Source organism: Erigeron canadensis, chromosome 4 (assembly GCF_010389155.1).
Source record: "Erigeron canadensis isolate Cc75 chromosome 4, C_canadensis_v1, whole genome shotgun sequence".
Taxonomy (NCBI): domain Eukaryota; kingdom Viridiplantae; phylum Streptophyta; class Magnoliopsida; order Asterales; family Asteraceae; genus Erigeron; species Erigeron canadensis.
In genome coordinates this window covers 27961788-28065905 of record NC_057764.1, presented here as the reverse complement: position 1 = coordinate 28065905, position 104118 = coordinate 27961788, and the positions used below count along the sequence as shown (strand labels likewise).

General features: G+C 33.3%; 15 protein-coding genes across 25 annotated transcripts in view; 8 read left to right on the top strand and 7 right to left on the bottom strand.

The window, feature by feature from the left end:
- Positions 1–2979: 2979 nt before the first annotated feature.
- On the top strand, positions 2980–11641 carry LOC122595067 (biotin carboxylase 2, chloroplastic). Its single transcript, XM_043767360.1, has 17 exons — positions 2980–3156; positions 3399–3483; positions 4982–5307; positions 6234–6375; positions 6714–6812; positions 6904–6960; positions 7661–7732; positions 8037–8126; positions 8387–8446; positions 9172–9357; positions 9453–9545; positions 9629–9710; positions 10318–10424; positions 10903–10978; positions 11075–11121; positions 11214–11276; positions 11424–11641. Exons 2-17 carry the CDS (start codon positions 3430–3432, stop codon positions 11478–11480), a joined length of 1611 nt encoding a protein of 536 aa, XP_043623295.1. The 5' UTR covers positions 2980–3156; positions 3399–3429; the 3' UTR covers positions 11481–11641.
- Positions 11642–17734: 6093 nt separating this feature from the next.
- LOC122597290 (protein ALP1-like) lies at positions 17735–18358 on the top strand. Its single transcript, XM_043769904.1, has one exon. The coding sequence runs from the start codon at positions 17735–17737 to the stop codon at positions 18356–18358; it is 624 nt and encodes a 207-aa protein (XP_043625839.1).
- Positions 18359–20058: 1700 nt separating this feature from the next.
- Positions 20059–24452, top strand: LOC122595527 (delta(24)-sterol reductase). Of its 4 annotated transcripts, none has more exons than XM_043767896.1 (3): positions 20059–20147; positions 21822–23085; positions 23860–24452. In XM_043767896.1, exons 2-3 carry the CDS (start codon positions 21838–21840, stop codon positions 24313–24315), a joined length of 1704 nt encoding a protein of 567 aa, XP_043623831.1. In that variant the 5' UTR covers positions 20059–20147; positions 21822–21837; the 3' UTR covers positions 24316–24452. The 4 variants fall into 4 exon arrangements, with proteins under 4 accessions (XP_043623831.1, XP_043623829.1, XP_043623833.1 ...); XM_043767894.1 differs by having other exon boundaries at positions 20074–20185; XM_043767898.1 differs by lacking the exon at positions 20059–20147 and adding an exon at positions 21368–21386.
- A 1136-nt stretch (positions 24453–25588) lies between these two features.
- Positions 25589–28925, top strand: LOC122596458 (signal peptidase complex catalytic subunit SEC11A-like). 2 transcript variants are annotated; one of them, XM_043769039.1, is made up of 8 exons: positions 25589–25846; positions 26703–26761; positions 26971–27042; positions 27279–27314; positions 27731–27776; positions 27948–28035; positions 28185–28242; positions 28621–28925. In XM_043769039.1, the coding sequence occupies exons 1-8, from the start codon at positions 25780–25782 to the stop codon at positions 28669–28671; spliced, it is 477 nt and encodes a 158-aa protein (XP_043624974.1). In that variant the 5' UTR covers positions 25589–25779; the 3' UTR covers positions 28672–28925. The 2 variants fall into 2 exon arrangements, with proteins under 2 accessions (XP_043624974.1, XP_043624973.1); XM_043769038.1 differs by having other exon boundaries at positions 26649–26761.
- Positions 28926–29073: 148 nt separating this feature from the next.
- Positions 29074–29602, bottom strand: LOC122596459. The gene has a single exon (XM_043769040.1). The coding sequence runs from the start codon at positions 29436–29438 to the stop codon at positions 29229–29231; it is 210 nt and encodes a 69-aa protein (XP_043624975.1). The 5' UTR covers positions 29439–29602; the 3' UTR covers positions 29074–29228.
- Positions 29603–33358: 3756 nt separating this feature from the next.
- Positions 33359–35732, bottom strand: LOC122596492 (histone-lysine N-methyltransferase ATXR6-like). 2 transcript variants are annotated; one of them, XM_043769075.1, is made up of 6 exons: positions 35182–35732; positions 34739–34804; positions 34283–34521; positions 34099–34199; positions 33780–33992; positions 33359–33695 (listed from the first exon to the last, which is right to left on the bottom strand). In XM_043769075.1, exons 1-6 carry the CDS (start codon positions 35537–35539, stop codon positions 33536–33538), a joined length of 1137 nt encoding a protein of 378 aa, XP_043625010.1. In that variant the 5' UTR covers positions 35540–35732; the 3' UTR covers positions 33359–33535. The 2 variants fall into 2 exon arrangements, with proteins under 2 accessions (XP_043625010.1, XP_043625012.1); XM_043769077.1 differs by having other exon boundaries at positions 34283–34518.
- A 2885-nt stretch (positions 35733–38617) lies between these two features.
- Positions 38618–42145, top strand: LOC122595658. The gene is made up of 6 exons (XM_043768072.1): positions 38618–38738; positions 40338–40604; positions 40801–40935; positions 41131–41187; positions 41306–41440; positions 41880–42145. Exons 2-6 carry the CDS (start codon positions 40341–40343, stop codon positions 41943–41945), a joined length of 657 nt encoding a protein of 218 aa, XP_043624007.1. The 5' UTR covers positions 38618–38738; positions 40338–40340; the 3' UTR covers positions 41946–42145.
- Positions 42146–44106: 1961 nt separating this feature from the next.
- Positions 44107–49938, top strand: LOC122595802. Its single transcript, XM_043768248.1, has 12 exons — positions 44107–44590; positions 45693–45809; positions 45914–46106; positions 46637–46803; positions 46904–47078; positions 47257–47318; positions 47897–47978; positions 48383–48440; positions 48524–48624; positions 49096–49179; positions 49266–49336; positions 49567–49938. Exons 1-12 carry the CDS (start codon positions 44169–44171, stop codon positions 49658–49660), a joined length of 1626 nt encoding a protein of 541 aa, XP_043624183.1. The 5' UTR covers positions 44107–44168; the 3' UTR covers positions 49661–49938.
- Positions 49939–53041: 3103 nt separating this feature from the next.
- Positions 53042–54321, bottom strand: LOC122595726 (UPF0496 protein 4-like). Its single transcript, XM_043768155.1, has one exon. The coding sequence runs from the start codon at positions 54173–54175 to the stop codon at positions 53177–53179; it is 999 nt and encodes a 332-aa protein (XP_043624090.1). The 5' UTR covers positions 54176–54321; the 3' UTR covers positions 53042–53176.
- A 1712-nt stretch (positions 54322–56033) lies between these two features.
- On the bottom strand, positions 56034–62111 carry LOC122595821 (rRNA (cytosine-C(5))-methyltransferase NOP2C). 2 transcript variants are annotated; one of them, XM_043768269.1, is made up of 13 exons: positions 62008–62111; positions 61784–61914; positions 59199–59541; positions 58899–59046; positions 58660–58797; positions 58495–58557; positions 58219–58340; positions 57869–58106; positions 57549–57793; positions 57378–57478; positions 56572–56653; positions 56427–56488; positions 56034–56301 (listed from the first exon to the last, which is right to left on the bottom strand). In XM_043768269.1, exons 1-13 carry the CDS (start codon positions 62101–62103, stop codon positions 56181–56183), a joined length of 1890 nt encoding a protein of 629 aa, XP_043624204.1. In that variant the 5' UTR covers positions 62104–62111; the 3' UTR covers positions 56034–56180. The 2 variants fall into 2 exon arrangements, with proteins under 2 accessions (XP_043624204.1, XP_043624205.1); XM_043768270.1 differs by having other exon boundaries at positions 57881–58106.
- A 1269-nt stretch (positions 62112–63380) lies between these two features.
- Positions 63381–65566, bottom strand: LOC122596163 (oxygen-evolving enhancer protein 2, chloroplastic-like). The gene is made up of 4 exons (XM_043768694.1): positions 65237–65566; positions 64599–64831; positions 64395–64445; positions 63381–63792 (listed from the first exon to the last, which is right to left on the bottom strand). Exons 1-4 carry the CDS (start codon positions 65490–65492, stop codon positions 63532–63534), a joined length of 801 nt encoding a protein of 266 aa, XP_043624629.1. The 5' UTR covers positions 65493–65566; the 3' UTR covers positions 63381–63531.
- Positions 65567–67454: 1888 nt separating this feature from the next.
- LOC122597810 (probable inactive leucine-rich repeat receptor kinase XIAO) lies at positions 67455–69516 on the bottom strand. Of its 2 annotated transcripts, XM_043770387.1 has the most exons (2): positions 68397–69516; positions 67455–68207 (listed from the first exon to the last, which is right to left on the bottom strand). In XM_043770387.1, the coding sequence occupies exons 1-2, from the start codon at positions 69355–69357 to the stop codon at positions 67675–67677; spliced, it is 1494 nt and encodes a 497-aa protein (XP_043626322.1). In that variant the 5' UTR covers positions 69358–69516; the 3' UTR covers positions 67455–67674. The 2 variants fall into 2 exon arrangements, with proteins under 2 accessions (XP_043626322.1, XP_043626321.1); XM_043770386.1 differs by having other exon boundaries at positions 67455–69516.
- Positions 69517–72991: 3475 nt separating this feature from the next.
- Positions 72992–80303, bottom strand: LOC122596131 (chlorophyll(ide) b reductase NOL, chloroplastic). 4 transcript variants are annotated; one of them, XM_043768654.1, is made up of 13 exons: positions 79944–80303; positions 77849–77917; positions 77484–77545; positions 77321–77407; positions 76829–76896; positions 76690–76693; positions 76535–76620; positions 76244–76301; positions 75412–75462; positions 74906–74956; positions 74782–74823; positions 74481–74591; positions 72992–73143 (listed from the first exon to the last, which is right to left on the bottom strand). In XM_043768654.1, exons 1-13 carry the CDS (start codon positions 80197–80199, stop codon positions 73096–73098), a joined length of 993 nt encoding a protein of 330 aa, XP_043624589.1. In that variant the 5' UTR covers positions 80200–80303; the 3' UTR covers positions 72992–73095. The 4 variants fall into 4 exon arrangements, with proteins under 4 accessions (XP_043624589.1, XP_043624587.1, XP_043624588.1 ...); XM_043768652.1 differs by having other exon boundaries at positions 76690–76738; positions 79944–80302; XM_043768653.1 differs by having other exon boundaries at positions 76690–76738; positions 77333–77407; positions 79944–80302.
- A 9453-nt stretch (positions 80304–89756) lies between these two features.
- LOC122598585 lies at positions 89757–94971 on the top strand. The gene is made up of 8 exons (XM_043771179.1): positions 89757–90807; positions 91224–91323; positions 91641–91697; positions 92417–92534; positions 93623–93705; positions 93790–93851; positions 93952–94033; positions 94744–94971. The coding sequence occupies exons 1-8, from the start codon at positions 90485–90487 to the stop codon at positions 94798–94800; spliced, it is 882 nt and encodes a 293-aa protein (XP_043627114.1). The 5' UTR covers positions 89757–90484; the 3' UTR covers positions 94801–94971.
- Positions 94972–103708: 8737 nt separating this feature from the next.
- LOC122594877 (phytosulfokine receptor 1-like) overlaps positions 103709–104118 on the top strand; it is a 3149-nt gene continuing 2739 nt past the window's right edge. Inside the window, exon 1 of the mRNA XM_043767179.1 lies at positions 103709–104118. This exon is cut by the window's right edge and continues 2739 nt beyond it. Coding sequence (XP_043623114.1) covers positions 103709–104118 — 410 coding nt within the window.

Sequence of the window (104118 nt, the reverse complement as noted above, 5' to 3'; positions counted from 1 at the left end):
ATGCGAGAGAAAGATCTACAACTTTCGTGTTGATCTCCAGGGCCAGCTCCACTCACAGCAGAGCCAGCGCCGCTGGGAGTAGGTCGGCCAGCTAGGGTATTGTTTAAAACCTATAGATACCCCTCTAAACCCCAAGGGTTGCACCATACTTTCTCCAGACAACTTTGGGGGCTATTCTAGGGTATTTTCATCAGATCTAAACCCTCGTAACACCTCCATATCACCCAGAAGATCAAACATTGATTCTCTACAACATTATTATCTTTTAGATCTCTATTTCATCGTCTGTACATTATGTTTTCATATATTATTGACTTTGATCTTTTTTCTATTATTAGTAGCTAAATAATTAATCATCTACTAAGATGATGTGACATAATTATGTGATGGTCGCATGCTTACACTTAACGTTGTATCATGATCTTAATATATTTAATCTTTGTACTTTATTATTGAATTCTTGGTTATGTTTGCATGCTTTTAATGGTATTATTTGTGTCTTCATGATCTTGATTGTCTAAAGTTTAGATAGTTGGCTTTATATCATAAACTGGTAAAAAATAATTCAATGATAATAGGATTAAATGTATTAACAGATTGGTAATTCGGTAGACATAATTGTTATTTAAATAGTTAAACAAACTAAGGTGGTGTTTGGTTTAAATAGGGTAATGGAAATGGAAAACATAATGGGAATATTAAGTAATGCAATCAAAGTATTACATTATGTTGCTTGGTTAGTAATATTATATATTAAGTTAATAGATATATTAATTTAATATAAATAATAATGTCAAAATTTGATTAATAAGATTAACAATAACAATTATGTTACGTGAATAACGTACATGAAGTTGTTGTTGATATGTAAGAGGCGAGTGGAGAGAAAAATTGGGAGGTGGTTAGTGGAGAGAAATTAAAAACTGGGTAATGGATTTTGATTACCCCCAAACTACTCTATAATGGCTTATTACCCACTTTTGGTATTGATTAACCTCTTTTTTTTTTTCAACCAAGCATAGTCTTTTATTATCATTATCATTCCTCACCTCCAAATACATCTAACCAATCACCCCCTAAGTGGTTAGAGAACTATAGGTGGGCAGGGTAGTACTCACACTTGTAGTTAATCGGTTAGGATTTGAGTAGAAGACACGGATTTGTTAGCAGATAGTGTGGTACCCACGTGACCGAGTCTAGTGACTTATTTAGATCTCAACTATTGTATTGAATAGTGCAACCTAAAACATGTTATGGATCTCATTCAAAGTAAATGATGCTATTAATTTTATTGTTTTAAATTAGGGATAATTATCTTGTAATGTAACAAACTTTGAACGAATGTCTATAGTAGGAAATAACTAAAGTTGCGTGTATTGTATGTAAACAACTCAAAAATAATGTTTATTGTATGTAAGAAAATGTATTCAACCAATTAAAATCAGACAAGTGACACCTCTATATGGTTGCCACGTATGTTTTCTTACATACAATAAACATTTTTTAAAGTTGTTTACATACAATACACAAAACTTTAGTTATTTCTACTATAGACATTCGTCCAAAGTTTGTTACGTTCCAGGATACTTATCCCTTTAAATTAAAATCTTTTCGTTGTTTCTTCCGAAACAGCCTGCCCGGGTAACACTGGATTCCACTGTCTTTTATTATTATTAGTTTAAGCAACGTGACAACTCAGTTACAAAACCCCCAACCAATCTTAGTATTACTTAATCTTACTTAGTTCTTAAACATAGTCCCTATGAACGAACCTGGTCTTACCACTAGCTATACTACAAACGAACGGATCCACTGTCCGTGAGTGTGTGTTTAGTTTAATATTTCCTTGACTTTATAAATTTAAAACTTGACTGTTTTTCATTATACACAAACAACACATCAATATTCTACCATTTCAACTTCCTAATCATCATCAATATAAATAGTTACTGCTCTTCCCATATCTCTTTCACGTTCCACCCTTTCAACTTCCTAATCATCATCATATATAATCAATTACTACCCTTTCAATAATGCATATATCACTAATAAACCACATAACAAATAAAGAATTTAATACCCATGCTATATACATTTGTAAACTATGCACTTAGAGATATAACAACAATTACGAAGAGAGATTATTTAAGTTTTAGAGTTGTTTTATAACTTAACTTTTATATTATATAATGATGGATATGAAAGTTAAGAATATAAAAGTTAAAAGTTGTGGTAGAAATATAAAAATTAATAATGTGTGTTTTATAAACAATACATATCATGTTATAAACCAGCTAACGTATCAACATACAATCAACAATTTTTATCGGTCCATGATTTTCATATTGTTTAGCTAACTTAATTTACCAGAATACCACACGTAATGACATTTTTTCATTACGTGTCAAAATATGGCTCGACTCACCCTGAAACCCAACAGTGCACCCCACTCGTATCCTACCATATGGGCCGGTCCAAGTCATCGGGTTCGGTTGAACCTGTGCTGCTAAGTCTTGAATTTTTGGGTTATATGCCCGTCCTTACTTTATGTATCTCCTAGCTCATATCAAGCACAATTAACATCCTGTCATTATACTAAAATAATAAGGATGCGTTTAGTAGTGGAAAATGTTTTATAGTTTTTCATTTTTAATTTTCTAGAAAATTAAAGAAGTTTTCCATCTCTAAAAAACAAATGAAAATTTTGAAAATGCGTTAAAAACTTGAAAATGAAAAACAATAAAAAAAAAACGTTTTCTAATTTTTCATAGAATAATGGAAAACATGTATTTTTTGTTTTCATGGAAAATAATTTTGTAAAACTATAATTTGAAGGTGTTTTCAGTTTCCCATATTTTTTTAAAAAATAAAGGTGTTTTTCCCGACTAAACGGTCCATAACGATCGTGATTATTCCTAAATTTTCTCTATACTTTTAAAAGAGTATATATGGTAACATTTTTAGTTGAAAAAACCCTTCAATTAAATAAAGAAAGAGGGAAGGAAAGGAAGAAAATCGGGCGGAGAATTCAATCTGAAAGCATCATAGATTTCATCGCCACTCTCCCTCTTTACTATCTCACCTCCTTCATTTCTCTAAACTATCGCTCAACTGCTCTGCCTAATTTTCCTTTCAAGCTTATTATTATTATCATCAGTAAGTTAAAAAAATCTCATTATTTCAGTTTCATGTTAATACCAGTTTCTACATTTAACTTACTTCTCCGATCTCTTAGTTTCACTCCACTGCTTGCACCATCCCCAATTTTATCTTTTATTTTTCATATGTATGTAATGTTGTATATCTATATCTATATATTCCCTACTTACCGATATCTTCCTGATATTATATAGTATATATGTTTATTGATTAACTTTAATTTCATTTTATGCTTGCAGCTAGCGGTTGATTGATTATTGATATATAATAATGGATTCCGCCGTCACATTTTGCACTAGCAAACCAATTACTTCTCCTACTCCAGTATGTTTTTCCCCTCTCACTCTTTTTTCTTTTTATATAATCCGTTCTGTTCGGTATATATATATATATATATATATAGGGTAACACTCCGGTGAGAATACTTTTAAAATAAGAACGGTGAGAACACTTAAAAACATCATTTTGATGCATTAAAAGTCCATAAAACTAACATAGTGCATAACTAATTATCATTATTTAAGTGTTTAACAACACATTGATCCTTCAAAATCGAAAAAATCACGATTTTTGTTGGATGCATCATTTTGATGAATATGCATCCAAGATGGATGCACAAAACAAAAAACGTGATTTTTTCGATTTTGAAGGATCAATGTGTTGTTAAACACTTAAATAATGATAATTAGTTATGTACTATGTCAGTTTTATGGACTTTTAATGCATCAAAATGTAATTTTTAAGTGTTCTCATTTGTTCCCATTTTAAGTTGGTTCTCATTTGATTGCCACATTGATTGAACTAACGTTTACTAAGTGAAGTTTTTAGCTAGTATCACTTTACAAGGTGAACCTTTTAGTTTCCTTCATATGTATTTGTTTGAAATAAAATAAAGATCATATTTATTTGTAAAATTTCGGAATGAAATTTATTAATATATGATACATGAATGAGGATTTGAATTTTGAAGAATAAACAAATATAATATCTTCAATTGGAAACTAGAAAATTTATGGTTTTTTTTTTTTTGCTTGGTTAAACATCTTTATGAGTGTTTCAGTTGCTCTGGAAACTTGTAAGGCTGAGATTTCTATCTCATATCACCGACTGTAGTTGGTTTATGATACATTTTAAAGAATTCACAACTGTTATCGTTACGTGCGGATCTTTCTAAGTTAATATCTTTTGAGCAACAATCAATTAACGTTATGCTGTATGCCCTAGCCCCCTTCCTAAATAGATTCATATTTTTCTGCAATAACCCATCTATCTGAAGCTTATAAATCTAAACAAAACATCACCGGTTAAGCTTCCTGTCTGGAGGTGAGCTGAAAAGGACAAATAAGAATTGAAAGGTTCTGTCACTAGAAAAGCTCTATCGAGTAGAATATAGAATTGTAGTCGATTCTCTTTGATGTTAGTAAGTTAAAGAGCCCCTATACAACTTGTATAAATTGGGACCAAGACATAGCCAAAAAGCTCGTATAACTTGGAACAAAGCAAGTATTATCAGTAAATGCATAGAGATTAGGATGATGTGAATGTATCTTCATTGAGTACACAATTAATCAATTGAAAGCAAAATAACTGATTAATTCAATCTTCAATGCAAATTTTCTCTGCGATTATTGAATTGTATCTACTTAGCTGATTATTGGCTTACTGCCTTATCACATTTGTCTTTTTGAACTTGCCTTACATGCGTGTTGGTGAACTGGTGTGACCCTGTTTATTTTTGTACTTATAAAAATGTGGGTAATGCATTTTATTGTTATGTATCTTTTTGTGATTAGAAGCATTCACATGTGACGCTTAATGCTAGGGTTTATTCCTCGGGAGGTCTAGTGGAATTAAGAGCTCCCAATGTACCTTCTTGGGGGGAAATAAGATGAGCTTTCCTAAACAAAGAGTTGAGGCTTCTCAGAAAGTTCGTAGATCAGCAAAGCAACCTGGAGCACTTGGTGTTACTTGCCGAGCTGAAAAAATTCTGATAGCAAACAGAGGGGAGATTGCAGTGCGAGTGATTCGAACTGCTCATGAGCTTGGGATCCCCTGTGTTGCAGTGTACTCCACCATAGATAAGGATGCACTTCATGTGAAACTGGCTGATGAATCAGTTTGCATAGGGGAAGCTCCTAGTAGTCAATCGTAAGTTACCAATCTTCATCATATTAAATAGTCCGAATTTTCAATTAATTACAGCTTGTTTATAACTTGTCATAGCAAAGCAATTATAATTCTACTGGAATTGAGTGTAATATGCACACTCATCTTTCCCTCAATTGTTGAAAAAGAAAAGTAGAAACTTTGATTGCTGTCTAGCCTTATGTGACCTAAGAGTGACATAGTTAACCAGTCACAACAATGAATTATTGTTCAATATCAACACATTTAGGCTTTTACTAGAGGAAAGCATCACAACAACAGCAACAACAATAACAACAACAACAACAACAACAACAACAACAACAACGTCAATACCCAATCCTGTCAATGGCGGGGTATGGGTGAGGTAGAATATAGACGGTCATACCTCTAAACTAGGGTAGAGAGACTGCTTTCACATAGGAAGTTATTAGTGGTTACACATATAGCTTTACCATGAGTAAATGTGAGAACGATAATCTTTACATGTCTGTACACTATCTAGATGATCTGCATTTAACGGTACTGTCTGGTGAAAGGTGGCTGAACATACAGTATAGCTAAGTAACCTTGATTTCTTGAACCAAAATAACAGTAGGTTGTAGAACTCGTGGATCGGGATCAGATCGGAGAGAGGCCGTTCCTGAGACCGATACCGAGATATCGGCCGATATTTACAACACTGCAATAGCTTCCTGTGTATTTCACAGTAAACATTTTATCAAAACTACATCTCCTTAATCTCAGTAGTCCCCTCTTTTTTATTTGGGATTAACCCGGCAAACATAACAAAGCACCAATAAGAGCAAATTTATAAAGAAGTTTGATAAGAACTCTACATTCCGAATCCGACCTTGTTCATACATAAGCAGTTTCTATAGAACAACTAATAAAGATGTCTAATTGAGTTGTTACATTTTCTTCATCAGGTACTTGCTGATACCCAATGTGCTGTCTGCTGCTATCAGTCGTGGATGTACTATGCTGCATCCTGGTTATGGTTTTCTTGCTGAGAATGCTGTTTTTGTAGAGATGTGCAGAGAGCATGGAATTAACTTTATTGGGCCAAATGTAAGCAATTTATCGTTTTTGCAGAAACTGAAGGTGCATTTGGCGATTACGTTTACCGAGGATAAAGTTAATTGTTATTTTTACCCATTGCATGTTTTTCAACTTCCAAAATACATTAAACATGAGTATGATACTGCTGTAAGGGCGCTGTGATCATCTAACTGGGACATGGACAAGCTCATACAAGCAAAAACAGATATACTAATTCGACATGCTATTAATTCTATCCATTGCTTCTGAAGTCATGTGTTTATCTGGCATCGTTAAGCCTTTTATAAGATATGTCGAATATCTTGATCTTGCAGTATATCTGATACTTCTAATGTATGTCTTTGCAGCCTGACAGCATTCGTGTTATGGGGGACAAAGCAACTGCCCGAGAGACCATGAAGAATGCTGGCGTTCCAACCGTACCCGGAAGTGATGGCCTTTTATCGGTATAATAAGTCATTTTCCTGGCAATATGATATTGAGTTTCTTGATGTCAAGATCAACACTTCCGTTGACATATCTCTGATTTCTTACTAGAGCACGGAAGAAGGCATCAGGCTTGCAGACGAGATTGGTTTTCCTGTGATGATTAAGGTAAGCTGTTATAATAATTTGTATAAAATAGGGATGTATCTGTTGCTGTCTTTCAGAATTAAGATGTCACAGATAATTTTCGTATGATGTGACACATTTTTATGTTGTTACGTAATTTAGAAGTGGGAAAATTTCCTAAATTATGTCTTTGTTATTTAGCTGGTATTCTGCCATTTTTCTTAAATATAGCGTAAGTAATGAAAAAATGTTTGAATATACTTTAAAATCTTTATACCACTTTTACCTCTTCCAGTTCTAGAGCCCCTTCATTTTGCGCACTGCTTTATGTCTTACATCTGTTAATGGTCTGGGTCTTCCTAATCCTCTATACTAGATTTAACCCTCTCCAATTATATGAACCAACAGATATAAGCACTTCTATAGATGTACCCATTTTAGCAAACCAATACTTGGACTATTCCGTGATATACTTGTAACTATGTAAGATCCATATAAATGTCCCCATTCCGCAACCACCCCCGTGTTAACTTGGATAACCTCTCCATGTATCCTCTTAATGACAACAGTCCCATTGCAGGTCATTTTTGGATTTTAGATCGTCCCCGAGCAGTCTCTTGTGATATTTCATAGCTAAAATCCTTGTTTTGTATGGTACAAGTTGGTAAATCCCAACTTGTAGATGCAACTTATTATTATGAAAACTTACCAGACTTATTAATATATGGTTTATGCTCTGAAGGCTACAGCAGGTGGTGGAGGTCGTGGAATGCGTCTTGCAAAAGAGCGTGATGAGTTTGTGAAGCTGTTGCAGGTATTAGTTCACATCTGCAACCCACTTTATGTTGCACTATTAATTATAAATCGATTTTATTATTTGCACAATTCACTATTATATTAACATTTACCTATAGACTTCTTTACATTATATATGTCATAGTAATGCTTTTGTTAGACCCATGGCATTAGTTTTTCTGCTAATTCTTTCCCTAACTGCCTGAGAGAGAAACTATGACTGTTGATCTGTCGTCATGTAGTTGTATGTTAATAGTTATATTCAAAATGCTCCTTCTCTAATATTATGTTTCTGAAAGAATTTTGAATTCTCTTTATAATAGCAAGCTCAGAGTGAGGCTGCGGCTGCATTTGGAAATGATGGTGTATATTTGGAGAAGTGCATTATCAATCCAAGGCACATTGAGTTTCAGGTAATTCTTTTTTGGCATAAAGTTAGAAGCATTTATGAACTACAACAAAAGAACAGCTATTGTGGAAAGTATAGAGTGACATATTTAATGCACTAACGTATGAATATAATTTTCTGCAGTTGTGTTCTTTAGTTTCTAATACTGATTCTTCAAAGTTGACATAGTATATAACTAGTTTCTATCATTATTATATGAAGAAAGTTCCTTTGGATGTTTGCTTACCATCTTGTTGATTATAAACATTTTATATGCCTGTTCAGGTTCTTGCAGACAAATATGGAAATGTCGTTCACTTTGGGGAGCGTGACTGCAGTATTCAGGTACATATATTTTCAGTATTCTAAAAGTTTGTAGTCAAAAAAGTAGTTAATTTTATTTTTGTGTGTCATAAAATCACTCTTGTTTCATTCAAGTATATTCATATAACCATGTAGTTACATTGAAAGGTGATTGATGTTTTAAATTTGTAATCTTTGACATGAAGAGAATATAGCATGAAGAAACAAACACCAATAATGTTATAAAAAGAGAGAGGGAGAGTGAGAAGGGTAGAATGGGGAAAATCTTGAAGACGGAGGTAGGGAGGAGGATGGTAATGTGTCGCCTTGTCAAAAGGGGTTTTTAAGAGTGAAAAATTGGAAGAAATGGACTAAATATGCTTTTTTTCTTTTTAATTTGAATGGATCGACCCAAGTATACGGCTTGATATATTCAACTTGTGAATCAAGTTTTTTTTTTATTTGTCAGCTCATTGCTCATATAAATGTATCAAATTGGACGGGATCCTAGATCAAAACTTGGCCCATACTGTCGGTAGATCGTTAACTTAAACCTAATGACTGTAGTCATGAAAGAGCATGTAGATGTAGGTTGAACAGGGAATTCTTATTCTAATGGATCTGGAGCAGAGCATTTATTCAAAATAGCTAATAATTTATCAGAATAAACAATATCAATAAGATAACTATAGTGTTTAGTGATAGAATTTCAAGCGTCACTTGAATTAGTTGAATGGCAACTTGTATTAAATTTACCGCTTTTGCAGAGAAGGAACCAAAAATTGCTTGAAGAAGCACCTTCACCTGCATTGACCCCAGAGCTGCGGAAAGCCATGGGTGATGCAGCCGTTGCTGCAGCAGCATCAATTGGTTACATTGGTGTTGGCACTGTAGAGTTTCTTTTGGATGAAAGAGGTGATTTCTATTTCATGGAAATGAACACCAGAATCCAGGTTGGTTCAGTAATATGCATATAATCGTATATGTGTATAAATTTGTGTGTTATGTTGTATATATTGTGACACTTCTTATCTTTTGTCAAATGAAGGTAGAGCATCCAGTGACTGAAATGATATCTTCGGTAGACTTGATAGAGGAGCAAATCCGGGTAGCTATGGGTGAGAAACTTCGTTACACACAGGTACTGAATAACTGAATTTCTTGCATAGCTTTTTCGGTATTTGAATGCTTTCTTACATCGATGTATTGCAATGCCTTTCACAGGATGAAATTGTGCTTAGAGGACACTCAATTGAATGCCGTATCAATGCGGAAGATGCTTTTAAAAATTTCAGACCTGGACCAGGTATGTCATCATTGGTCATCTACAAGACATGATTTTACTAGAGGTGGAAATTCTGACAATTTATCAAGGAGTGGGTTGATTCGGGTTACATTTTATGATTGTATCATTAAAGTGTCAAACGGAAGTTTCCCAAAGTGTGTTTTTTAGGCTAACACCTCCTAAATCATTTATCAAAAAAAAAGGATTTTTGGGGAACTTATGTAACTTTTTTGATCATATTCGACACTGACTTGTAACTGCAAATGTGAATTACCAATTACCTAGCCCACCCATTTTGCCACCTATATGAACATTACGTTATGGCTCCCGGGATGACCAGATATGGTTTTCTTCATTTTCATATGATAGTGTCGTGGCGGTGGTTGGGCTTGCTAACTCCTAGCTCATTGATGGTGAGGGTTTCATATGCATAATATTGTACGAAGACTATGAGTCGGGGTTTGTGAAATTGAGCTGTACTGGCCCGAACAAATCTTAAAGAATGGCTTAAAGCAAAGTTAGAAAGTGTCGTGTGTGTGTGTTATTTTTGTATTTGTTTTTTCTGTATATGCTTGATTTTGAATCGGTTAATAGCTGAGCTCTTGAATTATTCTTCTATTTTTATCAGGGAGAATCACATCTTACTTGCCATCCGGAGGTCCATTCGTGAGAATGGATAGTCACGTTTATACTGATTACGTTGTTCCACCAAGCTATGATTCTCTACTTGGAAAGGTCTGTAATATTCTCTAGTACTAGGAAATCTTCAAGTGAATTGAACTTAATTACCATTGAACTCCTTATTTCTTCAAAAGACAATTGCCATACTTGTTAAAAAGGCAAAAAAAAAAAAGTAAAGAAAAGAAGAAAGTAACCACTAAAATATGCAATTTCTTGTGTTTATGACCAAAGCTTGACATAATGGTGGTTTCGTGCATTTTTTCATAAAATTGTTGCATATCTATTCACTCATTACATTTTTCACAAGTAGCTTAGCCTTTGTATTTATTAACTTGTATAATCATAACGGATATACAGTATGGTATTCCTTTTTTTGGATTCTACATTTTGTGAAGTTTGAATTGATGTATTATATCGTGTTGAATATTGTTTGTATTGCCATTTCAACATTATATATTTGTTGTTACTTTTGAGTGTCAATAATGGTTTTTTTTTTTGCCTCTAACCCGAAACTTGCTGGTCATGGTTTTAGCTTATTGTATGGGCCCCGACCAGAGAAAAGGCAATCGAGCGCATGAAAAGGGCTCTTGATGATACTATTATTACAGGTATTATAAGCTCATTTCCAAGATTAGATTCCATTGTTGGTGTTGGTCTAAACTCTAAAGATATTTGATTTTCTTATTTTTTACTTTCATTTTCAGGGGTTCCAACTACTATTGAATACCATAAGCTAATCCTTGACATTGAAGTAAGCAACTTTTTATAGTTTTTCTTCTTATTAAAAATTTTCATGCTGTCACTGGTTTAAATATTATCTATTCATTATCTCTTTCCTTTCAGGACTTCAAAAATGGGAAAGTTGATACTGCTTTCATTCCAAAGCACGAGGAGGAATTGGCCGAGGTAAGGGCCTGAAATACTAACAAAGGTGATATAAATCACTTTAGTTGGTGTGTAATATTTTCTTTATCTACAAGTGGTAAAATAGATAGCATCGGCGAATGCCCTTTCAGGTTATCACTGATTATCTGTTCATGGTTATGCTTGCAGCCACAAAGTCTGATTGCAGCAAATGCTGCTAAAGATGCTGTGAAGGCCGTAGCGTAAAAAGTTGGGTTTTTTTGGTGATTTGACAATATTTTTATGTATGCAAAAAATGTTATATTTTGTCTCTTAGTCTTTGATCGCCCAAATGTCTAAAGATAACTTTCAAGCTGTGGCATCCATTTGATTTTTTGAGACTGAATGAGAGTTTCATTGACGAGTAATATTCATCACATAATTACCGCATACACATAGATGGTAGATTGGTAGCAATGTTTTAATGTGAATTTTGCCAGTGTTTAGCCTGTAGCCCCTGCTAAACTACGAGACACCTAGCTACTATGCAAAATCGGTTCTAACATGCATGTAGTGTTCGTTAGAGCAAAACCCCACGAAATTTTGGAATGGTAATAATTAGATTGGTCTGGTTGTAAACAAGACTCAAAAGTCACCAACAAGGAATTATAGTGGTAAGGTAAACACCTGGTGACCTTATGGTCTCAGTTTTAATTCCCGCTTGGGGAAAAAAATAATTTCTTTAAGGTACTCGTTACCAATGAAGCCTAGACCTATATGTGAAGTTTAAATACGCGGGTTTGATCATTCGGGGTGTCCAGATCATGTGGGGATCAAGATGGAGGTATTTTATCGGCATCATATGGCTCATACGGGGTGGGTCGATGGGTATCTAATTGTGGTATTGAGACTAGGGTTACTTCCATTACCCTTTTAAGACTCAAAGAGTCATAGGTTTTTTTTGTGTGTGTGTGTATCATGGCCCATTTTTATAGGGGTCAATCAATAACATAAAAGATAAAACTTTACATGACTTTTGTCAAGTTATATTATTCTACAAAATAACTTAAGAAGTACGTCTATAATAGAGGAAAAACTCTACACATATTCATTTTCATTAATTAACTAATTAATGCAATTCAATTATGAATAGTTAATCAAACAATGTGGTTTAGTGGTAAGGTGTTTTGATATTTTATGAGATTTCATTTTTGAATTTTTTAAGTTAACATTTTGAAAGTAATAATTTGTATTGTAAAATAAATAAAATTAAAAAGTTAATTGTGGTAAAATATTCTTGTAAAAGTCTCTCCGTTACACAATTACTAGGGATGTCAAACAGGGACGGAGCCAAGAAATTTTTTGCGAGGGGGCAAAATTATTTGTCATATTTATAACAGTTGTATCCGAAAATGAAAAAAAAAAAAACAAAACAAAACAAAAAAAGAGCCCTAGCTTGAAAATAGAAAATGGACCCTCAAAAGAAATTGTTATCTACACCAGGTCTAACACTCATATTTAAAAATACTAGTTTTTCTTAATAAATAATGACCACACGTATCAAATAAGATCTTATTAAATGAAAACGTATTCAATCATATAATACAATAAACCAAAGTATATACTTCTTTAGATATACTGTAATCAGCTTATATATATATATATATATATATATATATATTCTCTACATTATGATAATTATAATTAATTGTTTGTGATAAATATATATAATAAATTAAAAGAAAATACATTTTCTATAAACAATTCCACTATAATATACTACAAATTTACATACCCAAACAACGAAAGTTTGTCTCTCTAAACTATACTTCATTCTTTCTATTAAAAATCAAAACAACTCGGGTTTTTTTAATCTCTTAATGAAAAAATCTATATTAAATTAATGTTTGATGACCAATGACATCCAAATAATAAGTTTATGACAAGTTGACAACGAAAGTAACATTTATGTTTATTTCATACTTATTTTTTCTTACTTTTACAAGGAAATTACAAATATACCATTTAAATTTTGAAAAATTACATTGTACTAAAATTGGAGTCGGGGAAATTGACCCCGCTGCCCCCAAGTTGGAGCAGTCCCTGATGTCAAACGTCGTCACCTTCAACCTTTTAATGTATGTCGTTGATAAGATTTAAAAACACATTTGGTTGTCGCGCATTGCAGACACTTATAGTATTGGAAATCTGAATACGTATTATCAATTTGTTGGTTTAGCTAAAAAATAACATGTCTAGTTCAATTATTTGAGATTATAGTGTTTTTCATGTAACACCCGTCATTTAAAAACCTGGATTTTCAAAAACTTTCGCCTAACAACGTTTAATAATAGTGGAAAAGGATCACATATAAATCTGCACATCCGTAACCGGATGAAACTTTTGAAAACATTTGGTGTTACTAAATGAATCATCGAAATAATAAAAGAAAATCCAAGTGTTGGCACCAATATATATGCCAAGCATTATTACATAGTCTTTAATCATAATATCATAAATGAAGTGGCCAAACAAAAGGCTAAGGGTAGTTTAAGCATTAAGAACATAAATGCTATCGTCTTTAATGTCTCTACCCATCCTCACCAAGCTATCCTTTCTCTAGCTCCAAACTCATCTAATCTGATGGCACAACATTTTCAAAAGAGCAAGTGTTAGCTAATAAATTAGCTAAGTAAAGATAATATATTTGAAAACATTTGCCGATTAGATATATTAACAAAATCATATCATCGTTATATGTTAATATCACATGAGCATCATAAACATCATAAACATAAGAAACATCATGAACATCATAAGCATCATATAACATAACACATTAGGAACATCATAATCCTAAGTGTGCCTATCATCATAAAGCTTTACTTTTCATCTTTCTTTACTTTCTTTATTTCTTTACTTTTCTTTTGCCTAGACGTAGGCTATGTGACATAAGCCACACATGCTTAGGGATGTGGGGTTGTGTGTAGGAGGTCATAGACCATACATGGAGTCCTCACACCCGACATGATGGGTAACCAATAAGGGGTCCATCGGCGTCGTTAAGGAAAGACAAAGTCATTTCCAACTGAATAAACCGTTTATGCCTTTACGCATTGGTGGTTAGTTACTCCACCCGGAATAAACAAACATAACTATGCCACAAGGAGCAACTCAAGTGACCACATACGCACTAGTTTTACAACTAGCACGGGTTAAGCTTAACACAACTTTACATATGCTCGAGACTTCTTTATTACATTAGTTTAGGCTACACTTTCACCTAAACTAATCACTTTTATCTTTACTTTATATCAACGTAGGCTACACTTTCACCTAAGTTAATCACATATCATCTATACTTTAGGGCCCTTAACGTGCACGTGAACATGGCAATCCTAATCAAAGGACTAGTGACTAGGTGATCAAGCCACACGTTAAATCTTATCATAAACATATCATCACTTCATGATCATATAACATAATCATAACATCATTTCATAATCACCTATCATAATCATGTCATCATTACATATTCACTTTACATAAGCATATCATTACATTATGATCATTTAGCTTAAGCATAACATCGTATTATGATCACATAACATAAACATGGCATCATATCTTTATCACATTTCATAAGCATATCATCATTCCATGATATGAGAACTTACCTTATGCCTTTGCAACCTGCATATACATGTCATTCATCATAGAAAGGTAAGCGTCATATCCCATATCAACCTCCCATAATCCCCTTTACTTTACTTTCAATCATACATAAATGTTTGGAAGGTTTTATTTATGAAAACGTATTTTGTTGTACCACCGGGTGACAAAAGATGTTATCTTACCTCGGTACAGCTTACCAACTAGTTAAGAGTATCTTAGAGTGCTTGCTAAGTGCTCCCGACTACCTATAATCAATGAACGACATAATGAGCTATCAATTACCTGCTACTTATGGTCATGACTCAAGACTAGATGCCTATAAACATGACCCATGACAAGACTTGATGCATCGGAGGTTCGTTTAATACTTAAGAGCTTACATAACCCGAAGGAACTCGACATTCCCTCACTAAATGAACCATTCAGGAAACTTGACATCATAATCATATTTTGAAAGCATTACTATTAGAAATTAGACTCTCTCACGATTCCGTGGATAGCTTATTTGTCAAAAATGGAGTTACGGTTCAAAAGTTATGTCCATTTAAAAATGTTAACAAAATCAGTCCCTAACGGGCGTTACGAATATTTGTAACGGGAGTTACAGGCGTAACGGGAGTTACGAAAGTTTATAACGGGAATTACAGTGGGGGTGTTATCACAAGTTACCACCTAACGGGAATTACGACGACTAGACGTGAAAAACAACTCCAAAACCTAACCAAACATATCTCCAACGACTTTAACACAACTCCAGGTCTTATGAACATCAAATACACTTAAAATAAGACCAATATCACTCATTGAAAACACCAATTAATCCTTGAATCATATACCAACATTACACAATCGATTTAAAACCCGTAATGACCTAAAATCGATTATAAATGTAATTCAATCCAACCCAAACCCTATTACCTGAATTAAATCCATACAATTGACTTATAGAAATCACAAATCAAAGGGAAATCACCTATATTACCTGTAGATGACTTAGGGGATTCAACATCTTAGCAAAACTTGATCGAAACGGCACGAAACGAATGAATCTCGAAGAAAACTTGCTTTGAGAGGAAGGGGATCTGAACTTAGGGCTATAGAATGAAGTTATGGCTAATGTTTGAGTCTAATTAAGCATTAAACTCCTGGACACATGTTTCATTAAGTGCCCATAAGTCCTTCAACTTCCTAAATGTTACATTTGTAGCTTAACTAACTTACCGGGAGACTTAACGATCTAACAAGCACTTAACTTTCATACTTTTCTTTGAAATACTTTCATTAAATTCATATTAATCATTTCATATTAAACACATAATCATTTAATCACATAATCCCATATAGGGCACATAAACCTAACGGAACTTAACGTTGACTAACGGTCAAGCCAATAAGTTAAACTTGAAAAGTTTGGGATGTTACATTTGACAAGAAATTTTTCAAAATACACTCTTAGCCATGTATTTTCCCCCCTTCCTAAATCCCAACACTTTTCAGTCAGACATCAATTAATTTTTAAACAACAACCCACCCTTTTGCCGAGAACAATCAACATCAAAACTCTCTTCTTCTTCTTTCTATTTGGATTTACATTGCGATTTTTGTTGGTTATTTTTGAAGAACCGAAAAAAGTTTGTCAAAACAGTATAACATTGATGATTTAGGGTAGTTAAGTTATTTTCTTTTTTTAATTATATTTTGAAAACTTATATTTTTACTAAGGTTTTAAAAAAACTTGTAAAAGCAAATATAATATTTATCATACCATGATTCAAAAAAGCTTCTATAATTTTTTTAAAACCAGACATATCTTGCTCGATGATATGGTCGATTTATTTTACATCCATAAGGGGGTAAGGAGTGGGAGACGGGGTGATGATTTCATGACAAGAACCCGGCGGGTACACCGCCGCCATGCTCGATTTTATGGTGCAGCGGGTTGAAGAGTAGTATCGGAGCCCGCGGGTGATAAAATCAAAAGTGGAGTAAATGCATGGTCCTTGTGACCGTTAGTGGGGACCTTTTTAAAAAATCCAGCCGTTGCACATTGACCAAATAAAAAAAAAAATTATCCCCTATTTTTCCTTTATTTAACCAATTCTTCTTCCATTTCAAACATCACAACAATAATATTCAACAAAACTACATACACTTTCACATACACTATAATAAAAATGCATACTTCATCTTCATCCAACGAAATCATCCTCCCGCCTATGCTACCCGACTTATCAACGGGTAGTTCGTTTTTATTTTTTAAAGAGGCGTTAGCGGCTGTAGAAGATCTAGAAGACTCGGGTTCCTCTAATGACACCCGCGCATACATTGAGCGACATCGAGAATAAGCCCATGAAAAATTAATGCGTGATTATTTTGCAGAACCGCCAAAGTTCGGCGAACGCTACTTTCGTCATCGTTATCGCATGAGTAAAAGGTTGTTTTTAAAGATTGTTGGTGACCTTGAAGCTAAGTACCCGTATTTTCAACAACATACGAACGCAAGGAATAGAAAAGGATTCACGGCGATACAAAATGCACGTCGGCAATCAAGCAACTCTCGACGGGTGAACCATCGGATAACTTTGATGAGTATTTATGTATGGCCGATCGCACATCACGCGAGCGTCTTACCTACTTTTGTGAAGCAGTCATTAATTTATATCGTCGGGAGTTCTTACGTAGCCCGACATCTCATGACATCGCTATGATCCAACAGGCGCATAATGCACGACATCACCTTCCCGGAATGCTCGGTAGTCTTGATTGTACGCATGTCGAATGGAGGAGTTGTCCTAGGCGTTTGAAAGGGCAATACATGCGTGGGGGATCATAAAGTCCCTACGATCATGGTTGAGACTGTCGCGTCACAAGATTTATGGATTTGGCATTCATTTTTTGGTCCTCCCGGGTCAAACAACGATATAAATGTGTTGAATCAGTCACCGTTGTATGATTCGGTTCGAAATGGGACGGCTCCAAACTCATCATTCATTCTTCGCGGTCGGTTGTACAAGCGTGGCTATTTGCTAACTGATGGTATTTATCCTAGGTGGTCTACGTTTGTTAAAGCGTATCCACACCTTGTCGATCCAAAGGAAAAGAAGTTCAAGAGAGTACAAGAAGCGGCAAGAAAAGATATTGAAAGGGTTTTTGGTGTTCTTAAGGGAAAATGGAAGATATTGGAGCGGCCGATTCGTTATATCTATTTAGACAAGATCGGCAAAGTTGTCGAAGCGTGTTGTATATTGCACAACATGATCATAAAGGATGATGGAAGGGCGATATCACCGATTCATATAATGGACCAACCGACACCAATAGTATATGATCCCAGTGTTTTACCGGAGTTACATGACAAAAGCGTCCATCATCGTCTCCGGTATGATCTTACAGAGCATGTAGCGGGTCTAGATTTGGCATACCTCGATGACCCGACTTTTCAACCAACACCGATTGAAGATTTAATTTAGTTTGTTTTAGTATGTTGTGTGTTTTAGTTGTTTTTCTATGTAGCATTGTGTTTTTATTTATATGTTGTTATGTTTTAATAATAAAATGTCATGTTTTTTATTTATTTAAGAAAGAAAAAAAAATTGGGATGGTTGAAAATTTTATAGAATGCCATTAAAATAAGTTGAGAGGGTTGAAAAGATAAAGTGAGGTGTATAAATATTATTGGTTGATTTTGAGAGGGTTGATAAAATCAACCTCACCACTCCTTACCCTCCTAAAAAGTTAAGGACGATCTCGTTTCATTCAAATGCATTTATTTACTCCAAAAACACATGTCAACAAACATCAGATTTTGTTGTAAGTAACATAAACAAATTATAATCACGAGGGAATGCAACCTCCAAGGTGTAGATATACAAGATCGATATTTAATTTTGTCTATCTTCAACACATTGATAAATGGAATAGGATGGGTACACCTGATAAACCATACTGTTTAGGTAATTAAATGTTAGTGGTATAGTTGATTTTATTAACCCTCTCAAAATCTTTCAATAACATTCATCCAACTCATTCAAATCTTTCAACCTTCTCAATCAACCTTTCCAGTCAATTTTAGTGACACTCCATAAAATTTCAACCCCCAGTTTTTATCCAATCACAAACACTCTCCCTTATCCCCACACACTCTCTCTTCTTTCTCCTCTCTTTCTTGATTTTATGACCACCGGTTTCCCAACCCTCCCACACACTCTCGATTATTTAAAATTTTGACTTTTATTTAAAGATGTATACAATTGTACATCAACAATAATACATACATATTCTCATATTTTCATTATTTTCATTTAAAGAAAATGTCACAGATGGTCCATGTGGTTTGTCATCTATTATGAATGACTAAAAGATGTTGTCTCAACGTAGAAATAAAGGATTGAGAACATGTTTAAAAATGTAAACTTTTAATGAAATTTTCCTTTTTAATTTATTAGTTTCACTTTATTTAAGTATGTATCTTTATGTGTAGGAAGTAAGACACTCTTTTTAAATAAACTTTTACTAACTTTCTTTTTATTGGGGTTTTTTTAGATGACTTTCTCTAAATTTACTAAAGGTTATTTATATTAACATACAAAAACATTGTTAATTGTTTGAAAAAGCGTTTTTAACTTTATCCCATGTATGACACAAGTAATATGAGTATGTAATAAGCCAGTCTTCCACTTGTTAGCACAATGGTTAACACTAATGCAAAGTCTTCTAGTGATGGTTGGGACAAAAGTTCAGGCCGCAGGGAGCATGGTTTGGCTTTTAATTAGTGTTGTGTTTTCGAACGGCTAGTTAGGGCGTTTTTTTTCCTACCGGATATTAAAGGGTAAAAACTAAAAAAGTTTGTAAAACTAGCTTAAACTAAAACTTTTGTTGCGATATTAATCCAAATCTTTAAAAAATAAATAATATGAGCAACAATGAATAGATGAAATGTTAGGTAAGCATGCAATACCTATCTTAGGTAAAGAAGAGGGATTATGTAAGGTTATGTAAAATTTAGTGGGGCTATATACGTTTATCAAATTCAAAAATTTAATTTATAATTTTTTTAAAAAAAATCTGATAGCTTGGGGCTTTTTGATCAGTGACATGGTGCAATTATGGAAGGAATATTTGATCGCATTATTTATCCTTTTCTTTCATCTACGTTCCTATAAATACAAGTATATATTCATCTGTATCAATCAAACACACAGCACCAGCTTCCCTACTTTCCTCACCATTTCCATCCTCAAAAGACCCGACCCGTTTCAGGTTCGGATCTTGACTGCATTTCTGCTTTACTTTTCTGGGTAACCTTTATATATCTCTCTCACTATATCTAACTTTTATTACTTAAAATTATATCTTTATATCTATGCTTAATGATTGCTGTTTTAGCTTTTCACTCCAAGATTCCACACATGCACAGTCAAAAAGTTTAAACCTTTATACCTTTTTAACTAAAATTATACATTTTTGGTCAAATCCCAGTTGGGGTTTAGTGTTTCTATTGTTTATTTTGTGTGTTTTTTTTTTTCCATATTAATCGTTGAAGTGGGTTTTTCTGGGGTTTAAGATTTTCTTTTGTAATTATGGGTTTATGGTCTATGTGCTTTACTAATAGTATGATTTTGGGTATTTTATTATAAGGATTTTGCTTGATCTATGCTGCATGCAATTTGCATACAGTTTACCGTAATGCTTCTTTCTTTTTGAAATGCAAATACTCCGTATGACTGCATATATTATATCGATTAATAAGAACTAGCAAGAGGATATAAATTACATGGACATTAACATGACAATACCAAGTGAACTGATTCTAAACTTTCAACGACATTAGGACCAAAAAAGCACACGAGAATGCGAAAATTTAACAGACTAAGGTGTAAATTTACTAAGCGTAATCAACCGGTTGAAAACATGGAATGGTTTAGCTCTTGAATTTGTGTTAGTAGGCAAAATGGGCTTGGATACATATGCTCTGTTTTTATGGAATTTGTAGGTTTATCATGTGCAATATTGTTTGTATCATTTGTATTTTGTTGGTATTTGGCAAATTGTTCTAACAAGAAAAACTGTATGTAATTGTGTATGCAATTCAAAACATTTAAATGTTGGGTTGTTTTCAATAATATTTTGTGGGAACAACATATAATGGTGATGCAGTACTTTCTAGTATTATTAAGCAATTATTGTGCATTATCAAATATGGATCACTCACGGTTTATGTGGTCCCTCTTTTTCACCATTTATTTGACACATTTATTGTAATGCATGTGGATTATTTGTAGATCTTCATTGTGTTACTTATATATGCAAATGTTGTTTGTATTGTTGGGGGTGGGGGTCCCTTTGAAGATATATTGCCAGGGTATACAATAACCAATAACCACAAAACTAATTGGAGATGCTAAACTTGTAACCAGAATAAACTGAAAATACAATGCTGAATAGAGTAGGGACGGACCCAAGGGTCCCCGTGAACCACATGATTTTTTCCACGTAAAGGTTTGTTAAGAAATTTGACTTTTTGGAAAATGCACCAGGCCCAAATTTTTTGTGAACCTAGTGGCATTTGGTCGGGTCTGCCCTTGATTAGATGTTTGACATTGTAAGTTTCCAGTGTTAGGCTATAGTGAAACAGATTCTGTGTTTTTTTTTTTATAAATATGTAGGGGTCATATTTTTTCGAACTGATGATCTGATTATCACAACTTGAACTAGCATAAGAACATCTGAAGACTATGCAGTCAATTCTATTAGAACTAATTATCTTATTCTGATTATTTGAATATTACATAATACTTTAAAAACACAATGCCAAACTCCCTATCTGAGTTGTTTGATTTTACTGTATTATGCGAACGCCATACACCTTTCTTTTTTTCGTTTTATGTGATTTTGTATCTGTTTAGTTATGTTAATGTCTGCGAATTGTGACAGATCTTCATTTTCCAAAATGTCGGACCTTGAGGCCCCATTGGTACGCCCCAAAAGAAAGAAGATCTGGGTTGACTATTTCGTCCAGTTCAGATGGATTATTGTCATATTTGTTGTACTTCCCATCTCTTTTACTTTGTACTTCCTCACTTATCTTGGAGATGTTAGATCCGAGTGGAAGTCCTACAAGAAACGTCAAAAGGAGCATGAAGAAAACGTCCAGAAAGTAGTCAAACGTCTAGAGGAAAGAAATCCATCAAAAGATGGGCTTGTATGTACTGCCAGAAAGCCCTGGATTGCTGTTGGAATGAGAAATGTTGACTACAAACGAGTCCGGCATTTTGAAGTTGACCTTTCGGCTTTCCGTAACATTATTGAGATCGATCAAGAGAGAATGATTGCAAAATGTGAGCCATTGGTCAACATGGGTCAAATAACTCGAGCCACGGTTCCATTGAATCTTGCACTTGCTGTTGTTGCTGAGCTTGATGATCTTACCGTCGGTGGGCTGATAAATGGGTATGGAATTGAGGGAAGCTCACATTTATATGGTCTCTTTTCCGATACTGTTGTTGCATATGAAATAGTCCTTGCAGGTGGGCGTGTAGTTAGAGCTACAAAAGATAATGAGTTTTCCGACCTTTTCTATGCAATCCCGTGGTCTCAAGGAACTTTAGGGTTGCTTGTTTCGGCCGAAATCAAACTTATACCCATTAAAGAATACATGAAGTTGACTTACACACCCATAAGAGGTAGTGTAAAAGAACTTGGACAAGCATATATCGACTCATTTGCTCCACCATTTGGCGAAGAAGACAGTGAAAATGTTCCGGACTTTGTGGAAACGATGATATACAATCCTCATGAAGGTGTTTGCATGACGGGCAAATATGCATCCAAAGAAGAGGCGAAGAAAAAAGGGAACAAAATTAATAGCGTCGGCTGGTGGTTCAAGCCATGGTTCTACCAACATGCTCAAACGGCACTTAAAAAGGGGGAATTTGTTGAGTACATTCCGACCAGGGAGTATTACCATAGACACACACGGTCTTTGTATTGGGAAGGGAAGCTAATTCTTCCTTTTGCTGATCAATGGTGGTTTAGGTATCTGCTTGGTTGGTTGATGCCTCCAAAGGTTTCTTTGCTTAAAGCTACCCAAGGTGAAGCTATTAGAAACTATTACCATGAGATGCATGTAATCCAGGATATGCTTGTTCCGCTTTATAAGGTTCCTGATGCTTTGGAATGGGTCGACCGTGAAATGGAGGTAAAACACTTTGTTGTATACAGAATCGTTTCATTTAGAGGTGACACTTTTGACTCGTTTGTAGATGAGCGAGTCAATTCGGGTTTTATTTTATCTCTATTTCTCTAATTTTCTTATAATGGGTTGGTTTTGGCAGTCTGTATCTTCGATGGTGAAACGGGTAAAATGGTTCCAACACATAATAAATAGAAACGGGTCAAATGGGACAAAAGTTTTTTTGAAGACTTAAAACATCTTAACTTACTTCATTAAAACGAATATAGCTTTTATATATTTCTCTTATACATTAATCATGTAGAAATTTTTAAAAGATGTGTACAGAACTATCGGTGAGTCAGTACAGTCCAAACCGGCTTGTTTGGACATGTACTGAAACTTACATGATTTTGGGCTTTTGGCCCCTTACCCGATTTGCTCAACTTGTTTATGCAGCTATCTTTGGTAGGTTGAAAGCTTTCGTAAACGTCTACTCTTGGTGCATAAGACCTTATATACTATTTTACTCCATAAAACAATTGTTTGACCAAAAGGTTATGGGTTAAATTTTGTAGTTGTGTTTGACACCCTAATTTATATTCTTAAAATACATCTGTCTGACAGAAAGTTAGGAGTTAACCAAACCCAACCCAACCCAACCCATTTTGATGTATTCAATTAAGTAAACCATTTAAAGGCGAAGCTATTTGATCCCTAGTCTAACCCTCGCAACTTATTCATTTGACCCCCTCCACTTTTATCTAAAATGCTTTACATAATTTTGAAGTTAATATACAGGTATATCCCCTTTGGCTTTGCCCACACCGACTGTACAAGCTCCCCTGCAAGACCATGGTGTATCCCGAGCCAGGGTTTGAGCAACAATGCAGACAAGGTGACACCCCATATGCTCAGATGTACACAGATGTAGGGGTCTACTACTCACCTGGACCTGTATTGAGGGGTGAGGTGTTTGATGGGGCTGAAGCGGTACGTAAAATGGAGAGTTGGTTGATAGAAAATCATGGGTACCAGCCACAGTACGCGGTTTCTGAGCTCAATGAGAAGAACTTCTGGAGGATGTTTGATGCAGGGCTTTATGAGCAGTGTAGGAACAAGTATGGAGCCGTGGGAACGTTTATGAGCGTGTATTATAAATGTAAAAAGGGTAGGAAGACTGAGAAGGAGGTTCAGGAAGCAGAGCAAGCTCAAGTTGAAGGTCCGTATGCAGAAACTGATGAGCCCATTGAATAGGTTATGAATTTAAACAGTCGACTAAGTGCTGTGGTGAATTGAAACCGTGCTATTGTTTGTTGCATGTACTTGCTGCAACATTTTTCTCCTGTGTGTCACAACTTCTTCTAATTTAATGTGATTTAGACTTTCATATATCTTTGATAATTCTAAGCGAATTGATCTAGCCTGGTTACTAATGGATGTGTGCAGAACTGCAACCAGTTACCAACTGGTAAGTACCGTTGCACCTGTTTTATGGTCTCCACATAGATACATAGTCTGGTGCTTATGTTTTTCTTTGATGTCTATGATGATATGCACATTATCGCTTTTATTTATGCACCATCATTTGTATACGCTGGTGTTGATCGGTGGGTAGTGTATGGATAGAGCTGGTGATGTAGATGTTATGGGGGATTGGTCCATTTTGCTTTGTGAACAGCCAGACCTCATTTTGAGATGTTAGAAGTTAGTGATATTGAATTTACTTGTATCATCAGAAAAATCAGAGACATAATCTCTAAGATATAATTACAAGATACAGTACTTACTGATAAAAATTCTTTTGAAATTGGTAACTCTATACCGGATTTCATAAAGAATTTTTGCGCAATTGTTGACATCTTATCTAACATTTTATAACTACAGTCTACAACTGAGAATTAAGATATCAAAAGCAAAAATACGGGTTTGTAAAAAGAAATGATATAATAAAAATATATCGAATTATACAAATTTTCTAAATTTGATATAAGAGATATGCTATAGTTACAAATATTATAAAACAGAAGTTTACAAACATATATGGCACATGATATAAAACAATAAATAATGTTTGTAACTTTATCATATAATTTATTTATCTACCTGTAATATTATTAATAAAATTATTTATAAGATATATTTTTTTATATTTAAAATAACTACACTATCATTTTTAAGTTAATTACTTTTTTCATTAATAATTATACCAGAATCCTCGTCACCATTATTATGCGAATATTCCTCTATTGTCTATTTTAAAAAATCATTAATAATCACAATCCCAATATTATTTATCGCAAAGCATTTTCGCTAGTATTCATCACATTTTACATTTAAATAAATTATTTGAATTTTCAATTTTTTTCTTTTTTTTTGGTGGCACTTTTAAAAGGGAGGTGATTTTTATAAGGAATTTTTTTATTGATACAAATTTGAAAAGGGTAATTTTGTCCATCAATTAAAAATTATGTGCATCGATAAAATTCTTCCGTGTAAAAATGATGACTCTTTAGAAAGATGGGGAAATTGAATCGAAATAATTCGTAACTCAAAATTCCCCGGCAAAGTTGGGCGGCTAAGTAACGTGTCGGAGTTATCGAGTCTGTGATCGTGATTTATGTTAGGAATTCAGGTTTATGCATAAAACCCCCCTGCCCGCCCAAATTTCAATTCTCAAATTAAAAGCTAACCAAAAAAATAAAAATAAAAATAAAGCGAATGGATTGTAATTGGAAGCAGTTGAAAATATCAGTTATTTCTCATGCCGCTACAGTCATTACTCTTGGTTCGTATATATTTACTGTTAAATTTCTTCTCAAGTTATTTCAATGCTTTTATTATATATATTAGGTGTCGTTTTGTTCGGTATATAATTCATATGCTTGGGAATATAGTGTGTGTCATTGTGTATACATTTTGTTTGTATGTGATGATGAACTTCATTTTTGATGATATGATTTTAAAATATTTGCAAAAGAAAGAAAGCAACAAAACTGCCCACTGCCGCCTTCCATGGGTGACGGTGTACGGGGAAGTTAAGATGTAGACAGACCTTACCTCTACAAAGGTAGAGAGGTTGCTTCCAGGTTCTATCTAAATGGTAGAAAAGGACCTCCGGCCTTTGCATGAGATGAGGATTGAGCCTCTGAACTTTATGTCCAAAGGCCAGGATGTTTACCGCTGATCCAAACCATAAGTTCTACCTGAAATGATTTCAAATTTTTGTGATTTTAGTAACAAATAGGACTATAAAGGCTTTTGCAACTAGAGATTTTTTGCACTTGTGTGGACATGGTAGTTACAGTTAAGAGTATTAGTATTTAGAATTTTTGGTCGGGTACCAAATCGCCTTTGGCCTAGTGGTATTTGAGTTTGGCCAAACATCCAAGAGATTGTGGGTTATAGTCCTTCAGGTAATTGTATGATTAATAATTGTGTCGTGTTTAAATATGACCTTTTCAAAAAGTAATGCCGGTTGGGTAAAGCGCAGACGCTATGTAACAATTGATTGGTTTTATAACTTGTTGATTTGTTTATTAGTTGTGCATCAAGTTATTATGTTTTGTTTTGTTGACTGTGGCTTTCAGGTATGATGTTTACATCCGCATTGATGACATGGAAATTGCTGATGTGTATAACAGGTAGTGAATTTCCCCTTATTGCTGTGGTTTCTGGAAGTATGGAACCTGGATTTACCAGAGTAAGTTGGCATATATATATATAACAATATTATCCGTAATGGTTATATTTTTGCATTTGATATGGCATTCGTGTATTTTGGGGATTTCACTTTTACCCTTAAGTTTTCTTGATGTATACTCAAAATATCTGTAAAGAACAACCCACGGTGATTATTATGACTTTATGACATTTGGTTGTTTTAGTGATTCTTTTGAAACGCTCTTGCAGGGTGATCTTTTCTTATTGTATACAAGCAAGGACCCGATTCATGCAGGAGAAATTGTGGTGTTCAATGTTGAAGTAGACTTCTTATTTCCCTCCTTTCTGTCAGTCTTTTTATTCGGTTCAACTTAACAAAATGTATTCATCCCATTCTACTTGGGATTTTACAGGAAATGATTTTTTTTTTTTAGGAAGTTATGTGAGGTTTTTAAATACTCCAGTTAGTTAGATTATAATGATTTTGAAGGAATTTTTTTTGTCAATTTTTCAGCATTGTTGAGTTTGCTAATGTATCTCCGTTTGTTTGGACACAGGGACTTGAAATTCCAATAGTTCATCGAGTGATTCGGGTATATACTGTTTCCCAGAGCCTTTTCTATTGTTACTTATTATATACAGTAACAGTTGTCAAAAGTTTATGGGTTATGATTGTTGATGGAAAGAAAGGCAGTTGGTTAGGCATCATTTTAACATTTTAAGCCTTTATTCTAACTTATCATTGCTGATTCTAAACTTCTAATGTGCAAGTGCAACTAACAAACTTTGTCACCATGTTAAGGATTGTTGTCATAAGTTTTGAATTGCTATCTTCATGAAAATGACCTATGTAAGTGGTCATGTGCTAAAATCTTGTATGTTACAAGCTTTAAATAGTCTGTCATCGTAAAATATAGTTTCTTAATTTGTTGTCAATGAGAATTAATCGAATGTTTTAAAATTTTGTTTCTGTAAATTATGTTTTGTCTTCAATCTATTTCTGTTTTAGGTTCATGAGCATCAAGATACCGGAGAAGTTGGTTTCCTCACAAAAGGTATTGCATATATTTCATTCATAACATATGACTTGTCAAAGCAGTAGAAGTTCATAATTTCATTTGCACATTTTGAACTTGGCCTTATTTTACAAACTATCATATTGAATTACTCCGTATTTGATAAATAAACAATCTCTTTTTTCCTAAATTTCTTTCTTATGCTATTAGGAGACAACAATTATGGAGATGATTCGTTTCTGTATGGCAAAGGTCAGACGTTGTTGAAACAACATCAAATCATCGGGAGAGCAATTTGGTACATTAACTATATCAGATAACTAACATTATGAAAGTTGCTTATTGAGTCTACATACAAGCTTCTATGCATTTACTCCCCCTTCCCCTGAAGAGAACAGAACATCCAAACAAAACGAACTCACCCATTATTATCATTTTCCGTTTCAGGTTTTTACCCTATGCTGGTTACTTCACGATTTTGATGACTGAAACGCCCCTCATTAAGGTTTGTCCTTGTTATATTCCTGTTATTGGTAAAAATGATTCTGACTAGTTCATCGATCCTTGTAAATCTCACGTAGTATCAATCTGGCTTAAAAGATAAATCTGTTAAACTTGGTACTCTGCTATTAAACATGGAGTATGATGACAGTACGGATATAATGAGACCCAAGTTTATTATATCCATCACCAAAAGTTGGAAAATATTATTTCAAAAAGATCCATTCAGTGATCCAGTAAAGCTGATGTATATAGACTGTCAATAAATTGGTCATATTGATGCATTTTACATTTGTAGTTTTGTATCTTTATTGCTAAACAATTTACAGCAAGATTTTTATACTTGTTTGCTTCTGTTCTGTTATTATATGTGATGGTGCAGTATATTTTAGTAGGCGCCGTGGGACTGCTAGCAATAATTTCCAGAGGGTAGCCAGCCGTCTGATCCAACAACAATGATGCCTAATCATTGAAATAGGTAATAGGTATGCCCATCTATTGGGAAAAGTTCAAACGAATTGTGGACATGAACTAGAATTGTATAGAGGTGTCGTCAAGATAGGCTCATAATTCAACCAGGCTTACATTGACCTTCACGGTAGCGTAGTATAGTTAATTTGTTTTTCATGTAACGAATGTTACTTGTACCGATCTTTTTCATTTTCATTTATAGGATGTTTTGATCAATGACAAGATGCCAAAGGGACTTGGTCCTTCGAGTTGCCCATCAACTAAAAGGTTGTGGCTTCAAGTCCCATCGTGGACAAATGGTACATATGTAATTTTCTCAAAAGATTAAAGATCAATTGCAGAATGATGCCATCAACATCAAAAGTAACTTATGTGCTTGTATGCACAAAGAATCTTTCCTCAATTAAACCACATATTATCATATACTCTACAACTATGAAATCTAATTTTTCAAAAAAAAAAAAAAAAAAAAAATCAACTAATTTGACGCCTCGTGTTGTTTCTTGTACAACACAGAGGCTAATAGTAATCATACAAGACTAAACGTCGAGAACACAAGGTACAAAAGTACTTCCGCTTGTTTACATACGAAATAGGCAGGCAACAAAACTTCCATTTGCTCTCTATATCGACTGCTTCCACTTTGCCTTCACAATATGGACACACCCCGGTTGCAACTCGTCTCCCAATCTCTTGTGCTTCCTCTACACAAACATACAGTAATCGCATATCCTCAGTCTTTTTTAGTTCAAAAATCAAATAGAGATCCTTAAACTTGTTTTCTTTTAAGGAAACTAGAATGTGTTGTGTGTATATATGTTCAAGACTTGGATATGTACACAAAATGAGGTAAATTTTTATATATATGGAGTATTTATTTGGCGTAGGTTGGGAGTGGGGGAGGGAGAAATAGAGCACAAATGGAAATATGGAATTCAAAGGGAAATGTGAGTTGACGACTTGACGTAATTACGTACGTCTTGGGCTGCTGTTAAAAAAATGGGCGTTGGGCCCAAATATCGTAGTAGTAGTTTCTTACTACTTTCCTATTTTACATTATTGTTTGTGTCAACGTGATGCACGTGCAGTATTGTTTAATGGAGTAAAATAAACTAGTAATCTACTTTTTTACTGTAGGTCGTGAGAGATAATGATAAAGTCTTAAGATTATAAAATTTAGTGGAAAAGAGAAATGTTGTGGTATACCGTATACGTAATAAGTTCAGATGTGGCAAGTGTAGAAAAGGATTGAACTTGTTTGTTTAAAAGATTTAGTGATTAACATTGATAATGCTTTATAAAAATTTGCCAACAACTTATATTCGGTCAACAATATCTTTTAAAAAAATTAGAATGATGCTGATTATTTTTTAAAGACCAATTTTAATATAAGGTTGAACATACATGAGTACCATCTTGTAGAATGAGAATATATTCGAACTTTATAAACATTTTCTAGCAAAGCATTCCATAATGCTCCCACAAAAACATCTACATGAAGGGATGATACCACTAAAAGGCCAAACTTATGTGGTTTTGGTCAACAATATTAGATGTTACTCGTATCTTTTTTTAACATGTTACAAGTGTAATGGGGAAAAGAGAAGTACATTTTTGTGGTTTTTTTTATTAATTCTGTTTTTTATATTTCTTAGTATGTAATTGTGTGTAGCAATGATATGACATTTTGACAAAATCTCACATCCATGACCTAATTAACATAACTTTCTACTAATGAAATTTATGTCATCCATCACCAATCATCCTCTCAAAACCATACCATAATTTTATCAAGGATTCAAAAACCGATATTTTGGTTGAAAAAGGAAAGTTTCCGAGGCCAGTTGTACTGACTAGTTCAATTGGTTTGGCTTTTTAATTTTAATATTTTATAAAAATGCTACTAAGTTTGTTATAATCTAACAAATTGGCTTAAAAAATTTACAATCAACTAAATTGGTTTTAAATGTGATTAAAAAGATATAAAAGTTCACAAAATTGTTTGAACTAAAAAAACAATAGGTTTAAAACACATAAACAAAAATAGTAAAAAGCTGACTAAAAAACCTAACGCCCATAAAAGACCACCGGTCCGACTGCTTATGATATGAGCATGAAGAAATTCGGTCCTTAAAACTCTATTTACTTTTCAAAGAAAAGTAAGTCGATCCAAAATGGATTACAAATGCGTAGAATACTAAAATGACCCCAAGTTTTGGACCATGATATGTAGCCATGGTTTGTAGAAAATAATCTCATTTTGGTCCCACCCGTTAAGTATTAATTTTATATCCCCAATATTATTGACCATTTATCATGTCAATGTCTATAAAATTCACAATTCTGACCAATTTGTGATAACCTTAGTTTGACCACAACTTATTCTACTTCCAACAACAAATAGAACTTAGGTTAAATGAATATTCTTTTATTCCGTTTAAGAAACACAATCTTACATGTTTGCCCAACTTTCTGAAAATTGCGATTTTGCGTTTAAGCAATGAATAAACTGTGTTTCTAAGTATTAGCCACTAATTAAAATTTTATAGGTTCCTATCTTTTACCACATAATCCTCTTTTTTACCTTTACTTACAGGGCTTGTAATTTTCGATCCTTAAGAGGGTGGAAAAATTATTAACCACGAAAGTTGAGATTTAATGTCTCAAAATCTTATATATAAATAAAGAAAAATTGTTATGAGGTAATTTTTTAAAACATTTTCTTATGTGACAAATTATGGTTTTATACGGTTGCCACACTTTCCATTTTAAAATGATAATATGACGTCACTAATTTATTTTAATGAATAAAATCATATACAATTCTCAAACTTATTTTTAAGAATTATGTGTAGAACGAATTTACATGCGGTTATAACATAAACATAAATATATAATTTTGTAAAATTTTATTTTTATTTTATTTTAATGTGTCTTTATATTTTATTTCAAAATCAATTATAATCAATGTTTTTATTGCCTGAAACTTATTTTTAAGAATGACTCTTGACTTTTATATTCTAGAATAAGTTTAAGACTTAAAAAAATTATAAATGATGATGGTAACTTTAGAATAGCAACGGTAGATTGATTCGTTGATTCATTTGCTATACAAAATATTAATATATATATATATATATTAGAGACTTTATTTAAGTAGTACATCCTCTAACATTGCAAAATAGTTTTTTCTATTATTCATATATTTATTTACTATCGGTTTATATAATATATACAAACACATTTTGGTATATCAAATTAAGTTTTGCCTTTATTTACCCGCATAATATGTGGGTTATTATGCTAGTGGGGAAGTATAACAATATTTTCAACTTCAATAGATAGACACCTATTGTGTCACCTACCAGAATCTACTAAGAAATCTCTTCCCAATATAAATCAAGAATCAAGATCAAGAATATTTTATAGATAACTAATTGACGAAATTTTGCTATCAACTAACTTCCCGTTTAAAAAACAATGGACGTAATATTGCACTTACAATGATATACAATGACAAATTTATTTATGTTATTCTACACGAAACGGACACTTACCAACTTTTAAGCTTCGACTCCAAAGAACTTGAATGAAGAGATCAAGTATATGCTTTGCTAGTTAGGACTTTATGCTTTGCTAGTTAACTTACAAGTAACAAGTTTACATCTTAATTTGCTAGTTAATTTATGCTCTGCTTGTAAGTTAATTAGCAAAGCATAAATAAATGTGTTGATGACCACCACCTTTTACTTGTAAGTCCTAACTAGCAAATTAGTTAGGACTTTATGCTTTACACTTAGAATTTTATGGTAGCTGTGAGATACGGTTCCAAGTATATCTTCTTAGGTCAAAACTATGAACTGTAATTAAGTTTACACAGATCAGGTTTACATGACTTTCGATTTTCTTCGATAATACTGGTACTTTTGTGATTCAAGTGAATGGCAGTGTCCTTGGGACATGTTAGACATGTTGGGTAACAGTTTAAAATAAAACCAAAGGTTGAGAAGGTGTGGGTTGGATCGCTTTGACTTGCAAACACGTGTTTTTTGTTTGTTTTTTTTTTAACTTTAAGTACTTTGCTGCCCATATATATATATATAAATGGACCTAAGGCCCTCAAAATATAAAAGACCTCTATTTTTTATAATTTAGGTTTAATGTTTTAGAGATTAGACTTTTGTGTTATATGTTATTATTATAAAATGGTAACATGAATGCCTTAGAAAACAAATAGGGAAATAAACTTCATGGCCTTAGACCTTTAAAAAAAAAAATACACCAAGTTACAACCTTCAAGGAAAAAATGAAAAAAAAAATGAGCTAAATCAACTAGGCCCCCAAAATTAATGTCGCTTAAGACCCCAAAAAAGCTTAAACCAACACAGGCTACAACTATCATTTACTTCGTACTTTTTAAATGCAGATGCTTAAAAGTAGACTTTACTCCATTTTCAACCTGTTTCTGTTACTCTTTAGGCTTATATTTGACCCGTTTGAGATTAAACCAACTCAATTAATCCGACAATCAAGCTACTTGTGAGAGTTAGTCTCCCAGAGTCCCAGTTTTCTCAGATTGTCGCAAAAGGGGTATTGACCATTATAATTCACAAACCATTCAAGAAGCACACAATTTGACAATAAAAGAATCATACCAAAAATTTCAGGCCATTGTCAATTCTCATTTATATAGATAATGAATACCCCTTGTACAGTTGAAGTGACTAACATTTTGAGACAAGGCAAAACTCAACATAAGTTAATTTGGTAGTAAGATTTGGGGTTAGTTTGTAGCCCATAATAATTAAGGGTATACAAGATAGGGGTCATACAAAATGGTGAGTCGGATACTCATGTTCATAAGCATTGTAGTCATAGTACAATCTTTCTCCCTTTGATATGTCTCTATTTGCTATTAGCAACACTCTAGCTTCACCATTGACATCGTATCTCACACACTTCAAATTCTGCTTCTTTTTACCCTCCCTGTAAAACAGTTTTACATAATAATTAGCGGCAGGACATTATTACTTGTTGTTAAGTGGAATTGTTGCAACAGAGGAGACTTACGGTGTGTGATTGTTAATGCCATTGATGAATCGAGCGATGTTACTACGTTTGTCAGGACAAATGACAAGACTTTTTGAAGGATTAGAAGCAGAAATAAGAGTCATTATACTATCTCCATCATCATTTTCCCTATTTTTTAAGTAATCAACATCTCCAACATACTCGGTGATAATCGTCAAGTCTTTGATAGGTTTATCTGCTTCAACAGTAAAACTGTTGAAGAAATCATCAAATTAGCACAGTGGATTGATTTAGCAATAAACAAAACAGTCGGTCAGAGAGAACAAAAAGCGAATCGTAGTTAGAAAAAAGAACTGACCCTTCAAGAGGATCAAAAACAATCATAAGAGGTGGGCATTCCCCATTCTTCATCATAGTTTTACATAAATTCAAAGCCTGGGTGTCTTGTGTTGATAAAACCTGATCCATTTGCCATTAGAGTCTTGATTATCCAAATGGGGGCAAAAGTAAGTAAAGAAGAGGAGTTAAGAAAAGAAGGATACCTGCATTCCTTGTTTCTCGAAGGACGGACGATTGGCTGACTTAGAAGCCATCCCAGGAAGATAAGTGAGGTCATTACTGAAAACAGCTCCAGCTGCAGTCAAAGCGGTGGCTAGTGATGCCATTTGTCGTAATCTTGTTTCGGGGTCTTCGGATGGAGTATATGGCAACAGCCTCCTCTTTTTCTTAGTTGTAGCTAATGAGCTACCGGTTCGTCGTCTTTTCTTGTGGTGGATATCTTCTAAAGTAAATATTAAAACACAGACACAATATGAGCAACAGTAATCCCATTCATCTATACAACAACAGCAGAAAAACACCCAATCCAATAAAATGTAGACAGTTAAACCAACGTCTACCCGATCCAAAAGGTAAAAAGACTGCTTCTTAGTGAGTACTAAATAAGAATTCAAAAGTCAATATTAATAATAACATAGATGATAGAAAAAGATTGTTACCTTGAGAAGGAGTTGACCTTTGGATACGGAAGAAGTCAATGATTTTGGTTTGAACCAATGGAAATCCTGCAAAAAGACATTTTTAGGCATACCAAAATAAAGACACTATCAGGTCTTTTTTTTTTAAAGAAAAATAACTCAAAAACTCCAATTTCATTGTTACATTATCCTTACCCTAACTCGGTTTATATAGGCTAACCAAAATATGTTAGACAATTCCACTAATTAACTAAACAAATAATCAGCAAACATTAATAAGGACATTATTTTAACTAATCCTATTTAAGATAAATCAAGCTTAGATATTTGCCAACACAAAATAACACCCACATTGTAATAATAATAAAAATGACAATATAGTAGTAAAGTAATAATTGGAAGAAATGGAAACCCTAATATTAATAATTTAGGGGCAAAAATGTAAGAAAGGAAGAATGACATACTTTTAATATTATTGGTATTGACGACGGCGGCGGCGGCGGCGGCGGCGGGGTGAAAAGAACAGGAAGGACAGTACCAAAAGGGGGAGGTTGGAACGGTGGAAAGTTTAGGGGTAAGACAAAACAAATGAAAGCCAAGGTCACAGCCGTCACACAACAACAGCTCGGATCCAAATTCACCCGACCCGCATTTCTCGCATTCCGTATCCCGATAATCATCACATTCTTTCTTCTTTTTATTCTTAGAAGAAGAAGAAGATTTGATTGAAATGGAAATGGAAATGGAATTGGGAAGGGAAGGAGGTGTAGGTTGGGTTCTGCGTCGAGCTGCCACTCTGGGCGGCGGAATCGGACAAGACATTATTATTATTATTCTAACAAACTCCGATTAATAATGAATACGGTGAAATCAGCCAACCAAACATTATTATTATCAGCTTTATATATATGTATAGATAGATATGCGGGTATAATGAAATGGAGTGAAGTGAATTAATCCTGGCGCGAACATCCGATTGCCGCCCCCGCCCTAATTTCGTTTACACACTTTTAACTCCCCCGCCCTGCCCTTTTCGTTTTATTAGTATTTTTTTATTATTTATTTTTTCCTTCTAGGGATTTTGACAGCTATTTTTTTTTTTCAAAGTACCAAATTGTCTTTTTTTTTTAAATAAAAGAAAAATCTACACGCAATGGAAATGGACACATGATAGTTTTAAGCTTCTACTCCAAAGAAGTTGAATGAAGATTGTACAAGTTAATTCCTTTTTTTCTTTTAAGCAAGCTTAAGAAAAAAAAAAGTGTTCGTTGTCGCTTCTTTCGGAACTTGAGTCATAAATATTTCGACGGTGTATGAGAAGGTTATGAAATATGCAGATCTTATCTCTACATAGATAAAAAAGACTGCTTTCAAGTTTTACCTAAATAATAGAAAAAGAGTTTCGCCTTTGCATGAGATGAGATGAGCAAATATCTTTTGACTATTTTCAATTTCAAACAACATATTTATAGTTATCATTTCGGTAATCAAGTTTTAGTTAACACAAATTTATATGATCATCTGTATAGTGAAGGGACCAAATGAGAAGCAACATATATGGTGAGAACCACTAAAAAATTATCTTTTTGCCCTTAGAGATAAGGGCTACACCCTTACCATATCAAGCCGTCACCATCTCTGGATCACCGCCCATCAAATTCATACAATTTCCATATGCGTCCGGTGACAACCTTTTTAGAACGGATGAGGGCAACGCCCATACCGTATCCATACATTTTCTTAACAGGTAACCCATATGATTTTTTACAAAAAAAAATAAATTTTTTTTTTTGAATGAGTTTTGTTAAAAGAAAATAAAAAACAAAAAAAAAAATTCAAAAAATGAAAAATAAAAATTAAAAAAATAAAAAAACATAAGTATATATCTATATTTATGTAGTTCTCATGTTAACCCTACCTCATTAGTATATATCTATATTTATGTTATATTACAAATGATCTTTTCTTAAACTTTTTTTACACTTTCTTTATTATGACGAGAGTAAGTATCCGCGCGTTGCGGTGGTGAGATGGTGGGGGTGATAGCTAGGTCAAAGAGTATGATAGTCAAATGCCTTTGCCCTCCGCCCTCAAATTTAAAAATTCGTCGAAAGTATATCGAATGACATCTCTAATGAAAGAGCATTAAATTTTAAGAACACCCATACAATTTTTATAATTTATCGACGTATGATTTTTGAGATAAAAGATTTTGAATGAATTAGAGGAATAAATAATTTATGGAAGAGAGAAAAAAAAGATGATTGATTGAGATTTGAGGAGAGAGAAAGGGTATTATGGTTATTTTAGATAAATACAGAATAGATGAGAGGGGTATTTTGGGGATGTACTTAAAATCAATATTGAAAATTTTAATTCAATGTTGAAAATCTGGAAGGAATCTGCTTTATAATATAGCATAGATATAGATATAAATATAGACCTAACTTTTAATTGTCAAGAAAAAAAATATGATACAACAACTAACATATAAGAATGTTTTTTATTAACTAATTATATATTTGTGTTAAAATTGGTATTGATTTGTACAATAAAAAGGTAAAAAACTAAATACAATAACATATTGGTTAACTGTAAGTAATAAATATAAACTTAAAGTAATATAAATATAAAATAAATTAAAATATATTTAATACGGTTTGGTTTGTTTTTTATTTATATGAAACTGGTACAAAAAATGATTCATTTGTTTTTTAAAAACGAAAACCAATCTGGTTCATTTGACTTTGACGGTTCGATTTGCTCAGTTTTGTTTTTATGTTTTTGGTTTTCCAGTTCGATTTTTGCTAACGTTTACTTGACATACTATTTTAAACACATTATGCTGGTAACGTGGTCGATTTCTACCGGAAGATAAAAAGCAAATGCCGCTGAATCCAATATGTCGTTAAAAAAAAGAGAAAATAGCTTAGATACCCCAAAACCATCTTCAATATATGAAAATACCCAACTTTTTTCATATTCACCAAAAATACTCATAAAATCGCAAGACCGCAAGGAGGAGTTGCCGATCGCAAGCACTGCTTGCGGATCGCAAGGAATCCTTGCGATGCGCAAGCAAGTCTTGTGATCCGCAAGGAGTTCTTGCGATCCGCAAGCAAGGCTTGTGATTTTGACTTTTTTTTTACTTATGAATAAGATTTTTTGTGAGATTTTCTTGTACTTGTTAAGATAGCAATTAGATTTTTATGTACTTTTTTTTACTTATGAATTTACCAACAACCTTTCACTATAAACAACACCATAATTTTTTGTTTCTTTCAGTTTGCAAAATAAAAGATATGTTTTTCTTAGCTAATAAGTATTTAGTATTTAATTTAGTTTTGTTTGAAACGTAGAGTTAGAATGGAAGTTTGAGGCTGAACTCTGAGTCTTCTTAGGTACTGGTGTGTCACTAAGAACTGAGACGATTTTATGTTTTAATTATGGAAAATTGTTATTTAACAAGTGAAATCCGATTGATATCGTAACAAGTACAAGAAAATCTCAAAAAAAAAATCTTATCCATAAGTCAAAATCGCAAGCCTTGCTTGCGGATCACAAGAACTCCTTGCGGATCGCAAGACTTGCTTGCGAATCGCAAGGATTCCTTGCGATCCGCAACTCCTCCTTGCGGTCTTGCGATTTTATGGGTATTTTTGGTGAATTCGGAAAAAGTTGGGTATTTTCATATATTGAAGATGGTTTTTGGGTATCTAGGCTATTTTCTAAAAAAAAAAAAGAAGAAGCATTTTCTTAAGATAATAAATAATAAAAACCAAAAAGATAAAAGCTAAAAATAGATGGAATTGCCCCAGAATTGGTATGAAAATATTAACGGTCATGATCAATTAGTGTCTTGCACCACATATATATATATGTATCTATCATTACTTTCTTCAATTGCTTGTTGTGTTGATGACCACCACCGGCGACGCCCACAATCTCATTGATTCTCGCCGGACTCACAATTCCAACTCAACTACCTAGTACCTACGACTACTGATCCACCTGCTCCCAGGTTCTATCTCTGTCTTTTTTTTCGCCATTTCAATTTTTAATAGTAGTTTATAAGTTTCATTATCATATATGTTCATTGATTCTAATCTCTTCTTTCCAATAAGTAATAACTAGGTTTTGTAAGGACACACCGTGTTTGTGCATGGTCACAAGTGACAGGACTTTTATGACCTCCCGAAAGCTCATAAGTATTTTATTTATTACATAAGTTCTAATTTGGATTTTTTTTTTTTTAATGTATTTTTAGAGAAAAATATTAATACTTACTTACAATTTGTCGACCATGGGACTGGAAATCAGCACGTCTTGGTTTGTAAGTTGTCGTGAGTACTGCTAGGTCGAAGGCTCTTTGCTCGTTCTATTTAGATCGTTAGGGATGTAATTTCTATCATCGATGAATTCAATCGGGTTTTTTTTTTTTTGACATTGGGAGATTGCTTGAATTGTAAGTATTATCTTGTTTCTTACGTTTTATCGGTTAGTATCAGAATGTGAAAGACAAAGATGATAATGATTGTGCAGATAAAATAATGAAAGTTATGGGTTAATGAGTATATGGCACTCCATTGTCCCAATTGTCGATATACATTTTTGATTTTCTTGCTTACCATGAAAGGTAAACTATTTATCTAGTTGTGGGATTGGATGGTAGTACTGTAGTAGTTTTGCTTGAACTATATCTAAAGATGGAATGACTCGATTAAATAAGAATATAACGAAGAGGGCTGAGCAATCGGTAATTTGGAGTGTGTGGAGTATGGAACAGGGTATATAGATATAAGGTTATGTGGCTTACATAGTTTTCTCATGCTCTTATCGAAGTAGATTGCGTGCTATCTTCTATGTTTTTCCTCATGATGTCGAATCAATGATTACATCTTATTAATGGTTTCTTATTTAAACCTATTCCTTATCAACATCTGTGATCTAAAGTCTTCATCTTCAATTGCTAGTTAGGACTTTCTTAGAATTTCATAGTAGCTGAGAGATACTGTTCCAAGTATATCCTCTTGGAATGACAAAACTAAGTATGGTAGTTCAGACAAGGTTTATATGACTTTTAATTTTCTTCAATAACACTAGTACTTTTGTGATATAAGTGAATGGTGGTGTTCTCGGGGACATGTAAGACAGGTTGGGTAACAGCTAAAAATGAAACCAGTGTTAAAAAGGTGTGGTTCTTGTCAGTTTTACCTACAAACACGTTATTTTCCATATTTTGAACTTTCTTACTTAATTATTCTACTATTTATGGTTACAGAAATAAGTTAATTCTTGCATACAAAATCTTCAACCTGTTTCCATTCCCCTGTAGGCTTAATCATTTAATGTGACCTGTTTGAGCTACAACCAACCCAATTAATCAGTTTGTTAGTATATAAGTCTTACCACCTCTATTCGTGAAGTTTAATCTTGTTTGTAAGTTATGCCCTGCTGTGTTAGCATTAGACACTCATCATGGATTTATAAGAGAAATACTCCTTTCATTGTTCCGACTTCCAAGTGATGGAATTAGTGTGCTATGAATGCTCATTACTTTTATAGTTTTATAAGTTTTTGGAAATCATTCATCGGGTTTTTTTTATCTTCATTTTTGCAGGATATGGTGGGTGTTCAGGCCAGTCTTCCTTGTACTTGGTCATTAGGAGGTACGGAGCATGTCTTGAGAAGAGGATGTTGTAACTTCCCATGTTTCAGCAATTCAGGTTTAGGTTCTTCTGGCAGTAAATCTCTATTTTTCCAGAGGCAGTACGTTGTAGATGATTCTTGTATAGGTAAACGTTCACATCATATCTGTTCTAGTAAGATGGATGATATGGGTGATGGTACAAGTGATGACGAGTCTTCTGAAGGTGAAAGTGAATCAGTAAGTGAGAGTTTTTACTCCCACTTTTTACAGATTTGTGCCTGTGTGTGTGTGTGTGCATATATTCAAGTAAATGTTGGTATCCTATTTGTTCTAACAAGATAGCCTCTTGCTTACATCTACACACATAAACATAGACTTATATACATATATTCTTACATATCTTAGATGCAAAGATTAATGTTCCAATTTACAGGTGAATAACGAAATTCTCAGAGAAAATCTAGAAAGAATTATTGGTGTAGATGATTCTGCTTTTTCTGGGATAGATTTGGCAACGCTCATTAGGAAAAAATATGGACGATCATACGATGTTCAACTCATAAAGAAGGTATAGTATAAGCTTCATCCTGCTGTTTACAATCGAATGTTATAATAAGTTGGGAAATCAGGCATTCTTAGTAAATTTGAAGCTATTAACCTGAATAGGTCTAATAAGTTATTCATTTTTGTACTCATAGCTTTCTACGATGTGAAATGTATCTTATACACTGACACTTTTAATATATTGATTTATTATGGGCAGGAATTCATGGGTAAAAATCTTCTTGCAATGAATGTCATGTGGAAATACATGGAACAGGTCAGTGACTGCTTATGCTTGATATTGCAGATGGAGCTAGGATATGTTATATGATAAAATGTTGGTCTCTTGAAGATGAAAAATATTGGCTGGTCGCTTAACGAATTTTGTCTGACAGAGATCTTTTCCGCTGACTGAAGAAGAGTACTTGTTGAGGCTTGATGATGTGGCAAATACATTGAAATGCTGGGGAGCCGTCTCTCATATACGAAGCAGCCTGGAAAAACTAAAAGAGAGACCTAGGATCGGAAAGGTAAATTCATTTATCTAATGATCAAGCTACTTGTGACAGTGATTCTAATCTCCCAGTTTTCTCAAACTGTCACAAAGGGAGTGTTATATTATACCAGACCCAGGCCATTTAAATATAATTAAACTAATATACCAGGTAGATGGTAAAAACCAGTTAATGAAGTATATTAAACTAATTACCTAGGTATAAAGTAGGCGCAACCCAGCACATTTTGCCTTAGTAGTGTTAACTGATCCCCTCGTATTTCCCCTGGTAGTCCTAACTGACCCGCCCGTTTTGCCACCTCTATTCAGAGCCATCATGATTCATGTCCACATGTCCTCATCTACAATCTCATACCTATAGATGTATCAACTTTACATGCTATTGTTAATCCTGTTACAGCACAACATAAATGAGCTGTCATTGCTAACTTAAGTGTACTTCCATCTTGGTTCAGGCAGTCAGCATCTTTATAGACATGGATGAGTCAGGAGGGCGCACAAACGAATGGATATACAAGTAGATGGACCATACTTAGTAAATCTAGTGATTCCCAAATCTGACTGTAATGGCATCAGTAAATTACAATGAACAGATGCTGGTTGTATATTTTCTTTTGAATCTTTATAGATTTCGAATTAAAGGCAAGAAGCAATGGGAATGCTGCCTTGTAATGTGATTCTTTAATATTCTTTGTAATTAATATATGGTCTCTCATGTTCATATGATCATGTTTAAGTGATAAAAGTACTCTAGGAGTATATCATTAGATGAATAGATCGAAATTAAGGCTTGATGTAAAATCATGATAGTAGCTTTTTAGTATCCAAAAAATGGATACTAGGGTGTGATGAGTGATAATCCAATAAACTATAGTGTGAATCGGATATGTACCCAAGATAAAATAAAAATGGGACATGTTATTTTAGATTTGAGATATATGAGGGTTTATGGGTTATAATTTAAAACCATAATGATACAATGTATGATCTTTTATAAAACAAAACTAACTTAAAAATATATTGGGTCGGTGGGTTGACCTTTAAATCTCAACCCTAATTCGACCCAAAACAATTCTAGTCGGTTGGTTGGTTGAAAATACAAAGCATAACCCGGTCTTCGCAAGTCAGTTTTAGGTCGGAGTTCAGTTTGAGTTGAATATTAACCAGTCTCTATTGCTATACCACACTCGACCCTCACCAACCGCCGCCAGCCCTAGTCGCTTAATATTACTAAACTAGGAATAAGGTTTTTCTTTTGATTTTTTTCTTTTAAAAAAAATCTGGGATTTTATTTGAAAATTTTAGGCCTTTTTTTGATGGGATAGAAACAAATTTGAAGATACAACTCATACATGTATAAGAGAGAATCAGGATGAATGTAACTCGAACATTTGGTTAACCATGTACGAATAGAAAAAGTTTTAGGATGATATATATCAATAATTCAGTTTAATGGTCAATTATATACAAAAGGAAAAATACGTTACGGTGATAAGTGATTAAAACCCTTTATATAACTTACAAATTTGATTTAAACATATATATTTTGTAGAAACCATGTAAAATTGTCACCCGTGCACACATACACATTTGCGTACACATAAAAGGTCGAGCATGATAACAAATTATTCTCGTTGTTAATATTCACGAGTATTATTATAGAGAAATGTTTGATCTACACATAATTTATAAATAAATGATATATTCTCTTATAAAAGTGTAAACGGTAAAGTATAACATTTCACTTTCTATTTTATATTATAAAACTTATCACACCCCTCATTTTTAAAAATAATTACACAATGGTTATATACAGAATTACCAAATTACCTTTAATAAAAACCCAAAAAGAGTTTTTATAAAATACCAAATTTGTTTTTAATGAATTAATTTACACTCTAAACCTTTATTTTAACGAGCATGGTACCCGCACAATGCAGCGACAGTGATGGGGAAGGCGGTCTAGTGGTGTCGGTGATGGTACCATTCGTGGTGGTGGTGGTGACGGTGTCAAGTGGTGTAGACTGATATAATTGTGATAGTGAAACTTTTTAGAAAATAAGAACTTAAAGTGTTAATTATTAAAATAAAGGTTTAGAGTGTAAATTAATTCATTAAAGGCTAAACATAAAAAGTCAAAGGCAATTCTGATAATTTAAAGATAAAATTACCTAAAATAAAAATGGGGCTATTTCTTTATAAGGAAATATAGATATAGATAATTAACACTCTACTTCTAAAAAATTTCCACTATCCAATTACATCAATCTACACCGCTTGACACTGTCACAACCTATAGTATCATCTCCGACACTAGTAGATCGTCTTCTCCACCGCCATCGCGGGTACTCGTTTTGTAAACTGTAACGTGTAACATTTCACTTCGTGCGAGTATGATTCAACTCACTCGACTTGTACCCCGTCACCAACTCACCATTCTCCGCTAGAAGCATTTTGCTTTCTCTTCCTAACCGTAATATATAAGGGAAAAACTAATATACTTTTAGCTGTAGGGAAGAAACATGTTTCCCCTCACAAATTCTCTCATGAAAATCACATATAAATACAAAATCTTTCCTCTCACAAAATCATGGAATTATGGTAATTCTAATAGCATACTTGTTACCCAATATATAAATATAAATAAAAAATAAATAAAAAAACAAAACAAAACTCAAAAGCTTTCTTTCATTTCCTTCAATCAAACATGAACTAAACATCCATTCATCTGTCTAATCACCATCATGCATCAACACCTTCCATCCGATCGCCAACCACCGCCGCCGCCAAATCATATCGTAACTCCGATCTCCACCGCTCATCCTACCTGCGAACCTATTCCGACCATGCCTACGTCATCATCATCACCATCTCCATTAGCCAGAATCAGGCTATCCGATTTACTCCCATACGACGGCGCAATGACGGATACTTACTCGAAAGCGGTCGAATCGTTATCCGGCTCGCTAACGAGACATAACGCGGCGGTTATTGAGCTAGGAAATGAGGATGGAGCAGTATTGAGATGTGGATTGGAATCTTCTAGAATGTATTTTAGAATTAGGAATTCTGCACAAAATAATTGGAGTCATTGTAATGGTAGTGTTAGTACTAGTAGTAGTAATGCTGCTGGTGGTGGTGGTGTTTATAAGTATAGAGCTGGAAGGTATGTCGGTTTTTCGGATTAAAGTTATTCACTTATTCGAGCTTATGAAATCATGTTTCGTTACTTTCGTTCTCCTAGTTAGGAAATTCGTGTAATTATGTTACCTTTTCCGCGAAAGATATATGCTTTTAGTTTTGAAAAATGCTAAACGCGTGCATAAAAGGTTTGTACCTTCTATATTAAAAGTCCACCTCTAAATTTTTATGACAAGTGTACAACTATTTAATGCACGTGTACCGAGTAGTATTACATTTACAACAAATTTCCATAAAAATGCAACATAAGGGAGTGTCTGGGATTCCCTGGAAAATTAATCACCCTGCTTATAAAAAGCGCTTATTCTTTATGAAATAAAACAGATAGGCATTTTTGAAAGAGTGTTTGATATTGTATTATCTGCTTAATGTTTTAATCTAGTATAGAAGCATGATTTTATGGTGGTATGTATGTTACTAAATTAGAGTTACTCATCTTTATTTAGATTTTCATTACAATCTTGGAGGTGTTTTCATTTTTTTTTATTTTAAATTTTTAATTCCTGATAGTATTATGCAACTGGTAGTAAGTGACATATGACTAAGTGGTCCTATTTAGGTGATTCATTAGTGCTGCAGAGTAAATATTTGAAGAAGTATATTTGTTCTGGAACATACAGAATAAAATTGTGACTATGACCTAAGATATGAAAAGTTAAAACCACGATAAACCCTAAATTAGGGTATGCAAAAACAATTGAAGAATTGCTCTTTATCTAACTAATTCTAGCCTTGTATCTGCTCAAGCCTCAAAGCTGCGGCCTACGGCAGTGTCTAGTGGCTGACAGTGGTTGATGGTGGTTTAAAGGTAGGGTAGAAATGGTGTTTGGGAACATGGTTACAAAGAATGGCAGCATTCATTGGCTGCCGGTCACCGAAGTATTCAAAATCACTTAGTCACATAAAAGTTCTAAATAGAACCTGATACACAGTGGTTTTTTGGCCCATTACACAGCCTGTGTCACCTCTTGTTTGTTTTTTCTTTTCATATTGGTTGCAAATTTCTGTTTACTGCTCAACAATATTTGTTTGGCACATTTGGATATTATATAAATGTCATGGTACAGGGCTTTAGAAGATATGGATTCATCTCCACCATGTATGGCCGATGTTTTCAGATGCATGGGAAAGGCGGCTCGTGCTGTTTTATGTGCAATCGCCAGGCATCTTCGTTTAAGAAGCGAGTAAGAACCCTGAGCATGGCTTCAAGCCTTATATTGTTTCTCTTTTCATCTTTTGATGTTTGTATGTTTGACTAATATATATTTAAGCTTTGTATTTCATCCAGCGCTTTTAATCATTTACTTGACGATGACCCCTTACCTGCTAATGAGGCATCATCATCAGTACTTGTTGCATCCTACTTGCACACATCATCACTAAAGGGAAAAGGTGCTATTGGAGGAGGGAACATAACGACAAGTTATGAAAGCGAAAAAGGATTATTAACTTTGGTCAGTTCAGATGCACCTGATCTGCAGGTAATTGGCCTTCAGATCACTCTACAGTTGTTAGTGCCAACTACAATTTTTTTATGCTTAAGCAAAATTATAATTCATTGAAAGACTATCTGTTGGGTTTTGTATCTTTGTCATGTGATGAATTCCGACCCTTTATGCTAAGAAAGCAAGTTCCGTTACTTATGTGTCTAGGTTACATTTTCGACTTGTTTATCAATTAATGGGTCAATTTAGGGTGTGTTTTATCCCAAACAATTCAAATGGAAAATTTATATTATAGGGAAACATCATCAATTAGGTCCCCTGGTCAAATGGAGTGACAGTTACGCATAGTCTTTCTAATGCATACAAAGACCTAATTCTTTTTAATCAAAGATTTATACATGTTATTGGTTTATGATCATATGTGTCAGCCAAACCAGGCCAGATTGTACTAAAAAGGACCTGTTTTGACTTGATACCAAACCCACCCATCTTACCGTTTTTACTTGCACTGTGCAACTGTCAGTTTTTTGAATCATTTTTGTTAGTTCTTTCACTACTTTCTTTAGGTTCGTGATCCCAATGGTCGATGGTACATAGCAGATTATGGTTCTGCGCCAGGGGATCTTTTACTATTGACGGGGAAGGCACTGAGCCATGCTACGGCTGGTCTTCGGCCATCTTCTTCATATAGGGCTGCTACTGACTACATTCCTGCCACTGCTAACGCTGGACGGTAGATCATAAAAATTCTATGAATACTAAAGTTGTTATAGGAACTTTTAATGTATAGTAACATATTATATACTCTTCTGAATACTTTTTCTATTTTCTAGGTCATCATTGGCATTTAGGCTCATGCCACAAGGCAATGCCATATTAGACTGTTCTCCAATCAGAGCAGCTGGTCATGTGATCCCTCAAAGCTATGTACCAATCTCTGTAAGCCAGTTTATGGATGATCTTTCTGCTGATGAAGATGCACCTTGTAACGTCTCTGACAATGGTTTTGTAAGCCATTTTTACTTTTATATCGTGCTAATATGTCGAACTCTATGCACCCATTTGCATCTATAATAATTATATAACAGGCTAGCAAGTTTCTGTTAGTTACAGTTTATCTGATAATTAATCTGGTATGGCCTCAAGATGTGAAAATGAGAGCCTTACAATTGGTTCTGAATTGCAGGCTGGTTGGAAAAATTCGAATAAAGAACCTTCATTGAGAAGTGTTCTCTCTGATGCATTATCGTAAGTTCATTATTTGGATAATTTGTTTTGTTGCTTTATTGCTGCATCTGGTAATTTTACTGTTAAATAATTAATGAGCTGCTTAATATAACAGTTAAAGTTCGCTTCATTTTCTATGTTTTTGTGATTTATATGGTAAAGTGATACGAGAAGAATTTATTATAGTTATGTGCATTATTTGATATATCTATATCTATACTTTACTTTTCATTATAAAGTATTTGGCTTGCGTCTTAAATTTTGAATTTTTAAGTACAAAACAATTAATATTTCACCCTTTTACCTCATTATCTTATATCTGTATTATTTCGATATTTATTCCACCTAAATATCTCCATCTTTAAATACTTAACTAGCAAATAATTTTTATGCCTCTGTGTTAGACAATCGTTGTCGGCAACTGGCCGCTGTCACCCCCTTATTGTATGTACTAATCGAAATTCACGAATTTTAGATTTGAGTTTGATTTACCCCGGAATTTAATCTTTTTTTTTTTTTTTTTTGAGAATCCACCCATTACCACTCATCATGCAGGGTAGGATTCTAGTGGATTCTAATCCAAGTTTATATTGTTTCAGTGGTGCATTTCTTGAAGATGCCATGCTTGTTTCATGTGGGCATTCGTTTGGTGGCATGATGCTTAAGAGGGTCATAGAGACGGTAGGTGAATGCATATCTATATAGAAGCACACACTTTACAGAAGATGCATTTTTATATTATGGTACCGTCTGTTGAATATTAAAAATAAAATTCTTAGTTTTTTTTATTGTATTTAGAATGCCAATATTCGCTTTCTAAGTGAAACAATAAGGTTTGGTGTGAATAATTATGTTATGAAAAATATACGAATGATCCATAAACATTTTATCATAGGTAACCATTTAGGTATTTTTTTAAAACATGTTATTCATTCCACCAGGCTCCCAATTTTCTTCAGCTTTTAAGTACATATGCATGACGGGGAAATATATTTCAGAGATTCATAAATTCATATGTGTTTTTGTATACGTGTGAAAGTTTGCTAGGCCTTAAAAATAACAATAACGTAACTTTTACATCACAGGGAAGATGTAGCATTTGTGAGGCTGAAGTCGGGACTGCATCTTTAATACCTAATCATGGTAACATGCATTAGTTTTCTTTTGATGTTTTTATTTGTCAGTTTTTTGCTTCTGGTTTTGATCCTTTTTAGTTTTATCAACAGCTTTAAGAGCTGCCGCAAGAGCTGTTAAACGTGAGGATGATCGAAGGCTTTTCCACAATGCTGCTATGCGGAAACAAAGAAGAGAAGTCGGGGACCGTTGGGTATGCTTTATGTTGTTCAAACTTGGATAAAAATACAGGCTTTTTTGCTTTTCGTAAAAATTCAAAATAACAGTTTATATGTTCCTGATTATTGGTTGGTAAAAGTGGAAATGATGACATTATGGAAGTATTCGCTCAACTAGATTTTGTCTGATAGCTTTTAGCATCATACGGACTTAGAATCTGAAAGTGGTACTAATGTATTTTTAAGTAACAAAGTCCATTCTTTTGCATCAACATGCGCATATAAAATATACAAGATCTTCTACCTGTTTCATCAGTATCATGTGTGTGCACTTGGAACTTCATGAATGTCATTATACAACTGAAACAAATCAGCTTTGAGTTTTTATGACATAAACTTGCACAGTAATTAGCATATTGTTGTCCTTTTTTTGTGTGTGCAAGTGGTACATGAATCTTTTTCCATGGGATTAAGACTCTAACAAATATGATCGGTGAACAATTCAGGTAAATGGAGAGGTTGCTTCCGAAAATGGAATCCAAAGATGTGTACAGTATCCATTTTCTGTAAATGAAAAAGTTGTTATTAAGGTGAGTTATCTGTGATCTTTGAATTTTTTTCTTTACCCAAGAAGTCTGCTTGTAGAAACTTTTATGCGGAAGGAAATGCTGTGCAGGGAAATCGGAGGACACCTGACAAATTTGTTGGGAAAGAAGCTATTATAACATCACAATCTCTTAATGGCTGGTTAGTTTTTAATTTGTTGTTTGCTTCTGAACTCCTTTTAAGCACAATTCTACAAAAGTCGCATCCTTGAGGAAATAGCAAGTCTTGATTAAAAAAATGATTTCGACTCCTAGTACCTATTGAATGGAATCTGATTAAACAAGTTTTCCTTTGTGTTCTTTCTATGATTTGGTTGGCATTGTTGACCTTTACACGGATTAAAGGTTGTTTTTGAATATTATGTGGTGCAGGTACCTGGTAAATATTATTGAAAGCGGAGAGAAAGTTAGGCTACAATACCGTTCTTTTGTAAAGATCCCAAATTCTCAACCTACAGCTAGTTGAAGGACCAAAAGGCCTCATTTTCTGCATCACCTGCCACTTTTGAGGAAATCTTAGCTTAGTTTGTTGTTAAAAGTTATAATTATCTTTGTCAATTGGCTTGCTCTTTTAGTGTCATAGCTTGTAAAAAATTGTTAACTAATTTGAAGACGATAGGGCAAACTCTAATTTATAGGGTATTAGGTTTACATTTGTGAATCGGAATTTCATGTAATGAGGCGAGCATACATGTTATAGTATCAGTGTTGTTTAAATCATTAGTCTTGACTCTTGACGATGAATGCTATTGTCCTCATAGTTCTCTCTTTTCTAGAGCTTGCAGTGAGTTGAGTTTAACGCTTAAGACTGTACAACTCGACTTGTGATTTATTTGGGAATTGGGCAAGTTACATAGGCAACTTAACATTTCTTTTCTTACTATGAATAGAGTCTTTTCTTTTTTGAAATTTCGGTGGTTGGGTAATGTATTTTACCTTGCCTTAATGCACTATATATTTCAATAATTTCAATACTACACAAAATAAAGGCAATTCGCCCACAACTCCACAAGCCCACAAATGAAAGACACCATAAATAGGTTGAGAATGGGTATATGCCATATTGCCATCACTACCGAAAAATTTAAATGGCAAGAGAGAGTATGTTCCATCCGTCGCATTATATAGCAACTAGCAAGGCATGAAGAGTAACATTTATATGATTTTTAAGATTTACCAAAGTGAAAATAAAAGCCTCCTTGTTAGGTATTCATATAACAATAGCAGTCACCCAAACCACATCTATCACATACCCAGAGCTAGTAACTACTGCCACATCAACTCCATTATCACACGTCAGATTAAATGATGAAAAAACACATGTTATAAGAATAGCATAACCCACTTTTCTTCTATACAATTATCTGTTTGATATCTTTGTTATTTGTTTAAATTAACACTGTATACAAGTTTCGAACTTTTTAAAAAAGTTAAATTGATCTAATAAAATTTTATTGGATTAATATTGAAAAAAATAGTAATGTTAAGACTACAAAATGTTTTAATTTATGATCGAGTTGGCGCCATCTGTGGTGTCATGGAGGAATGAAAGGCCGGTTAATAGTTTACATTTTTTGTTTCCAAACCCCTATATTAAATTATACACTACTAAACTATACCCATTTCATGACACTAGTCTCTCTTTCTCAACTTATCAAAAACACCTCATCATCGTATAAAACAATTTTCAATATCCATTCAAACTCCCTCACTATCCCATAAAATAAAAATGAAGCGAAAATTGAATACTTTTATTCATACATAATAATTAACGCATCAATAGACGCTCATCTTAAAATCAAATTACATCAAAGGACAAACGGGAAAATCGATATGACATGACTGACTAATAGTGGGTAGAAATTGATAATTTGGTGGCAACTTAATAGCATTGACATCAACATATTTACATAAACAAAGTTTATGTTCCCGTAGCTCGTTGCAACAAGCGTCTGATGGCGATCCTCGTGTCTCTAAAGCTGGATAACAACTCTTTATATCTTCATCTGGAAAACAATTAGGAAGAGCTTGCATATTCACATTGCCTAGAAGCAACATGAGTTGTGCCACAACCATAGTAAGAACAAAAATCATGTTCTTCATCTTATAAATATTGCAAAACTCACACAACTACTTGAGAGAGACTAAAAACGTGGAAGCTAGATAGATAAATTGGTGATATAACATATTGGGTATTTGAGCTCTATTTATATATAGAAGCCTCCTATAACTTATGTTGAAACGTACTTTTATTAATGAACTCATAGAAGTAGATGTTTGTGTAAAATAACGTACGTACTTCAATTACTCACAAATTGATGAACTATATTTATGATCTAGTAACACACAAATGATGTAATTGCATTACGGTCAAATCTTCAAATTTGTGATTTTAGTGATACACTCTTTTGTTCTGGTTTAAGGGGGTGTTTGGTACAATGAAATGGAAAGAGAAACACTTCTCATGTTTGGTTGTAATGGAGAATGGGAAAGAGATTCGAGAACAGGGAATCGATTCTATTCCCTCAATTCTCTATGAAATGTAGAGAATTGATGGTAATGGAAATTTTTAATTTTTAATTTTTTTTGTTTTGTTTTAGTGATGTTATATGTATTAAATTTGATTATTATTTAAAATTTAGTATTTTTTATATATTTATTCTCTGCTTGTACCAAATGACGGAATCGATTCTCTTTTCAAATATCCATTCTCTTTCCCACTATATTCATTCTCTATTACATTTCTCTTTTCTCTTTGATTCATTCCTACCAAACACCCCCTAAGATCCTACAGTAATTTAACTCAGTTTTAATACTAAGTGAATTATTTTAAATCAAAAAAATAAAATATTTAGATGTTTATACCTGTAACCTGTATTTTAAGTTTTATACGTATAGATAAATCTAACCATCTTTTGAATAAAAAAAATATAAAATGACGTATCTATATATAACCTTGACCTTGTCTACCTAGTTTTGTTATGTATCATTTCAAAACATTTTATATTAATTCGTCCAGCTATTTTTGTTGTGTATAGCTTTGAAAAACAGAAACATGCATCAATTTAATTTACATGATTTATTAAAGGTATTTTTTAAATCGGTTACCTGCATTCAAAAATTAATATTTATATATATATATATGTATATAATTTTAAAATCAAATTAAAAAAAAAAAAAAAAAGTCAATCAACATTAGGCTTTTTTTATTGTTCTTTTATTAAACTTAAAAAATGGTGCACCATTTTCACATCCATTTTTCAGTTGGTGATTCGTTACTTATATCCGCAACATGTACTAGGTCTTTAAGTAACTTTATCGAGATCACATGAAGTAATGAACATATCTTATGTTCGAATATGTCTTCCAGCGGTATTCCATTATGGGATTATGTCAATGGAGTCGTCCGACATTATTCTCATGAAATACTCGTAAATAATACACTGGAACAAAAGATGACCCCAAAGTTATGATGTCTACACGACAACTCCAATCTATACCTTTTCCTGACAATTAAAGCTACTCGAGCAAACGGCAACTTAAACAATAGATTGCTATTCAAAGTCGGGCAGAAAAAAAAACAATTAACTAGGTAATAATCAGGTATACATTTCAAACATGATCATGATAAATTAAGTTAATTCAGATCTAAGTCAATTCAAAACTTAAATTCATCTTAACATTCGTGTTAAGTTACACCGACTAATCGACTATGTTAAGTTACACCACGACTACTCAATATCTATATTAACTTCTCAATTCGCAACTCCACAATACAATAAAAGCTTTACTTCCATTTATTAAAACTTAAGTTAAAACAAACCTAACACTACCTTTACAATTTTCATTAACCAAACGTATATTCATTAATTCAAACATATCACAAGTCCACTATTTTTGTAAAACGTATAATATATTCACACTTCCACATTTCCACTCGACCCACTATTTTTCTACAATCTAATTATCTAAGCCCAACAAACTAAATATCTAAACGTCCGTTACGCGTCTTCAAAACAGCACTAAACAAACCGTTAACTCCGTTAGTCAACGCGTCAACCCCGTCCGAAAACGTCTTCCCGGCCGATGCCAATTCCTTCACTCCGTCATCCAACGCCGCCTTATCTGCGCCATCATCCGAAACGATGTCGTTTATCAGATCACGCACTGTAACCGCTTTCATTTCCACGTTATCAACCTCCAAAGCCTTGTTTACGTTCCGTTTAATCACTTCAAACATCCGAGTTTGCATAGCGTTGACCGATTCAGCCCAGTCAAAATCATCAGAGACTCGGATAAACTCGTTGGAATCACGACCACCTCCGAACAAAACGGTAACCAACAATCTACTTATAAAAACCGTTATAACCGCCACGGTGTAAAACATCCGGCGAATAAAGTCAGTTTCAGTAGCTAATATCTTGCCACGTGGCCGCACCAGCTTACCGATCATCACCGTCAGCTCATCGATCAAAGCCGCCGCGCGAGCACCTTTCTCCGCCTCCACCACAGATTCCTCCGGCTTTTCAACAGATCTAGTAATCTTCTCCTTAGCTTTGTTCAACTTTTCAACCGGCGGTAAATCGCCGGCAAAATTAAGTAACCGGAGGCTGTAATTAATCAATAACCGTTTCTCGGTTAAATTTTTAACAGCAAATGAAATCAAGTTACACAGATCCAATACTTTTAAGCTGTAATCCATATACAAAACCTGATAACTATGATCGGATAGTTTGAGATCCGAGATGTGGTGTTCGGATTCGGAATGGATTGATGTGAGGACTGAAACGGCGGTTGATAGCCAGGATAAGGAGATTTCCGGTGGATCGGAGGCGGTTAGATTTAGGGTTTTGAGATGATTGAGGAGATTTTGGTGGAATGAATTGGCGATGAATTCGTAGGGTTTGGAATTGGAGATTTTAGGAAGTGGTTGTTTGGATTTGAAGTGAGATGATGAGATGGCTTTTTCGACTAGAAACATGGTGGCGGGATGGTGGATTGTGGTGAGATTTGGGAGGTTTTTTGGTTGCCGGAAAAGATAGCTAGGGTTTGTTACGGTGGTTATATTGGGTGGATATAAAAATTGATTGATTTTTTGTTTTGAATTTTGTGAACACGGAAAGCGTGTGGAAATAGATAGAGTGGGGTGAGTGCTGGGAAACTCCCGCGAAATCCCTAGACTGCCCTCGATCCTTGAAGATTTTTTTATATTATTTACTACGTAGAAAATAAATAAATTCCAAAATTTTTAAAGAAAAATGATTAATCAACCTAATTTATGTAAATCTCACATCATGTTGCTACAGGAATCGAACTCAAGACATAAAGAAACCTCGAAAATGTCCTAAGGCATTTACCAATTGGTATATTTCTCATTAATAAAGTGTCGAAAACAATCACAGTGATACCTGGATTGAATCATGTATACTTGTGGTAAAATTTGACTTTTTAAAATACCTTAGAAGAAAAAAAGAAAAAAAAAACCTTTATTAGTTAGAATACAATTTTTAAATTTCTAAAATTTGAAAACTTCATTTGAACATGACGATTTCAATAAAAGGTTGTATTAAAGTAATGATACTATAAAGTTGTTTTTATGTATTCATTTGACCATGGGCTATGTGATGACCATGGGTTGCCATGACAACCCCACTGTATATATAAAACTATATATTTTTAGTATTTTTTATGTATTTATTTAATTTAAAGGTAATTGGTAACCTCATACTGGTATAATTTAATTTTATAGTACAACTTTTACACTTGCTATTATCATGAAAACTATTCAGCGACCCCAAACTAGAATTCCTGGCTCCGCCACTGGTTGTTTTATTGACCTTGACATGTCGTGTTATGAATTGTTGTAGTATATAGTTTCATCACAATTCTTACCTAAGGTTGTAAATGAACTATACGAACATAGTGAAATATTCATTTGAAAACTAGATTTTTGTGAAAACTAGAAAACTGATCAAAACACAATGTGTTTTTTATTGTGTAACCTAAAATACGTTGTGTTAAGTTTTAAATCACGGTGGGTTTTTGATAGCGTTGTAAATCGTAAAATTGTTCAAACACACTGTGATATGAACTTAACACAATGTGTTTTCATAAAACATATTAAAAACACATTGTGTTAAATTCAGATCACAGTGTGTTTTGACAGTTTTCTAGTTTTCACAAAATTTTTAGTTTTCAAATGATCAAACCCCTGTGAATATAAACAAACTTTGTTTGTATCTTCTATATTACCACATTTCTATTCAAATATTCATGCTCCTTCGTTTAAATTTAAGCCAAAAATAAAATAAAATAAATAGGAATGTCAAACAAACGGATTTATGTTTTTTAAGATCATACATGCACACTTCTTCAGAGTTTTATAATGTCTGTTCACTTGTTTTCATTCATGTTTGTTTGTTATTGTTTCAATATTACTATGACTTAATTAATGCCTTTGATTTTTGATGATGGCGATAAAGGTTATAATGGTAAATCAGGAAGAGATAGTGATAGAATGTTTGAAAATTTTGTTTGCTTATCTTGTGGTGAATTCCAAACTTGAGTTGGAAACCACATAAAAGGATGATGATGGCAATACATGGCTAATTTGGTAATATAAAATTGATGATAGCATCTAAACAAATTCATTTCATATATGTTTTCTTAAGGACAAGTTAACCACAAAATCCACTCATATTTGCAAATAATCTCCCACTGTTTTTACAATTTTGTTGGTTGCTCATTCATCATACCTACATGGCTACATACCGTATAGTGTATCATCTATTTAACAATGTTTTATTACTGATTGTGCCAGGCACGAGTCGATTCACTAGTTTCTTCAAAAAGAACAAAACAGGCATTAATAATATAAATAATTCCATCTAGAAGACTGATTTCAGTATAAAAACAATTTATCGTCCTAAGCGTTAGCCGAGAATTTATATGATTACTTCAAAATTTCTTATAAAAATGCTCATGTCCTAAATTGTATTATCTTTAGGACCAACATTGAACTTGGCTATAAAAAATCCAATTGTATCATATGGGCCAGAAGGATCAAACCTCTGAACAAGATCTGCCTCACCAGGTCTTAACCATTCCCTGTAATATTTACACAAGTAAAAAAAAAATCAACATCAGCTAGTTAACATTAGTTTATTGAAAATCAATGATATACCGTCAAAAGATTAAGGTTGATAATATAGAAGCAGGATATATGAACTTACTGTAAATGTCCGTCAGACGATTCTTCATGACCCACCAGGCCAGGTCCCCCAATTCTAGGATGCTAAAACATACAAATTGTCGAGAATTACAATCTTTTATGTGACGAAAATCATGCAAATATATAAGATAGATGGTGCTGCTAACCTGTGGTGCCAACGAAAGAAACTTGTATGTGTCCAAAGCATAACGAACAACTCCCTCGTTCTCGCCTGGATTTATCGTACATCTGAAATTTAATATACAGATGTCAACCTTATTTCCATGATAGTGCATCAAAGGAAAAACATAATACACTTCATGAATGGAGTGATATATGGAAAGGCAAACATTAGCGTACTCATCTCATGAGATGAGAATCTGATTGTGCCAAGCTTCTAAACCAAAGACGATGAACAGAAGCAAAAGATACCAAAAAAGTTAATAAATTATAAGACTATCTCCAATGGCGATGTTTTTGGGAGCCCTTGGGTGCCCTTGGATATCCTTTGCGGTTGAAGCTTGTCCAAAACTAAAGATTTTTTGATGCATGCCCTTACCCAAGGGCATGTCCTTAGGCATCCTTACTCATACTTTTTTTGTTTTTATTGGAGTTAAATGATATATAAGAATGTTTGTATTGTTGAGATAAAATTATAGGATTTTAAGGATTTATAAGGATGTGTAAGGATTTGTAAGGATATGATGTGTCAACTCAAGGACGCCTAAGGGCGTCCTTAGCATTGGAGATAGTCTAATAAAATTTAGCAGACTAAAAGAAATTTAGATCAAAATTGTCACGACTAGACCCAACCCAGAACCATACTAAAAATAATACGAATACTAGCATGACTTCAATGCCTGAACAAATATCATAAATGCAATTAACCCGGGGCTTTTCATACTTTTTTCTTTTTTTATTTTATCATAAATTACACACAAAAGCAAATTGAAATCAAGAAATGTTTTCTTACGTCGAATATACGAGAACTCCGCCTGGGCGAACTAACTGAACAGCCTGGTCAAACATTCGTTTCTGGTACTTCCCATGTTTTCTCAATGATTCTACCGTTTCCTTGAATAAATGGAAAGAAAATGAAGAATTCGGCAAAACAAAGTTTTAAATCATAAAAATCAATCAATACCTCTCCAGCAAATAAACGTGGTCTTAATCCAAGAGCAGAACAGGGAGCATCAAGAAGAACTCGGTCAAAACTGTTTGGAGCAAACCCTTCACATTTATCCACCCTGCCACCTGTTGCTTGATTTCTCCCGGGCCCATTTTTCAATCTTCGAATTTGTTTGCGTAACTCATGTTTGCTTGTATAACGGCCTTTTTCAAATTTGTCATCACTTGGAGCACTAACTTCCTCCGAAACAGGTAATACAGCTACAAGGAAGATAGCACTCATGTGAGGTGAGCCACAGACAATCAAAAAAGAGCACTACGAAAGAAAGGACTTACAAATCTTTTCACCTGTTGTATCTGTTTTCAGTTCTACTACTATGGAAGATGATGAATTTATGTTAACAACGCATGCGGAATCAGCCGCTTGATTGGTTTGACATACTTTGTCTTCACTTAAATCTTGCATCACCGAGCCATTTAATACATTCGTGTTAACAGACTTCAGGGCATCTAGCTTAAATGCTCTTATGCTATTCAAACCCAGCTCTGCAGCCAAATTATGAATCTCAAGCACCTGTAAAGTGAAAGATTAGGGGGAATTACTTTTTAGCTCGTAAATTACAGTTATGAATGAAGTAACATACTAACATAAAGTGATAAGATTATGTATTGTAGGAATGGTTTACCTTATTGTGAGACCTATCAACAGCAATCACTTGTCCTTTATCTTTCATAAGGGAAGCTATTGCAGTAGTTTTTCCACCAGGGGCAGCACACATGTCTAATATCCTTTCTCCCTGTTGTGGATCTACACCATACGAGTTATCAAAGTAAAATCTTTTGTCAACAAAAAGTAATTACAACATTTATAAGGGTCTTCTATCTCAAAAGGGAGACCCCATTAATTGTATCTAATCAAGAATTTCCACAAATAAAAAATATAACAAGAAAAAGTCACAAACCTAAGACATGTGCAGTAATTATGCTTGGCAGGTTTTGAAGAAATATGTCCCCCTTCAGCAATTCTGCAAATATTTACACAATAACTTGTTTATAGAAAAATTAAAAAAAAAAGTTATAGCACAACACATTCTCCAATTAACAAAGCTAAAAGGGAAAACAAATACCATTGAAGGATGTCAATCTAAACACCCTTTCAGTCATATCCACACCAAGACCTGACAAGTCACGAAATATTCCTGCCCTTGACATCGTTGTGATTCCCTGGCCAATATATAACCCTTCTCGTTCAAGATATTGAGGATCTAGACAGCATATAACATAAAAGCATTGTAATACAACAATCATACAAGACGGAGCGTGTACCTTTTACACCATAATAAACATAACAAAAAGGAAACGTTACCAGTTTTAAGCCCTTGTAGAACAATGCCACGTGTAATACCAATAGCCCATCCACCATCACGGCCAGGCTGCTCAATACCCACCGAAACTGCAACTTTATCCCCAACCTCAACATGAGCACTGCATGCCAATATACCTGGAATATAGACCTACACATACATCACAAATGAACATGAAATTAAGTCCTCGATTCATTAGTAAAAAACTTCACAGTAGCAATATCTAAAGTTGCTATCACAAAATGAAGAGAAGTACACAACGCTGAAAAACAGAAACTATAATATGTATAACTGTTTCTTGCCTGAGCACCTCGAAGAACTGCTTCTGCACACTTACGGCTTACTATTATCTCCTTTGGGGGTCTGCCTTGCTGATATTCATACTGAATATCATGGGGCCCGGAACCCTTTACAAATACAACATAATCTAGTCCAGGTATCGGGCACTTTAAAACAGGGCCCGTGTCTGTGGTGGAACCATTTAAACTTTCAGATATCTCAACTGTTGTATTATCATTCGTATGCAGATTCTTCAGATAATCTTTCGTCCCCTTCTCATGTTGAATCTCCTGAATCTTTTCAATGATGGCTTCAGTTGTTGTCCTCAGTGTATTTACACGTATACAGGAGTAACAAGAGGGTCGCCTAACAGTTATAAAAACATAGAAGGTTAAACAAAACTATCGATTTGACTCTCCCAACACTGCTTTGGCTCGAGAACAATATATTAACACACCCATGCTATGGAATATATAAACATGAGTGGCAACTTCAAAATGCATAAGTGATTTTCAACAAAGGTTCAACATAATCTACATGAAAAATATTGAAGCTAAAGATCTAGTAAGTTAGCATTACATTTGAACCTTAACTAGTGAAAGAGAAAACCAAACCATATTACATTACAATATTCCCATTTCAGACCAACACCAGTGATGTGGAGGCAGACAAGGACAGGAAACAATAGACATACAAGCATATAGGAGCACTAAAACAAATGAAAATGCAGGCCATAACTTGAATGACATGTCATTAACCAGCTAACCAGAAAGGTTTACGTATTAGCAAGATATACAGAGGCGTAATAGTCCAGATTGAAACTGTTTAGGAGTTCTAGATCTTTAAATATTACTTTATAATGTCACATAACAATGTATATGTTTGGAAAAGGAAACAATATGTAGCATTTGTTCACTGATTCAAGACAACACTTCTTTTCTCAAAGGAAAATGCAAAGAAGTGTGCTGCTAAGCTGAGAAACGGGGAAGACTACACTCTCAGCTTCACATAACATCCCTCCAGCTTCTAGCATAAGCAACAACTATCATATTGACAACGAATGAGTCTATAACTCTATATAATGACAACCTTAGATTTCCATTATAGTTCAATTTAAAAAGCCAAAAAACTCAAATCATTCTACAAACCATTCTCTATGAGACCCTTTACGGCATTACTTTTCCATTAACAATACCAGAAACCACCATTTTACCCAAATCATAAATAACTTCAAGATGTGAATCTCGTACAAGAAGACCTCCTCTACCTCTATGTAGGTCTCTCCACAATTTCTGCCAATCAAGATCAAAGCTATCTCCTAAGATAGTATTTCAGTGAATTCACGATTAAAATTCTAATCAAAATAGCAACGAACTCCTTCCATCCAACATAATATTAAACATTATTTAGCTCAGTGCTCTGCAAATAGAGATTAGGGGATTAGACTCTCTTATTTCTTATAATCTCCGTTAATCAAAGGCAAATCTAGCACCACCCGAAAGCCCAAATTCATTCATAAGTACCTTCATATCTATCTCAACTTATGGTAAAAGGTATTAGGAGCACAAAATTTTGAACCTATAGGGTGCTTATAGTTCTTTCTTTCTATCCATGTGAGACAGGTTGTTACAAACTTAATCACTTAACCTCAGGCCTACACGCCTATAATCAATACCAGAGAAGATGTGTGAGTCCTCCACTCATCGTACCCCGTTATATCTACTCAAAACCATAGTGAAAGGTATTGAGAGCCCATAACTTTAAACTTATGTGCTTAAAACTTGTGTCATCCAATTTTACATATCTACCTAAGAGTCTAGGACATACCTTACTTATCAATACAATTTAGAAAGTATATACTATGTATTGAAATTTGAAATATCAAAAGGACATACATTGCACTTGTACTTGCCCTAAACAAGAAGACTCTGAACAATGATATAAATATTGATTGCTACTCCACAAATTTTGGTTGGATGGCGAAATGCTAATTATATCATCACAAAGACAACAAAAAAAAGAAGAAGAAGAAAAAAAGTGAAGTGGTTCTTGAACCTTGAACTTGGTTAGATTGTTCCTTATGTCTAATCAGAAAGTTGTAAGGTTCCAAATTATTTTGCATATAGTCCAATTCCTCAGAAAGATGCACTGCAAACGATATACATTTTACATAGCATAGCATCAATGATCACGGTAGCAACTTTGAATATAGGATTGATCATTGATGTTTTATACTAACAATTCACTATGTTAACGGGTGGAAAATGGAAACGAATCCAACTATAGCCCGAAATCTATAACAAGTATTTAACATCAAATGTTGCTATTGTGCGTTCAAATATTGTTATTGTATGTATCTGACAGCATTTTTACAAATGTGGGATGTGTACAGACAATACTAACATTTCAAGTCGGATACATACAATAGGCTCTCGACTTAACTGCCAAACACCACCTGTCATTCAACTTGGTTAAACTGTGCCCTAAACTAAGCTAAGAACACATTAGTTTCGAATCCCGGTTTCGCGGGTGATAATAAAGTACAAAACTTTTTAAGTTAACACTAGCAGAAATAAAATTAAAAAAATATATATATCAAGAAAGTTACGTGAGGGCTTTGGAAATGCGAGAAAAAGCTTCAGGGCCATAAACTTTGTTGAAGTAATCTTCAACTTGTGGGTTCCAACGCAAAATCGGGTTGTAGCAGTAACGTTCAGATTCATCCATTTTCTCTACAATCTACCATTATCAATACATATAATTATTTTATTTTGGTATATATAGATACAGATTGATAGATAGATATAAAAAAAAGGTGAGAGAGAGAGAAACCTGTGAGTGGAAGTGAGAGTGTAGTGATGTTTGGCTGCTGAAGCTTCTGGGGTTTGATATTTTGATTACTTGAACTAAAACCCTCCCCCTCTTCATTCATTCAATTCAGGTTTATATTTATTTTAGACATGAAATATAAAAAAATGGGAGGTTTTTATACCATTTTGTCATTTTTGACCTACACTAGTATTACCACGAGGGTCAATGGAGAAGGTTTTTTGATTTATAATTGTACGAGAGGATTCGAAACTGAGATTCATCGTGAGAAAACATGACTTATTATTGATAATACTGGATCATTTGGTAGTGGTTACGTGCTTTATAACACTAGCACGGTACCCGCACAATGCAGTGGTGGTTGTGACGGTGACGGTGTGATGGTGGGAACGATTGTTGATGGTGGAGGCGGCGTTAAATGGTGTAGATAATTGATGTAAAAGTAATTGACTTGAAAGGTTAATGAGAATATTTTTAAAAAAAACGAATGGTAGTATAATTTAATCATTAATGTTATTTTAGATAATTTCCCCATGTAACATTTAAAGAGAGATTTGTGGTTTTTTTTAGATAGTAAAAAGTATAGATTTGATGTATAGGAGAATTATGATTAAGAAATATGAGTATTTTGGATATAAAAAAATGTTGAATTTCCTAAAATAGAAAACTTCAATATATTTTATAAGGGGTTATAGATAGCAAAAGTTAGTAAACATATCCTTTATCGATTTGCCTTATGTGAGTTTCAGAAAATTTTAAAAATATTCTGTTAACCAAACAACCCCAAAGCATTTGGAGTTATATACTGGAACCGTATTTGTTTCTCCTAACCTTTTTAAAAACTTAAAAGAACAATGTATAATTATGTTAAAATAGCGAAATAAAACCTGGAAATGGCTAAGATCGAATTGCAACTCAAGCAAAAGCTACTTTTTCACTCCAACAAAGGACTCAATCCACTCCATTAAATTTTGCAGAACTTCAATTAGGGATATGCATGGGTTGAAACCCCGACCCGACCAGAACTGGGTTGACCAGTGACCCACAAGTGCATGAAAAATAGAACTGTGCCCCGGTCTGTGATGGTTCGGGTCGGGTCGTGTTCTGGGTCACGGGTTTTCTTCACATTTTCTCGTTTTTTGGCATCACCCGGCCCGGCTAACTAGTGACCCGGTAATGCAACAAAAACTTAACCCATGACCCGGCCCGTTAGGGCTTCGGATGGGTAGGGTCCGGTTCGGGCGGGTCATGGGTTTATGGGTCATTTGCACATCCCTAACTCCAATGGACAAATCAGCAATTAGTGAAACATACATAAATAGTAGATGTATCCATATATAATTATCAAAGTAATTCAACAGATTGGATCACACATCTTTGTAAACTGAAATATACATACAAATATACAATGTAAACAAAACATAGCAAATTTTATAGTACATGAATCCTTCTGACGAAATACTTTCTTATAGTTTTGCCATCTAATAACTAAAATTCCCTTTTATATTAGCCCAGAGGGTTTTTACATTAAGCTACACTGAATGAAGAGGCTGATGTCTCAACAAATTTCCGGGCTCCTTTGAACCATCTCTTGTCACCAGCCTGTGCCTTGCAGATATACAGTTTACCATCAGACACCGTGGCCGTGAATAGTTGGTGCTTCCCACCCTCATCCCCGTCAGCGGTTCTAGTCAACACCGACAAGTAGTAGTATTTCTTTCCGTTGATCACGGGTGTTGATGTCTCTAATATGTTAGCTGTTGCGACCGCATCTTCTTCAAACCCACCCTGTCAGTATCACAAAACCGGCAACACGTTCTAAAAACACAGTTTGTAAGGTTGTATGCATCAAAAGTACAGTTCGGCTATATACACCTATTGTAAACATTTGACTCATTCCATGTTAACTTAATCAATTTTACTTAACCCTTTTGAAATCTAATAAAACCCAAAAAGACTACTACTTTATTAGCAAATAATTGAAACCTCAGGTAGCATTAGCAGGTTCTGCAATCATTCTTTTAAACAAAGTAAACAAATCTATTAAGTATGTTATATATGAAGAACATATATTTGTTGCGGCCTATCCCCAGGTTGCATCGTTCTGTTTAATGAACCATTGAACCCAAAGTGTGTATATACATGTGTGTGAATTTGTTTTTGTGTGTGTGTGTGTGTTTTGGCAAGTGTGTGTTACGCCTAGTTCGCAGAAGGTCTATGCTGGTTGATCATTTCCATGATGGTTGTGGCATGCCACAATGCTATCCCCTGAAAATACAATATTATCAGTAAATTAAGTTCGAGTTAAATATACTTAAAGTACCGATTTTTGGAGTATTTTTTTACATTTTCGCAAATGTATATATCATTGACAAAACTTCATTAATTACCTCAGAAGCTGTTTTTCCAAAGTAAGCTTGTTTCCCCAATAAGTAATTCACCTGAAAAGAAAAAGACCATATCACAATCAACCCAAAACATATTCTAAGTTTCTAACCCGTTTAATAAAACTTGTATTGAAACCGAAACAGGAGCTCAAGTTTTTACATCTATAGAAAAAAATGAAAAACAGAAGGTATGGATGATGTGATTACTTGAGATAAGAACTCCTCTGGGGAACCATAATCAGTGATTGATTTCTTGTTAGTAGGGGTGACAATAACTGCAAGGTTGCTTGTTGTATCGAAATTGTCTTCATATCTCAGCACCTGACCAGGATACTCTACTTCTTTGCTCGGATTCCATTTAGCTGGAATAGAGAGCTTAAATCCCTCTCCATCGTATGGCTTGAAGTCTGTATTCTTCTTTGGCTTACCAAAAACATTTGCTGACGACATTAACAAAAACCAACTTCATTACATACATATGCTATATGCTTTGTGAAACTTTACATATTCTTTGACATAAACATGTTACATTTTTATGGTTTCTTTTTCTGGATCCAATGAAGTTGAAGGTTATAGAGGCGGAGCCAGTTACTTATTTGGAAGGGGCTGGTGATTTGAAAAAATATTTAGAATTTAGCTTTTTTGGAATGAAAATTTACATAAGTGGTTGTCTTAGTTGGAAGGGGCAGAACACCCTCTAAAGTCTAGCCCCTATTAGCTCCGCGTCTATATATAATTAACGTCACGTCGTCATATATCTCAAAAACTGCCTATATATACATATAACATGCAAAAGTTGTTCATGCAGACTATATATACTGGATAAAAAAGAGTATAGTACATACCAGCTTCACCATAAGCTGCATCGGCCGGGGAGACCTTTGTGGCAACAGCAGCTGTACCAATAACAAGAGTGAGAACGGCCCGACGAGACAGCTGGGTTTGGTCTTGGGTTGAGTGGCAGATGATAATTGGGTGGTGGTGGTGGGGTTTGTTTAGAAGTTGTTGTCTTTGTAAATATGGAGCTGCTTTAAGAGTTTTAGTAGTAGTAGTAGTGTAGAATGGGTGCAAAAAACTACAGGCTGTGGATGTGGATGCCATTAGTTAGATAGTTGTTATATGTGTGGATGAGAATTATGATATGATATATGGCTTTAATGTATAATGTAATGTTTTGCTTCTTTTATATCAATGAAAATATTGGAGTTATTCTGTTTTTCTACAACACTCTAGAGAATACTCCTTTAGATTTAAAGGTATAGAGTTGATGGTTACATTACAATGCAATTTGAAACCATTATTTAGGAGAGCTCAGGGAACTTGCTATAAATATGGGAAAAAAAAAATTCAACCACCACATATTATCAAATTTTAGAAATTTGGTTATAAGATGGGTGAAACTGGGATATATTTTAACGACTTCAAAAAAATAATAATGAAAAAATAACAGGTTACATTTTTTTTTTAATATGGTTAGATCTAATGAGAGAATTGATTAATAATTTTTAATATAACCTATGAAAAGTAAAATAAATATATTAAAAGAAGTTGGGTCTCTGATGTTAAAAATATATATATATTTTTTTTAAATAAGGTTGGAAAAAAATGTACCATGACACCATATTGTCTATGACCCCTTTTTTGTAATCTTGATCGAACAGGTGTATGCTCTAAAGAATTTTGATTAATAACTTGGTGTTCTTTTGTCTCCTGGATCGATTTGCGTGAGTCTTATACTTGCTAGATTCTTACTAGCATTTTCTTTTAATAAAAGGTTAAATGTCGTTCAAAAAAAAAATTTAATAGAAAATTGTATTGTAGTATGTAATTTCTAATCTGGAAAAGCATTTTTTTTCCTGAATAATCCTGTTATTTTTGGGGCCAGATCCCCCAATCCTCCTAATTATCTTAAATCCCTAATTTAAATTTTTGTCATGTAAACTAAGTTTTGTTAGGAAGGATGTGGTGGTGAAGGTTGTATGCATCACTTTTTTGGTGTTTGGCCAGGTCAACGGGGAAAAATATTGCACATTTATGCATATATCCCTGTTGTGTTGACCTAAAGATAGGAGAAATGTAGTTGGATTTGGTAGCGTAAGAAGCAGGCCAGTGAGTCGAGGTTTGATCAGTGAGGAAAACAATTTGAGTAGATGAAGAATCGGGGTTAGAGATGCTTTGATCTGGTGGCTGCTGAGAAGACTATGACTGTTTAAGATCCTTATAATTGCTGTGTAGCTAAAGATGGCCGAGATTAGTGATGAAAAGAATGTTGTGGAACCCTGCAGACTGCCGACAACAGAAAGTCAGGGATTTAAAATTTTGAAACGGACTCAAACCCAAAAGTTGAATAACTTGAATGGCAATCATTGTGCAAACTGGTGTCTTTTGTTTTTAATGACAATTTAGCTAGCTAGTTTAAGCTTTTTGTAACAGCCATTTTAGACTAATGTTTATCATGAATATATACATCTTGCAGCATTTAGATTCGGTTTATGACAACCGGCCCTTTCTTGGTACATTGCAGTATAAAAGAAAGGGTTATATTTAAAATCTCTAGACTATCAAAACAAAGAGAGTAAGAGACCCATGGGTATGGTGGAACTTTTAGTACAATGAGACTATTCTGTTGCAAGACCCATAAGTAATCATTTTCTAATGTTTTATGTATTTTAAGTATAAAATGTGTTGTCTAGCTACTTGAAGAACATGACCTGTACTACTTACTTTACAGGATGGAGAATAAAATGATTATGATGAAATGAAGCTTCTTCAGCCTCAAGGTAAGAAAAGAAAAGCCTGAAGTGTTGGGTGATGATGAATATAATCCACAGAGCTCAAGTACATTGCTGCATTTTTCTTTCCGCAAGATTTGCATTGTGGGGTTTGAAAAATAAAAAAATTAAAATAAAAATAATAAAACAAAATAGGTAGTAGTACCAATAGGCCTTTAGCCTAGTAGTATCGAGGTAACCCAACAAACAAGAGGTTGTGGGTTCGAATCCCACTTTGGACAAATGTGTAAATTGTGTGGATATTTTGCCTTTCAAAAATAAAACAAAATGCTAGTACTCAAAGAGATCTTGATTATATTTCTTTTTGAGTTCAACAAGCAAGCCTACAACTTTAGCATGATTTATTGCTCTCAAGGAATTATGACACCATCTATTCTATTGCTTAAAATCAATAAACTTATAACAAAACAGATAACATGATCTTTCTTGTTGAACAGTAACGTATATCATGAGTCAGCATTCTACTGGCCCAACCCGAGTCACCATATCGTTTAAGGTTGCTTGCAAGGTGGCAGGGGCTTTCCACACAAGCAAAGATTGTGTGCATAAGCAACCGGAGGAAAGATGTTTAACGGTCTTCCTTGCGGAATTTCTCCACATAGCTTGTTTGCTCGGAAGTTAGCATGCCTTAGCTGAGCCACCAACAAACTAGTTGGTATTTTTCCTCCAATTGAGTTGATTGATACATCTAGCCATCCTAAGTTTGATAGATTTCCCAAACTTGGCGGTATTGTGCCCGTTATATGATTCCTTGAGACATCCAACTTCTTGAGTTTAGCAAGCTTTGAAATGGTACTTGGAATGTTGCCCGTGATTTGATTGTTGGACAAGTCAATGGTCTCCAAGAAACTGCTTGCAGACCTCAATAGTCCTGATAGTGACCCTGAAAGTTGATTTGAGTGGAGGTCTAGTAACGCTAGCCCGCTTGGTAGTATGATTTGTGATAGATTGGCCTTAAGTTGGTTGTTTGACAATTTGACATTTTGTAAGTTAGACATCTTCCGAAAGTAACCTGGTAGGCCTCCTGAAAAATGATTATCAGAAAGGTCTATAAAAACGAGTGAATTTGGCTTCGTAAAGATTGGTAAAAACCCTTTGAGATTACATCCAGCTAATCTGATATCTGACAACTCTCTGCTTGTAATCCATTTTGGAATGGTACCGAAATTGAACTTATTGTAAGATAAGTCTAAGGACAGTAGAGAAGGGATACCTTTAGATAATGCATAACTAGGCGAAGGGTCAGAAAGTGCATTTCTAGATAAGTTAAGGTACCACAGGTTCTGTAATTGTGATATAGACACCGGGATTTGACCAACGAGCCGGTTGGAACCTAAAGAAAGGGTATTTAGAGATTTGAGTCGCCCTATTCGTGATGGCACTTGACCGGTCAACAGATTGTTGCTCAATGTCAGGTCAACAAGCTTCAACAAGTTGCACAATGAATCAGGTATTGCACCTGATAATTGGTTATTCGAAATGTCAAGAAGTGTTAACTGTGAGAGTTGGCCCAAACTGACAGGAATAGAGCCCGATAACTTATTGTAACTCAAATCAAGATACTGCAAACGGGCCAAGCCTCCCATAGCAGCTGGAAGGGGGCCCGAGAACGAATTTCTTGCTAAATTCAGCTGGAAAAGCTTGTTTAACTTTAATAAAGTAGGAGGGATTGGGCCAGTTAAGTGGTTGCCACTAAGTGAGAGTGTTTGAAGTAAAGGTAGTTGGCCTAAACTTGAAGGGATAGTCCCTTCAAGTGAATTATCTTCCAAAGCAAGTTGAGTAAGACGTACAAGACCCGTAAAGCTCGTTGGAATCGTTCCAGATAGCCTCTTCATCCCACTAATCACCAAAACCTCCAAGAACTTCAAGTCACCTAAAGTAGGAGAAAGAGTTCCTTTCATGTAAATACCAAAATCTTTATCAGATGGCCTTTGTAACACAAGTTGTGTCACTCTCCCAGTGACACTATCACATTGAACACCTTCCCAACCTCCACTACAACAATCTTTACCAATCCATGAAGACATTATACCAGTAGTATCCTTAAAGATTCTTGCTTTAAACCCAAGAAGTGCGGTTCTATCAACTTCGGAACACGTCTGGGCTCGTGATAGCCTAGAAAAATTAACTAAAAAAAGGATCAAGATTTTGAAAACCCATGTAGAAATCTGCATTTTGTGAAGTGGGTTTAAGTTGGTTTTTTGAAAAAATGAAATTTGAAAGGAATATGGGGATTTAAAAGGTGATATCAAAAGTGTAAAGAAAGGGTGTCAAAAGAGAGACATGGGGTTTAAATATATTTGGTCACTTAAACAACAAGGCATAATGATGAGGAATTGTTAGTGGAAAGATAAAAGAAAAGTGTGACAGAAGAAGAGAACAATATGATATGATATTTGTGTATGGAGAATGTTTCCTTATTTATAGGGGGCAACAAGGACAGGACAATACAACAAAGAATGGGATCATAGTTTTGTAGAACTACATTTTTTGCCCTCATACTTTAGGTTTATTTTGTTTTTATCCATTATACTTTTAACCACATTGTAGCCCCTCATCAAGGGCAATAACTTTCTTTGATAAAAGAAATAAATGATATTTTTTTTAAAATGTTGGTTACAAAATTTTGTTACACATGAGGTGATGTGATTAATAGATAGGAAACAGATAGAGAAAATAAAATATGACTTGTAATATATGTCAACACTCAAATTATATGTAAATTGTTTATAAAAATATAATCTTTACAGATGTAATAATTTTCAAGTAGATATGAATCATATATGCAAATGTCATTCAATAATGAATGATATGTGTTGGTCCAATATTCTTAGAGCTACATTATTTAACACCATACTTTAAATAGGGGCTTAATTTACTAAACATGCATTGAAGTCTTTTAAAAGTTATACAGTGAATAAATATTAAAGTTACTATTTATTGTAATGAACTATATTTATTATCGTTTGACATGAACTTCAACAAAAGAAAGGGTCTATCTTTAATCTAACTTTCATTTTTAACATGTTACATTTTTTCTATAGTTTATTGTGACATAATAATAATAATATGAAGTAGTAATCACAACCAAATAAATAAAAAGTGTCATCTTTAACACGGAATTTTTCTGGCGATAAAAAGATGACTCTAATATAATATATATAGTTTTCTTTTTTTTTTCTTTAGTGCTAGTAAATACTAGTTGTTCATTCTAAATTACAAAGTTGCGATAAAATCAAGTTAAAAAAACACCACAGCAGTCAATTAATGGGGGGTTTTGTTAGTTATTTTATTTAAACGATTATTATTATAAAGTTATTTTACAATAAATGAAAATTTTAAAATTTGATTACACAATGTAAAAGTAGCCTAACTTATGATGACCGTAAAATTCTTTACATTATATCAGTACAGACTACAGACGACTTAAAGTATATTTTTACTTCTAAAATAGTCACTTTATGATATTCAATTTTAACTGGATTTTGGTTTTAAGCAGTGGGTTGGTATGGGATTTTATTTAGAATTAAAAAGTGAAACTTTTGGGGCTGGAAAATGAAGAATAGTAAAAGATGGGGGCTGAAAAGTAAAAAGAGTTTGAAAAATGAGGGGGAGCTTGACTTTCAATAGATTCACATGACAACGAGATTTCACGAGTAACCGAAGTGTGTTATACGTCCGAACGTTGGAGCGCAATTTTTCAAATTACAATACCACAACTTAGTCGGCCCAACAGACTCCTGTAACAGATGGTTTTTTTTTTTTTTTTTTTTTTGTCATATGTTAAATTTTAAAAATAACCTCATTGGGTGTGGATGACCCTTAGTCGTAATCATCAAAAGTATAACTCTAACGTATATGTTGAAAATGCTCTAGCTACTAAATTGACTTTTAATGTAAATAGTTAGTGATAGATACTTTTATGTAGATTACGTTTAGCCAGATTAATACTTGATCAAATATTCAAATGCGTTGAAAAGTTCCATTTTGTCATTAAATAATGACAAACAAATTATGAGACTTGAATTAATTGTTATGCAAACAAACTCTTTTACCATGTTTATTATTTTTTAACCATAAACTTTAAAATGTAACTTGCTTTTATGATGTTTCAAATGCTATCTCAACTAGGCACATGAACATAAACAAGGTAAAATAGTCTTTTACTAAATACATACAAATTTACGTACAGTAGAACCTTTATAAATTAATACTCGATAAATTAATAACCTCGATAAAACTAATAATTTGTCTGGTCCCAACTTGAGACCAGTACAAAATTGGACACCAATCAATAAAATAATAAGATAATAATTTTTTTTAAACCCTAAGGTAAAAATATAGGTCCCATCAAAACTATAAATTAATAATTCCTTAAATATTTCAAAATTTTAATATTATTTAGTAAAAACTGAATCTATATTCACTTGTTTTTTTTTTTTTAACTTTATATCTATGTTGAATATATATTTAAATTTCTATATTGCACTTAAGAGTTGAGACATTGTCGCAATAAAAAGTTGTGAAGAGTTGTTAGCCGTTTATAATTTTCAAAAACTACTGTATCATCCTCAACTTCGTCATCAACTAAATTTTGAACAGTATCCATCACAAATTATTCAATGCTTTGAATCTCATAACATTCATTCTTTTCACCAGGATAATCCCGCAACTCATTCACATCCGGTTTTTTGCTAATAATGCATACCCGTAATCAAGTTCTCAAGCTCACGAATGTCTTCTCCATAGTTTACATCGTTGAAATTACTTGAGCCGATTAAATCCATGGAACAAATTTTATCGTGCTGAAAACAATTTGCTTTGGACTCTTATGTTATTTAATGTGTGAATGTACATTGAATATGAAAATTTTGAAAGTGATACATGAACCTCTTTAAATTAATAATTTATTAATTTATTGATATAATAATATCTCAATAATTTAATAAAAATCTCGGTCCCAACATTATTAATTTATAGAGGTTTTACTGTAATTTAAGTTCTACAACAAATATTACTATTGTTATTATATATAGAGACGAACATAAACGAGCTAAACTAGTCTAAAACTCACAAGCCAAACTCAAGTTGTATTTATAGGACTCGAAAAGAAACAAACCAAGCTTCGACTTTCTCAAATGGGACTAGTTTCCTCGAATGTAAGAAACTTTGAACGAATGTCTATAGTAGGAAATAACTAAAGTTGTGTGTATTATATGTAAACAACTTTGAAATAATGTTTATTGTATGTAAGAATTTCGTTTCAACTAATTAAAATCTGTTGTCACGTATGTTTTCTTACATACAATAAACATTTTTTCAAGTTGATTACATACAATACACATAACTTTAGTTTTTTCCTACTATAGACATTCGGTCAAAGATAGTTACATTCCAGGAAACTAATCCCTTCTCAAATTAGACCAAGATTAAGCTTAGGCAAGCTCAAGCCGACTCAGCGTTTACAAGCTTTATCTAAAGTATCATTAATCTCTATGACAATAATTTTTGTTTATATATATTTTGTGTATAAATACTCTATTATTCGTTAATAAGATCTACACTATTAATTCTTTTCTGTATAAAAGAATAATTCAAAACAATGTGACCTGTTTAGGGAGTAATCTACTTATAACAATCATTAGCATAAAGAGAACAAATTGATAACTTTTTTAAATTAGTTTGGTGCAATATAAGACATTCATGCTTTTATAATATGACAACTTTTCAAAATGTGGTGGTTTTTTGTAATGCTATATTAAAAAAAAAAAGAACCAATCATTTTGTTTCAAAAACTGCACTTGAAGATGATTAATTCAACTTTCAATCAACCTTATATTATAAAAAGACTAAAAGAGGATTAGTTAAGTATACATATTTGCAATTTGCATTATAGAAATGAAGAGATATTATCAATCTTCAACCAAGTATCTGTTCCTTCTAGCTCCAAAAGCCAGTCTCTGCAAAAAAAACAAAAAAAGTGCACAATGCATCACTATGCATATTTCAAATAGGAAATTACCAACACCATCTTATCTACGCCACATGTATTTGTATTGTAACAATCTCATCTGATCAATATGCATTCTAAGAGCATCTACAATGGTCAGATTCAAAAGCGTTTTGTTAAGAAAATCATCCTTTGACCAGTGAGTTACTTTCGTGTGCGCTAGCTTTTTTCGAGGGCACACCCATCTACAGATGTGATGGGTGGGTTGTAGATGAGCCTCGTGGCAGAGCACACCCATCGACAAATGAAATAGGTGGCTTATCGGTGTCGTGGCCTCGTGGGTATACATATCAGCTTCTAAAGCCAACTTTTCAAAGAAGTAGGGACCACCGATCGATTGAATAATCGGAGGAAGATGGTGGCTGAAAATCCGTATTCATAATATCTATATATATAATGATGTGTAGTATATATATTTATGTAGTGAAAAAGTATATATATGCAGTTAGTAGTATGTGAAAAATGAAAGTTGTATATATAGGAAGTGGAAGGGAGAAAATTTTTTTTTTAATGGTAGCCGTTGCATGGGAGACTGGAAAAGTGGGTTGGGAAGTGTGATGGTCAAAGCAAAAACGGGCGAGCTGTGAGGGTCACTCCTAGCCCGGCTCGCCCTAGGGGGCCAGTGTTGGGGGCGGAAGAGGGGCGAACCTCGCGCCACATAGGCGGGGTCGCCCTCTTTTTGTTCCACTCCGTTCAGTCTAATGCTCATTATATGTTTAAACAATTCAGTCTTAGGTGGAAATAGGACTAATGAATATAATTCCACCTGAAAACTAGGTAGAATGCCCAGGTAACAGCACAGTAACCAACAGATATCTTACTCGAATAGACAAGAAAATCCCAGGAATGCAACAAGTTTAGAAAATAGAAATTAGTCAAAGTTAGGTATTAGAATATAGAGGTGGCAACAAGGGAAAGTCGGCGATTTTAAATGACGACTGGCGATTCAAAATAGGTAACTTTTGGACCGGCTCCAATTTGCCCTGATACACATTTTGGGCCAAATTATTGTACTTTAAAGTAAGAAATTGGTGTGTCTAATATGATTATTAAAAGTTCAGTGTTAATGTTAATGATGTAATTTTTCAGAATAAAAGGATTTAGGAGGTTTTATGACATCAAATATGCATTTTTGGCATATTTCCCCTGTATATTTTTTTCAGTTTTACCCGTTAGAGATCAGACATTAACCCAGATCAGAACATTGATAAGTAAATGGGTTGAAGTTGTCACCTCTAGTACCAAGGAAAACCATAATACAAGTCATGATAACTAGGTGATGCTTACGGAAAATATTTGGGAGTAAGCTTTTAATCCCGTAAGGAAACGAATGTAAGTTGGCCTTGTAGATCCCCTGCTCGGTATGGACCTGATATTTGGGACAAGGTACTTTGCAACCTGCACATACTCGACATGCCATACAATGTAAACCCAAGTATACAAAATATAACCAAGAATAAGTAATATAAACTCGTTAAAATAATATACTTAGTTTAATGTCCTGCTATCATTCTTGTAATGGACAAGAGGAGGCTAATTATAGAGAACGGAAAACGGGTAAACCGATATTTCAGTTATGAAATGTTACCTCATCTGCAGGTTCTGCCAAAACATTAATGAAAAACTTTGCCTGCAGTGACAAAACTTTCATTAGTGAACAAAAATAAACATATAGATGAGGGAATAATAATGTTAATTGGTACAATTCAAACCTGCTTTGTGTTGGCACCGGACATCAGAAGGTCAGTTGTAACCATTCCTGGCTGGAAAGCAGATCAAGCCAGGAAGTTAATTAGAGAAAGAATAGATGTGATAGAAATCAAGTATCTGTACATGTTTGCATTATTTACGAAGATTTCACAAATTTGTTGTAGTGACACATATGTATCGTACAAACTAGAGAAACCTAAATATACGTTTTTGTATTGATTAATACTAACCATAACATGTAAATAGATACGTGTGGCCGTGCCGGCATATGAAAGTAACCTTAAAAACACATCTAATTCATATGGCTTATACGGGGTGAGTCGATGGGTATCCAATTGTGCTACCGGGGTTAGAATTCCCCCCACTACCCTTTTTTTTAACTATAAATCTGTGATTATCTAAAAAAGAAGGTAATCATAAAACACTGCATTTGGAAACTCAAATCCAACAAGTATGTATGTATGCATATGTATATATGTTTGAGAAATTCATATGTGATAAGACATACCGACAAGTTATGGACGACAACATTGCTTACTTCTTGCATCTGTAACTCTGCCTATAAGAAAATTTTTAAATTGTAGGTCAGAGTCAACACACACATACAGCTATAAATACACCCACCCAAGGACTTCAAGTATCATGTGATTCACTAATTTACAGCTGAAATAAGAATACAAAATATAGCAAAGTCCAAAACGTACTAGCACTAAAGATCAATTCCAGATGTTTGGGGGTAATGATGCATAGTCTGGCGGTCAAACTAAAAGTGACCTTTAAACCATGAAGTGTCTCAATAAGGGATTAGTTTCCTGGAATGTAACTATCTTTGACCGAATGTCTATAGTAAGAAAAAACTAAAGTTGTGTGTATTGTGTGTAAGTAACTCGAAAAAATGTTTATTGTATGTAAGAAAACATACGTGGCAACCATATACAGGTGCCACTTGTCAAATTTTAATTGGTTGAAACGAAATTCCTACATACAATAAACATTATTTGGAGTTGTTTACATACAATACACACGACTTTAGTTATTTCCTACTATAGACATTCGTTCAAAGTTTCTTTACATTCCAGGAAACTAATCCCTCTCAATAATTAGTACACTTTACAATGTACTCAAAACTTGTTTACAGTGTCCATTATCATGTATTGGCATAACAAGGAAATACAAGTAATCCAATTTATATGCTACTTAATCAAAGATTTATGCTAGGCAGCTCATGTCTGCATCAATTGATTAAAAGAAGACTCACTAATCCTGGTCTTAAATATATCACATGCTCTTTCATGCTCACACAATCTACAACAATATTGAAAATGGGTTGCAGTTATTGCCTGTAATGACTTTGTCAAATGTACCACACTGCGCTTAGTTGCCCCATATGCAGCAAACCTGAGAAAAAGAAGATCAAGTAAGAAAAGTTTTATATTTGTGTGTTTCATCCATGCAAGAGAACTATTTTAGTATAACAATTGATGACACTAGACTAAAATATGTTAGTTTAGGATTATGACCCTTTAGTGGATTAGTTTTCAAGAACAATGCAAGATATACGGAAATACTTTATTTAGAAAGGGAAAAACGAGAACATCATGCATCGTAAGCAAAAGAATCACAAAGCACACCTGGGGGTTGGTCTTCCATCAGAACCTGCTCCATCAATATTAAATATATGGCCGCCTCTAGGCTGGTTAATCATCAATTTCATTGCCTAAAACGCAACCAATAAAGGTCAAAGGTCTGACCTATGGGAATTGGACATCAGTACAAAAGGTATTACCTCCCTGCAACAAATCATTAAACCAAGTGTGTTTGTAGTAACAACTTCTCTGTAGATGGACATTGAAATTTATTTGTTAAACAACAATGCAATAATTCTAGTGAAACTGTTAAAATATAAAAACATATATAAAGTATACATGAGATCTTCATCTGAAGCCTCTGCCAAAGGCTTAAAGCTATATGCATTGGATCCTGCATTATTAATCTGCATTCATCGAATATGGTGTAAGAAAGCAATATCAATGAATGTTCATCCACATTACCAATATCGATATGAATGAAAATGATGATGAAAGCTCTAAGGCTATCTCCAATGGAGGTGCCCTTGGGTGCCCTTAGGTGCCCTTGGATATCCTTTGCCGTTGAAGCTTGTCCAAAACTAAGGATTTCTTGAACGATGCCCTTACCTAAGGGCATGCCCTTACCTAAGGGCATGCCCTTACTTGTCCTTACCTAATATATTTTTGTTTTTAGTAGAGGTAAAAGGATATGTAAGGATGTTTGTATGGTTGGAGATAAAATTATAAGATTTGAAGGATTTGTAAGGATGTATAAGGATTTGTAAGGATATGATGTGGCAGCTCAAGGACGCCTAAGGGCATCCTTAGCATTGGAGATAGCCTAAGTACCCATATATCCACGTATTGGAGGTTGTCTTGTGCAAACTGGACAAGATTCTTTACATCATTTCCATCCCTAACATCACATTTTGTACCCTGCAAAAAATACAACTGTAAAGCTTATATTCTTTAATAATTTAGTTCAACATTAGGCAGAAGTATCTAAAGGTACCCACACACGCTGAACCCCAAAATCTGTCCTTAAGGTCTGTAGAGCTGTTTCAACCCGTTCAGCTGTATAAATGGTTAAAAAACAGTTAGGACATTATAAGCATTTCAACAAATTTTTAGGAACTTTTGACTTGTTTAACCTATTTAAACCATGTCAACAGTTTCATTTATATCTAAGATTTAGTTTTTAACCCGTTTAACCAGTTATCGATCAGATTGAACCCGAATCCATCTATTCCCATATAAAGGGGTTTAAGTTGTCGCCACCCAATGTTAGTTTAGCTGATCTATTAATGAGTAAGCTTGAGAGAGATAAAAAGGATTATATGACACTGCTATGTAATACTTGAGCATGCATGTACTTACCAGACCTTGAGCATATTAAGACATTATCACCTGCTTGCAGAAATTCTTTAGCTAAGGCATAGCCTATTCCTGGAAATAAAAAATTTGCTTAATGAGCAAGACAAGTCACCTTATAAATAAATCAATAGTTCATACATATACATCAATGATCGTCATCATATAAAAAAAAAAACACAAGAAGGAAGAGACCATTAAGATGTTCTTCATTATATTAGTTATGCATAAAATAAAACCCAACTTATGTATACCAAAACATATTTTTCAAAATGAAACATGATCGGATCAGTTTTTAAACCCACTTAACTTTATTGACTGTTAGCAATTATAAGTTGACATTAGTAACTTTGTGAAACACAAGGTCTATTTATTTTTTTTCCTCATTAAGAACTGATAGACGTTTGAATGTTTGATATATAACCAAAGCACTTCAATAAAAATTCTAACACGAATTTGTTAGTTTGTTATGGCATATGTGGAACTATACTATTAGCAAACGAATACTTCTTCGATCTAAAACTGCACCATTTCCCTTTTTGTAAGTTTTAAACCCACTTAACCTCTTTGCCCATTTTTTTTAGTAATAAATATTATTAATTATATTTAATTTAATATTAATTATAAAATTTAGATTAGATTTTTAGTAATCATTACTTGAGATTCGTAAATTTGGTTGTGGCTCGCTAGTTTTCGTTACTTTGTCTTCGTTAGGGGTGTGTAGAGTGTAGACTGCTGAACCATAGTCACATATATTCTAACTAAATGGTACCACTTATTTTCCCTGGAACAGAGGAAATATTATTGAGTTATTTCAAAAATATTAAGTGGATTTCTGCAAACTTTTTCTAGTGAATTCATGGGCTGTAATCAAGATGGAAAAACATAATCTATGAACTTATCAAATCACAGATAAAATTAGAATGAAACAAAGGAAAATGAAACCTTTAGTAGGTATCATTAAGGAATGGTTTGATTTTCGTTCAACAACCAACCAAATAGGTACTTAATCCTGTCCAAAGTTTAAGGGGATTCGAGTCTACATAGATACTTTCTGTAATTAATTCTTATCATCAGATAACTTCCAATCTAGCAGGTCGGTTTAGTTCATATATGGTTTTAAAAGTTGTTTAACAATACAATAAAATGGCCCCTGAATTACTTTGGTTTTCAAGACTATGCTAACTGCAAAAATTTGTTTCCAAATACATAAATCTTCCCAAATGTTCCACAATCCGGTCCTTAACCAACCTATACTATTACATGATAGGTACCCTGTCTTGTTATATTCTAGTCCCTAATTCTGGCATAAACCATTTATAAATAATTAACTAGATTTGACGCATCAATGCATCATTTACATAAAAAGTTACAAGAAGACATGACCATATTTCAAAAACCCTTCTACAAAATTCTAACACAAATAAACCTCACAAATTCCAGCTTACTAATAAATCCCAACTTATACAAACCTACATATTGATACAATCTCAGATCATAACCTTGCTTCGCTTGGACCCCTGAAAGTCATTTTCACCCCTAAAAGCAACATAAGGTCTAGAATTTTCCCTTCTTGAGTTAATGTTTCTATCCTAAAATGCATAGTAAAGGCATTAATAATGACCTACATCTAGCATAAGACAAGTGAATCATGTAACCGGCGGTTACAAGAACAAACACTAATCCATCCGATTAGAACTCTTAACCACCGCCTTACGTTAAAATACCAAACAAGTTATACGAAATTAATGTGTCATGTTTTCTCATAAGAAGTCTCCTGCTCAAAATCTTCTACCTAAACATATTGGGGTTGGCCTGGGATATAGTACGCAAACTGTCACGAAAATACCCAGTTAGGCCACAAAGGGCCGTAGTCGAGATTTGTCAAAATCTTGAAGGCCCTGTGCAAGTATCAAATATCAAAATGAGGCCCTAAAATGAAAATGCTAATGGTCCAAAGTCAATGATAGCCGTCAAGAGACTTGTATGCACCTATCTTCAACTCATTTTTTTTGTTAAATTTTCTATCTTTATTGTTATTTCTATCATAGTTAATTACTTAAATGGTAACATAACAAATAAATAAATAAAAAAAATGGACCTTTAGTGGAACCAGTGATTAGAACATTATAAGGAGGAACCATTGGCTGAGATGATTTTATACTGGAAACATTATCAGCAGCAGCAGCAGCAGAGCACAAAATCTTGGGAGGTGGTTTTGAAGTAATAATAATAAATGGTTTATGGTGAAATGAAAGATTTGATTTTTTTGGATGGTGTGGAAAGAAAGATGGGATTTGAAGAAAATTTGGAGAAATGAAGTTGGAAAGGGAGGAAGTTGGTGTTATTGCCGCCATTGATGAAAAAAGGGACAGATTTTTGAGCTCTGGAGGAGTGTTTAGTGGTGGTGGTGACGGTAGAGGGTCCTGAACTTCTGATAACAAGATAAACACTTGTCATTTTTTATTTTTTTTTTTTTTTTTGGGACAGCGAATATATATTTTTAGGTTTAAAATAAAATAAATAAAACAAATAAAACAATAGGTTTTTGTTCACCGAAAATTATCGTGTATCAAGGAAATTATTGTGTATCGTTTGTTTCATGAATCTTCGTGCATTAATTTAACCATGATCTAAGGGTCAAGATCTTGTCCTATTTGTTTTACTTTAATAGTTGTTTTATAATACTCAACCCTATATATTTGTTACCGTAGCCAGATTTCGTCACGATTGTATCAAATTTCTTCTAGATTATTATAAAATAGCTAACAAAATCATAACAAAAACCCAAATCGCAATAAAAAAAACTCAAAATCACAACTTTTAAACAAAAAATGCCAAAAACGCAAACAAACAAAAAAAATGAAAATCGCAACAAAAATTGGAAATCACAACAAAATATGCCAAAAAAATCCCTTAAAGAAAAAAGTGATTTTTTTTTGAAAAACGACAACAAAAAATCGTAACAAGTTTTAAATCGTAATAACTAGTAAAAATATTAAAAGGAAAAGAAATACATAATATTTTATTACAAAGTCTATGGATACAAACATATACCACCATTTATAAATAGTAGTAATAATAAGCGAGAATGTTAAAATAATATCATCAACTTTTTTGAATGTTTATATCCATGGACTTTGAAATAAAAGAAAATTACGTCACCATTTATAAATAATAGTAATAATAAGCAAGAATGTTAAAATAATATCACCAACTTTTCTGAATGTTTGTATCCATGGACTTTGTAATAAAAGAAAATTACGTCAGTAGTCAAATTTTGTTGCGATTGTACCAAAATAGCCAAATTTTTCAGATTATCACAAAATAGTTAACAAAATCACAACAAACTAAAATCGCAACTAAATATGGCTACAGACATAATTTTCTCTTGTAAAAAACTAGTATGGTTTTTTTAATTTTTTTTGCAAGTTATTGCGATTTAAAACTTGTTGCAATTTAAAGAATAATTTATTTCTGCAAAGCAAAAAAATGACATTTTTTTGTTGCGGTTTTCGTTTTTATTGCAATTTTGGCATTTTTTGTTGCGATTTGACATTTTTTGTTGCGATTTGGCATTTTTTATTGTGTTTTTTAATTATTGTTGCGATTTTGTTGACTATTTTGTGATAATCCCAAAAAACTTGGCTATTTTGTACAATCATAGCGGAATCTGGCTACTGGCATAATTTTTTCAATATATAATTGTATATTTCGTTGGTAAATGTAATATAAATAATTATATTTATATTATATATAAATTTTAGTTTTAACCCCTGAGTGATACAGGATTGACATAATTTATTTTAGAATGTTTGTTGAGAATATATTTAATAAAAGATTAAACCTATAAAGTTTTTTTTCCTAAAAACAAATAATACAATATAAATATATAAATCTATTTTTTCTTTTAAGACTATAAATCCAGACACGTTAAATAATTCAAATCGTTTAATATGATGATCTTTTATTGCATACTAGCACGTTACCCGCGCAATGCGGCGGTGGTTGTTACAATGCCGTTGTAGTGGGGGGCCGAGTGTTGGTGGTGGAGACGACGTCGAGTGGTGTGAATAATTGATGTAAATGGTTAATGAAAATATATTAAAGAATAAATGATTGGTAGTGTAAATTAATCATTAATGTTATGGGGTAATGTATGTTGAAATATTTTAAGAGGTGCTAAGTGAAAATATTACATATTTTCAACACTTCCATAAATAAAATGAGCTATTTCTTTTATAATATAGTATAGATATACATAAAATTATTGTTTAACTACCATTATCAACAAATTTATACTACATTAATAAGCAAACTACCCCACTCCCCTTTTAACACCTCTACCTTTTAAATGTCTTTTATGCCCTCCTAATTTACACAACCCTATTTTTTCTCCATCACGCTCATTACACACACATACGTTCATCCGATTTTCGATTTTCTCTCCCTCCCCCTTCTCTGATTTTCTCCCCCCATAAACACCATCCACCACCGCCCCAAATACCACCATCCACCGCCGCAATCCACCTTCTATGTACGCTATCCCCCATAAACACCATCCACCACCGCCCCAAAAACCACCATCAAACAACCATCCACTGCCGCCGGCTTATTTTTTTTTCTTTTTCATTGCCGCCGCCCCACAAACCACCATCAAACCACCGGCGTTTTTTCCTTATTTCCTGCTGCATCACGCGGATAGAACGCTAGTTTATTGATATATATGATAATTATGTATTAAATAATGAACTAAAAAATAAATAACAACATATCACTTTAGATGTAAAAAATCTTTTATATATATATATATATATTGTTTATATAGAGAATTGGAAAAAGAAACCTTCACTAACATGAAAAAATAAAACATAGGGGAAGTGAATATATTTTATATTTAAAATATCTCACATTTTGATTTTTTATTGAATAAAAACCAAATGGCCTGAAGTATATATTTACTTTGCAATGAAAAAAAAATGTAACACTAAATGTCGTTTTTTACGGGTATTTGGTCTCAATGCCTCAACGGTGTATAAGGGAGGTCGAGATGTAAACAGCCTTACCTTTACCTAGGTAGAGAAACTGCTTTCAGATTGTATTTAAATGATGGACTAGGACTTCCGGTCTTTGCATATGGCGAGAATTGAAATCATAACCTTTATCTCTAAAGATAAAAATGTTAACCACTTAATTCAACCATGCTACTTTTTAATAAGTATTAAAATATTTGTAAGCGATAAATTCCTCATCCAAACTTGAATAAGTGACAACTCCAATTCACTGTTGCCATAACACATACGGAGTATATAGATTTTTGCATATATTAATAACAGATCAAACCGTGAACAAACAAATTCACCATTGACATGCATGTCCTAGTTTGTTAGAATATGACTATGTATATGAAGTTAAATTTGTTAGTTTTAATTAAATCAAACGAATGATGATGTATATATAAAAACAGAGAAAAAAAAGAAGATAAACTTAACAAAGAAGTACATTACCTAATGCGAACGGTGATTTAAAAGTTAGATTAAACATACGTATATATAATTAAAAAGTATGAATAGATTAGCTTGTCGTTAAAGAAAAACATGCATTTCAAAAGGATACGTAATAACTTACATTGGTGTACATTTATTTAGATTAAAAATTGCTTTATTTAATCTAAAGTAAGTATATTCCTATTTTAATATCTTTTATACTTAAAATTTACCTAGAAATGATGATTTAGTCATACCATCGCATGAATATAATTATTAATCACTTTGAAAACGATCAGAAGTCAAAATTTTAATATGTGTGAAAAAGTCTCTTAACGTTAACTACTTATTAATAACTCATAGTTTAGTACTCGTACTTTAGTACTTAAAAATTAAAATGAAGTTTTAAAAATTGACATTTTGGCCCATCTTTATCAAAAACAAAGCTTGGTGAGTGGGATCTGGAATTCTTTGATGGCGACATCATTTCAATCACTTGAAAAGCAATAATTTATGGTTTTCTAATTTAATATAATACACAGCTTTATACTTTATCGCTCGAACAAAAATTTTTCGTATATTCAAAACTAGGTTAAAAGGGCAAATTTGCCACTCTAAATATATCAAAAGAGTTATTTTGCTACTCCTTTTTTTACAAGGCCTTATTTGCCACTACATCTAATACGTAGGTGCAATCTTGCCATTTCCTTAATGACTGGACTGCTGACTAAGATTTTAGAGTCCAACATGACATCTTATCTAATAATATTCACCATGTTTGCTGCGCACAAACACATTAGCACACAATCCGTGTTGCCTCAAGTGTAACTAATTCCAATGGTGACCATAACACCTTTTATACTTTTATGAACCAACAAATTTGAAGCCCCACAAACATAGCAGCAACATCATCATTTACAACCACACAACGACAATATCACAATTTCATAGCAGCAACATCATAATTTCAAAAGTCATTAAAATAACTATGTTCTCATAATTTCCATTACAAATTCATCTAACCATATTTCTCATAATTTTCACTACAACGACAACAAGCACTATTTCTTGATGTCGTCTTGTTGCTTTCTTGTAGGCAACTTCTATCTAAATGTTGCACCCGAGGTTAGTACGGTGCTACTTCCGATTTTAACGGGGATGGTTCTTGACTGGTTCATAATTCTGACTTTAGGGATGGATCGTTCATGAGTTAGTTTTCTTTTCTTTCCTCGAACACTTTGGGTCATTCTCTACAAACATGAATGGCATGAGATCATCCAATATTGTCATATTTCCTAGTAATAGTATATTCCAAGCAGAAAATAGCAATATGGTTACCTTTCCGGTTGAGAACCAATCTCATTTGCAGCAATCCCCATTGGCATGGCAGGTCTTGTTCCCCCGAAAATGTTTCTCTTGTTTTGTTTACGCACTGGTGCATTTGCATGTTCCTGCGTACAACATAAAACTCCAAGTTTTTGTATTTCAAGAAAAAAAAAAAGCAAGTGAAAATACCACAATACACAATGTAAACATGTACATTTACCTGGTTAGTCTGGTTATTACAAGAAATCTTGTTATGTCCAAACTCTTTACAGTTCGAGCACTTGTTCTTCCTACTTCTTACTGAGATTTTATCATAACCCCTTTTTTCACCCTTTTCCAATTTCCTTTTTGTCTTAGGTCTTCCAGGCATTCTCCTTTCATAATGCGGTGGCACAATAGGAATCAAATTAGACTTTCCCCATTCATTCGGTCCACGAATGGGAATGATAGGGTAGTTATATGCTTGGAGGAATTTTTCCTTGTTGTACCACGCATCTAGGTAAGTTACTGGGTCTTCTTCTCTATCTAAAATGCAACAAATAGCATGACAACATGGAATTCCACTAAGCTGCCAACTCCCACATGAACACTCTCTAGAAAAAAGATTTACAGCATGTTGGACTAAGCCATGTTGAACTTCATATGCTTCATTCCCATTGTATACTATTTCCCATTGGTGAAAGAATTGACCTTCTTCCTCTAATTTCTTTATGATGTCGGGACAGAAATCACAATCCCATTTTAGACCCATTTTTTTTCTCTCACCTAGTCTTTGCATTACAAACTTCCGTATTGATTCTGATAGACTATATATAACCTTGTACCTTGTGTCTATAATCTGTTCAACTCCATTAAACACCTCACAATGGTTGTTTTGATTGGCATCACACTTAATGTTTGTGTTGAAGAAAGCCTTGCACCAGTAAGATGGATCGATAGATAACAAGTCATCATTAGCATCTTGACCAGAAAACTCTGCTATCTCATCCATAGCATCAATCGCCTGTCTTTTTGTTGTACTGTGAGCGACTTTCCACAACATACTCTTCATTGTATCACCCGGGAACCTTCGCTGCCAATTAGTCAAAACATGTCTTGCACAAAGTCTATGTTCAACACACGGAAACACGGAATCAATGGCTGGAATCAATCCCTAGTTCAAAAAAAAAAGATTAGTTGCGTAAAATATTAATAATAGTAAAGTATATTAGTAATTAATTGCATACCTTTTGTTGATCAGAGAGTATACTCCAGCCATTTCCATCAACCATACCCAAGTCTTCTTTAAGTAAACTTAAAAACCACAACCATGAGTTTTTATTTTCAACCTTTACAACGGCCCACGCAATAGGAAATATTTGATCATTCGCATCTCGACCGACTGCAGTGAGAATCTCGCCTTTTATTATACCTTTAAGAAAACAACCATCCACTCCAAATATTCTCCTACATCCATCTAAGAACCCTCGTTTGCACGCATCAAAACAGAAATACATCCTCCTAAATGTACTATATGTCATGTCTGGACTCGGTTCACCATCAATAACTATTGTGCTTCCAGGATTTTTAGTTTGCAATTCTAAAGCATAGTCCCTCAACATTCCGTACTCTTCAGGGATAGTACCATCAAGTTCGCTTTTCACAATTTTTTTTGCCTTTTTACACAGATGCACATTGACGTTAACCTTTAAGTCGTTTTTCACCTTCTCTTTCAACTCTTTTAGTTTAAGCCTATTTGTCTCCATGATGGTTTTCTGAAATTTATAGGCAATATATCTTGCACCAACTAACTTCAACTTCCAACTTTTGTTGCATTTATGTTTACTTCTGAATCTCTTAATTTGAATCTGATCCAAACTTTCATCATATGATGCCCATATATGAAAAGGGCAACCATCTCTGCATTTAACTTGTAATCTATTTCTATCACTCTTCTTGAACCATAAATTCTTGTGGTAAAAAACAGAGTACTCAACACATGCCTCCTTTAATTGTTCTACATCGTCAAACATTAACCCGACCTCAAACACAGGAGGGATTTGCTTTGGATCAAACTTCCGATACTTTGACCTCCTAAATCGTATATTAGGTAGGCTACCTTCACCACCCTCATCAACTTCTGAATCAACCTCCCCACCATCATCTGAATGTAGGTACTCGGTTTCATATCCATCAACACTCGCTTGATTTTCATTAGAAGAATCTTCTGTTTCCATATCTTCATTAGATTCCTCATCTTTTGAAGGTACAAAATCTTCATCATCTTCGGTGTTATTGCCATCATCATGATCAATGGGTTTAACATCAACTTTTTTTACTCCATCATCTACCTTTTTTGCTCCGATTCTGGTTTCATCATTAGGTATTAATCTAGTTCCCAACAACTTCACAACTGTTTCACCAACTTTAGGATTAAAAATGCTATGTTCCTCACCATGTTCTAAGAAAAAAACACATCCTTTACGTTCATGACACAACAAGAAACCTACCCAAGCTGTTTCGGTATCATGTATAAGTTTCAAATCCTCATGAGTAGTTATAGTTCCTAAAGTTTGTTGTTGGTACACCTTTTGAACATTCTCGAACCGAAAGCTTCTTATAAACTCTACAAACTGATCCCATGATGTAAAGTAGTCAAAACTCTCATATGTCTCCACTATACCCCCCTCGTATTTACATGGCATAAAGCTCAAGCTTCCACCAACATGAAAAGTGTATTTGAATACTATAACTTGCTCACCCATCCTTCACTAAAAGATAAAGCATATGCAAAACTATCACATAAAAATCATAAAACAAATCTGAGTTGTTCGACATATATTCGTGTTATATTACAAAGGGCGTCCCAACATTTTAAGGCAGTAATATATGAGACTACATGAATTTGGTCTATAAACCCTAATAACTTATTTAACATAATAACAACATGTAGTTGATAAACACTAAGAAAAAATAGAAATTGTTTGAAAAAATTGAGAGTAAAAAATAAACAGACCTGATTACACCATTTAAGAAAGAAGGGAAATCTTGATTAAGTCGTGCCTTGTTCCACCGTTTGCATATGTTGTTCTAAGTCTACCTCCTTTGGGTGGGAACATATATATGTCGATTGATATATCCTTGATTTGGCGGGAAGACATTCTAGTCAGCAACCCTAAAATCTTAGTCAGCAGTCCAGTCATCAAGGAAATGGCAAAATTGCACCTATATATTAGATGTAGTGGCAAATAAGGCCTTGTAGAAAAAGGAGTGGCAAAATAACTCTTTTGATATATTTAGAGTGGCAAATTTGCCCTTTTAACCTAAAAACTAATTGGAATAGATAAATGAATATGAATTTATCAATTGTGTCTTCAAAGTAAAAATGTCAGAACTTGTTTTGACTAACGGCCTCTATTTAGTCACGTGTTTTGTTTAGTTTGCATGTTGACATCGTTTTTCAATTGAATTGCTAAAGTTTTATTGTAATTCTTATGATAATTTTTTTTTTGTTAAGGTATCAAATGTGGTCAGAATAAAGTTGAGTATACTCGTATAACAAGTTAAAAAAGCCAAGTGTCCAAAGACCAAAAATAATAAAATTTTTGGAAGCTACATAGAAAATAATTAAAAAACTATATTAAATCAATGATGAGTTAGTGAAGTGGTTTGGAGTCCCATGGTGACCTATAGGTCCTAGATTTGAATCTCCATTCCACCAACTTTGAGATATAGGTAGTCAATCTATGAAGGCTTGACTTGGGTATACACAAGTTCAAATCTGAGGGGGCAGGGTTTACCTCTGTTAATCGTCGTGCCTTCGGACGGATTAGTAGAGGTTTTTCCCTCAATTGGGTATTTAAAATAGACATTTCTACTTCGAGAGAGCTCTCTAGCACGGACCCGGTTAAGACAACGTATGCTAGATCTCTCGCTGTCGAATCACGACACAAAGTTCCAAGCGAAATTCATCTTAAAAAAAAATTAAAACTATATTAACCCTTCTCAAATTTCAATAATTGTACTTCATATATAAAATAAATAGGTGTACTTCATATATGTAAAATAATAATTGTTTCACAATATTAATACAAACAACCCACTCCTCAACATGAAACTTTTTTGGATTTAACAAAATGTTTCTTTACTTTTGGACATTATCTTCCTTTTTGTCCTCCTTTTCTTTCAGTTCCTTTTGTTTCAATAATTGTCTTAAAAAAAACAAATGTCTATACAGGAATATTAAGGTGTGCAGATTGAAAGACATATAAGCAATGTCTATCACCTCAACAATGAATCCTTTTTTTTCCAAAGAAAAAAAGACTACATGCAAATAAGCAACGTTTGTAAATCATCAAGTTCATAGTTTGGAAGAATCGATAGCCTCTTTTGAAAAATACAAACAAATTCCAGAAAATTGTACTTGCTTTCCCTTTAAAGAATTTCAATTTATCAATAAAATACTTGTGATTGATTGTTCGTAAGAAAACATGACTTAAAGGGCCATATATTTATATTTACGGGATATGATATTTACACAAATCATTTTTACCATACATATAAATATATGCATTGTATGGGTATAAAACTATATGATGTATGCATTTTTGTGTATGACAAAAATGCTTTGTGTGGAATCACTATCCTTATGTTTAAGGCCAAAACACTCATTTTGGATTATTTTAGGTTTTAATCCATCTTATTCACATAGACTTTACTTAGGTTTCAATTTCTATTCAAAATGATAGTGATATTGAAATTAGACAAATAATAAGCAGTATAATAAAATATGTATATTGGGACTTTGACTCTACCCTTAGACAAACTATCAATGACAAAATGTAAGCTTATAAACATAATCTGTTATTTTTTGCCAACCTAAAAACAAACATCAAAAGTTTACTTAGTTAGGCTCTTACTTTGCATAGATTAGAAAATGAAAATGTATCTATAATATTCATTTCAATTCAATATTATGTTAAAGTGCAACATTTTTTGTACAACTTTTCAACAACATAGAAAACAATCATGGAAAACATTTTATTAAAAAAAAAAAAAAAACCCTGTCTTCAAATACCTACCCAAAATATGAGGATTGAGTTGGTGAGAACACAATCATCATCATTGGGTGGAATGGTGACAATTATTATTGGCATCAAATGCTTATTGGGAATCTCACTATTACTCAATTCCAAGATCTACACAACCAACCCACGAAATTATTCACTCATCCATTGAATCACCCAAATGCAACTATCTTTTTCCATCTATCTCATTGGCCAAACCTCCTATATTCTAGACACATATATATAGATATAAATATTATTCAAATACAAAGAAAAATGGGATTTTTTTTCTTTCTTTTTTGGATGAGTGAGTGTGTACTAAGCAAACAAAAAGCAAAAGTAATCACTAATCATCAATAGTATTGTGTGTTTAGTGTATGTTTTAGTGAATGCTGAGCCAAAAAGGTAACAGAAGCAGCATATTAAACACAACTTTTTATCACAGAATAATACCCTTCAAATTTTACATCATTCTGGTATCATCTTTATCATTTTTTGCCCACATTACCATCTTTTTATGATGAAATTTGCAATCTTTATTGCTAAAATTTGTAGATAATAATAGAAAGGTTGCAACTTTATGTTGGGTATGCTGTCATTTCAAGGTTAGGGTTTGCTTTTTGATTTGGGGATTATGATTTCAATATCTTTTTGTAGTGTTTGAATTGATTTAGGGCTATTTCAATTGAAATCTTGATTTGATTATTATGGGGTTTAGTTATAGATTAAGAAATTTAGGGTTTTAATCATCCAGGTTAATCAAGTTTGATACTTTTTTAGAAATAATGGATTCTGGGTTTCATTATGACCGAAACTCGAGCTCTGCGGTGAATCGACATGCGATTTCGTTTCAGTCAAGTGGGATGGAGAGTACTTCTGAGATGATCATGATGGGTGATTATTACCAAATGAATAGTACTGCAACTACAAATACACCAAGATTTATAGGAAATTCTAGCTTAGCAAATAGTTATTCAGGGTTTACACAGTCTGCGAATTCTAATGGTTCTGTTTTTGGGGATTCGGGTCCGGGTTTAAAGCATGATGCAGGTTTGGCTGTTGAGTGGTCTGTTGATGAACAACATAAATTGGAGGAAGGACTTTCCAAGTAAGTTTTTTGCTCTGATTTATATGTATAGAATTAGGAATTATATGTATAATGGAGTTGACAAAATGGGCGGTCCGGGTCGGGTTGGACAATGGTCAAGACTAGTTCGGTTGAAATAGGATGTATACATTAGAAAGAATATAAGTGGAGGTTAATGTATAATTTTCCTGGTCTGTTTATTTGTTTAGCCATTAAGTGCTGAGTGATCAAGTGACAATAGTTTGTATTGATTAAGCAATAAACATACCATTCAGTAGGTTTTTGTTTAGTAAGTCAATAGTAAACATTCTTAATTGACTTAGTGGATTAATTTTTTTTTAAAGCTCATTAAGTCCTAAGTAAACATTAGTTTCTAAACAAGTGAACTTTTTTTCGAATTTAAATTATATATGTATGACTGTATACAATATATGTAGATTTTCAGACGAGCCCACCATCATGAGGTATATCAAGATTGCCGCCACATTGCGTGACAAAACTGTTCGTGATGTTGCCCTAAGGTGTAGATGGATGGCGGTGAGTTCTTGGTTATGTTCATTTGTATCTCAGTTGTCTTTTATTGATGAAATTTATAAAAACAATATAGAATATTCCTCGTGGCGGTGGCGAGTTTGGCCAATTTTACTTATGGACTGATTTGGGTACGTTTTATCTCTAACAGGCCATATTGGCTAAAAAGAAAATGGTTCAAATGTCGCTAGTTACAAGTCACGTGTTTTAACTATGCATACAACATTCTTAATGGTTTAATAGAAAAGCTAGATGATTATTATTATATTTTAGTTGAAGGTGCCTACTTGATATGCTAAATGCTTAACATTGATATCTGGCAGAGAAAGCGAAGGAAACATGATGAACCACATAAGGGGAAAAGGTTGAAAGATATGAAGGTATGCTTTTGCCAATTTACGTCTTTCTAGTTTTTATCATATTGCCTTGGGCAACCTAAAAATATCCATTCTGTTGGTTAAATGAATTAGGGAAAAATATGATTATGTCTGAACTCTGAAGTATGTGTAAATTCTATTCAAGGCTCATACAGTATTTTTTATCGAACTTGGTCCTATATAAGAAATTATCCCATGGTTGCTTGTTTTTGAGTTCATAACGGAGTCTATTTGACAGGAATTATGAAAGCGTTGCTTAATGTTTATCTTAATTGCAATGAGCTTGTTAATCTTCATCTATCTATATCTATATCTATACTACATAATAAAGTATTTGACTCTTGTCTTAAAAAAATATGAATTTATAGAACTACCTTTCTTACACAACTACCACAGACCACCATACAAAGCCAGTGGTTAGTGAGCCAGGTGTTATGACCTCCAACCTTTTAGTCGTGTATCCACGCTGAAAAGTTTGAAACGCACCTCGTTTTCGATGATTAATGACCATGTGGAACATCAAGAAATGTATTGCTAATATATGACATCACCCCTTTCCATAGTACTTAATTACATATAGCTTGATTCACAATTATATGAAAAGAGCACTATCTCATTATCTCAATGATTAAGAGTCACAGAGTAAAGATTTATGTCCAACACTTGGTGGAATCAGCATTTTCTCCTAAAAATATCAGCATTCAGATTGTTTCATTTTTCAGGATAATTTGGTGGAATCATCCTCAAAGCCAAGTATATCAAAAGTTCCAGTATTCAATGTGGCTCCATTTTCTGTCTCCATGAATAACCGGGTCCAAATTGACGGTGTTACTTTTGAAGGTATCTTTAGAGGCAACCTTCTTTGTTTTTCACTTGAACTGCAAGCCTGTGTTTTTGTCTTCCACAGTTCCACTTATACTTTGCCTTAGTCTTTACATAATTTTAATGCTCTATTATGATCCATATGATATCATTAGGAACCTTAAACGCAAATTGTGACACCTGTTCTTGTAAACTTTAATGATACACTTTTCTAATCAACGAAGAATCACTATTCACTACTTCCTTATAAACTTTCATGTCACTCTCTTCTTATTAAACTCTAGGTTTACGTCTAGAATAAATCTGGATCAGATTATCAGATTTATGATGTACTCGATTCTATGGCTTAGCCAGGGTAACAAGCTGATAAAATTTGGGTTCAGTTGGGTTGACCCACTAGCAGTTTTTATCCCCATGTAATGCACTTTTTCATCATTAAGAAACCTTATAGATAGTCAGCACAGTAGATATTGACTTAATAATAGGCGAAACTAAATATTATAATGAGACAATCTATGATGTATATATCTATATATTGCCTAGAGAATAGACTTTGATGGACCTTGAAGTCGTGTAACCCTATGAGAAAAAAACACACATTCACAAGTAAATATTGGAGATCAAAGGAAAACCTGAGTACCACTAAGAATACTCAAATAAAAATAGGATAATATATTCGGAAATATGTAGTAGTAAATCACCATAGAATATAGATCAGATCACATGAATTACCAAAATCCTATCTTGCTATATTCCTCGTCAGATAAGTAATACAAATTTGTTTTTAAATAGCACCACGCATATATCCTAAGTAATAAATACGTAGAAATGCTCATATGTTGATTGTCGTCCTTTGTATCTCTTATCTTTGATAACAAATACTATCATCTTTGCGTTATGTATTTAATCTTGATCAATGTTTTGTAGGATGGATTAATAAATAGTTTTGTATACAATAAGAAATCTTGTATATGGCAACATTCCGAAGCTGTATAGACAAAAATGGTTTAAAGCTCAAAAATATCATTTTGTTAACTTATTAAGTTTACACTAACACTCGCGTGTGGAGTTTATTAAAATGATGAATTTATTATACTTGTATGCAGCAATCAGTGGCTCTATTAGACACTTAGTCGAACAAAACAACCAAGTTCTTGGTCAGATATCAGCTAATATTTCTTCAATGAAAGTAAGTAACTCTTCTAACCTATGTATTATGGTCTTTTGACCATTCATGATCGGGGTAACTATCTGACACTTGTTTCATGAGCAGCTGCAGGATAATATCAACCTCTTCAGCCACACAAAGAATAATATAGCTGCCATTTTAAACAAGTATGACATATTTTCACAAAATTCATCATCGCTGCTGGTTTTGGGATTTATACATGTCTATTTTAAAACCACTACTATAAGGTTTTTCTTTGAATTGCAGCATGAGGTATATGCCCGGGCCGCCATTGCCTGTATCACTAAACGAGAATCTTGCAAATAGTATCTTGCCCACTACAAGTCAGGTAAGGAGGCGTGACTTACGGAAACAATCTCTTATGCAACATTTAGGAGAAATAGTGCCAACCCAACCCATTAAATCCCAACATCTGTCCATTTATTTTGTGTCGGGTCCATGTCGCATCAGGAATTGCCAGCCCTAGCCTCAACAAAACAAATACGAAGTAGCTATTACACGAGTCAGAAAGGGTTAGAGAACCCAAGACACCTTTTCATAAAAGTATGAAGCCAAAAGTAAACACATCGTCATATGATATGTGTCATATTACATATTGCACTATAAGCTTTTATTGCTGTCATTTGAAAGAAAATCTATTGATCAAAGAAGTAATGGGAGCTCAGTAAGAATTATTTTTAGGTGTTTTGCCTTCGCTTTTTGATTATTTTCAAAATTTGGTAAAGCAATAAGCTAGTATATCTTATTCTACCCTATGAAATACACTGAAGACCCAAATTGACCCGTTCAGAAGTCTAAGAGTTGTAAGTGTCACCTTTGACGAGGAGTGTACACATTGGCACACCTATTTGGTTTGGTGCGGATTCATGTCCATACTTTGAACATAAACTGTAATGTAGACATAAAATATTACAGTATTATTATTAGGGTGCATCCCCTAAATGTTTTAATAGTAGTGCACACCCTGGTCAAAAATTATGATCTGCTATACGTTACCATTCCTTTCCTTGATTCAAGTTTTATTGTTGATACTTTCAGAAAATGATGTTTGAGGTATCAAACCGTACGCATATGAAGCAAGAGCCAGGGTTTTGATTTGGAGTTCTTCGAGTTTGGCTGCAAGTACAGAATTAAACTGATGTAAATTCTAATAGCTATACCTGTGCAAATCTGTATTGATTGCCTATATGAGTCCAAATCCTATTATAACGAAAACTTGTAGAGATCCCATTTTTGAAAAGCTAAAAGCATTTAGGTCACTGCTCACCCTCGTGTATACAGATTAGTGTCCCTTGTGTATTATCTGTTGTGATAGACTTGGTGAAAAATAAAAATCTCAGTAATAGAGGTTTTAGCTTTAGAGGGTAGCAACTATTAAGATGTTTTTAAGTTCCACTTTTAATTGTAATTTTTTGCAGTCATAATAGATTCCAATTCTAGATGTAAATGCATACTTTACTCTCTTCTCATTTCTCTTTGATGCCCTCTCAAGGATCTTGCTAATGCATCTATATCTCTATTTATTTATGCCTTTATGGTAAATTGGTTACAAAATGGGGGGGTTGGGCTAACCCAAAATTTTAGTTGTTCCCAATCTTGCTAAAATGCATATATCATTGATTGGTATTTCAATACTTTGAATAAACTTCATAATGTGGTGTTATTCAAATTAAGTTTACTTGAACGAGAAATTGTTAAAGTTGCGTTTACCAAATTACAGTTTACTTGACGAACTTCTTTGGTAGAGTTTATTTGACAAAAGAATTGTTGGTGGTCACCAAATTAATGTTTACTGAACCTCTTTGATAATTAACGAGCATGGTATCCGCGTAATGCGGCGGCGAGTCGGCGATGATGGTGGTGGCGACATCTATTGGTGTAGGTAAAAGTATTTGATTTAAAGGGGTTAGTAGAGATATTTTCTAATATAATTGACTAATGGTGTAATTTAATATTAAGAATTGATGGTGATTTAATTCATTAAGGGTATTTTGGTCAATTTGCATGTCCCATTTATGTAAACTTTCAACATAAGTGTTATAATTTTTATATAATACTCCCTCCGTCCCATTTCAGTTGTCATGTTGACTAACTTTGACCGTAAATAACTTTGTTTGTGTCATGTAACACTTTATATGAATGAATTGGGTTTTTAATGTACATTTCGTTCATATAAGTTTCATCAACTACTATATAGTACAAACAAAATTATTTACGGTCAAAGTTAGTCAACAACTCAACATGACAATTAAAATGGGACGGAGAGAGTAGTATAGAATATAGATATAGATAGTATGTAAATATCTATATTTTGTATTATAAAGCAAATCTCCCATATCTACATTTTAAGTTTCAACATTTACTTTCCCAAAATGCACATATATCAATTCTATATTTACATAACACCTTTTCTCTCTATTCAAATCTCAACCAATCATTTTTTTCTCTCTCCCTAATCAATCATTTATTCTTTCAATTTATTCAAAATCTTTTATCTCAAAACCGTACATATATAAATTATAAAAATTGTATGGGTGTTCTTAAAATTTCATGCTCTTTCATTAGAGATGTCATTCGATATACTTTCGACGAATTTTTAAATCCGGGAACAGAGCCCGTACGGCTAAGGTATTTGGCTATCACACTCTATGACCTATCAACCCTACCATCTCATCCCCGCAACGCGCGGGTACTTGTTCTCGTAAATAAATAAATAAATATACAGAACCTTCAAACAAAACCATATATCAAAAATGTACGAGTACTTTTTTGAAGGATGCGTTCTATACGAACGTTGAAGATCGACCAAAACTCATATAGACCACATATATATTATCATGAGGTTTGAGTATACTAAATTTTGTTTACAGATAGTGGGTTTGGGGTTCTACTTGGTAATCATGGTCTATATATTGTTTTAACTTTTAATTATTAGGTGGGCAACATCATCTCGATCTATTTACTAAATTTAAAAGTTTTTAATTTTTTTTCCCGGTTCAAACTTGTTGGAGACAATTTTAACCACATATTTTTTGAACCTCCAAGTCTTCAACCCCCTTTCTATGGAAAATACCTTTGAGGTGAAAACCCCAAGGCTCGAACTCAATACCTTAGATAAACTCACCTTGAGTACCATATAGTGGATCTAGAAGATACATCTGGCCATTGAGGTTTAAGACAATGGTTATTTTTTTTAACTAGTAGTAATGTTTAAAGGGATATGATCAACATGTATTTAGATTAATTTTTCATGGTAATTAGACTATCAATTCGATTAGTAGACAAATACTTTGATCTTTAGAAATATAACATCCCAATTTGTATGTATATAGCAGTCAAAGTAATTATAGGAAGATCGGGAATGAAAGCAAAGAAAGAAAAATCTTTTAATAAACAAAATCTAAACTAGTACCATTTTTAAAGAATTCTAGGTAAAAAAGTTGCTTTTTATAGAATTTTCTTTATTTTAACAGATTTGTAATTGTAATTCGAACTTTCATTCTTCAAAATCTTTACGAAAACATTGCAAAATGCACTTTTTTTGGGTGAATTTCGCTGAAAACTCCGTGTCGCGATTCGACAACGAGAGGTCTAGCATACGTTTTCTTAATCGGATCCACGCTAGAGAGCTCACTCGAAGTATGCCTATTTCAAATACCCGATGAGGGAAAAACTCCCTACTAATCCGCCCGAAGGCACGACGATTAATAGGAGTAAACCCTGCCCTTCAGACTTGAACCAGGGTAAACCCAAGCCAAGTCCTCATAAAGGGACTTTCTTATATCCTCCCCAAGGCTTAAACACAAGACCTTATATGTGGGGATGGTCTTTTAACCATTGATCTAATGCTCAAAATATTGAAAAATGCACATAATTGTCTTTTCACAAAAAGTAGGGGTAATTGGTTACAAATTGGAATACCATAATCAAGGTTTTTGACCATTAAATATGTTAGTTAGATAATAATGTGTTAGTGTCCATGCATGACAATATCATGTTGATGGAAAAAGATTGTAGTGGTTTTATTATTATCACTCTGTTGTGAAATATTAGATATGGATATTGGGTGTGTTAGTGACCCATAATTAAAGGCTAATAAACATGCCACTAACTTACATTGTTATGTGCATGTCTCACTATCATAATTAGACCCTTTCAATTCGATATGGTTGCTCATTATATTAGCAAAAACTAATGTAATATATATCAACTAGTTACATGTATTCGGTTAATTTTTTAAGATTGGGATTTCCTAAAGTTAATTACAACTTTATTGGTAAAATAGATGATCCTAACCATTAATTTAAAATTAAAGGTTAAGATTCAAAAATGAATTTTGAATCTTGACCTTTGATTTCAATCCAAAGGTTAAGATGCTTTCAACTTTACTAATAAAGTTGAAAACAACTTTAAGGAATCTCAATTCAATTTTTTATCCAAGTTACCGTAACTATTCTACCATTGGCCATCTAATTTGAAAGATAAAAGTCAACATTTTATCAAGTTGTACTTTTTATTTGCTCTCTTATGCCGTATTGAGCACTCATTAGCCTAAAATGTTACACTCCTTTTAAGTACCATATAGAATATGTAAATGAGAAAAGAGAGATCATATACCGATATATGTCACTGTTTAATTTTAAAATATCATATATATATATATATCCACCTAAATTTTTAAATATAAAAAATGTCATTGTTAATGTTAATATATATATCAAAAATGCCCAAATAATTAAATTTAATCAATATAAAATATTAAAATCTTTTAAAACTATAAATCATATTTAACTATTTGCATATTTTTGATATATTTTAAGTTTAATAATGACATTTTTTATATTACAAAATTTAACTGGGCATATATAATATTTTGAAGTTTAATAATGACAATTTAGGGGTGAGCAAAAACCGAACCGAAAAAACCATAAAAACCAAAAAAACCGAACCGTAAAACCGAAAACCGTAAAAACCAAAAACCATTGGTTTTGGTTTTCTAAAAACCGAAAGCTGTGGTTCGGTTTTGGTTTCTAATGAAAAACCGAACCATAAAAACCGAACCGAACCAAAAAAATATATTTTTACTTTATTTTATATTAATTTTTGATAAATATGTTATTATATTTGCATTTTTAGGTGTATATAATAATATCATTTATATGTTTTAAGTGAAAATACACAACAAAATTAATTTGTTTTAATAATTGTATAATTAAACAACGCGTAAAAGATATAAATAGTTATATATAAAATTTGTTTGAAGTTTGTACAACTCACTTTTATGAATTTGTTATCATTATTGTTGTGTTGTTGTTACTAATATTGTTTTGAAAACTTGTTGAAATTAATTAAGGTGTAATTATAGGGTATAAACTTATAAACTTTTGAAGCTCAATTTGACCCAAACCACAAATGGTTAAAAACAGACTAAAACCGAACCGAAATAGACCAAAACCGAAAAAACCGAAACCCAATGGTTTTAATTTTCAAAAACCGAATTATAACGGTTTGGTTTCAGTTTTAGTCAAAAACCAAATCAAACCGAACCGTACTCACTCTTAAATGACATATATAAACATTTTCTCCTTTATCATCTTATTGTCATCCCAATTTTTTTTTTCTTTGGGGGAGGGGGGACTAGCAAATCACAAGTAGACCAAATAATATAAAAGTAGAATCTTAATATACAATATCTAGTTTGTAGTTTTTGTAAAGCTCTAGATTGTAATTTGAATATTGGCCGCTAGCAACTTGCTAGTTTGGTCTATCAATTAATAAAGTTTTCATTTTGCCGTTCAAAAAGAAAATTTCTTAATATAAAATATCTAGAGTCCACCTACGATATAATCTTTGATATGAAACAACTTAACATATATAACTAATAATGTGTAATGAATCTGTTAACTTTTTTCCGGACTCAGTCATTCATAATTTCCTAGTGTAATCTCCTTAGAAGCAAAACTCTCATGAACTTTTTCGAGCTCCATAAAGACGTACCCTCACTTCGCCCCTGGTAAAAGAAATTTATTAATTTGGTTATCCCTGCTTCTAGTTGTTAATATGACAAGTAAGGAATGACATGTGTTCTCTAATGAGCTTCCTTTTTTTCAGATTTGTGCCTCAAAAAAATCAAGGTAATTAACTTTCTCTAAACGATTCATAAATTATGTAACCACAATTTAGAATAGTCAAGATAGTGCAGTTTTAGTTTTTAATTTTATGTACTTTATTTATCGTTTTAGTTATGCTTCTAACTTCTCATTAGCTTCTTTATATATATATATATATATATATATATATATATTTGTAAAGTTAGTTTCGATTCAGACGTGCTGCAGACAATTTTAATCAATAAATCGCTGGACCTCCAACCCCTGCTCATGAATAATACCTTGAGATGAGAAACCCAAGACTCGAACCTGAGACCTTGGAAAAAACTCACCCCGATGCCCACATAGTGGATTTAGAAGATACCCTGGCCAACCCACCACCCAAGTGGAGTTGGTTTATTAGCTTCTTTATATCAATTAAGTTTTAATGTTAGAACGTAGAATACATATATATAGCAAATAATAGCTTTTTATAAAAAGATGGATCAAACGATTTAATCTATCATTTGTGAAACAATCTTATTTAATTTCTTCAATTCTTCAAATATAAATCAAATAAAATTTTCATATCATTAAATAAGTTATCCGGTAATATAAATAAATAAATAGTGTTAGTGTACTTATGATGTATCCACCCCTTCACTTTATGATACAAGAAAAGTCAACTCAATTCCCACTTCAGACGTAATGCACCGATATAAAGTCCCACAAACATGTTAATGTTGATGGCTTGGCTCTCTCCCTTTGTGCCACTTCAATTTGTACCACTATCAAAGATTTTGGACCATTGCCATTTTATAATTAATCATCTTTGTTCTTGTAAATTTCATATTTTATCGGACCAAATATGTACCTATCTCGATGTGCAGTCTTATGAAATGATGGTTGGTTAATTTATATGAACTGGTTGTGATTTAAATATTTTGATATTTTTTTGAATGGTATAAAATCTTATCAGAAATTAAAAAAGACAATCATAACATGAAGTAATTTATATGGTGGTTGGCTAGGATGATAGATAAATTTATAATGGGATAGTTGGTGGCTTATGTTTTTTTTTTATTATTTTTAAACAGTGAATGGGCAGACCACGAGTATTCGAATTGAATACCATGAGCCTACCCGATCCCCCCCCTTCCCGCCCCTCCCACCCGGTAAATTTAACTCGTTCTGTCAACAAAACCTGGCCAGCCACAACGCTCGAGATGAAATTCGAACTTGTAACCCTCACTCCAACTTTAGGGTGTCCTGCCACTGCGCTAGCAAGTGAAGGACAGTTGGCGGCTTATGTATGATGGGTGATGAATCTTCTATATAAATATATATAAAAAACTATACTATCTAATAAAATAAACCATCTTTTTTTTCTCTTAAACTTTCTACCTTTGAAAAACCAAAAATACTCTTTTCTTTTATTCGTTAATTTAAACATCTTCATCTAATGTATCTATAATACCCTTATTAAAATAACTTATAATATAGATTCCCCAGCACTTCAAAATAAGTACAATACCACCTTCAATATCAATTACTTTTACATTCACCACCACCGTCGCCCCTATCACCGTCACCATCACCACCTCTGTCATCACTACCCCACTGCCGCCGTATTGCGCGGCCATAAATCTAGTTATTTTAAAAGTACACATGAGTATGCAAAGGATAAGTATTAGAAACGTTAAATTGTACAAACCAAATTACCTCAAAAATATTTAATGTATTCTTGATAATTATGAGCATAGTATCCGCACACTGTGGCAAAATTTTATAACTAATTTATTGGATGAATATATTAGTTATAGAGTGTGTCAAAAATATAGTTTATGAGATTTTGTTGATTGTTTTAAAACCATTTAGAAATATCAATGTTAATTAAATTAGAATCAATTACAAATTGATAACAAAAATAGTATACTAATATAATAAAGCAAAAAACAAACCAATATAATATTTATACATACATTGAATAGCGTTGTAGTGAGTGGAGAAGCATTTTGATAACCATAAATATGTTAAAAAGAACATTTTGGAAAAAAAAAATAAAATAAAGTCTTAATCAAAGTTTCTTTATAAAAGATTAAAAATAAAAATAAGCAACCTTGAAATGCGATCTTATGACAACCCGTTTGTCAAATGTATTAATCTTATTACTATGTCGACCCGTCTATGACACGCCTCCAATTCAAAAAGATTCAATATCAAGTATATATTTCCAATAATCGAAAATTTTGGTGTGAACCCAATGTTATTTTGACCACAAAGTAGATACTTTAAATTGATTCGAATATAAATACAGAATATTGTACATATTTAAAACTTGCCAGTATTAGTAAACGAAATCTAGTAGAGTAATCGTCAAAGTCAACAAATATTTTTAATTAAACAGCTAATGAATTGAATAAAATAGTTATACACTTATTTACTAAAAAATTAAGGGGTAATTTTTAATATGAAAATATATAATATTTTTATACACATTAAGTGAATCCTTAAAGGCTTTATTTAGCATTTTCCTTAAACAAATAATAAATCAATTTAATTTTTTCACAAGCACGTGATCTCCAAGCCTTCATAACTTCATTTAATTATATTGTGTTTTCATTATTACCAACGTCTGTTTTATAATTGATACCAAAAGGTTTCAAAATCCGTAAACAAATATCATATCAAAATCTGAGGGGCAGGATTTACCCCTATTAATCGTCGTGCCTTCAAGTGGATTAATAGGGGGTTTTACTCCTATCGGCTATTTAAAATAGGCATTTCTACTTCGAGGGAGCTCTCTAGCACGGACCCGGTTAAAACAACGTATGCTAGACTTTTCGCTGTCGAATCGTGACACAAATTTTTCAGCGAAATTCACCTTTAAAAAAATATATATATATCATATCAAAATCTTAGTTTAGATACAGGTTTGAATCGTACTACGTAAAATGATTTCTAAATTTAAGTTATATATATTAGAAATAATAAAAAGAAAAGTCAAATTATGAAAAAAAAAAAAAATTATAACTTTCATGATTCATATATATGTGAGTCAAATATTGTCATCCGTACTTACCCTTGTAACTCAATGGTTGACAGGTTGAGCACCGACTTTTCATGTTGGAGGTCTCGAGTTCGAAACATGAGAATGCCATTTTAAGGTATATCACAAATAAAGTCTTTTTGTGAAGCAGGTTTGAGTCTTGTAGAGAGGGCATAGTTTTATCCTAATTGAATGTCGTGCATTCAGGAGGTTTAGTTGGATGTTTCTCCTCCTACTAAGTATTGAGGGTGATGGGACTCTCTAACACATACTCGATTAAAATTACGTAAGCTAAATCCCTGTTGTGAGCAAATTATCTCCAACGTTAAAAAAAAAAGAAAAAAAACACTATTGTCATCCCACATGATTCCAACAAATTTGCCTGTTTCAATCACAAACGGCTTCTTAAGAGAAAAAGTTCACCAAAATTAAATGTCCACTCTCACAAATCTTTGACTATTTTTCTCTCTCTATAATAAATAGAAACAAAAGAGAAAAAGTTTATCTAAAAACTTCACACAATCCCAAGAAAATTAGCCAACCTCCATTTATAGACCAAACAAGCATTCTGTGTTTCTTGAACCCCTTTTACAACTTTTTTCTATCTTCAATTCTTCTCCAAGAATTTATCAACTTTCAGTCAAAAAGCACTTGAATCAAAGTTACCCGCATAAAAAATTCTTGTTTTACCATATTGGTCTTTCACATCTTTATTGCTTTTCTTGCTTCATTTTCAATTTTCATGTTGAAATTTCACAAATACATTGATTCAGACATACCCACATCAAGAAATCTTGTTTCTCCAAATGGGCTTTTTCTGTAAGCCTTAAAGTTCATATCTTTATTCAATTTCATGTTTAGTGAGATGGTTTTTGAATTCAAGTTTTGGGCTTTTGTGGTTTTTATTTGGTGTTTTCAAGTTCTTGTGATTTCACAAAATTTGACATGTAATTCTAATGATTTGAAAGGATTGGTTGGTTTCATGAATGGATTGGATTTCCCAATTGATGGATGGTTGAGTTCAAATTTTAGTACAAATTTGAGCTCATTGTCATCTTTTAATTGCTGTAATTTGATAGGTGTTAAGTGTGATAATATTTCTGGTAGGATTGTTAGTTTAGAACTTCCTAAAAAGAGATTAACTGGTGAATTATCTGATTTAGTTTCAAGTTTAGATCAGCTTAAAGTGCTTAATCTTTCTCATAATTTCCTTAATGGCCCGGTTCCAGTTTCGTTATTTAAGTTATCCCAATTAGAAGTGCTTGATTTAAGTAG

Excerpts from the sequence above, each read along its gene's own strand:
- LOC122595067 (XM_043767360.1), top strand. The coding sequence starts at position 3,430 with ATGGATTCCGCCGTCACATTTTGCACTAGCAAACCAATTACTTCTCCT. Across the intron at positions 6,376-6,713 it reads TTAACTTTATTGGGCCAAAT|CCTGACAGCATTCGTGTTAT; the intron begins GTAAGCAATTTA and ends ATGTCTTTGCAG. Across the intron at positions 11,122-11,213 it reads AGCTAATCCTTGACATTGAA|GACTTCAAAAATGGGAAAGT; the intron begins GTAAGCAACTTT and ends CTTTCCTTTCAG.
- LOC122595527 (XM_043767896.1), top strand. The coding sequence starts at position 21,838 with ATGTCGGACCTTGAGGCCCCATTGGTACGCCCCAAAAGAAAGAAGATC. Across the intron at positions 23,086-23,859 it reads GGGTCGACCGTGAAATGGAG|GTATATCCCCTTTGGCTTTG; the intron begins GTAAAACACTTT and ends GTTAATATACAG.
- LOC122595726 (XM_043768155.1), bottom strand. The coding sequence starts at position 54,175 with ATGTTTCTAGTCGAAAAAGCCATCTCATCATCTCACTTCAAATCCAAA.
- LOC122596458 (XM_043769038.1), top strand. The coding sequence starts at position 25,780 with ATGGATTGTAATTGGAAGCAGTTGAAAATATCAGTTATTTCTCATGCC. Across the intron at positions 28,036-28,184 it reads ATCATCGGGAGAGCAATTTG|GTTTTTACCCTATGCTGGTT; the intron begins GTACATTAACTA and ends TTTCCGTTTCAG. Across the intron at positions 28,243-28,620 it reads CTGAAACGCCCCTCATTAAG|TATATTTTAGTAGGCGCCGT; the intron begins GTTTGTCCTTGT and ends GTGATGGTGCAG.
- LOC122595821 (XM_043768269.1), bottom strand. The coding sequence starts at position 62,103 with ATGAAGAGGGGGAGGGTTTTAGTTCAAGTAATCAAAATATCAAACCCC. Across the intron at positions 61,915-62,007 it reads ACTCTCACTTCCACTCACAG|ATTGTAGAGAAAATGGATGA; the intron begins GTTTCTCTCTCT and ends TGATAATGGTAG. Across the intron at positions 56,654-57,377 it reads GGAGTTCTCGTATATTCGAC|ATGTACGATAAATCCAGGCG; the intron begins GTAAGAAAACAT and ends ATTAAATTTCAG.
- LOC122595658 (XM_043768072.1), top strand. The coding sequence starts at position 40,341 with ATGGTGGGTGTTCAGGCCAGTCTTCCTTGTACTTGGTCATTAGGAGGT. Across the intron at positions 40,605-40,800 it reads CTGAAGGTGAAAGTGAATCA|GTGAATAACGAAATTCTCAG; the intron begins GTAAGTGAGAGT and ends TCCAATTTACAG. Across the intron at positions 41,441-41,879 it reads AGAGACCTAGGATCGGAAAG|GCAGTCAGCATCTTTATAGA; the intron begins GTAAATTCATTT and ends ATCTTGGTTCAG.
- LOC122598585 (XM_043771179.1), top strand. The coding sequence starts at position 90,485 with ATGGATTCTGGGTTTCATTATGACCGAAACTCGAGCTCTGCGGTGAAT. Across the intron at positions 93,706-93,789 it reads CTAATATTTCTTCAATGAAA|CTGCAGGATAATATCAACCT; the intron begins GTAAGTAACTCT and ends TTTCATGAGCAG. Across the intron at positions 93,852-93,951 it reads ATAGCTGCCATTTTAAACAA|CATGAGGTATATGCCCGGGC; the intron begins GTATGACATATT and ends TTTGAATTGCAG.
- LOC122596459 (XM_043769040.1), bottom strand. The coding sequence starts at position 29,438 with ATGCGATTACTGTATGTTTGTGTAGAGGAAGCACAAGAGATTGGGAGA.
- LOC122597810 (XM_043770386.1), bottom strand. The coding sequence starts at position 69,357 with ATGCAGATTTCTACATGGGTTTTCAAAATCTTGATCCTTTTTTTAGTT.
- LOC122597290 (XM_043769904.1), top strand. The coding sequence starts at position 17,735 with ATGGTTGAGACTGTCGCGTCACAAGATTTATGGATTTGGCATTCATTT.
- LOC122595802 (XM_043768248.1), top strand. The coding sequence starts at position 44,169 with ATGCATCAACACCTTCCATCCGATCGCCAACCACCGCCGCCGCCAAAT. Across the intron at positions 48,441-48,523 it reads ATCTTTAATACCTAATCATG|CTTTAAGAGCTGCCGCAAGA; the intron begins GTAACATGCATT and ends TTTTATCAACAG. Across the intron at positions 49,337-49,566 it reads TCACAATCTCTTAATGGCTG|GTACCTGGTAAATATTATTG; the intron begins GTTAGTTTTTAA and ends TATGTGGTGCAG.
- LOC122596163 (XM_043768694.1), bottom strand. The coding sequence starts at position 65,492 with ATGGCATCCACATCCACAGCCTGTAGTTTTTTGCACCCATTCTACACT. Across the intron at positions 64,832-65,236 it reads TGCAGCTTATGGTGAAGCTG|CAAATGTTTTTGGTAAGCCA; the intron begins GTATGTACTATA and ends TAATGTCGTCAG. Across the intron at positions 63,793-64,394 it reads TTGGAAAAACAGCTTCTGAG|GGTGGGTTTGAAGAAGATGC; the intron begins GTAATTAATGAA and ends TGATACTGACAG.
- LOC122596492 (XM_043769075.1), bottom strand. The coding sequence starts at position 35,539 with ATGTCTTGTCCGATTCCGCCGCCCAGAGTGGCAGCTCGACGCAGAACC. Across the intron at positions 34,805-35,181 it reads CAATACCAATAATATTAAAA|GATTTCCATTGGTTCAAACC; the intron begins GTATGTCATTCT and ends GTCTTTTTGCAG. Across the intron at positions 34,200-34,282 it reads TCGAGAAACAAGGAATGCAG|GTTTTATCAACACAAGACAC; the intron begins GTATCCTTCTTT and ends CAAATGGATCAG.
- LOC122596131 (XM_043768652.1), bottom strand. The coding sequence starts at position 80,199 with ATGGCGGCAATAACACCAACTTCCTCCCTTTCCAACTTCATTTCTCCA. Across the intron at positions 77,546-77,848 it reads CTTAATATGCTCAAGGTCTG|CTGAACGGGTTGAAACAGCT; the intron begins GTAAGTACATGC and ends CCATTTATACAG. Across the intron at positions 74,824-74,905 it reads CCGGTGCCAACACAAAGCAG|GCAAAGTTTTTCATTAATGT; the intron begins GTTTGAATTGTA and ends TTGTCACTGCAG.